The sequence below is a fragment of the Schistocerca americana genome, chromosome X (assembly GCF_021461395.2).
Source record: "Schistocerca americana isolate TAMUIC-IGC-003095 chromosome X, iqSchAmer2.1, whole genome shotgun sequence".
In the NCBI taxonomy this organism is placed as follows: Eukaryota; Metazoa; Arthropoda; class Insecta; order Orthoptera; family Acrididae; genus Schistocerca; species Schistocerca americana.
In genome coordinates, this window is record NC_060130.1 from 787,222,876 (window position 1) to 787,367,054 (window position 144,179).

General features: G+C 39.6%; 1 protein-coding gene across 2 annotated transcripts; it reads left to right on the top strand.

Annotated features, from left to right (window-relative positions):
• Positions 1-26,075: 26,075 nt before the first annotated feature.
• On the top strand, positions 26,076-113,756 carry LOC124555262 (zinc transporter 2-like). 2 transcript variants are annotated; one of them, XR_006968529.1, is made up of 7 exons: positions 26,076-26,447; positions 42,728-42,865; positions 45,878-46,040; positions 57,401-57,554; positions 80,653-80,830; positions 89,827-89,956; positions 101,574-101,711. XR_006968529.1 is itself a non-coding variant. In XM_047129130.1 (7 exons), the coding sequence occupies exons 1-7, from the start codon at positions 26,247-26,249 to the stop codon at positions 113,598-113,600; spliced, it is 1,224 nt and encodes a 407-aa protein (XP_046985086.1). In that variant the 5' UTR covers positions 26,076-26,246; the 3' UTR covers positions 113,601-113,756. The 2 variants fall into 2 exon arrangements, 1 of the variants encoding a protein (XP_046985086.1); XM_047129130.1 differs by lacking the exon at positions 89,827-89,956 and adding an exon at positions 113,452-113,756 and having other exon boundaries at positions 101,574-101,814.
• Positions 113,757-144,179: the final 30,423 nt, after the last annotated feature.

Consider the following 144,179-nt stretch of genomic DNA (forward strand, 5'->3'; position numbering starts at 1 on the left):
CCCATTTTCTCCTCTGATTGCGAAAACATTCTGTTGGCATCCACCTACGTAGGGAGAAATGATCATCTCGATAAAATAAGAGAAATCAGGGCTCGCCCAGAAAAATTTTAAGTGCCCGTTTTCCCCGCGCGCCGTTCGAGAGTGGGACGGTATCGAGACCGCTTGAAGGTGGTTCATTGAACCCTCTGCCAGGCACTTTATTGTGAATAGCAGAGTAATCACGTAGATGTAGAAGTAGAACACAAGGTGGCAAGCAATCACCAGCATACGTATACCAAATTCCAGAAGGTGCCTCACGTGGGACTCTCAATTCGCTATTTGCATTTAAAGACGTGGGTGAAGCAAGCATCTATTGCTCCAGGCATCCTTGATTTTTAAGTCTAGCACCTATTTCCTTCATCATTTCAAACGCCGCCATAAAATAACTTCACGCAATATCCCACGGTTCGTTGCAAGATGGGTTATTACCGTAAACACTACCGTGAGAAAGAGAGCATTGAAGTTCGTGCATAAGATGACTGACGGATTATATTACTTCCAAATACATTGATGCCGACACGGTGTTCAATACCGAACAACGTCGATTTGAGTACGAACTATGAGTCACTCGAAATAAGGCAAATGAAGCCGTTGTGCAGTCTGTCGCATGTACTTCACACTCTTAAGCAATTCAAGCTTTTGTCCATGTCAGTACACCTTGCAAAGACATTGTAATAGCTGCTTTCAGGAATCGGGTGGGAAGTCTGACAAACGTTTGACCCAAACGCCACAACGCAACAAACCACAGAACATAGAATATAACTGCAGTGCTAATAAAAATATGTCCGCAACACTTGTTTCGTCTTGGATGCAGAAGGTACTGGAACCGGAAATAACAGGTCCTGCCGTTTTGTTGCTGGATTCATGGTCAGGTCAAATTGACTCGAATGTGCAAACCAAAGCCTTCGGCAACAGAGACGTGCAGTTGCAGACAATTATCATACCACAGAAATCTACAAAGTACTACCAGCCTCTAGATGTATACTTCTTTTGCCCATATAAACTATTCAAAGGCAGCATGGAGGAGTATGTACGTTGTGACGAGAATCATGCCAACAATCTGTATGACAGATTCTTCATTGTCAGGTTGTATTCATTTATATAATCAATTCTGTGCACCACAATATCAACTAAGGCTTCGCTATGCAAGGAAAGCAATGTGTTGGACATCACCTTTGCTGCAGTTGAAATGTGCAACGCTCCCGAGTGCGAATCGAGTGTCGCCATGATCTGTTCGTGGTGTACACAGCCACTTTGCTTACATCGTTTTCTTCTCCCGCCACATTACCATGTCGTGGGGTAACGTAGGTTGTATGGGGTTTTTATAGCGTACTTTTGTTACGTTGATGTATGGGGCTGTGCTGATAGTTAATTTGTGTATCGTCTGATTTGGCATTCTGTGCATGATTCTGACGGGAATCGTCGTATTAAGATTTGGACATACTGTGCAAGGAACGATCAGGACAATGCTTGTAGTGCAAGCAGAAATGAGTACATACCAATAACATTTTCGTCTGTGCAATGTATGTCAAAGACACATGTAAGAAGTACAAAGACTATATACACTCCTGGAAATTGAAATAAGAACACCGTGAATTCATTGTCCCAGGAAGGGGATACTTTATTGACACATTCCTGGGGTCAGATACATCACATGATCACACTGACAGAACCACAGGCACATAGACACAGGCAACAGAGCATGCACAATGTCGGCACTAGCACAGTGTATATCCACGTTTCGCAGCAATGCAGGCTGCTATTCTCCCATGGAGACGATCGTAGAGATGCTGGATGTAGTCCTGTGGAACGGCTTGCCATGCCATTTCCACCTGGCGCCTCAGTTGGACCAGCGTTCGTGCTGGACGTGCAGACCGCGTGAGACGACGCTTCATCCAGTCCCAAACATGCTCAATGGGGGACAGATCCGGAGATCTTGCTGGCCAGGGTAGTTGACATACACCTTCTAGAGCACGTTGGGTGGCACGGGATACATGCGGACGTGCATTGTCCTGTTGGAACAACAAGTTCCCTTGCCGGTCTAGGAATGGTAGAACGATGGGTTCGATGACGGTTTGGATGTACCGTGCACTATTCAGTGTCCCCTCGACGATCACCAGTGGTGTACGGCCAGTGTAGGAGATCGCTCCCCACACCATGATGCCGGGTGTTGGCCCTGTGTGCCTCGGTCGTATGCAATCCTGATTGTGGCGCTCACCTGCACGGCGCCAAACACGCATACGACCATAATTGGCACCAAGGCAGAAGCGACTCTCATCGCTGAAGACGACACGTCTCCATTCGTCCCTCCATTCACGCCTGTCGCGACATCACTGGAGGCGGGCTGCACGATGTTGGGGCGTGAGCGGAAGACGGCCTAACGGTGTGCGGGACCGTAGCCCAGCTTCATGGAGACGGTTGCGAATGGTCCTCGCCGATACCCCAGGAGCAACAGTGTCCCTAATTTGCTGGGAAGTGGCGGTGCGGTCCCCTACGGCACTGCGTAGGATCCTACGGTCTTGGCGTGCATCCGTGCGTCGCTGTGGTCTGGTCCCAGGTCGACGGGCACGTGCACCTTCCGCCGACCACTGGCGACAACATCGATGTACTGTGGAGACCTCACGCCCCACGTGTTTCGGCGGTACGTCCACCCGGCCTCCCGCATGCCCACTATACGCCCTCGCTCAAAGTCCGTCAACTGCACATACGGTTCACGTCCACGCTGTCGCGGCATGCTACCAGTGTTAAAGACTGCGATGGAGCTCCGTATGCCACGGCAAACTGGCTGACACTGACGGCGGCGGTGCACAAATGCTGCGCAGCTGGCGCCATTCGACGGCCAACACCGCGGTTCCTGGTGTGTCCGCTGTGCCGTGCGTGTGATCATTGCTTGTACAGCCCTCTCGCAGTGTCCGGAGCAAGTATGGTGGGTCTGACACACCGGTGTCAATGTGTTCTTTTTTCCATTTCCAGGAGTGTAATTTGGATCTATGGTATCATTCTGTCTGTTGCTGTACATTTAATGTAGGAGAATACACAAACATGAAATGTACATGCACATCATGTTATTGGTATTGCCGTTGTCGATGTCCGTGTTTCATATCCTTTGTCGTGCCATTAACATACTTTGCACGTCCTCGTCTGGGGGTAGTGACCGACTGCGAAGTGCCATATTTCCGACATATTGTTTCCGTTGCATGCCTGTTCACCTCTCTTAAGTCTCAATTTCTCGTCGAGAGATCACATCGCTTCCCCTGTTCCTTTGTGCGGTGTAAATGTTGGCACCCGAGAGGAATTCGTGCCAGACCGCGACAAACCAATCAGAATCATTCAAGCATTCACAAAAACGTACCAGTCTCTGAAAAGTGCTTACAGTAATGGAAGTTTGAAACATAACTGTCGCCAAGCAATTAATTCGTTTCAGTTACCTCGTCTACGAAGACCAGTTGGAAGTGGTGATTACGTTCTTGCTTTACGACATCCTGAGAGCCAATCGATAATAGGTAGACCTACTGTTCAACTCGAATCCCTATTTTTTTTTTTTTTTGCATGTAAAAAGGAATCTTAAAAATGAAAGTCACTTTGAGTGCCTCAACTAAATCCTGCATCCTGCATACTACAGCGGAGCAATCCACAGCTGTTTCAGTGTTTAGTCTCACTTTTACCCATGCATGCACCAAACGAAATATCAGTTCTGTGACCTCTAAAGTCCTCGAAATGTACAAAATATTCACAATAGGTATAAAGTCCCGTACAGCATCAGGACTTAATCCCAGAAATATTTTCGACAAAAGCGACAATTGGTAATCTCTTAGTCAGTTTCAGTTACCGGTACCTTACCCGCAGAATGATCGTAAAAGTAAGTAAAAATTAAAAAGGACTTTGTTTCAACAGGTTATCCGAAACATTTATTACAGTAAAAAATCGTATCTGATTAATTCATAGCACACAGTTTGACTTTAAAATAAAATCTGAATGCCTATAAAACTTCTATGAAACCTCAAATAATACCCATTCTTTGCTTCAAAAATTATCATGGATGGCAAGTCATATTGCTTTCATACACACGTCCTGGGCCAAATTGTTATTTAGAGATAGGCTGCTGTTAACACGAGTAGGATCAATAAAATTAATAAAAATGCCTAAATCTAAAAGATAGATGGTATTAATCGTTATATTCCAGAGAGAAATATCTGATGCACAAGGGTTCAGTTGCATATTGTGCTAGTAGAGCTCCTTGTTTTTGTTTTGTCCTGAAGTGGTTGTGAAACTGATCAATAACTGATATGAAAGAAAACCCCACATGCATAGGATTTAGTTTTGTGTGACATTTTTGTGTTTTTATTACTGAAGTATCACATGAAAGACGAATGTTATGACGACATTCAAGCAAGCGTCATCCCCCATCTGAAGATAATTTCTTTAGAATGCGTGTTATACTGTTAAGTACAAGAAACAAAATGTCATCACACCAAATAGAAAAACATAGATAACGAGCAGTAAGTTTTGCTGAAAATGTGAGGTTGCTGACCAATCTCCTCCAATCATATGGTAGGCCTACTCTACAAACCTGTTGTACGTTTCGCTTCTGTGTTGACAATGAACAGTGATCCTCCATGAAATCTTTACCACGTATAGAAAATAGCCCTCAATTTACAGTACCTTTTGTGTACTAATGTGTGCTATACATAGCGATTCAAATGACACTGCCCCACACTGTGTAAGCAATCGATTATTTAATTTGGTAGCATATTATTTATTCGTTTATTGTAATCAGTTGGCAGTCGTAATTTGCACTGGACGTTTTGGGAGCTTTAAGTCAATTGTATGAGCCTTTCATGGTGTACTAAGTTCTGTTACCGTAAGTGTGTGTACAATAGACCTACTGTGTCACTCCATATCTGAACGACAGTAATTTTCTAGCGTTGCAGCAAGTTAATTAATAAATATTGCTAGTTGTTAAACATCTGTTTTCTGATAATTAAATATGTAGACCAGCCTAATGACTTGACGCTGGATATTAGATGCACAAACAGAAATCGTACAGCTTATTAGACATATGTCATAATCCATAATTTTATTTTTAATATGGATAAAATCCCATAGATATTATAAATCTTAGGTTCTGTAGGCTGAATAACAACTTTTTATAGCACCAATGTTGTGACCGAGCGAGGTGGCGCAGTGGTTACACACTGGACTCGCATTCGGAAGGACGACGGTTCAATCCCGCGTCCGGCCATCCTGATTTAGGTTTTCCGTGATTTCCCTAAATCACTCCAGGCAAATGCCGGGATGGTTCCTCTGAAAGGGCACGGCCGACTTCCTTCCCCATCCTTCCCTAATCCGATGAGACCAATGACCACGCTGTCTGGTCTCCTTCCCCAAACCAACCAACCAACCAATGTTGTGACTGTTAAATTACGTTTGTTTGTTAATATGAATTTATTCCACGCCTTTCCTGACAGATTTCCATAAACACCAAATGCTTTATTGCCAACATATGGTGAATCACAAATGAGGAAAAATATTCTTCACATTTGTTTGTTCAACTATTCTTTTTTGGATATGTTATTTATAGAAAAAAGTAGTAGAAAACTTCAACAGTTTGAGAGAACATTGGAGGACTCAAGCTTTACACACATTATGTTGCCACAGAAACCACACTTGATACATACGTGTTCGGATTTGCATCAGCCAGTGCTTCGATGATATGTCCAATAGCTCGTCTTTTCATTCAGAGTGAGGAACCATATGAGAACTTCGGATGCACAGTTCGCCAACAATGATAGACTGTACATTTTTCTGTTATATGAAATATAAGCTGCAAATGGAAAGAGCAGTCAATGGTTCAAGGAAGGATGTGTTGTGCATGTTCTTCTTACACCACCATTCTGCTGTTTTACTCTGGGTGATATGCGTCACATCAACAGCTTTCAACAAATGATGCACACTGCTACTTTCATGACCACATTCACAATTATCAAATATCCATGTACGTACGTACATTACTAGTAGAGGTAGAGTTGGAAGAGCACAAGTTGCAAGACAACTCCTACAGTAAATATTTCCAAACAACCACCTCCAATCAGCAAAAAATTTTGGTTCAGTGGAAAATTCCCGTGGAAGTATGATGTGTCTGTTGTATTTCAAGGATTTAATGTCCTGGGACAATCGTCAGCATCCGCTGTGAACGATGACGAGACCTTGTTATAAATTTTTTAGAAGAACTAAACTAAAAGCAGTAGATCTCTCAACACTGCACTAGGAACGCCGAAAGCACCATTGTTCAAGAACTGCACCGAAATCATTTCCATCACTTTTGCAATTAGAAGGTGTTGATGTCGCAACTGAATAACAGATAATAATATTTGTCGTGTGACAGCACTTAACAATGTGTGTGACCAGCATTGATGTTCATTGGTTATATTGGTGTACAGGCGGGTGTCACAAAGGTGTCACATCACCCTATTACTATTCTGTTAATTCCTGAAATTTTGTTTAGCTGCAGGCAGGATGTGGCTGACATAAAACAAGCTTCCTCAATACATTATGGCTACAGTGTACCAAATAAATTATTTATTTCATATGTCCTTATATGCTATGAGTGCAAAAACATATTGATATGCTTATCTTTTTCATTTATAGTTCATTGTTAGAGGTATAAGTGCAATACTTTGCGAAAATAATTTAAACTTCTGGTCACACAGAAAATATTACAAGTCAGCAAAGTCATGCAAGGATTTACTGTACCTTGAACACTACAGTGCACATCAGAGTTAAAATGAGCAAAATCTGCAATAGAATATGAACAAATTTTGCCAGTCCTTACAGCTATCACAAGAGAAATTTGAAATATACTTAGAAGTAAATGATGTGCCATGTATTTGCCCAGGTCTTACCTAACTGTCCACATACAACATACTTTTGAAAAGCATAATTTGTGCCAAAATTCCTTCTACAGGAAAGAATTTTCAGCTTTATAAATAATATTTGAAAGCTAACATTAGTCTACATTAATCTTGTATCTGTTTTGTCATGTATCAGTTCCTATTCATTTGTGGTTGTAGAATCAAAATGTACCCTTAAAAATGTGGTATCACAGAAGAGTTTCGAGATGTTATTGTTGTTTACTTTTCAGCTGATTTTATTTATTTACTTATATATTCAAAATACAAAAAGTTTCACCATGAAATTATTTTCTTAGTTTTTCGTTACATACTGTCAGTTTTGAAAACAGTTGTTAGGTGGTAGGTTAATTTCATTTACCAGAGTCCTTGACAGAACGGTTTGAGGTGATTATTTCAGTATGTATTGAAAGGTGAGTATTTAAGTACCTTAAGTGTTCATATATTTGTCTCATTTAACGGAGAAGAAGGAACATATGAAACATTAGTCCTGGTACTGGAGGCCATCAAATATAAGGAACATATGTGAATGATCTCCTGTTATTTAAAAGTCGCTGCACTGCTTGCATGTTTACATGCTAGTTTCACAAAACACTGTGGTTTTCTGTGTTTCTGGGACAGCTGAAACATCAAAAGCCACTGCAGTATGAGGCATGTTCAGAAAGTAAGTATTAAAAAAATGTACTGTGATCATAACTGGCTATGGATTTTTGTTTTTTGAGGCTTGGCAACACTGACTGGTAGAGGGAATCAGCTGACCAGAGTGAGCATCGCAGGCACATGATAATACGTAAACTCATGTTGCACTGTCCAGATGCTTGAAAAATGTCGGTATAAAAATCCCACCAAGTGCGAACCATGTGCTGTAGATTCCACTTCCTACTTGCGGAAGGAATAACACATACAGAAATTTTTTCGCGAATCAAAACTGTTTATGGCAAAGATGTTATGAACAGAAAGAGTGTATTTAACTGGTGTAGGGAGTTTAATGATGGGAGAATAAATTTTCATGACAAGCAGAGGAGTGGAAGGTTTTCCATTTTGACTGATGAGATGGCGCAAAACATCGAGCACACTTGTCGTACATCCCAACATTGTAACTGCACAGTGAGTGTACTAATGTGTGCAAACTTAGCTTACCACTTGGCTCCCAAATGGACAAACCATCTGAACTGTCTCCTCAACCCCAGGGTGTCAAACAGCTATTCTAAATAAATATGACCCTGGCCCTGGAAAGCAGCTAATATCAGGTGCGGATAGTAACAAAATCATTAGAAATGCTGCTGTCACGCACCTAGAATGCATGAATTAATAAAAGTGCAAGTTTGGGTTCAATTCTAGAAAGACAAAACAGCTATTCCCTTTTTCATTCTACATATAATTTATCAACTGTTGCTTTCTGGGGTCAAGTGATAAAAGACAATCATGTGCAATTACTTTTGACACTCAATAACAAAATATTTAATTCTTGGGCATATTGAAATGATGATTAATAAAATCGTAATCTTTACACATGAAAAAATTTTTATCACAGGAAAGAATGATTATTAAAAGTCCTCATCAGGTCATTTAAATCTATATTTTGTCATATCTGGTCAATGCACTGAGTTGGTGGGGAATAAATTTACTTTTTGAACCACTGAAAAAAAATTTCATGCACTTAATCTGAGGGTAGGTTAGTATCCTAGCTTTTGATATTCAATGGTCAAAATGTACAAAAGCTGGAGTGAGCAAAATCTAGACTCAACATTTACTGTGGGTTAATGCGCAATTGTACTTTACCAAGCGGCATCTGCAATGGCATTGTCACCATGCTGGATCTGAAACACTAGTTCCCTCCTCTGGCCTTGACTGAATTCACTGAGTCACAACTTTCCTGAATTCTGTAGAACGTTAATAATGGCTGTTGAACATTCACTATGGGTTGGAATGATATGTACATTTCTTTGCCCTCAAAAATTCCCGTAGGAATAATGAACTATTGCTTTGCCATCTGTCGCCATGATACTTGATGTGTATCATCCTCACTTCACAGAAAGCAAAGCTCTCATCGCTTTCACTTATTTCCACGCACTTGTGCAGTCAACCACGAGACAAGAGAGAGAGATAGAAATTTTAGGTCTCAAAATGCTTTTGTATAATGGGGATCTCCCCACCGTGTCGCATCCGTGTTGCCAAGTATGGGTTCAGCAAATCAACGTCTTGCTAGAGCTGAACACATATTTATTTTTCTTGCTGGGTCGCAGCCTAGCCCTGTTAGTGATGTGCAGCCACTTACCCTTAGTCCCGGCCTTATTTATGTTAAAAGGAATAATGTATTGTTCTGGCCTTATCCCTTTCTGCACTGAAGCACACTGTTCTCTTGTTAAATGGGAGTTTTACGATTTCATTAACCACCCGCTCGTTTCACTTTAACTAGTTTGTTCCATGCCATGGTCCATATTGGTAGAGATTGTTTTGTTAGTTTTCGGTACATGAGACTAACTGCAATTGCCTTTTGTTGATATAATGTAATTGTTACTTTCTGAGGATCTCATACTGTATTGTCCTGTCGTTATGGATCAAGCTCATGTAAGGTCCATAAAATGAAACATATAATTTACAAATTCTCAGTGTGCAACTGAATATTTACAATCATCTTAACTCCTTGCTGAAGTGATTATCTTCTACACTTTTTAAAATATTGCAATGAATTTGTCACATGCATCACTTTCTTTCTTATTGCACTTTACACTTTAAAATTAGGGCTGGCTCTGGTTCCCAATGCTGCTGTCGATCAGTGGTGGTTGACGCTGCTAGTCAGTTGTAGACTCTGCGAGATGTTGGTGAAGATTATCGACATTTACAGCTCTAAGTGTTCAAGCACGAATGCCATTACATGGTCGATTCCACATTGCATTGTTTTGATGACAAACTCCTCATCCAAGGCAATGCCATGATGTGACAACATAGGTGGCATGGCATAGTCCTTTTTTGGTGTAATTGCCATCGAGGGTGATACATGTAGCCCCTCAATGGATGCTGCATTTTGATTTCCCCATTATGTGTACTCTGTCTGATGGTTTGACCGCCTTTGGTTGCTTTGATAGTTGGCTCAAATGGCTCTGAGCACTATGGGACTTAACTTCTAATGTCATCAGTCCTTTGGTAGTTAGAATGAAACAACTTCCATGGTTTTGTTGAATATTGCTTTCTGTTGATTTTGCTAAATCTCATACTGGTTTAATGTATGGGATTTAGAAGGAATATTGCTTTCTTCTGCCCTCATCTTGGGACCCTTTCTTCTCTTCGTTACTTGCTGTGTCTTCATGTCTTCTTTCTTGGAATTTGGAACTTCTCAGGCATAGGGAGAGGATATGTTATTCAGCGAAAGTTATTTGGAAGGACTACCAGTTATGTTGTTATGAGATATGGTCAAGTCTGAATAGACAATTTCTGAAATGATATATCTGTTTTCAGTTATCAGCTTCTTCATCTGGCATATTGAGGGAAATATTTGGAGTTTATTTTTCCAGGTGGTTGTACAAATGAGCTGTTGCAGACGGTTTGCCATTGTGCATCGCTGCTAATGGGTTTGCTTGGCCTTCCTCACAGGTGTACGGCCTTTGTGTCCCTTGCTGCTACTGGGTTTTCCCGTCCTCTCGCTATTGGGGTGAGGCATGGGACAATATTCTTCAAAATACACCTGGCTCGGTCTCCATACTAATATGAAGTATGAGAAAGTAAATCCCTTACTTCTGTCTCCAGTTTGTCGTCAGTGTCATATTGTGCAATCGTATAAACTCTCACACTCAGACAGTAGTTACCCGTCGACTTTCTACTTCTGTCGTCAGCTTGGCTTCCTTCCTCAGACGATTGTAGTGAAGTTGTGCTGCGTGCCTCCTTTGTTTCATTTGTTTTACAATGACTTTTTCTTAATGCTACTACTTACAAGTTTCTTTATCTAAATTTACTTTAAGCTTTACATTTGAACATTTACATCAATAATACAAAATGAACATTTAAATAGTTTTTTTTCAGTACTTTACAAAAGAAAAGAAAATATAACTCTGACTCATTAAGTTACTTCATTTTATAGCTGTTCCTTTACTTCTCGAATGAGCATGGATTGATGATGTGTAGGTTAGTTAATTAGTACATCATGCAATTAGTTTTTTTATTTTTTTCTAACCCACTTTGGTCATTTAAGTAATTAGTATTATTGTACCTATATTTGAATGTTTATATGTTTGTAGTTCATCCTGTCTGTCTCTTGAGATCTGCTGCTACCTGGAACATCTACATTCTCTTGCTGTGTCATTTGTGATCTATATATATTTTAGTTTTCATGCCATATGACCACTGCAAGAGCTATCATTCATTATAAGCCTTAAGGTGGCTGACGTGATGTAGACCTCTATTTTACCCGTTCTAGGGTTCCCCAATTCTACCCCATTTCCATGAACCACGTTACTAATTAACATGGGTCCCTTATAAATTGGATAAAATTTATGGTAAATCTGTTTTCCTTTATTAAATAATAAGTGAGTTCTAACAAGAACGAACTGTCCCACAGTGAATACCCATGTAGACACACCTTTGTGTGCTCTATGATTCCTTTTTGCAGCTGCTGGTGCAATATTTTCGAGTGCTACTTTTTTTCAATTTTTTATGGTCTTGTGGATGGTGGGATGTGTACAAGGCATGTTCAGAAAGTAAACATTAAAAAAATATATACTGTGATCATAACTGGCTATAGATTTTTGTTTTTTGAGGCTTGGCAACACTGACTGATAGAGGGAATCAGCTGACGATAGTGAGCATAGCAGGAACACAGTAATACCTAAACTTATGGTGTACTGCCCAGATGCATGCAAAATGTCAGTAAGAAACGCCGCCAAGTGCTGTGGGTTCCGCTTCCTACTTGCAGAAGGAATAACACCTACAGAAATTTTTTCGTGAATGAAAACTGTTTACGGCGAAGATGTTATGAACAGAAGGAGTGTATTTAAGTGGTGTAGGGAGTTTAGTGGTGGGAGACCAAATGTTCATGACGAGTAGAGAAGTGTAAGACCTTCCATTTTGACCGATGAGATGGCACAAAACATCGAGGAAACTGTACATGAAGACTGATGACTGAAAGTGAATGAAATTTTTGCAATATTTCCCACAACTCTCCAGAACTCTCTTACATGAGACACTCACAGAAACGCTGGAATACTGGAACCGTTGGTCAAGATGGGTCTCAAAACAGAAGACAGAGCAACACAAGAAAGGTAAGGTCAGTAGTGAGCGACTTAAATTGGAAGGTGAGGATGTTATGAGCTCAGTTGTGGATAGAGATGGAATGTGGGTGACTCATTATACACCTGAGAGAGAAATACAGTCGTCACAGTGGCGTCATACCAATTGCCTATCTACCAAAAATTTCAAAACCACAATTTTGGGCAAAAAAACCATGGCCCCAGTGTTTTGGGGCCGAACAGGCAACATTTTGATCAACGTCTGCCTCAGGGGGAGACCATCAATGTAGAGCTATGCTGTGATATCCTAAAAAAATCAAAAAAGACCATTGAAAACAAACGGAGGGGGATGATGACCAGAGGAGTATGCTTGTTGCATAACAGTGCCTGCACTCACACAGCCTTTGCCACCATGGAACTCTTGGACTCACGTAGTTGGGATGTTTTCAATGCCCCCCGGATTTTCCTGACTTAATGCCTTTAGCCCGCATCTCGTGGTCGTGCGGTAGCGTTCACGCTTCCCACGCCCGGGATCCCGGGTTCGATTCCCGGCGGGGTCAGGGATTTTCTCTGCCTCGTGATGGCTGGGTGTTGTGTGCTGTCCTTAGGTTAGTTAGGTTTAAGTAGTTCTAAGTTCTAGGGGACTTATGACCACAGCAGTTGAGTCCCATAGTGCTCAGAGCCATTTGAACCATTTTTGAACGTAATGCCTTTAGATGATCATCTTTCCACCTTACTGACGGTACACATAAGTGAAATTAAATTTTCAACCAACTAGCAGGTGCAGAATTAGGTTCTGAAGTGGAGGAAGGAGCTGGTGGGTGAGTTATTTGAGGAAGGCGTGAAGAAGCTTGTGCCATGTCTCATCAAATGCATTGAATGTAATGGTGATTATGTGGAGGATTGGACAGTGTATCAATAATATTCAGTAATTTTTCAACTATATTTTTTCTAAAAAGATATAAAAATCTAGTACACTTGCTTTTGGAACATGTTTTGTATGAAAGAATGGTTTATGAGACAAATGAATACTGCAGGAAAGGAAAATACTAGGTACAGACCATTAGCTGTTTCAAATAAAGTCATACTGCCTCTACTTCATATTATTTTATGCATTGTGTAGTATTTTGTGACAGTTGTTATTAAACAAGGTGTTGCTTCCAGCACATTTTAAACAGGTTTTTCGCAAGATCAGTGAGGTTAAGTTGAAAGAAGGTGACTTTATGTTCATGGTGAGATTTGTGATGCTAATCTCATGAATGTCAAATTACATACTTGGATGTCTTTTGAAGTCATTGGTCATGGAATTTTGGGCTATAGAAGAGAACATAAATATGTTTCTGTGGTGACACAACAATTGAACAACTAAAAAATGGGTTACAGAATGTCACTAAAAATTGACTTTTTAAATTCACACCTTCAATTTTCCCATAAAACTTGGATACTTCTAGCGATGAACAGGGGTGAACACTTCCCACCAAGTCAGTCTTACCATAGAACATCGATATGAATGACACTGAAACCCTTCGATAACGATTGCTTATCGTTAGTTTGTTTTTAGGGCGAGTGATGAGACATCTCACAAATGATAAAGTCTTCACCCAAATTGGCCAGGTAAAATTATATTAAAACTCTGAAATACATTAACATTTCTAATTATGATTAATGCCCTGATGGTATATGTGACTTTTATAAAATGATGATTGTTTTGTTGTTTTATGTAAATATTAGGATAGTTTTCAGGTTATGCATATCATACACTGATTTTATTGATGTTCCACACACTGTAGAAATAAAATCGATACAATTTTATTATTATATTGTATCTAAGAAATGTAGTTTGATATAGGAAATCTGGTTGCCCCATTAAATTTAGCACCCAAAAATGAGACGAATCCACCCACTACAATACTACATTCGTTAAAAAAATTCAGTATATGGACCAGTGGAATGTTTTTAGTTACACACACCGGAATTCGGCATTACGAAGATTCTCTACAAAACGACTGTTATTGTATATGTCAATACCTACCTCTTTGTCCCTTTACCTAGAACTTTTGCAAAAACCAAATTGCAGTTATAAAAGTTGAAGGACATTAATGGGAATGAGTAATTCATAAGGGAGTGAGAAGAGGCTTAGTCTATCCCCACTGTTATCCATCGTGTATATTAAACACACAATAATGTAAGTCAGGGACAAATCTGAAAAGGAAATTGAAGTTCAGGGAGAAGAAATTAAAATTTTATGGTTTTCCAGTGACATTATAATTCCGTCAGAGATAGCAAAGAAACTGGAAAATCAGTTACCCAGAATGGATCTTAGAAAGTGGTTATAAGATGAATAAAAAATAAGCAAGAGTAATGGAATGTAGCTGAACTCGGTTGATGATGAGGGAATTACATTAGAAAATGAAACACTAAAAGAGGTAGATGGGTTTAGCTATTTGGGGAACCAAATAACTGATTATTGCCAAATTAGTGAAGATATGAAATGTAAACTAGCAATAACAAAAAAATCTGAAAAACAGAAATTGGTTGATATCAAATATAAATTTATTGTTTAGGAAGTCTTTTTTGAGGTTATATGTCTGGTATATAGTGTTGCATGGAAGTGAAATGTGGACAATAAACATTTCACACAAAAAGATTATAGAAGTTTTTGAAATGTTTTGCTATAGAAGAATGCCCAACGTTAGATGTGTAGCTCAGCTAACCAATTAAGAGATACTGAATCAAATTAGGGAGAAAAGAAAAATATGGGACTACTTGGGTGAAATAAGGGCTCAGTTGTTTGACTACATCCTGAGGCATCACAGAATAATTGATATGGTTATGGAGTGACATTTGGAGGGAGGGGCTACAAATTTTAAAGGGAGACCAAGACTAAACTACAGTAAGGAAGTTCAAATGGATGTAGGTTTATCACTTGCCATAACGCTACACTTCAAAATACTATCATTTGCCATAATGTTATACTTCAACACAGTCATACTTAAGAAGTGCACATTCACAAACAAGACACTCAAGTTCCTAGGAAACAAACTTCTAAATGTGAAATCTTGGAATTTATCATAGTACATTATTATGTAAATTATAATGTTCTGTAAAAGATGTACCACTTTAATGATATTTGCTATCTATATTTTGACTGATGCACAATTAATTTAAGGAAAAGTGTGCTGGGAGATATATTCAGTCATTCAAGTAAATCACAAAAGGAAATCCTACAAACAAAACCAAATTACGCAGCTAGTAAAATTTAAAGTACACAGGGATCATTTCTGGGAACCCTTCCTTTCATTCTGTAAACGATATGACATCAGCAGTAGGTGACAATGTAGTAATATTTGCAGATGACACTTCACCTGTAGTAAAACATATTGGAACCAAGTGTCACTGCAAATCTGAGGGAGGGTTTTAAATATTACAGTGAAAACAACTTGTTTGTATTTGCATGTATAGTTACAAGCAACAAAACTATAGGGACTGATAATATCTCCCTTGAAATTGGTAATTTAGTTCTCAAAGAGGTAGGGAATCACAAATTCTTGGGGAAAGATGTCTAGGACTATAAACATAGGTGTACAGTTAAGACTGTACTATGGCCTAGTCTACTCTCACCCATCATACTGCACTACAGTCTGGAGAAATGCAGCACATAGATTAGTGCTGCATCAAAAGAATGCTATTAGATGCATTGCAAATATAACCCCACAAAAATTCTGCAGAAATAAGTTTAGAGGGCTCAATATCGTGACATTACTCACTATATACAGGGTGTCTCTAATATGACTCATTTCCTCTGGGGTTTCTGCAGATATTTGCAATTTTGTTTTTGTATTGTGCAGCTGGAGTCAGCCCAAACAAATATTGCTCATCACATCTTTCATGCAATGGCCTATTCGTTTCCCCTTAACTAATTTTTATAGCGGAATTTTAGGTGCCATTCGATGGAGCTGTCTCAAATTGGTCTAGTTCGATATTTGTTTCATCGATATGTATTAACAGGGACAGTAAAACACGAAGAAGAACCATTACTCCAGCAGCACCGAGCGAGGTGGCGCAGTGGTTAGCTCACTGGACTCGCATTCGGGAGGACGACGGTTCAATCCCGTCTCCGGCCATCCTGATTTAGGTTTTCCGTGATTTCCCTAAATCGTTTCAGGCAAATGCCGGGATGGTTCCTTTGAAAGGGCACGGCCGATTTCCTTCCCAATCCTTCCCTCACCCGAGCTTGCGCTCCGTCTCTAATGACCTCGTTGTCGACGGGACGTTAAACACTAACCACCAACCACTCCAGCAGCAACAGCGCTGTCCTGGTCTGTGCTGATTGCTACTGCCAAGCATGCAGCTCTATTGAGTCGCCGCTGGATTGCTGTTTATTCTTCGTGTCCCTATCAATACATATCGATAAAACTAATATCGGACTAGAATAATTTCAGAGTGCTTTACCGAATGGGCACGTAAAATACTGATTTAAAAATAATTTCATTTGTAATGGGAAACAAACTGACTCTTTCTGTTGACAATGGGAGTCACATGAAAGAGGTGACAAGCTGTATTTGTTTGGGCTGACTCCAGTTCGACACACCCAGGGGTAAGCCGGTTCGAATACTGGAGGTGGAAAAAATGTTCACTGCCAATATTTGGCTGGCAAGCAAAGAAGAGGTGGTCGCATGAAGTTCCTGATCGCCAGACCTTACGCCAACCTCATGGTTCAAATACCAGACTTCTCCGCAGTGTCTTATGAAGTGATGGCATGTGACACTGTTGATGGTGAGCCATTTGCAGATGTTATTTGTCAGGAGTAGGCTATGCACCGGCACCAGGTTTTGCCCTCTCCCTTCCCTCATCATCACCGTCATATGATACAAACGTTACACTACATACATGCACAGAAAATGCATACATATAGTATTACGAATATTGCATAATATACCATGTCGTTAAGAAACAAATAAAAAAGCTTCAGCCACATGATGCAAAAACGAAGTTGCAAATATCTGCCAAAACACCAGAGAAAGAGAGCCTGACAACTCTAAGGGGAGACACTCTGTATATTTGCAACAATTATGTGCTTGAAAGCAAATAGTACTATACAGTTAAATAGAGACATGTGAGAGTACAGTATAAGGAACAAGAAGATTATCTAGATCGGAATTGGCTCAAGTTAACAGAGAAAGAGCCCATAACCGTTGGGCGCATTTTGTACAAAAATTACCGCACAGAAAAAATCCATTGAAAAAACTTATGTTTTCGAAAATAGATTAAGAGGCTATTTTCTCTCTTTATCTCTGCATAGCCTAAAGAAATACATAGAAGCTAAAAGGTATAGAGGATGTCATTCAAAACAAGAAGGACGGTATAAAATGTCTGTGTATACATCAACCAGGAAGCATAAATACACAATATACGTTTCTTCTCGTAATATAAGAATGATACTGTTCCTGTTTGCTCTTTTTTTATTATTCTGAGTGTCTTGGATAGACTAAGTCAGGTTCGTGCAGGTTAAGATAGTAAAGATTAATGCAAAATTGTGAAAATGTAAAGATTGAATCATGAGTGAATGAATTCCTTGTGGACATTATATTGTTGTTATTTGAGCTCTTCTCTCATTCAGCTATTGTTAATGAAATCTTTGTTTGGCGTTGGGTGTTTATCTAAAGGATAATAAATTAAATTTCGGCTAAATTAGATGTGTCTGTGTTATCTTGCATGTATAAATGAAACTGAAATTGTGCATGTCCTGTCTATATCTATACAATAGAAGTTCTCTACAGATGGATTAATGAATAAATAAATAAATATATTATGACTGCCTGACTGCTTCTCTTATTTTGTAAAAGTCATCAGTCAGAAGGCTGGCTAGCTGCAACCCTCTGTGCTAGTCTATCTTACGTAAATATTTTCATATCTGGAAATATACTGCACCTTACATCCATTTCCACCTGCTGACTGCTTTCAAGCCCTGGTGTCCCTCAACAATTTCCATCACCTACACTTCCTACAATTATCAAACCAACTATTCGATGCAGTACTCTTCATTTAGTTACTTGAACTACCTATCTAATCTTCTGTAGCACCACATTCCATAAGGTTCACTTCTCTTCTGATTTACAAGTTTTATTGTCCACATTTCCCTTCCATGTAAAGCTACTCTCTATAAAAATACTTTCAAAAAAACTTTCTAACAATTAAATTTATATTCATTGTTACCATATTTCTCTTTTTCTGAAATGTTTTTCTTGCTGCTCCCATTCTGCATTTTTTTATCCTCTTGACTTTGTGACTTTGGTCACTGTCAGCTATTTAGCAACCTCAGTTTCCTTCTGCCTATGCACCAGTAAGATCTTGTGGTGAGATGTGCAGCCACGAATTTGTTGGGTTGTAATTCAAATGGTATGTTGACCAGAGTGGATAGCTGTTATTGGATAACATGATGTTTTAGTTATTGTTCTTTGTAAAGTAAATTAATTCTGATTCTGTGATTTTCTTGTAGTTTAGTACTGAAGATAGCTATTTACAGCTGAAATCTAGATCTGCAAGAGTACCAAAAACTAATGGGTATCTAGTGCCCGCCCGGTTGGCCATGCAGTCTAACGCACGGCTTTCCGGGCGGGAAGGAGCGCCTGGTCCTCTGCACGAATCCGCCCGGAGGATTTGTGTCGAGATCCGGTGAACTAACCAGTCAGTGGATGGTTTTTAGGCGGTTTTCCATCTCCCTCGGCGAATGCGGGTTGGTTCCCCTTATTCCACCTCAGTTACACTATGTCAGCGATTGCTGCACAGACAAGTTCTCCACGTATGCGTACACCACGCAAACCATAGGGGCTACACTCGTCTGGTGTGAGACGTTCCTGGGGGGGGGGGGGGGGGGGGTCCACCGGGGGCTGAACCACACAATAACCCTAGGTTTGGTGTGGGGCGGCGGAGGGGTGTGAAGTGGACTGCGGTAGTCGTCATGGGGTGGACCACTGGGGCTGCAGTGGGGACGGAGCCTCTCCGTCGTTTCTAGGTCCCCGGTTAACATATAGTACAATACAATACAATGGGAACCTAGTAATATGTGGCCTCTATATGTCAACATAAACATCATTTGTCACTCTTTACGCATGTCTCAATAGACAAGGAAGCATGTGTAGCATAGTAGGTAGAAGACTAATGATGGTATATTCCAAGGCCTTCAGGTAGACAAGTTCTACCAAAAGACGCTAATAAATAATTTATCTCTTGGTGGAACTAAGGCATTGTTAATATAATGACAACATGGATAATTAATTACATAAAACTAAAGAGTAAAATATACTTAATATTTGCTAACTGAGTGCTATAAACACAGCAGCATGAAAGTGTCAGAAGTATCAGTACACACATATCTTACATGTGTGACTTCAGCGAAGTATTTAAGTCATAGTTATTCCTTCAGTGACCTTAATAATTCTACTGGAATGTCATCTACTCCAGATGTCTTTTTTGTCTTTGGTGTTTCAGTGCTTTCTTAACCTCTTCTCACAGTATTGCACACCAGACTCGTTTACACCCCCTTCTCCTTTATTTTCCATCACATTATCTTCAGGAATGCCCTAATAAAGAAATAATCCTGATCAGGACTAAAATTTAGAAACATCTCACCTTCATTTTTTTCTACCATGCTACTTTCAGTAACTTCCACTGCTGAGAGCTGCCCATTCCTCCAACAAAGATGTCATTAAGACAGCACACTTTCTTCCTTATAGTGGGCGATTTCCTTTGACATAACATTTTGGAGCATTTTCTGCATTAGCTGAAACATGTTTTATTGTAACAAATATTTCAGTTGTGTTTCACATTCAGATATCTGAATCCTGCAGATATCAGTTAAAGCGATTGGTGATATCAAAAGAAACTCACAATGAGGCCACGCCTGCTCGTCATCATCGATTTTATCAAAGCTTATGATACATGCAGGGCTTGGCCAGAAATGAAAGTGAGAGAACAGGGAGCTCCGGATGGCCAAGCGTTTAGAAAAAATGGCATTTTTGGTGGCAGCCTGATGAGATATGAGCCATTTAGTTTAACATAGCTACCAGGCATTTAGAAAGAATACAGAATGCTAATTGGTCGGTCGTGGGGGTCGAGTCTGTATGTGGAGAATCTTTTTTTCCCAATTTTTAAGTTACTTACACTGTAAATAAACCTAAATAATGCGCACTATATAGTACTTATTAATAGTTTCATAAAGGGCAGGGAAAGAAAAATCTGTTGCTGCAAATTATTTTTCAAGAAAGGATTTACTAACGTCTATGAGAAATCTCCTAGTAACTATCTAAGAAAGGATTGTAGTTTAAGCGTACAGAGCTTCGTATTCGTTAATTTCACTTTAACCTTTGAGCAGACCATGACAGCTGCTTGTGAGCAATAAGCCACTTGGAGCAGGTAAACTCAACCCAACAGCAACTGGAGACAACGCTATTGATACGTGGACATATAATTGCTTCGTGGAAGTGCAGAGTTGTAATCAACAAGTCATCACAAGAAACTTGCAGCAATGCATATTTCCTGCTGTAAATCAGTTTCCAAATTTGTAATTCAAAGTCTCATAAACGTGGGTCAGAGAGTTCAAATGAAAGTGTAAGATTTGTCAGAGGAAAAGTACGAAATTTATATTTGAAAGAGAGGCTGCCACTATTGAAGAAGCCCTTGCTGCAACAGAGAAGTTTAGGAGGTCATACTCGGGGTCTTATCCCCAATTACAACAAAGGATTTTGTTATCAACACCGATTGAACAGCAAGTTGATAATTCTCATTCATCAACATCAAGTGAAATACTCTTTTTAACGTCATGTAAAGTAAAACGTTTGTATTTGTGTGTTGTCTTTACAGGTTGCAAGTACCAGTCCACCTATAACTGAACCATGGACCATTGCGGAGCAAAAGTAGTAACCCGTTGTATACAGCACAGTATGTTATAGCACTTTCTGGAAAATTATTGCCAACAGTGTATATATGCCCACAAGAAAGTACTGGTTCTTTTGAACTGAGGATTCTGAAAACAGTGGATGAGTGTGCAGCAAAATGTAGGAATATCATCATTACTTCATCAAAATCTAGGAAACTTACATCAGCCTTATATAAAAATTTTCTAACTGATGCGATGAATCTCTTTGTGCAGTATAACAAATTTCTTCTGTTAATTGTTTCGTGGGGAGGCAAACTAATAGAAGTATCTATTTTTAAATACAAAGTTCTTCTGTACACCTTACAGTCCCTTCCTTGAACTTTAATTTCAATTGCAAATATTATTTTGTCTTTTCTTTTCATGTCTTTTATGAAAATATTAATAAATACAGTACAGTATATTGAGCATTATTTCGGTTTATTTGCAGTGTAAGTAACGTAAAAATTGAAAATAAAACGAATTTTTTCAAAAGGGGCCCCAATCACACGACGCTTCAGATAAAATAACTCTATACTCTTACCACCGTGGCAACCACAGCAGGAAAACCATGCTGCCTCGCCCAACCCACGCCAAAAATACTATTTTTGTTAAACACTTGACTATCTGGACCTCCCACATCTGTTAGTTTCATTTCTGGCCAATCCCTGCACATACCACAAAATTGGACGAAGTCGATGATGACCAGTAGGTGCAGTCCCTCCGTCAATGCCCTTGCTCTCTGATTGAATTTGTTACAACAATTGATTTCGCTTTCCACTTGCTAGTGTCATTCACAAGAACCAAGAGAAAAAAATTAGATCTTACTCACTTTGAAGTTACCCTAATATCACAATTGTAAAAGTGGTATCATATTATAACAAGAAAAAAATTTTTAAATCAATTAATGAAGGTGTTCTTCATTTACAGAATCTGTCAACATCATGAATGATTTCTCTAAAAATGATTTCCATTATAGAAATGTTATGAATAAGTGGGTATGTGTGTGTGTGTGTGTGTGTGTGAGAGAGAGAGAGAGAGAGAGAGAGAGAGAGAGAGAGAGAGAGAGAGAGACAGACAGACAGACAGACAGAGCCTTACAACTAGTTTTTCAGTCAGCATTCCGTCAATGGCTTGTATATAAAATCAATTTTGATGAACTGTGTGAGCTGTTCCAGAAATATAGCTTCACTACATAATTATTGTGAATATAAGTGGTCAAACAATTAACAGTCCTTGTTTACACATGTAATCTACAAACGACTATGAAATACGTAGTAGATCGTACTTAGTGCTGTACCATTGGTAAGGTCCATCCTGTTCCGAGGGCGTGTGGAGCATGGGGAGAATGATTACCCAAATGATTCTGTGTGCACTGTACTTTGTTTAACCTTGTCTTCTCGGTCCCTACAGGAGCGATTCTAGGGGGCTGATGTATATTTCTAGAGCCTTCAGTTAATGCTAGTTTTCGAAAATTTGTAATTAGGTTTTCAGTGAATAATTTACGTCTGTCTTCAAATTTTAGGCAGTTCTTATTCTTCGGTATTTCTGTGATACTCTCCAGTGAGTCAAACACGCATGTGAGCATCCTTGATGCCCTTCTTTGAACACTTTCAGTATATCCAGTTAGTCCTATTTGGTACATTTCTCATACATTTGAACAGTACTGTAGGGTGGGTCGAATGAGGATTTCATTTTCAATCGCCTCTATAGACTGGCTGCCTTTCCCCAGCATTCTGCCAATATACTAAAGAAAGTCACCTACTGCAATTATGACTGAGCATATATGATCATTGAATTTCATATCCTTAAAAATGGTTGCAGCGATGTACTTGTATGATGTGACTGATTCTAGCTGTGATTCATTGCTGTTGTAGCCATAGGATACTACTTTCTTCATTTTGTGCAGAGCGCAGCTTTACATTTCTGTACATTTAAAGCAAATTGCCAATCTTTCCACCATTTTCAAACCGTGTCAGTAGCTCACTGTGCAGCTTTTTTCCTTCACCAGTAATACTTAATTACAAAGAATGCAGCATTCGCAAAAAGTTTGAAGTCATTAATATAAATTTGAACAATAAGACTCCAAGCACACTTTCCTAAGGCAAACCTGGAGTTACTTCTGCTTCTGTTACTGCGGCCTTCCTATGAAATCGTTCTCAATCCACCAATAAATTTAATTTGATGCTCCATGTGATTGTACTTTTGTTAGTAAACGTTGGTTTAGTATCTGGTTAAAAGTTTTGGGATGTCAAGAAACACTGCATGCTTTCATGTGTGGTCTTCAGGACGCTCTATATACCTCACAACTTTTCAGCTAAGAATGTGTTCTTCATCAGAGGAGTGTCAAAGAGATTTTGACAGTAGTTTCATGGATCACTTCTGCTACCCTTCTTGAAGACAGAGATGACCTGTGCATTCTCTCAACAAGTGGGCGAGATTTTTTGGTCAAGTGATCTATGGTATACTACGGCAGAAATGAGAGCTACTTCAACGGTTAATTCAGTGTAGTATCTGAGAGGTATTATATCGGACCCTGGAACCTTGTTTACTTGCAACTACACTCCTGGAAATTGAAATAAGAACACCGTGAATTCATTGTCCCAGGAAGGGGAAACTTTATTGACACATTCCTGGGGTCAGATACATCACATGATCACACTGACAGAACCACAGGCACACAGACACAGGCAACAGAGCATGCACAATGTCGGCACTAGTACAGTGTATATCCACCTTTCGCAGCAATGCAGGCTGCTATTCTCCCATGGAGACGATCGTAGAGATGCTGGATGTAGTCCTGTGGAACGGCTTGCCATGCCATTTCCACCTGGCGCCTCAGTTGGACCAGCGTTCGTGCTGGACGTGCAGACCGCGTGACACGACGCTTCATCCAGTCCCAAACATGCTCAAAGGGGGACAGATCCGGAGATCTTGCTGGCCAGGGTAGTTGACTTACACCTTCTAGAGCACGTTGGGTGGCACGGGATACATGCGGACGTGCATTGTCCTGTTGGAACAGCAAGTTCTCTTGCCGGTCTAGGAATGGTAGAACGATGGGTTCGATGACGGTTTGGATGTACCGTGCACTATTCAGTGTCCCCTCGACGATCACCAGTGGTGTACGGCCAGTGTAGGAGATCACTCCCCACACCATGATGCCGGGTGTTGGCCCTGTGTGCCTCGGTCGTATGCAGTCCTGATTGTGGCGCTCACCTGCACGGCGCCAAACACGCATACGACCATCATTGGCACTAAGGCAGAAGCGACTCTCATCGCTGAAGACGACACGTCTCCATTCGTCCCTCCATTCACGCCTGTCGCGACACCACTGGAGGCGGGCTGCACGATGTTGGGGCGTGAGCGGAAGACGGCCTAACGGTGTGCGGGACCATAGCCCAGCTTCATGGAGACGGTTGCGAATGGTCCTCGCCGATACCCCAGGAGTAACAGTGTCCCTAATTTGCTGGGAAGTGGCGGTGTGGTCCCCTACGGCACTGCGTAGGATCCTACGGTCTTGGCGTGCATCCGTGCGTCGCTGCAGTCCGGTCCCAGGTCGACGGGCACGTGCACCTTCCGCCGACCACTGACGACAACATCGATGTACTGTGGAGACCTCACGCCCCACGTGTTGAGCAATTCGGCGGTACGTCCACCCGGCCTCCCGCATGCCCACTATACGCCCTCGCTCAAAGTCCGTCAACTGCACATACGGTTCACGTCCACGCTGTCGCGGCATGCTACCAGTGTTAAAGACTGCGATGGAGCTCCGTATGCCACGGCAAACTGGCTGACACTGACGGCGGCGGTGCACAAATGCTGCCCAGCTAGCGCCATTCGACGGCCAACACCGCGGTTCCTGGTGTGTCCGCTGTGCCGTGCGTGTGATCATTGCTTGTACAGCCCTCTCGCAGTGTCCGGAGCAAGTATGGTGGGTCTGACACACCGGTGTCAATGTGTTCTTTTTTCCATTTCCAGGAGTGTATTTTTGAACGCCTTGCCTCTAATATCTGTATCCCTATCTTTGCAGTGGTGCGAGAATTAAACTGAGGTACTGCAAGCGTACCTTCTTTCTAAGGGAACATTTTAAAATGGAGTTGAGCGTTTCTGCTTTCACTTTGACTCACTCAGTTTCGGTTTCTCTGTCATTCATGAATGTCTTTACACTATGACGTATATACGCAGATTGAAGCGACAAATGAAAATTTGTACCAAGGCCAGCTTTCTAATATGGGCTTGGTATAAATTTTCATTCGTCGCTTCAGTCAGCATATATACATAATATATGTTTGAGTCTCGAAAAGGTCTCTGGGGCCATATAGCGTCATTTGACTAGTCTTTACACTAATTTTGTTACCGTTAATGTCCTTTACAAACAAACAAAATTTCTTTGGGTTTTGTCAGAGATATTTTGATGAGATTCAGCAACGATGAGCAAGAAGACTTTGCGTATTACAATTTTGAGAGCCAAATGCGTTTCATTCAGCGTTGTAGCCCTATGACACTATACAGTAATCGTTGTCTATTTAGAAGTTTCTTAACAGCGTATATCATGAATTATCCTTCCCATTATGAACTGTTCTACTAGGTACGTATATATCCAGCCACTAACGAACATAGTATTTACAATCTCCAAACAAACTTATCTTTCCATAACGTATTCTTTTCCATTTGCAAGGTTCATATAGCTCAATATTTGAGACTGCTGGAGTACACTACTGAGGAAATGTGTAGATTAACATGTTATAAATTGTACTCTGATTCAGATTTGTATGGTTGGTTGGATCAATCGGTCCCTTGTGTGGGTAGTTAGCTGTTACGCAATGTTGACTTCTGGTAAAACTATGCCTACTTAATAGAGAGAACATAATGTTTTCATCCTGCTCTTACTGACGAAATGTCTTATATAGGCAGAAATGAAACTGTAGTTAACAAAGCTTCGTGTAGATATATTTAAAAGGCCACCTTTGGCAGTAATATCTTTGAATGAATATTATTGCATATATTTCTCTGGTGTATTTTGGTGTCGTGGTTTAAAAACAAATACTTTATAGTGAGTGCGTGTAAAAAGTATTTTGATCGTATGTGCTTGCATTTAGTGGAATTAGTATGACCCCGTAACAGTAAATGTGCGTTAACATCATTGTTACATGACTAACTGGAATGTATGAGCAACAGCATGCTGACAATTCATCAGACGAAGAAACTTTCGAGGAGGACGCGTCGCTTTCTAATCCTCTGCTTAAAACGGAAGAAGCGAGTTTTTGCATGAGATGTTCAGAAGGCAGGAGTAGTAGACACTTGTGTGTGAGCGTCAATAACGTATGTGCTTCGAGCGCGGAAGACACGAATGACAAAAATCTTGTTAGTAGCAGACGCCCCATTTGTAACATAATTGTTATTATTCCCTAGTTGTCGTTTGTTTGTAACAGAGGGTCATATGAGTAACGTCGTTCAAAATTATTTACATACTACATCCACTGAGTTGGATAGCATGTTTCATCAAGCCACGCAATTTCGTAGTCCGTTCGTGACCTACTTGTCAACGTACGCTTACGTCCGCATTTAACATTACTCTGTACTCAGAAGTCATTGTGTATATAGTGAGTGATTTGCATGATAGTAATATGTAATGACACTGGGCGTAAATTTAACAGCTACATACACAATATCAATATTTGCATTCGCTGACTCCTAATGCATCTTGCAGTGGAATGTGGCTCTATAGAACATTAGTACACATTAATTAAATGATGATAATATGGCATTTGCATGTTAGTTTTACTTGGCACACACTTCGTTTTTGGATGTAATGTTGTTAATGTTGCAAACGTGGCTTAACTTAAGAGAACTAATTCATCAGAGAGTTTAATTCAGTGACAGAAATGTCTCAATTGCCTTAGGAAATGTATTGCTTGACATAGCATTCATTTGGATGCAGACACATTGTTGTAATGCCTGGCGGGCCGTGGCAGCTGAACTTTCAGAAAGGCTGGAGTTGTGTAATGAGTGTACATTAGGCACATGCTCATATTGTGTTTCTTGAGGCAATATGAAGTTATAAGTATATTGATCAGTAAAAACTTTATTTTTGAGTAACTTATTACATAAATTCTACTGTAGGACAGCAAGGTGGCTTTCGTGACACATACAAATCAACCAATATTGAAATAGCTGCTGAGGATCTTCCAGGTTGTTTCATGGGACATCCTTAGAGGTTCTGCTGGATCCACGGAGTCTTGTCAACTCTGCAGAATAGGGAACACCTCTAAAGATGTCCGATGCTAAGTTGGACAAAATGTCAGGATTGAAAAAGTTCCACGGAGCACGGCCTTCCAACCTGGAAGCTGCACCAGTGATTATGACAATCATTGCATGGTTATATTTTACCTCTTTCTCAGTATTGTGTCAACCACTGAAGATGGCTATGTGTTGCCACCTGTGAAGCTAACTTCATTCTCAGACCAGTTCAGTAGAACACTGTCTCCAGTTGCGAATGGGAGAAAGTGACTTGTGTACCTTGTTTAGTCTGTGAGTGTGGCTCACAGGGTCATTTCAAGCTTAGAACATGTCTGCATAGTCACTTTACAGTAAGAAGGGTTGTCTGTGTGGCAAGTTGTCCATCAAACTGGTACATATCACAGTGACAGCATTTGAATATTCCATTGCTTTGTGGCACCCAAAACATTGTAGGTTTACCTTGTAGTGGTTGCACATTGTAAAAAAGATCATTCTGTGACTTATCTACAAATTATGACTGGTGGGTATACTGAGCAAGATGCAACAGAACTATGTGCTGCCTTACTGGAGGCATATGGGAAAGCTGTGCTAACCTGGACAGTATGCAACTGTCTTCATACAATTAATATGGCTTCTAGGCATCCATTGTAAGTATCATTAGATGCCCCTAGTGCTGTCATTCGTAAAGAAGGTGAACAAGGAACACCTAGAATGGGCCCTGGATCAATGACACCACGTTTGTTCCACTGGCAATTGCGTTAGTCTGGCACCTGTTGATCATCATAGAAGTTTATGGAGGCATTCAATTTTCAGTGTAGTTCTCTGACACACAAACCCACAGGTACAGCAAGGAGGGATCAGTCATGAGCGTGTATCATGTACAGATGTTGGATATTGTCACTGCTATTTAGAGTATTCTAGGGGTTGTCCAGTGTTTGTTCAGGGTCCTCCAATCTATTTTCCAGCCATACTGTTGACATTTTGGCAATGGATTCATCTTTCAAGATAAGACATGATCACAACACATCCATCTCATCACCACATTTCTCCAGGGAGAATAAATGAAAAAGCCTATAGAATCTGCTGACATGAACCCATTTGAGCGTGCTTGGAACCAGCTGTAATGTGCAGTGCATTATCACAGGAACTGTCTTCACATTAAGTGGCCTCAGGAGGATCATAATCAAAGAGTGACAATATATCAACAACCTTGTAGACAGTATGCCTACAAGGACAAGGGCCAATCTTGTTACAATGCACGAGATGTAGCAACTCAGTATTGAACATTACTCGGCAGCAGATTGTTATTTCATAGATGTGCAAAGGTGTGCACATTCAAACGTACTGATATTTATTTGTTTTTACAGTAAAGATATTTATTTTTGACTCATAAGGCTCTCTGTTTCATTCTCTACTCCAGTTGAATCATAGCCCATACATATTCAGAGATATGCAATAGATGTATGTATTTTAAGGAATTTATTTTGAACTTTTAGATTCTGGGAAAGTTGGTACAAATCTTACACCTCCCCACATAATGTGAGGTATTTTCTGTTTTAAAATATTTACATCTATGGTAAAAGTTTTCCATATATTGCGTGGTTAACTTATGTTGGTATGTGAAAGCTTATTACATGTAGAACTTCCAAGTGTCATCATAACTGCCGTCTGCTTCACATCTCCTGTGCAGCAAGCTACATAAATTTAAGTATTAACTGTGTTTTTCTTACTTGTCACTTCTTTTTCTGTATGTTTTTGCTTTAAGGAAGCTTTAATTTTCAAGTAATAGTAATAGTGTTTCATAGATTTCGTGTTTGTTTTGAAAACAGTCCAGAGACAGTTAGTGCTTATTTTCATTGTTTCCAACAAGAAGTGCCTAGTAAGCACAGTTTAGTCAGCTATCAGCTGCCTTTACTGAATTACCAGTCCAGTTAAAAGTTGATTACTTAACTCTCTACAGTAAATTGTTGATTTCTTAGGATGGATAGGATGTGTGGCTGCTGTGTACGGACGCAGGAGGAGCTGGCCTCTGTTCGCGAACAGCTGAACGTGCTGATGGCCATGGTAAGCCGTCTTCAGGCTGCTGCCTCAGAGTGTAGCAGCAGTGGGGAGTCTGGTGTGTCGCATGGTACACCCCAGGTGTTGCATGCTTCACCCACGGTCCCTGCTGTTGAGACATCTTCGCGGGTACTGGTCATGGTTGGGCCATCCTCTCCCCAAGGGGAGTGGTGGGTTCAACGGCGTTCGTATCGCACGAGGCGGAGGGTCAATGTGGAGGCTGGCCATGTGGCATCACCGGCTCTGTCTGTGGGTAGACATGTGGACGCTCCTTCAGTGTGGTCCAAGCAGGCACACGGGGGAAAGGGTTTTTAGTGGTTGGGAGCTCCAATGTTAGGCGGGTGATGGAGCCCCTTAGGGACATAGTGGAAAGGTCGGAATTGTGTGATTGGATTGTAGAGGTCCTAGATAACAGAACGCAGCATGTCATTCTCAATGGAGAGAAGTCTTCTGAAGTAAGAGTGATTTCGGGTGTGCCACAGAGGAGTGTCATAGGACCGTTGCTATTCACAATATATATATAAATGACCTTATGGATAACATCGGAAGTTCACTGAGGCTATTTGCGGATGATGCTGTAGTACATCGAGAGGTTGTAACAATGGAAAATTGTACTGAAATGCAGGAGGATCTGCAACGAATTGACGCATCGTGCAGGGACTGGCAATTGAATCTAAGTGTAGACAAGTGTAATGTGCTGTGAATACATAGAAAGAAAGATCCTTGATCATTTAGCTATAATATAGCAGGTCAGCAACTGGAAGCAGTTAATTCCGTAAATTATCTGGTAGTAGGCATTAGGAGTGATTTAAAATGGAATGACCATATACAATTAATCGTCGGTAAAGCAGATGCCAGACTGAGATTCATTGGAAGAGTCCTAAGGAAATGCCGTCTGAAAACAAAGGAAGTAGGTTACAGTACACTTGTTCACCCACTGCTTGAATACTGCTCACCAGTGTGGGATCCGTACCAGATAGGGTTGATAGAAGAGATGGAGAAGATCCAACGGAGAGCAGCACACTTCGTTATAGGATCATTTAGTAATTGCGAAAGTGTTAAGATAATAGATAAACTCCAGTGGAAGACTCTGCAAGAGAGACGCTCAGTAGCTCGGTATGGGCTTTTGTTAGAGTTTCGAGAACATACCTTCACCGAGGAGTCAAGCAGTATATTGCTCCCTCGTATGTGTATCTCGCGAAGAGACCATGAGGATAAAATCAGAGAGATTAGAGCCCACACAGAGGCATACCGACAATCTTTCTTTCCACGAACAGTACGAGACTGGAATAGAAGGGAGAACCGATAGAGGTACTCAAGGTACCCTCCGCCACACACCGTCAGGTGGCTTGCGGAGTGTGGATGTAGACGTAGATGTATGTAGATATTTCAGCAGATCTGATTTGTATGATACAAATCATGGTAGCCATCTTAAAATGAGAAATTAAAATTGTTCATAGATCTGCTCATTTGTGACTGTTTTTAAGCATAGAACTGAGACAGTATTAATAAAGGCACGAATGATATACTGTGTATATGATGTTTTATGGTAGCTGCATAACTGAGAAGAATTGGGTCATGAATTCTGTATGTATCAGTTATAGATATTAAGCACACCAGCAATGAGTACAGTCATGCAATTAAATTTAATATAACTCACAGACTGTTAAGAATATCCAGGCATATAGAATAGGTTCTCAGACATGTGAGGGACTCAGATACTTCTTACATAATAGAACCAAGTATGTTGTCCTGGGCAGCGAGTGTTCATCAGGGACAAGTGTATTGTCAGGAGTGCCCAGGAAAGTGTGACAAGACCGCTCTTATTCTCCGTATACATAAATGATCTGATGGATAGCGTGAGCAGCAATCTGTGACAGTTTGCTGGTATTGCTGTGGTGTGTGGGAAGGTATCATTCTTGAGTGACTGTAGGAAGATATGAGATGATGTAGACAAAGTTTCTAGTTGGTGTGGTGGATGACAGCTTCTAAATGTAGCAAAATGTAAGTTAATGGGTAGGAAAAATAAATCTGTATTGTTAAAATACAGTATTAGTGATGTGCAGCTTGACACAATTATGTTAATAAAATTATATAGGCATTATATTGCAAAGTGATATGAAATGGAATGAACTTGTAAGGTTGGTACTAAAAAGGTGAAGGGTCGATTTCAGTTTACTGGGAGAATTCTAGGGAAGTGTAGCTCACCTATAAAGGAGAAAAGCACATAGAACACCACTGCAACTAAATCTTGAGTACTGCTTAAGAGTTTGGGATCCCCGCCAGGTCTCTTTAAAAGATGTCATGGTAATTCAGAGGCATGCTGTTATATTTGATACCAGGAGGTACAGCCAACACATGAGTATTTCAAAGATGCTTTGTGAACTCAAATGGGAATCTATGGAGGGAAGACAATGTTCTTTTTGTGAAAAGACAGATGGTCAAATTTAGATAACCGACATTTGCAGCTGGCTGCAGAACTATTCTACTGCCACCAATGTACACTTTGTGTTAGGACTGCAAAGACGAGATAAGAGAATTTCACACTTATACCGAGGCATATAGACAGTCGTTTTTCCCATGCTCCATTTGCAAGTGGAATGGGAAAGGGAATGACAAGTAGTGGTACAAAGTATCCTCTGTTATTCACCATATGGCGGCTTACAGAGTATGTAGGTACATCTAGGTAATCTGACAAAGTCTCTTGCAGCAGATGACAACATCTTAGACAGAAACATATGCCATAGACCACAGCTAAGTCTCACAATTAAGGTGTCACAATGGAAATAAAGACTGGCCACAAAAACCTGCGTGGCACCACAACATTGGTATAAAAGCTTCACAGTACTGTAACAGTGTGTGCCCGCAGATATTTTAGAAGCACATTTTCTCCTCTCTTCTTCTGGTGTAGTGCTAGTGTGTTAATTCATTTTCTGCCGGCCGCGGTGGTCTCGCGGTTCTAGGCGCGCAGTCCGAAACCGTGCGACTGCTACGGTCGCAGGTTCGAATCCTGCCTCGGGCATGGATGTGTGTGATGTCCTTAGGTTAGTTAGGTTTAAGTAGTTCTAAGTTCTAGGGGACTTATGACCACAGCAGTTGAGTCCCATAGTGCTCAGAGCCATTTTTTTAATTCATTTTCTTATATGCTGACATTTGAATAATGGTAACAGTCACTGCAAGAAATGTAACAGTTGCTTGGCCCTGTTTGATGGATGGCTCTTCACTGCCCACTGCAGTGGAGCATAATCTTGCTTATATGTATGAATGGTTCCAAAGTGATCGCCAAGATTTTTCAAAGGTAAAAAATTAAACTGTCCTAAAAAAAAAAACACACCTGATACCTCTATGAGGAACTGAATTATTAGCCAGAGGCAGTTCACTACAAGCTGAGAATGAAGAATGTGCCTCCTGAAAATCATACACAGTCCTGCAGATTGAATTGTTGTTGGCAACAAGAAAAGCTTCTATTGTATCTGCATACTGTGAAGAACTTTTATCTACACACATTTTTATTTACAAAGGACTGGAAACCAATTTTCTGGCCCATTTCTTGAAACTAGGCATCCTGGGCAAAAGATCTGTGTGTGTTTACTAAAGTACAGTGATTGTGGTTTTGTTTTCAGCAAGAGGGGGGGGGGGGGGGGGTCATATTTTGCGATATTTACAGAAGCACAAAAGTTAATATAGATGTATGATACTCAAGTGTCTCCTGACAAAAATGCTTATAAATGTTCATCATCATTACAATATAATGTTACTCCATTGTTTATTGTTTGTCAGATAACAGATTTACAGTTGTTCATAACACATTTTTCACAATTCTGAATATTCAGTACTTCAAAGTAAATTTTAAACAATTTACATAAAGTTTTCAAAGAATCCAGGTTTAGCTTAAGTGGGGTTTTTGTGCTCTCAGGAGAGTATATTGTGATGCTTCTTGTAGTGCAGCTCTACGTTTCTTTATGACAACACACTGTGGCCTAATAGCTCATCTCAGTTATCCACACTATGCTTGATCATACTGTGCAGGCACATTAAGGGCTTCTCAAAAAAAATTCAAGTAATAATGTCCTGCTATTTGTTCTTCCAGATTAGTGGGATCTATGAAAATATCACTGATTTTGTCATCACACATTAACTGAGAAATAAACTTGGAAGTTTGGTATTCCTGTGTCGTGGGTTGGCCTGTAACTGCCTATTGTTATGACATGTTATATTGATCCCTCCCTGTATAAATATGAGCTCATAAGTAAATAGTGTTAACAGTAGAACATACTTCATGTTGCAACCTACCTCCTTCAGTGTACTGAAAACTGTGGAAAACACTTTGTGATCTGAAACACAAGAAGTTACTCTATGTTGATGGTTTTCATCTACAGCAGCAAAAGCATTTTCAAAGTGGACATCGTAAACATAAACCATATCCATCTATTCCACGTAGTGGAGGGGTGTAATTTTATTGTCAACTTCTACCAACAATTACCTGTTGTTACATTAACTCTTAAAGAAACCATCTTAAGTTTCGTGGGAAGTTTATTCACTGATGACTACTTTTGGGCAGCTTGTCTGTTATAAAATCATCCTGTTGAAAAAAATACAGTAAATGTTACAATACGTAGTAGCGAAGGCAAAATAAAATTCCAGTACTGTCCAAAGGTAGATAACATACCATGTAGATAAGTCTTGTATTACAACCAGACTTGCGTTAGTGTTGTTGTGGTCTTCAGTCCTGAGGCTGATTTCGTGCAGCTCTCCACGATACTCGATGCTGTGCAAGCTGCTTCATCTCCCAGTACATACTGCAGCCTACATCCTTCTGAATCTGGTTAGTGTATTCATCTCTTGGTCTCCCTCTATGATTTTTACCCTCCACGCTGCCCTCCAATACTAAATTGGTGATCCCTTGATGCCTCAGAATACGTCCTACCAACCGATCCCTTCTTCTAGTCAAGTTGTGCCACAAACTCCTCTTGTCTCCAATTCTATTCAATACCTCCTCATTAGTTATGTGATGTACCCATCTAATCTTCAGCATTCTTCTGTAGCACCACATTTCGAAAGCTCCTATTCTCTTCTTGTCCAAACTATTTATCATCCACGTTTCACTTCCATACATGGCTACGCTCCATACACATACTTCCAGAAACGACTTTCTGACACTTAAATCTGTACTCTGTTAACAAATTTCTCTTCTTCAGAAACGCTTTCCATGCCATTGCCAGTCTACATTTTATATCCTCTCTACTTCGACCATCATCAGTTATTTTGCTCCCCAAATAGCAAAACTCCTTTACTACTTTAAGTGTCTCATTTCCTAATCCAATTCCCTCAGCATAACCCGATTTAATTAGACTACATTCCATTATCCTCGTTTTGCTTTTGTTGATGTTCATCTTATATCCTCCTTTCAAGACACTGTCCATTCCGTTCAGCTGCTCTTCCAGGTCCTTTGATGTGTCTGACAGAATTACAATGTCATCGGCAAACCTCAAAGTTTTTATTTCTTCTCCATGGATTTTAATACCTACTACAAATTTTTCTTTTGTTTCCTTAACTGCTTGCTCAATATACAGATTGAATAACATCGGGGAGAGGCTACAACCCTGTCTTACTCCCTTCCCAACCCCTGCTTCCCTTTCATGCCCCTCGACTCTTATAACTGCCATCTGGTTTCTGTACAAATTGTAAATAGGCTTTCGCTCCCTGTATTTTACCCCTGCCACCTTCAGAATTTGAAAGAGTATTCCAATCAACATTGTCAAAAGCTTTCTCTAAGTCTACAATTGCTAGAAATGTAGGTTTGCTTTTCCTTAATCTAGCTTCTAAGATAAGTCATAGGGTCAGTATTGCCTCACGTGTTCCCGTATTTCTACGGAATCCAAACTGATCTTCCCCGAGGTCAGCTTCTATCAGTTTTTCCATTCATCTGTAAAGAATTAGCATTAGTATTTTGCAGCCGTGACTTATTAAACTGATAGTTCGGTAATTTTAACATCTGGTAACACCTGCTTTCTTTGGGATTGGAATAATTCTATTCTTCTTGAAGTCTGAAGGTATTTTGCCAGTCTCATACATCTTGCTCACCAGATGGAAGAGTTTTGTCAGGTCAGGCTCTCCCGAGGCTGTCAGTAGTTCGAATGGAATGTTGTCTACTCCTGGGGCCTTGTTTCGACTTAGGTTTTTCAGTGCTCTGTCAAACTCTTCACACTGTATCATATCTCCCATTTCATCTTCATCTACATCCTCTCCCATTTCCATAATATTGTCCTCAAGTACATCGCCCTTGTATAGACCCTCTATGTCCTCCTTCCACCTCTCTGCTTTCCCTTCTTTGCTTAGAACTGGGTTTCCATCTGAGCTCTTGATATTCATACAAGTGGTTCTCTTTTCTACAAAGGTCTCTTTAATTTTCCTGTAGGCAGTATTTATCTTACCCGTAGTGAGATAAGCCTCTACATCCTTACATTTGTCCTCTAGCCATCCCTGCTTAGCAATTTTGTACTTCCTGTCGATCTCATTTTTGAGACGTTTGTAATCCTTTTTGCCTGCTTCATTTACTGAATTTTTATATTTTCTCCTTTCATCAAATAAATTCAATATTTCTTCTGTTACCCAAGGATTTTTACGAGCCCTCGTCTTTTTACCTACTTGATAGATTGTGGTCAGTCCACATCTGCCCCTGGAAATGTCTTACAATTTAAAACATGGTTCCTAAATCTCTGTCTTACCATTATATAATCTGTCTGATACCTTCTAGGATCTCCAGGCTTCTTCCATGTATACAACCTTCTTTCATGAATCTTGAACCAAGTGTTAGCTATGATTAAGTTATGCTCTGTTGAAAATTCTACTAGACTGCTTCCTCTTTCATTTCTTACCCCCAACCCATATTCACCTACCACATTTCCTTCTCTTCCTTTTCCTACCATCGAATTCCAGTCACCCATGACTATTAAATTTTCGTCTCCCTTCACTATCTGAATAATTTCTTTTTTCTCATCATACATTTCATCAATCTCTTCGTCATAAGAGGAGCTAGTTGGCATATAAACTTGTACTGCTGTAGTAGGCGTGGACTTCGTGTCTATCTTGGCTACAATAATGTGTTCACTGTGCTGTTCATAGTAGCTTACCGGCACTCCTATTTCTTATTCATTATTAAACCTACTCCTGCATTGCCCCCATTTGATTTCGCATTTATAGCCCTGCATTCACTTGACCAGAAGTCTTGTTCCTCCTTCCACCAAACTTCACTAATTCCCACTACATCTAACTTTAACCTATCCATTTCCCTTTTTAAATTTTGCAACCTACCTGCCCGATTAAGGCATCTGACATTCCATGCTCTGATCCGTAGAACGCCAGTTTTCTTTCTCCTGATGACGACGTCCTCATGAGTAGTCCCCTCCTGGAGATCCGAATGGGGTACTATTTTACCTCCGGAATATTTTACCCAAGAGGAAGCCATCATCATTTAACCATACAGTAAAGCTGCATGCCCTCAGGAAAAATTACGACTTTAGTTTCCCCTTGCTTTCAGCCATTCGCAGTACCAGCATAGCAAGGCCGTTTTGGTTAATGTTACAAGGCCAAATCAATCAATCATCCAGACTGATGCCCCTGCAACTATTGAAAAGGCTGCTGCCCCTCTTCAGGAACCACACGTTTATCTGGCCTCTCAACAGATACTGCTCCTTTATACTAATACATGAAAAACGTTATTATGACAATATGTTCTTAGTGCAGTTGAAACATGTTTCCAACACACATCATACTGTGAACTAGAAGGTGCACATTTAATGCAAACAAGAATGTGTCTACATGGAAGGACAACCTCCGTTGTGGTTGCACCTTCGGTACAGCTATCTGTATCGCAAGCCTCTGCACCAATGGCAAGGTCTATGGTTCATGGGGGCCACAAAATAAGTAGATGTTGCATCAACATATGAACATTTTTGTATGTCAGACTGTAAACCTATACAGAGGAGTACCTCCAGTGACCATGTAAACTAGTCGGAGGCCACTAGTGGCAGTAAACATCAAAGAATTGGAGTACTTTATTGTAACACAATTACAGTTTACAAAATCATTGATAAAGTACAATCTCAACAAGTTGCATAGAGTCTATGTGATAAAACGTTATAGAATTAAAGAATAAATGTACATCAGGTACACTGACAGTGCACAGTGTACTCAAAAACTATCACACTGGGAAACAAGGAAACGCTTTATGGCGGACCAACTGCAATACGAACAGATTAACGAATCGTAGCCTGATGTAAGGCATTTGTATAATGTAGGCATGGTGTTTCACATTATACAAAACGGCATGGATGCAGTTACATTCTTCACGTATAAATGGAACAATATTCCATCTTGACTACAGAAGTTAAATATACAAAATGGTAAAATTAAGGGTTATGGTAGCCCTTGCACAATAGGGTTTGTTTGTTTGTTTGTTTGTATGTTTGACAAAGATAACAAGTCATCTCTGCTGAAGCATTGTTCTTACAGTACAAAACATGGAAAAAAATTGCATTGCTACTGTTGAAGCAGAATGCAAAAATTACTGAGAGTTACAAAGGAGTATAACTGCAGACTAAGACATTTACATAAAAAGCATTGTATGCTGCATGGCAGCATTTTTTTAGTACACTATATAATAAAGCGGTATATGTTAATACTGTAAACCTTCTGTGTGTCCAAACATATGTGGAGAGATTTAACATAACAGAAGGGGAGGGGATGACAATATCGTATACAATACATAAGGTTAAGCAAAGTGGCACACAGCCGTACAATGGAGTTACAGATGTGCACCTTTGCATTATCTGGGTTTCAGTGTATTCCTCCGTTTCAGTTTATTATATAATGTTTTATAAAAAATACTGCTGGGTGGCATACAATACTTTTTATGCAGATTTCATAGTCTGGTATTATACTCCTTTGTAACCCCAGTAATTTTTGCAGTTCTGCTTCAACAGTCTTTTCCTACTACCTGTGTCCCAAATTGTGCGCATGGTTGGCAGGGTTAAGTACAGATTTGACATGGCTAATTTTAAGGGGTGGTCAGATGCCCTTCCTGCCGCCACCCCATACCCCCTTGGGACGGCAATAGTGTACCCCAGCTGTCTGTGTCTAGTGTAACCATGAAAGAGTGCGAACGTTTTTCAAATGTCTGCAAGGCATGTAACTGAGGCAGTATGTGGGGACCAGCCCGGTATTCACCTAGTGGGATGTGGAAAACTGCCTAAAAACCATATCCAGGCTGGCCAGCACACCGGCCCTCGTATTCAGTCCACCAGGTGGATTTGATCTGGGGCTGGCGCGCCTATCCGAGTCCAGGAAGCAGCGCATTAGCACTCTCGGCTAACGTGGTGGGTTGTTCCGCTTCAACAGTACTGTTAGTGTAACGCTTCCACCTAGATGACTCTTATCTTTGTCAAACATACAAACCCTTTTGTACAAGTGCTACCATAACCCTTCTTTTTATTATTTTCTCATTTCATGTATTTACTTCTTTAGTTAGAATGATATTTTGTTGTGTTTATGTTTGATATTAATGAAGAACATAACTACAACTGTGCAAGTTTGTATAATATAGGACATCACACCCACACAATACAAACACCTTACATCAGTCTATGTTTTGTTGATCTGTTTCTAGTGTAGCTGATCTGCCATAAAGCTTTCCCTTGTGTGACAGTTTTAGAGTACACCACGTGTGGCATGAGATTACCAAATGTTCATTCATTTTTATATTTTATAACATTTTATCGTGTAGACTCTTCGCAATTTGTTAATATTGTACTTTACCAATGATTTTGTAAACTTCAGTTATTTTAGAATAAAGTGCCCCAATCCATTGATACGTGCCGCCACCAGCGGCCTCTGGCCTAGCTTATATGTTCACTGGAGGTACTCCTCAGTATCAGTTTACATTCTGACATACGGCAATGTTCACATGCTGACACTATGTGGTACTGATCACACACTTTTACTTTTCTCCTTTGTGATCAGTGGAAGTCGACTGGCTTTGTGGCACTCTGGAATGTTTATGCTCAGTGGCAGCCTTAACTGTGAAACATAAATGTGTGCTGTAACAATAAGTAACAGTTATGAATGCAGAGTTTATCCATATGCAGTGTTATGCATACTGATTGTTCATATCATTTACAGAAATGAGCGGATAGGCTATACCTGGACATGCTACCAACTGGCCGTGATCTTTTGTATCACTTTAATCCATTCCATATTCATATCTTTTATAAGCTATAAGCTGGCCACTGTGGCAGAAGGAGGCGGAGCTTTTCTCAGCAGTGTATGTGCTGTGAGCTAGCCGCAAGCTTCCACTCCCAGGATCCTCTGCTCAGGGGCCAAGTAAAAGTGTGCAATCAGTATAGTACAATGTGATTCTTCAGTTTCTCCTGGCGTATTTTTTGCTTGAACAGTCCACATGTATACAGCTCATTGGACACTATGGACCAGCAGTACACCTGTGGACTGGTAGAGCAGTATAGTGCAATGTTTAAATGTTTTGTAGCCTGTAATGCACATCTAGTTGTAACACAAGACTTGCATACAATGGTATGTTACGTACCTTTGGACAGTGTTGGAATTTTATAATGTCTCTATTGTGATTTATTGTAACATCTATTGTGTTTTTTCCTCTGGATGATTTGATAATACTGCCCGTAACTAGTCATCAGGGAATAAATAAAATTCCAGCATAACTGAAGACAGTTTAACAGTTTTATAACATGAAAGTTGCTGACCTGTTAAATCCACCATGCTGGAGATACAGAGTAACCTGTTATTTCCCTCTGATGAGTTTGTAATCAGTCAAACTCATTTATTCAAAACAAACAACAGTTGATGTGAATTTGATTGCCGAGTTTCATGGCAGAAAAGATATTCAGATCACACACGTACAAATCAAAGAATAGGCCAATAGCCTGACAAAATAAAAGTCCCACATCAATAGTGGAAAAAGATATAAATTAAATGTGGTCTGACTTAGACACATTTGGAATAGAGCATATTTGTGTGATTTTTGCTTTCATTGATGTCCTAGAATATTGATCATTTGTTTGGGTCACCCTCTAGTGGCCAGTAAATACAAGCTGATAAACAACTACACCTCTCATGACATGTAATTTATTATTTCCAACCAATATTACACCCATTACTAAAGATGTTTGCATTTAACTCATTGTAGTTCCTGTGAATGCCCGTGTAATGTGCCAATACCTGTATATTTTGCCCCCTATGGAGCGTATGTTAACAACAACTTGGTAATGACTGTATGTGGTCTTACATTCTGGATGCCAAGATGTACCAGTACTTGTTTCACCAGAAGTCAGGCATGGAACTGGAACATTTTGTTTCTTCTTCCGTTATTTAAGCAGAAAATCTTGCAAACATAATCTTATCAAATCCATAACTGACTTTGAAGTGTAAATTCATGCCGGAGGTCCGTCACAGCTTCACCGTGGCTGTGGCAGAAAGGTATAGGCCCAGAATTTCAGAACATAATTATGTTCTTGATGCATGCCCAAAAAATAGCACACCATTTAATCGTCCAAGAAAATTTTAAGAATCGCTGTTGTTACCTGTTAGAAGTACAAATCAAAAGAAATTGCAGAGAGATATTCATTCAATTCAGACTTTATTTTGAATACTCCATGTGAGTCCTGTTAAGATATTTCTTGCCCTGAATAATTCTTGCAGTTATGCTGTACAATATTTAAGTGTATGAAACTCCAAAGTTTCAGATAAATGTAAATGCAACAGGAAGGCGAAAATTTATGGATAGTGCCTGTTACAGAATTGATATACATTGTAAGACAAAAGGAAAGATGATGCTCCATGAAGGAATTATCCAAATGGGATGGAAATCAGTAGATGTCATATTAATGTACAGACAAACAAATGATACAATTTCAGAAAATGGATGATTCATCCAAGAGGAAGTGTGTCACAAATTGAGCAAGTCAGTGATGTGTTGGTCCATCTCTGGCCCTTTTGCACACAGTTATTCGGTTTAGCATTGATTGTTAGAGTTGTTGGATGCCCTCCTGAGAGCTATTATGTCAAATTCTACCCAATTGGCATGTTAGATCATCAAAATACTGAGATGGTTGGAGGGCCATGCTTGTAAAGTTCCAGTTGACGAGAGATCCAGTGACCACCTTGGCCAAGGTAGGGTTTGGCAAATGTGTAGACATGCAGTAGAAATCCTCGCCATTTGTGGAAGGGCATCTTGGTGATATGTAAGCCCATGATGGCTTGCTGTGAAGGGCAACAAAACAGGGCATAAAATATTATTGACATACTGTTGTGCTGTAAGAGTACTGCAAATGACAATCAAAGAGATCCTGCTATGAAATGAAGTGGCACCCTAGAGCATCACTCCTGGTTGTTGGGCTTGTGGCGGGTGACTGTCAGGTTGGTACCCACTGTCGTCTCGGGCATATCCTGGCATATCTCCTCTGGTCTTCGGGTATCAGCTTGCGACTCACCATTGAAGACAATTTTACTTCAGTCAGGGAGATTCCAGACCAGAGATGTCTGGAGACACCATGGGCAGCAGTGGGATACAAACCTGACTGTCGCCCACCATATGGCCTGACAACTGGGAGTCATGGTGTGGGGTGCCATTATGTTTCATAGCAGGATCCCTTTGGTTGTCATCCACAGCACTCTTACAGGACAGCACATTTCATAGCAGAACCCCTTTCCTTGTCATCCACAGCACTCATACGGCACAGCGGTATGTTGACAATATTCGACACCTTGTTTCATTGCCCTTCATGGCAAGCCATCCTGGGCTTACATTTCAACAAGATGGTGCATGCCTGCACACGGTTAGTTTCTTCAGCCAGTCTTCATGCTTGACAAACTCTACCATGTCCAACAAGGTTGCCAATCTCTCCCCAGTTGACAATGTTTGGAACAATATGGGCAAGGCCCTCCAACCAGCTTCGGATTTGTTGATCTAAAATGCCAATTGGACAGAATTTGACACGATTTCCCTCAGTAAGGCATCCAACAGCTCTATCGGTCAATGCCAAACTGAATAAGTGCTTGCACAAGGGCCAGAGATGGATTAACATGCTATTGACTTGCTCAATTTGTCAAGCTCTTTCTCTTGAGTAAATCATCCAAGTTTTCTGAAATTGTAATCATTTGTTTGTGTGTACATGTACTTCACATCTACTGATTTCCATCCCATTGAGATAATTTCTTCATCATGTGTCGTTCTTTTTGTTTTTGTTGTATGTAAGGTTTGTTTTTTAGTGGCTGCTTTCACTAAACTGGCTATAGCTCTGTTCTCTTATTTTCAGTTTTCTAATGGCGACAGCAACATCACAACATTCACACCTTGTGAGACAACACACTGTCATCATGTTTCATCGCAACCTTATACTTCATCAGAATGCAGAAAACTGTTGTTGGCTACTGGCATGTGCGTTGTCTTCATGGTAAGTAGTGAATTTGTTAAGGCACTGCATCTTCATTTCTACAATATCCTGTATCTGTATTTTTTATTCAGAGTAACAAGTTCTTCTTGACGTCTGCTGCTGCCAGTCAGATAATAACATAGTAGTGGAATACAATGAGGTGATACATACAGATGGTGGTCGTATCGTGTACACAAGGTATAACAGGGCAGTGCATTGGGAGAGCTGTCGTTAGTACTCGGGTAATTCATGTGGAAAGGTTTCTGGCATGATTATGGCAGCATGATGGGAATTAACAGACTTTGAACATGGAATTGCAGTTGAAGCTAGACTTGAGGGATATTCCAGCTTTGACATCGTTAGGGAATTCATTATTTCGAGAGTGTACAGAGAATACCAGATTTGAAGCATTACCTCTCACCATGGACAAAACAGTAGCAAACAGCCTTCACTAAACTACTGAGGGCAACGGAATTTGCGTAGAGTTGTCAGTGCTAACAGAAAGCAACACTGTGTGAATTAACCGCGGAAATCAATGTGGGACGCATTACGAATGTATCTGTTAGGACAGTGCCACGAAATTTGGCGTTCATGGGCTATGGCAGCAGATGGCTGATGTGAGTGCCATTGCTGACATCGGCAGCAGTACCTGTCCTGGGCTCAAATGGTTGGGCCCTGAATGACTGCAAAAATGTGGCCTGGTCAGACGAGTCCCAATTTCAGTCGGTAAGAGCTGATGGTAGGGTTAAAGTGTGGTGCAGATCCCATGAAGGCATAGACCCAGGTTGTCAGTAAGGCACTGTGCAAGCTGGTGGTGGCTCCATAATGATGTGGACTGTGTTTACATGCACCTTGTTGAATCCATGCCACACTGAGTTGCTGCACTATGCCAGGTAAAAGGAGATCCAACACAATATTAGGAATTATCCCATGATTTTTGCCACCTCAGCATATAGAATTTTCTCATTGTTTGCTAACCAGTTGAGGTAACCACAGAATTAGATCCTTTTGCAAGGCCATGAACATTTTATTTTGCGACCCATATAGATATTAAACTTCCTGGCAATAAGATATAGATATTGACAAATATTCTGTATTTAATGGCCTCAATCTTGATAACACCATCAATATTTAAAAGAATGGTGGTTATTGTAAAATCTATGTCTAAATGTGGAATGGACTGTATTGATTTCAGTACCGGTATATAAAATGCTGGTGTTAACCGTGCAGTGTAAAGTGTTGCGGTGAGTAACTGAAGCACATTTTGCCCATGAGATTTCGCAACATATGCGCAAGTGGGGACATCCAAGTGAGTGCGCATGGCCATGTGCACTGAGCACTCAGCACTGTCATTAGATAAGGTAGTATTTGCCATCTTCAACCATTTCCACCAAGCTGTGTGATGTTCATTCTCTCTCTCTCTCTCTCTCTCTCTCTCTCTCTCTCTCTCTCTCTCTCGCTCTCTCTATCACACATCACAGACATGTGAGACTTGCCCAAGCGCCTGTAACCCTCTAGTTCAGTTTCTTGTATGCTCAAGGAACATACCGAGCGAGGTGGCGCAGTGGTTAGACACTGGACTCGCATTCGGGAGGACGACAGTTCAATCCCGCGTCTGGCCATCCTGATTTAGGTTTTCCGTGATTTCCCTAAATGACTCCAGACAAATGCCGGGATGGTTCCTCTGAAAGGGCACGGGCGACTTCCCTCCCCATCCTTCCCTAATCCGATGAGACTGATGACCTCGCTGTCTGGTCTCCTTTCCCAAACAACCCAACCAACCCCCAAGGAACATATCCACTTTCCTTCCCCATCTCTGCTAAATCCGAGCTTGTGCTCCATCTTGTATGATTTTATTGTCCAAGGGGCTTGAAACCTTAATCTTTCTTCCTAGCTTAGTGCTTCTCTTGTGTTTCAATTAAGACTTGAGAAGTAAGACCAAGATATCACCCAATTGCAGCTATCACCGAAACTGCAAATGCTCTTTCTGCTGGCTTTTGTTCTGGCGCATGCAGCCTATTCTGATACAGTTGGTTGCATCTAATAGTGTAGCCAAATGCAGGAGCATGGACAGGAAGAAAAAAGAAAGTACAGTGACCTTTCTATATGGCTATAAAATCCAGATTGTATTCTGATTGTAAGACAAATTTTATCTGTACTCAATGTGTAGATTGTTCATAAACCAGTTGTACTTGATGGGTCCCGAGTTAGTCTCAATCTAGCACGTAGATTTAATTCGGCATCAAGGTTCATATCAGTGTAACTCTGCTGCATAGTGAGAATTTCATTCTGGAAACATCCTGCTGGCTGTGGCTAAGCCATGTCTCCACAATATCCTTGCTTCCAGGAGCACTGGTTTTGCAGGTTTCTAGGGGAGCTTCTGTGAAGTTTAGAAGGTAGGAGATTAGGTACTGGTGGAAATAAAGCTGCAATGATGGGTTGTGAGTCAGGCCTGGGTAGCTCAGTTGGTAGAGCACTTGCCCGCAAAAGGCAGGGGTCCAGAGTATGAGTCTTAGTCTGGCACACAGTTTTAATTTGCCATGTAGTTTCAGTTTGTTTCATGCTGCCAAAAAGGAGAGGAGAAGCTATATGAGAATTCATACTGTGTGGGATCGAGATAAAAGTGGACAAAGCAAACTCATTAATAAAGAAATAATGTTACATTTGGAATGTTTCACTCTCTTTATTTCTTATAGTAGGATGTACCATTGATGGCTTGGACTACAGGAACAGAACACACACAAGTTTGGGAACTGTTGGAGAACAGATATGACCTCCTTCAAGAATTTTCATTTCATATCTTGAGTATTTTAATGACTATAAATGTTAGTCAGAACAATCATATTGAGATTTGTACTGCTCTCAAATAAAGGCTCAGTATTTTATCGTTACACCACCTAAAAGAGAATCTGTTGTTTTTGATGGTATGACTTGTGGATGGATACATTATACTCATTTTGTACAATAATTACTACAAATTAAGCATCACATTTTATATCAACATGTTTGTTGTAATGGCATTTGATTTTGCAGGTTGCAGAAATAATAGGTGGCTATGCAGCTGGGAGCTTAGCTGTCATGACAGATGCAGTGCATCTTATGTCTGATGTTGTTGCATTCCTTGTGAGTTTATTTGCTATCTGGTTGAGCAGACATTCTCCTACAAGGAAATTTACTTTTGGATTCTTCAGGGCAGGTAAACTTCTCATATACATTATTTGTTCAATCTATGCAAAAATTCAGAAAACATAGCAATGATCTTCATGTTCCCAAATCATATAGCAAACAGTAAATTGGCAGAAACTATTTTTATCTCTTCTGGACGCACTTCAAAGATTTATATAACAGAATGTACTTTGACATTGCCAGAACCAGGATTAAAGCCTACTAGTTACTGTTGTTTAGTTGCATATTTTCCTTCCTAACTGCCAGTTTTGTCCACCCCATCCCCTATACTAAGAACTCAGAACCAGGTAGGTTAACATAAGGCAAGCTAAATTTTTTATCATATAGTGTAGATAAAATTGTCTTCTAACAGATAATGTAATAGTTTTCTCCCATTGGAAATATTTGCGGGTTAGACAACAAAAACGTTCTCTCTGAAGGTACCTCAGTACTACTGAAATGTGGCTTGTTGTCTGGGAAAACTATGGTGTTCATAAAGCAGATCACAGCCTTAAACCTATTGTGATATAGAAATGTAGCAGTTTCTGTGTTACAATTGTATCTGAAGTAGTAATATGAAAATGAATTGTGCCAAAGATTTAATTCCCATTCATTTTGAAACATTTGGTTAACAGGGTCTTCTACTTTTCATTGATTTCTTTTGGTTATTGACACAAATACATCTGCATATTTACATATGTTTTTAATGTCTAAAAGGCAATATCAACATCATTTTTAATGTCATAACAAAATGAGACACAGGGTAACAGTTCAGGCCTCATCAGAGCCATTTTGTATTTAGAATGCCCATATTCATAGGATGTCTTGAGTTAACACATCACTTTGTTTTTAAAACTGCTAATTGTGACTGTGACCAATTAATCTTAAAGTGAGCCTACAGAATCTTGTGAAACAAAACAAGAAACCACATCTGCCGATAGTATATCGATAGTCTATATTGACTTTTACATTGTACCTCACAGTTTTTCATACTCATCACGCCATATGAGCAGGCTAGACAAGAAATAGTGTCTTTTGAGTTCTTAAGGAGACTTGAGAAGTATAGTTTGTGGTGTTTACTGAAGCAGATTCCTGTGATGTTTTTGTGGTGTCACCGCCAGACACCACACTTGCTAGGTGGTAGCCTTTAAATCGGCTGCGGTCCGTTAGTATACGTCGGACCCGCGTGTCGCCACTATCAGTGATTGCAGACCGAGCGCCGCCACACGGCAGGTCTAGAGACTTCCTAGCACTCGCCCCAGTTGTACAGCCGACTTTGCTAGCGATGGTTCACTGACAAAATACGCTCTCATCTGCCGAGACGAGAGTTAGCATAGCCTTCAGCTACGTCATTTGCTACGACCTAGCAAGGCACCATTACCAGTTACTATTGATGCTGTAAAACATGTACCTTCAAGAGCGATGTTCACCATTTATGGATTAAAGTTAAGTATTCCACAGCTATGTCCGTTTTTGCTAGTCTAATTTCCTTTACCTGTTCCAGACCTCAAGCCAGCCTGCGTGAGCTAAAATGCGTGCCTTTCGGCTTCCTCTCATAACGGGTTGGCTCTCTTGCCAATCCACAACAGTTTTGTTAAAACTTCTCCAAAGCAATAGCTGATATCTAATTCACACAGGCAGGATTGTCGATAATTTCAAATTGCGTGTCGTGTAGTCATATTTGTCTAATGCAACATATTAAAATACGGTCTGCAGCAACGCCCTTGCCATAACTGATTCACACTGTATTTGGCTGCATTGTATAGAATTAAAAGTAGTGGTTAGGTAGGACATCACAGAATATCAACATTTATTTTGGTTAAATGGATAATGGTTGCTCACATCAGCACTATATTCCAGCATGAAAAAATCAAATCATATGTTACCCAGAATGTTCATACTTTCTTGGGAACTGAGCATGTACTGACTGCTTCTTCAATCTTCTGAACATTTTTCTAAAATATCACATTGTAAGTTTTATTCTGGCTGTTTTATCGTGTCAGCTTATTTTCTTATAGTCTTTGTCCATGTCTAGTATTCTTTCATTCTCATACTTTGGAACTTACTTTGCTGTTTTGTGCATGTTGTTTTTGTCCTGATCTAATCCTGCCCTGAAAGCCTATGACAGCCTTAATTTGTATTTGAAACTTACCTTGTTGTAAATCTGTTTCCTGAAATCACATTTCTTTCAAATCCCTTTTAACCTGTTGAATCCAGTGTAGTCTGTTTCTCTTACTCGCCAGAAATTTTAATATCTGTTGTTTCCCTGCTGTGGTCCTTTCTAAGGACATGTCCATTTAACGTTTTTGTATCAGGCTAATGCAGATTCCCATCAAACTGCACGTTCACCATGGGGTCTGAAATACAGCAGCCAGCAAATAGATACAGTTCCTTGTGTCTCTGCAGATGGCACAAGCCAAGAGTACAGTGAGCGTGAGAGTACAATGAGCATGAGCATGCCCTCTAGCAGCATTCTGCTCTTAAATACATGGACATAGTCGCATACTGCTATTTACGTGATATCACTTGTAGCCTTCAGTTCACACCATTTGATACACTGTAGGGTCATTGTTTTGTAGTTTTTGATCTTTTGGTGTTCGCTCTTGACTGATCTTGTACACTTATGACAACATTGCACTGTTTTGGACTCTGTTTCTAACAGCCATTAACTAAGTGAACTTTGTGATTACCAATCACTTGGAAATGTCATTAGTTCCACAAGCCACTGCTTCACTTCCTGCTGAGTGAAACTAAACTTTTGGTACCTGCACTGAGTACGACAGTAAAAACATATTCCTTCTTTTTTTGATGGTGTTCAACTTCCTCTCTAATTGGGTATATAATTCTTGATTTCACTGTCTGCTGTTTTTTAAGATTTCAATATCCTGCTGTGAGTTTGTGTTCGACAGTTGCTATCCTCCTAAGCAATCTTGTTCTTAATAGATTCAGACTTCCTGCTGTGTATAAGGCTTCATAGCAGCCCACTGTCTGGTAATGTCATAATGTTGCATCGATCAAACGAATTCTTCTAAACAAGTTTGGTATTACCTATTGAGCAAAAATATTTTTTGATTTATTCTACATTCATAATGACCATTTCACTTAGGATTTGTTAAACGGACATTACCTTATGTTGTGACAGTGCCACGACATTTAACAGTGCTGCCACGACAGTACGCGCAAACGGCGATAGAGGTGCTCCGCAACTCGGCTGAGCGCGGGAGTGCCACCTAGCTACGAACGGCGCCGGCCGCATGTCACGGCATGGCAGTCGAATAAGAGATACTGAGTTGTTATCATGTAACCAGCTATTGTTTCTAAGTGAGTGTGTTTGAATATTCACGCAATTATTGGTGATTAAAGGTTATAACACTTTTTGGCGACGAGGTCGGATATTTTCACTGCGTTGTGGATTTGTGTGTTCGTGATGGGGCAGACATGGAACAGCTTATGCAAGCGCTCATTGAACAACAAACACAGCTGATGGCTGCTATTCAGGCGTTGTCGACGTTGCTTACTCATCGTCTGTCTTCCTCTTCTCTGCCTCCATTCCCTCCTTACGATGAGGCTGCTGAAGACTGGGGAGGATTATGAGAAGCGTTCGTGGCAACACTTGTTGGCTCTCGGCATTGTCGACGCTCCTATGTGTAAGTCGTTATTTCTATCTTGGATTTCCCCACGGATCTATCAGCTGCTATCTCAGTTAGCCCCTCTGCGGGAACCTGCCCCTCTGTCCTTCCAAGAAATGTGTGACTTATTGTCTAACTATTACCGAAAAAACACCCACGTCGTTGCCGCCTGCGTGGCGTTCTACCGGTGTCATAAACAGCCCCATCAATCTTACTGGGCTTGGGCGGCGGAACTACACAGTCTGAGTAGGAAATGTCAGTTTGTCACGGACACTCATCATGAGTCTTATGCTGATTCAATGGTTAGGGATGCTATTGTATGGCTTGCTCCTGATAAAGAAGTTCGGCAACGTGCCCTACAACTGCCAAACCCGTCGTTGTCGGAAGTTCTAAGCATCCGTCAATCCTTTGAAACACGTGGTGTGATGTAGACGCTGTACAGCCAACTTCCGACATGGCCAATTTGCCTGTTTCACAGGAGAACGAAGATGTGGCGGCGGTTCACTCACGTAAACAACGTCGCGTTGGGCTGCAACGCTCACAGCGAAAACAGCAACCACAGAAGCAGGTTCGTTCCGCACTTCCTTCTTGTCCACGTTGTTTCGTACAGCGTGACAGGGCCGCGTGTCCAAAACTTTGGGCCACATTGTAGGAAAAAAGGCCACATTGCTTCTGTGTGTCAGTCCCCTAAAGTTCCTGTCGACGAGGACGAGGCATCTGACATGGATGTTAACTGTGTGCTTTCTCAAACAAATAAGTTTGTTACTGTTCGTGTTCTGGATAAAGACATTCGCATGCAAGTGGACACTGGCTCTGCGGTAACTCTCATTAATTCTCACACGTATTTGGAGTTGGGCTCCCCTCCCTTGTCTCCAGTTACGCGAAATCTGAGAACTTATAATAAACAGAAAATTCCTATCATTGGCCAGTTTGATGCTTCCACTGCCTACAAGTCTGTTGTTAGGCCCCTCATGTTTTATGTGGTGGATCACGCGGGCACTGAAAACCTGTTCGGTTATGATGCTTTCCAGTTGTTCTCCATTGATGATTATGTGCACCTCATATCTGAGGATATTCCGTATCAACAGCTGGATGGATTGTGTTCTGAATTTTTGTCCGTGTTCTCTGCTGGTCTGGGTCGTGCCAAAGATTTTGAAGCCCACATTACTCTTAGACCTACAGCTCGCCCTAAGTTTTTCCGGGCATGCCCTATTCCGGTGGCGTTGCGTGCACCTGTCAAGGCTGAGATAGACAGGTTAACAGCTTCAGGGATTCTCCTTCCTGTTACCTCCAGCGAATGGGCATCACCAATCGTGGTGGTTTCTAAACCAAACGCGAGTCTGCGATTGTGTTGTGATTTTAAAGCCACTGTCAATGCTCAGAGCCTCATTGACACTTATCCTCTTCCCCGTCCTGAGGAGTTATTTACCAAGCTCACTGGGGGCCAGTTCTTTTCCAATCTTGACTTATCGGAGGTGTACCATCAGTTGCCGTTGGATGCTTCATCCATGGAATTTCTCATCATCAACACACCTTGTGGGTTGTATCAGTACCAGCGGTTACTATTTGGCGTCGCTAGCGCGCTGGCCATTTTTCAGTGGTTTTTGGAACAGCTCACGGCTTCCGTTCCCGGCTGCATAAACCACCTGGATGACATTGTTGTCATGGGGGCCTCCACTGAGGAGCACCTTCGCAATTTGCGTTCACTGTTTCGGGTTTTGCATTCAGCTGGGTTGAGGTGCAATCCGGACAAGTCACAGTTCTTCCAACCCTTCATTATGTATCTTGGTTTCCACTTGTCCCGTGAGGGTATACGTCCTCTACGTCAGCACGTTGCGGCCATTAACGCTCTACCCCGGCCGTCTACGGTCAAAGAACTTCAGGCATTTCTAGGCAAGATTGCTTATTATCACAAATTCATTCCATCCGCGGCGGCGGTAGCTCATCCTCTGCATCAACTGTTACGCAAAAACGTCTCTTTCTGTTGGTCCGACGAGTGTGAGCAGGCTTTTGTCCGCCTGAAGGCTCATTTGCAGTCAGAGCCTTGTCTTGCCACATTCCGTCCGGGTCTGCACTTGGTTCTGGCGACTGATGCGTCACAGTATGGCCTAGGGGCTGTTCTCGCCCATCGGTATGAGGATGGGTCGGAACGAGCCATCGCCTATGCTTCCAAGACCCTCAACGATGCGCAGCGGCGTTACTCTCAAATCGAAAAGGAGGCGCTCGCTATCGTTTATGCTCTAAAAAAGTTCAGCGTTTTTTTTGTATGGTTCTAAGTTTCACCTCATCACCGACCACAAGCCGCTGGTCTCTCTGTTCAGCCCATCGGCGTCGCTTCCGGATAAGGCAGCTCACCGCCTGCAACGTTGGGCCTTATACTTGTCTCGTTTTCACTATGAGATTCACTATCGCCCCACGGCCCAGCACGCCAACGCTGACGCATTGCCGCGATTGCCGATGGGCCCCGACCCGGTTTTCGATCGTGATGAACTACTCTGTTTCCACATTGATGAGGAAGAACGTCATGCGGTCGAGGGTTTTCCACTTACAGGTTCGCAGGTCACGTCGCCTACTGCGCGGGACCCGGTCCTGCGTCAGGTGATCGGTTTTGTTCAACAGGGTTGGCCGGACAGGACCCAGGGCCGGGCATCGGATCCCCTTCGCAACTACCATGCCTTGCGCCTTCGTCTGTCTGTTCGTGATGGTGTTGTTCTTCTGGCCATGGATGGCGCATCTCCACGGGTCGTGGTGCCAGCCTCTCTTCGCAAAGATGCTCTCAAACTGTTGCATGAAGGCCATTGGGGTATTTCTCGGACTAAGTCCCTGGCTCGCAGGCACATTTATTGGCCGGTATTGATTCGGACATCGCCCATATGGTTGCTGCGTGTGGTCAGTGTGCTCAACAACTGGCTGCACCTCGTACAATGCCCTCTCCGTGGCCTGATCCGGCGCAGCCATGGGAACGGGTGCACGCTTACTTTGCTGGCCCCTTCCTCGGTACTTATTGGCTACTGCTGATTGACGCCTTCTCGAAGTTTCCGTTTGTTGTTCGATGTCCGTTGCCCACCACTGCGGCGACGACGCTGGCTTTGTCCAAAATCTTTGCGCTAGAAGCTCTTCCATCCACAATAGTCATGGACAATGACCCTCAGTTCTCTTCGCAGGTCTTCCATGATTTTTTTACTGGACAAGGGATTCATCACGTTACAGCACCGCCCTTCCATTTGCAATCGAATGGGGAGGTCGAGCGCCTTGTCCGCACTTTCAAAAGCCAGATGAAAAAATTCTTTAGTGATTTTTCCACAGATGATGCTCTGCTGCAATTTCTGAGGTCTTATCGCTTCACGCCTCTGGGTGATCGCAGCCCTGCTGAAGTCTTGCATGGCCGCCAACCGTGCACTCTACTGCTCCTGCTTCACCCTGTCAGGCCTTGTGCTGTGTCCCCAAGTGCGGGAAAATACTCGGTGGGCGCCGACGTGTGGGCACGAGGGTATGGATCTCGCCCTAAATGGATTCCAGGGGTGGTCAAGGCTCTTCGCGGCCGCCGGCTTTGTGAAATACGTACGGACGACGGCATGGTTGTTTGCCATTATGACCAGATGCGCCCACGAGTGGTGGCCACGCCGGTGCCACTGCCCCTTCCTTCGCCTCCACCAGCCCAAGAAGCCAGTCCTGTCGCTGCTGCCGATCTACCGTACGTGTTGATGCAGCCGACGTCGCTACTGCTTCAGAGTACGCCGGAACCGGCCCCAGTCACGACACCGCCTTCTCCGGGACCCATCTCGCTGGAGCACACCCCCAGGTCCACGACACCTATGGATGCTGCTCCGGAGTTTTCACCCATCATCTCGTCCAGGAGGCATGTTCCACGCACAAGCTTCCGTCCTGGACATTTTCGACCATACTGTCGTGTCTCTCCGCTGGATCTTCTCAGGGCCTCACAAGAGGCCCTGGATGTCTCCACACTGTCCATGTCTCCAAGGAAGTGAGTGTGTGTTTTTTTTTTTCGACATTTAACAGTGCTGCCACGACAGTACGTGTAAACGGCGATAGAGGCGCTCCGCAACTCGGCTGAGTGTGGGAGCGCCACCTGGCTACGAACAGCGCCGGCTGCATGTCACGGCACGGCAGTCGAATAAGAGATACTGTGTTGTTATCATGTAACCAGCTATTGTTTCTAGGTGAGTGTGTTTGAATATCCACGCAATTAGTGGTGAATAAAGGTTATAACACCTTATATATTTTTTTTATAAATATGAGTTAGGCTATATATGCTTGTTTTATGATGTGTTCTACAACCTTGATGATCTTCTCTTTATGGATCGATGTAACAAAGTGTATCTAATCTAATCTAGTAGATGTTCACAATGAGCTTGTATGCTAAATTCATTGTGTCCACACAGCTGCTTTTTCTGTCAGACTAGTTTCTATCCCTTTGCTTAGGGATTTCTCTATTCATAATGTCATCCATCTAGGAGCTGTCTTGATGTTGGTTATAAACATATCTTCTGAGGAGAGATCTGTAAACTTGCTTAGCCTCGTCTCTGGAGCTGAGTACTTTTGACTACCACAGTCGTGTCAGACAGTCTGTCTTTGTTTCCTTTTTCTTCTTGCACCCAAATCAAATTACATCCATTCCTTTCATTTTTCATATCCATTCCCTGACATTTTATCAAGGATGTAATTAAAGAGTAAGGGGAAGATCCCCCATCTTCCTGCCTGACTCTGGCTTTTATCTTGATGGACACTGAAAGCATTCCTCTGAACTTGACATTGGATGTCATGTTTGTTTGGCCTGTTTAATTATTTCCTTAGTGAATATCCTCATTAATGTGTTTCTTTCTGTATTACTCTATTTAATTGTCTTGTATAATTTTTGCCTTGTGAGTCTTGTGAATTTGGAACCTGCACTATAGCAATGCTTTTCCTTTTTTAATTTTTTTATCACAATGATCAGTAAAAGTTACGGGGAGCCGGAACAATGAAAATGACAAAATTAACGTTTTTTGGTTTTTTCATTGTAAAATTATTTGGAGTTTTCTGAGTAAAACAAATCAGTTTCACTCTTCTAAGTGAATTCTAAGTGTTTTTTATCGCTGCAAAGTTGACGCGACGTGTAAACGGTTGTAGCGACTTTGTGTGTCACCTCTGACGACGACGCTCGCTGGGTGCAAGCAGGGTATCTTTGCGGAATTAGACAGTGTTGTATGGCTTTATCTCTGTGACAAGTGACTGTTCATATCAGTAAACATAAACGCTATACCGTGTGTATTTACTTGTAGAGTTTGATTTGTGTTGTTTAGCTGTTCAATTCTGCGTATTTGACGAATTTTGCTCGTACCTGTTTTACGTATTTGGTTTGTGGATATCAATATGCTCCGTTTCAGCAATCGAGTGCTTAAGAAAAGGCACAATGAATGGAAGAAGAAATATTTTGTTGTATTGAAGGGAGATGCTGCTCAGACTGCTTCACCGACTACTCCAAATGAATGTGATAGAACTTCTTCCAGCAAGAAACTTTGTGACAGCAAAGAAAAATGTGAAAACTATGACAGTGACAGTAATTATGTGAATGAAATAATTAACATTTCCTTGCTTTCTAATATTTTGAAACATAATGTATTATGCCAAGTTTGGAAAGAAAGAGGACTGGAATTGAAAATAACTTCACACAATGGTTTGGCATGTAAAACGTTATTGAAGTGTAACAAATGTGCTGCAGAAGTTTCATTTTCTAATTCAAACAGTATTCCTCATAGTGGTAATAGTGGAAAGAAGGTGTATGATATAAATTTTAGGCTAGTGTATGGCTTGCGTTGCATTGGCAAGGGCAGTGCTGCAGGGACAATGTTATGTGGAATTATGAACTTCCCAAAACCACCAACAAAGTTTAGATTTTATAATGAATTGGTGGGATCTTCTGCTGAAGATATTGCTCAAACAACAATGAAGAAAGCAGTTGAAGAAGCTGTGACAGATAATGGGAATTGTAGAGATTTAACTGTTGCTTTAGATGGATCATGGCAACGTAGAGGTCATAAATCTCTAAATGGAGTTGTGACAGCTACCAGTGGAGACAGTTGCAATGTAATTGATGTTGCTATTCTCTCAAAACATTGTAGATGTAAGGGCAATTCCAAGGTCGAACATAGTGAAAGCTGTGAAGCAAATTTTTATGGCACGAGTGGAGCGATGAAGTAGAGGGAGTGAAAACAATTTTTTCCAGATCACAGGAATGGTATAATGTACGATACACTAACTATGTAGGAGATGGTGATTCTAAGGGATATAAAGCTGTAGAGGAACCCAAACCTTATTGCAATGAAATCCACATTAAAAAACAGGAGTGCATTGGACATGTGCAGAAACACATGGGGGCTCACTTGCGCAAACTAAAGCAGACATTAGGATCCCAGAAGCTTAGTAATGGTAAGACCCTTGGAGGAAGAGGAAGATTGACAGGTCAAGCAATAGATAGATTGCAGAAGTATTATGGGTGAGCAATTAGGCAAAATACAAAAAGCATTGAGCATATGAGGAGAGCAGTATGGGCATTATTTTTTCATACTGCATCAACAAATGAGCACCCGCAACATGCACTGTGCCCCACAGGTGATGACTCATGGTGTAAGTACCAATCAGGAAAGGAAGATGCCTGTAAAAGCGGTTTGCCAAATTCTGTAATTGATGTAATTAATCCCATATTCAGAGATTTATCACAGCCAAGTTTATTGGAAAAGTGTTTACATGGGAAAACACAAAATCCAAACGAAAGTGTAAATAATTTAATTTGGGTCAGGATTCCGAAAAGTGTGTTTGTACAGATAAAAACATTTCATTTTGGAGTGTATGATGCAGTGGCAACATACAATGAAGGAAACATTATCAAATGTGATGTGCTGAAAGGTTTCGGTTTCCAACCAGGACACACCACCATTTCCACAATGCCCCTGTTTGATGAAGAAAGACTAAGATGTGCAGGAAGAAGAGACAAAAGCCTACAACATGCAGGAAAATGAAAGAAAAGACCAGTGAAAAGGAAACTAACACTGGAAAAAGAAGAGGATGCCCATCGTATGGGGCAGAAACGTATTAAAAAACTTTGGAAGCCATTTCCTGTAACTTTAAAATTTTCATCTTCGAGGAACATTTTCTCAAAAACTGCTAACAGTATATCAATGAATTTGTATTGTATAATTCAAGAGTTATAGAAGAAACAGTGCAAAATTTAAGAGAAAAAAATAAACATCTGTTAAAAAAAAATTGTAAAACAAAAACCAATAAATATTTCTTAACATGGCAGTATAACTTTGTAGATAAATATTCACTGAACATGTTAGTCCAAATTTCAGAGCAATATATTTAATGGTTTTAGAAAAAATGTTCTTTCTATTTGCTAAAATTAACACGGAGGAGATGGATCATTCCGGCTCCCCCTAAAACAATTTCCTTGGTATACACTGATTTGATTTCATGCCGTAAACTATATCTTGTATTGTGAAGAGCATGGTTTTGCTTTGTTGAAGTACCCTGTATTCTACAGGAGGATTCTACATTGAAGTTGAAGTCTTAAACAGTTGAAATGTGTTACAAAAGAATTAATGTCAGTAATTTATTCAAAGCTTTTGTGTGCATTATATTCATTAAGGAAGATTACATGATTTCTAACTTGTTTAATTTGTGTTAGGGTTTATTTTTGGCTATTGATATGGAGTAGTGTAGTTGTTTCAACTGAAGGTACTGACTTTTTTTCCTTTTTCAGAAATTTTATGTGCCCTTGCAAGCATACTGCTCATATGGTTAATAACTGCAGTTTTTGTGTACTTGGCAGTACATCGAATGTTAAGTGGGAAATATGCAATAAAAACACAAACAATGATGCTGGTAGCAGGATTAGGAATTGTGGTAAATGCAATGTAAGTATATATTATGAAATATTACCTTATTCTGAATGTGTCCCTCTTCCTGAAATAATTAATGTACACATTATTTAGACAGTTTCAAAATAATGAAACGAGGGAAAGTCAGAGTAGTCTTATGCCTGACCGACATACTGCATGGAGCACTTAGGTGGATAATGTGTGAATTCATTTTCTGGTGAAAGCATTAATGTTTCCATGTGAACAATTTCATGTTTAGTATAATTATACGTACTTCATTTGAAGTAGTAGTGTACATTCACAATTAAAATTGTAACTTAATTAATAAATGGCAAATTGTGTTAAAATTTCTTCATGTTGATGTAAGAAAGTATCAGAACAAGAGTCATCACATAATTCTGTTGGGAGGAAATGTATTGCAGCATGAAAATACTTGACAAGCTGCACCACCAGATGAGCCACTTGCTGAGTGCATTTGTATTTCTTATGAGATGCTGTGAAGAACATCTGGTGCTGAACTTCACCAAGGTAACACATCACATCGACTCAGAGGCAGCCATAAGAATTGATAAACAAACCAGCCCAGCCACTTGCTGCAGCCTGGACTCGACTAACAAAGAACTTTTTAAATTACATCTACAGCTGGAGCAGTAGTTCAGTTCCTGGACCTGGAAATGGATTGGTGCTGTCACGTGGGCCACAAAGAACTCCGCACAAAGGAAGGCCACCAGACATCAAACATCAAAATTGGAACACATCAGAGAGACAACCTTCTGATGCTCCCTGTAAGATTATCAGCAATCTCACGGCCAAGCAACTGGATGAGGTTGTGGTTTCAGTTCTTAAGAAAGGTCTCCGTTTTGCACCCACTCCTAAATTCTCACCTATCATGGACATCATCAGTGCAGTGGAACAGGCAACCACATGCATTTCACCTGAAGCAGCTGAAGAAGTGCATCGTGAAACCTATTGTGCTGTCACATGAACAAGACATGGGAAACTGATTGTCTGTTGCAAGGAGTGGGCAGCCTTATGGGAATTAAGAGGAGATTCAGATATGCACTTTTATCAGTCATCAAAGGCAAAGCAACTGTTGTCCTATCTCACAAAGATTAGATTGAGAAAATGTTTGGCCTGCTAGAAGACGGTGCATACTGGAAAATCGACAAAATTCTATGAAGAAGGCGGAGTGGAAGACCATGGCACTTCTCCAAGTATCTGGCTTTTCAGGCAAGGTTGTTAAGAAGCTGCAACAGAGCATCATTTCCACTGGGACTTTAGCGACTGCCGAAAGTTCACAAATATGGGGTACCTTTATGCCTCATTAGTAACAATGGTGCCCCAACGTACCTACTCACTAAATACCTGAAGAATTTGCTTAACACTTACGTCAGGAAGTGTTCACATCGCATTCACTACTATGTGGATTTTGTGGGACACCTTAACAGCATTAATTTTAAGGACACCATCGTCCTCGAAAATTTTGATTTTGTGTCTGTTTTGATTAGAGTGCAAGTGCCTTTACAAGAATCCTTTGAACTTATTGGCCATAAATTTGACATAGAGAAGACCAACCTTTTTGGGCGTGTTTTGATGTTGATGTACTTTCTTTTTTCGACTGTGGCTACTACGAGCAGGCGGAACTAGTAGCCACGGAGTGTCCACTTTCACCAGTTTTGCCAACATGTATGTGGAACGTTTTGAGGAGGAAACCCTGGACTCCGCCCAATTGGCTGCCTTTTTCTTCTGGTATGTAGATGACACCATTGTAATATGGCTATATGGAAGAGAGAAGCTGAATTACTTCATCATACATCTCAGTTCCATACACCCAAACATCAGTTTTACCATGGAAGTGAAAGTGGATGGAGTGCTCCCCTTTCTGGAAGTCTTGTTAAAATGAAGAGTGGCAGGCACATTGGGCTGTATTGTGTACCGGAAGAAGACACACACCAACCTATACTTATACGAGGCCTTTTCAAAAAATTCTGTAACTTTGTCCACAAAATTTTTCTACACTTACTTTAACTTACAGTCCATAGTCTCCTGCGAAACATTCTCCTCCACAATTGATACACTGCTCCCAATGCGGTTTCCACTTCCAGAAGCAGTCTTGGTATGCCTCTTGCTGGATTGTGCGAAGTGCCATTTGCGAATTTTCTTTTATCTCGTCTGTAATTGCAATTCTTCATCCTTTCAACAAGATTTTCAACTTTGGAAATTAAAGAAGAAGAAGAAGAAGAAGTCTGGAGGGGCCATACAATTATCTTAAGGAACATCTCATTCTCATTAGCATGATCCAAAACCTCTTCATAGATTGCGAGGAAAGGTATTTTTGGTCTTGACTCATGAGCTGTGCAACAAACTTGACTGCAACACAACACGATGCATCTCAAGATGCTGTGTCAGGATTTCATGACATAATCCAGCTGAAATGTTACATTCTTCTGCAGTCTTGCTGACTGTCAGTCTTCAATTGGCATGCACAGTTTCGTTGACGTTACTAACATGAGCATCGTCGGTAGACGTCCTGAATGAAGGTCATCATTGACTCCAACTGACCATTTGTAAATTGTGTGAACCATTTGTAACACCGAGTATGGATTAAGCACTCATCATCGTAGGCTTCCTGCATCATTTGGTGTGTATCTGTAAAGGTTTTCTTGAGTTTCACGCAAAATTTAATGTAGATGCATTGCTCCTCTAACTCTGCCATCTCAAAGTTCTCAAACTGTGCGACACAACATTTTACTCAATACAGTACTGAACAGTAACACACAACAATGAAAGTTTTGGCAGCTACACTTTAAACACAGGCACATGCAGGGGATGCCAACTGCTTTCGCTCAAACACACCAGTGGCCTGAAATTATGAACATTCCATAATTTTTTGAACAGATCCCATATTCAGGCAGTTGCCGCCATCGGACACAGAGGAATGGCATGCTCAAAACATTTGTTTATAGGGCTCGTATTCCCTCTGACAAAGTCTCAACTAAGAATGTGAACATCTCTTGTGTATGTCAGATACTCTGCCAATGTGTCAAGCATATATAGAACAGATGGTGTGAACTGTCAAAGATTGTTCCAGAGAGCATCAACGGCACACTGGATTCCACCACCCTAACAAGTTGGCAGTTGCAGAACCTAGCCTTCCCAAATTATACAAAATAGATTATGACCACACCTTGGTTCTGACACAGACATTTAAGTGTGTCATTATTTAATCTATCAAAATTCAAGTAAGGGAACCACTGATCAGTCCTGAGAGTGGCTACATCCTTCTTAAAGTCAGGGTACCCACAATTTGCCTTAGGAAGGAGATATTCCACTACAAACTGACTTTAGGGGCAGGTGGAGGAACAGCAGAAGTGCCAACAGCAAATGTACCTGAGCGTGAACCTAGGACAGAGCAATGTGTTAGTGGGAAGAGTGGGTGAGGAGATGCTGGGCTCATAGAACGGCAGATCAGAAGAAAGGGAGGAATAGATATAATAGAAATTTGCGGGGCCCCCCAGTGCTCAGTTCATCAGTGCACCTGATGATGGGGATGTGGTTGCTTGCCGAAACATTGTGCCCATTGGACACTGATATCCACCCATTCACCCGTGAACCATTTCTTCAAGAGTCAAACCCATTCCTTTGACACATCTTTTTCTTTCCAGTTCATCTCTGTTGAGTGTTCACATCAGCCACAACAAGATTATTGGGAGAGGGGGGGGGGGGGGGGGGGGGTTCGTGGCACAGTTTTAATTTAAACGTTGATGGAGGCTTCAGTCATTTGAAAGGAACCGTGTGAGATGGTGCTAAAAGGCTAGAACAGAATTTTAACATGGGCCTACCGAATTACAGCTACAGCATTTAGCCTCTGCACCTATTATTTCATTATTGTGTTAGAAAAAGAAGGGGAATACAGTTTTGAATAAAAGGGAACTGTTCCTAAATGATTGGAGCTGATGGTATCTGAAAAAGTGAATTACTCACAGATAGTAAAGAAAGGTTTAGATGTAGAAAGGAGGAAAATTAGGCTCCTAAACCCTGACAACTGTCAAGCAGTAATTAATAATGAATTGTGTAGATGAATTATCAGCATTGCATATTATGTTTGTACCATATTTATTGCAATGGCATGAATATTATAACAGTAATGGTGGAAGAAAGGAGAAAAAAGATCAAGACTGTTTGATCGTCAACCGTATTTTTATTTATGTGAGGGATTGGAAACCCATGAAGTCAAGATTGCACGTGATATCTTCTTTATTTGAATGGATTACTAGTTTCGGCTAACATTTAGCCATCTTCAGATCTAAGATATAAACAGATTTTTTCACATGTAAGCAGCATACAACAGTTCATAGAATTGCATGTAAGATTTTAATAGGGTTCTACAGTATATCCATGAATTAATTACAGGAGACAAAACTTTTTACATGAAGTGATTTTAGTGAATAGTTCCATATGCAAATATTGTTCTTTTATTTGCACTGCATCTTTATATTAATGTAAATTTCCAGTTTTATGACCATTGCTCAATTACCCTGGCCATGAATGATTGAAAAGCTGTTTTTACCTGTCATACATGGGTGTTGTCATTTTAAGAAAGATTTTAATGAAGTGTGAAGCTGCAGTGTCACCACCACTAATCAAGAATGTTTTATTGGAATATATTATTGAACCCTACTACAATATTATGCACAGCTCTGTAAGCTGTTGTATGTGGGTAACATACTATAAAATCTGTTTTATAGCTTATATCTGAAGACGGCTAGATGTTGGCCGAAACTACTAATCTATCCAATTGAAGATGGTTTCATGTGTGGTACTGACTTCATAAATTAAAAAAAGAAAAATATCGTTTCAACTTATCTTGCTGAGGTGTAAGTGTCCAGGGGCAGCTAAATTCCTTGGAGGTATTCCAAAAATGAGCTTGCTACAAAATGACTGAAGTACTTTTCTTAGATCTCGACATTTTTATTACATGCTTTGATGCCACATCCATAAAGTTCACAAATCATTTCATATAAACTTGTCAAACTCTTGAAGTAATTACATTAACAGCAAATGCTGCTCATAACAAATTCAGTACATTGCCACCACAGTCCGTAACTTAACCATACCTCAGAACAACTCGCTTGCCACACTTGGTTCCAATGTACGACTGAGGACTATAATGTAGCAAAGATAACTTTCAAAGGTGTAAGTTGTATTTTAATAGACCATAAGACTCCCTGGATGACTAACCTTTTGAGAGATGTTATAATTATGTCTTCTGAGTATACATGGTGTACCAGGAGGAATGGTCAGTATTCAGGGATATGACAGGAATGATCATTTCAAGCAAAAAGGTCTAGTAAACATGAGCTTCAAAATGCACCCCTTAAAAGCAATCAGCAAGTAGTCAGTAGAAGAGATATGTTTCAGAAAGGTATGCATTTTGAGAACCCATGTTTACTAAACTTTTTATTTTGAATGATCATTCCTGTCACATCCTTCAATATTGACAATACCTCTGGGGCACACTATATACAAAATTCTCAAATAAACTTCAATCAGAACAAAGGAAATCTAATACTGAAAATAATATGGATACAACAAGATCCCTGCAAAAACTGAAATATCTGCAAATTTATACAAAACAGCATCAGTAATTTTATTTATGGGTGTCAATGGATGTAGTAAAGATTATAGGGCATCAATCTTGCATCATTACAAGCTTTAGGATGACTGAGCGTATATATTAACATGTTGCCACATAGCAACTGCAACTCAGACTTTAAAATAAATCTCCTGGAATTTTTAAAATTTGTTATTTATTTTGTGCGTATTCTAGTTTAATGTACCCTTGTTGTTTCATCCATAAAATGGAAAGAAACACACAACCACTAAAATGATGTGTAGAAATTATGAAGAAAGCAAAACAGGATGGGAAAAAAAACTATAAGGACACAATCTACTCTAAACCAAACTTGTAGACAGAATACAATTAAAACGCCAAAATGAAGGTAAAAATTAAACTGAAACCATTGCACATAAACAAAGAGGATCCCGCTAAGAGATAAACAAGATATATCAGGAAGTTCCATAGAATACTAGCATCATGAGAACCACCTGAAGCCAGTATGTGAATATAGACATGATAGTGAAAATGAGATGAACTTTTGCAGGCAGCCTGCAGTTGTCATTTCAACTAATCAGTACCCTCAGGTTGCAGGTTTTGATGATGTTTCTCCTTTTCTATTGAATAAATAGTTCACCAGTAGCTTTAAGATCAACATTTTATAAATTTATTGAGAAAATCAAGCTAAAAAAGTGTTGGAGCACTCAAACAGTGTTGGTACTACATGTGACTCAATGGGTTTTTGACGTGATTGGACTACAATGTGTGTGTTATAACAGCTCGCCCATCATGAGCTTAAAAAATTCATTTTGAGGAGTTTTCTGTCTTGTGAGTTGATAGAAACCAGGCCTGTGATTAGCCACATAGACAGTGATACAGAGACTGGTGGAACTGACAGGCAGGTCCAGTCAGTTAACAGTGGCAGAGTGAATGGTTGGTCAGAAGCAAAATCCAGAACACACAGAATATTGTAGTAAAGCATGATAAATGTGTACATTGTGTGATCCATAGGGAGATCAATAATAAATTATCAGCAGAGCACTCTCTGTGAGGTGTGATATCTGTAGTTTCATAGAAGACAACAGAGTGCCTGAGCTGTCTGTGTTTGCAGTATTTATTACTTGTGTTGTGACACATCAGTTGTGCCCTCCACAGCTGTACGGGACAGCTTACTGACTGGGCAGTCTGAGTATCTCTTACTGTGCATCAATATCAATACTCTGGCTGGACAGGGAATCTGAGTCGCTATCAGATATTAAACATCTCCCCCTTAAAGTGGCATGTAGGACTTGAGATGGACATATTTGCAACTGACCCACCAAAGAAGGTGAGAGAAAGATGCTGGATTCCCCAGCAGAGGGACTCATGGCATTTCTGTTGTGATTGACGAGATCTGATATCAGTGTGAGGACCATGGGTAGTAGTAGTGGCTGATTGCCTATGGGGAACTACTTGGACATACCTGCAGGGAAATGGATGTCAGTAGTGCCTTGGTGGGCAGCAGCAGCTGCTCTGTGTCTGCAGACATCTCATTGTCTTAACATTTGATTTCCACTCCATTTTCTGCTTTGTCAAGAAGGTCTTCGGTGGTGGGAATGAGAAGAGGCTTAGGGGATGGCAATGGTTACACCTCCATCAACTCCCAACGGGGGTCGTTGTTGACCCCTTTTATCACTGGTGCTAGGGGGCAGGAGTATAATGATAGTGACAGGCAGGCTATAGGGGAGGTTGGGAAAGCAGTGTGGTTTTGTTGTGGTTGTGTCTGTGTCTATGGGCCCAAGTCTGTTGTGGAGGAATCAGAGATGTGGCTGTGGTGCTTGCTGTGGTTGATGACTGCAAAGCCAGTTCTAATGTTTGGACTAGCCACAACTTCAAACATTTGTCACCATGTATGAACCCATCTGTGGGAGACTGCATTGTAATATGACTGTGCATGAACAATGGGCTCACTGGTCCAGGTGCAGCAGTATGTTGAGAGTATGTGATCCATGCCCATAACATACTTCAGCTAGACTTCATCTGTTGGCACGGATGGACTGTTACACTATCTATTCAAAAATATCTGGACACTTCTTAGTGAACATTAATGCTGCAAGCTGCAGCCTGTGTCTTTTGTTACTTAGTGTGCTGTGATTGGGAATTTTTCAGGGATGCATGGCTGGTTATGTCCAAGGCAGAACACTGTGCTTTGTGCCTGTCAAATTTATGTCTGGTCTGCAAGGCACATGTTAAAGTGCATCTGAATTTGCGTGCTGTGTGTTGGGTCGATAGTGGATTTTGTAATTGTAATTACTAAGAAATAAGCCGTACTCATGTAGTCATTAGGCTGTGTTATCAGAGAGCTTAGATTGGTGGTCAAACACAGCAACTAGGGACTTGTGATCTGCATTCAGATATAGTTTTGTTGCATATAGATAAACGTGAAATTTGATGACACTGTGTATGAATCTTAACACCACTTCAGTTTTTGAAGTTTTGTTGAGCTGCAGTTAACATTTTCAAAGTGAATGCATTTGCTTTTATGTGTCATTGGTATATTTGTTAGATAACACTGTGCCAGTATCCAAGTCATTGGTAGGTGGAAGTTCTTAGTTCTATTTTAAGGTTATAAAATGCTTTCTTACATGTTTCTCTCCAAAAAAAATGTGAACCCCTTTTTACTTCATTGATGAGGAAATGGGAGATTTGGGCAGCCTGTAATAATTAACTTCTTCTACAAATGGCTGTAACTCTTTTAAATTCTTATGAACTGGTAAGTTTATTGCAGCTGCGTGGACCTGCATGAGCATTAGCTCTTTCTTACTCAACATGCTCCACCAGTATTTTACACTCATTGTAAAAAGAAAATAGCTGAAAATGCAGACCATAGACTTTAAGTCGGTCAAATAATGCTAGTAGACTTTGCAAATGCTGCTCCCACATGACCCCATTACCATTATGTCATCTAAGCAATTTGCAAAGTTTGGAATGCCATGAATTGGTAGTTGGGGTACCTCTTAAATCAGGGCTGGCCATGATGTGCCATTTCATTTAGTATTGCAGGGTGCCATTTTTTGGTTGACACAACTCATTTCTGTTCAGTAGAATTGTGCTGTCAGCACTGCTGACCATTCGTTATTGTTGAATTTATGAAGGAAGGAGGGAGGGCAGGAATGAAAATTAGAACATGCAGAATGGACTACAGACTGCACATTTTAAGTGGACTTGACTGCGCACTGCCCACCATCACACATTGCAAGATGGGAAACAACTTCTTTCTGATTTCATGAGGATGCATTTAAAAAGAAAATCGTGTTGTAGAAGAGGCACATTCTAGAGGCACATTCTGACAAAAAACAGTCCAGTTCCCTAAGCTTAATGGTATTAAAGAAAAAAAAAAAGATATGAAAATTCATTGTAGCCTTGAAAGAATTACAGCAATAGTTTACTAATATTTTGAGGACACTGCTCATCTTGTATCTGTTTCGAAGCTGTTTTCAAGACGATTTGCCATTTCAGTTGGAAGCACTCCTGTGCACTTGCAGATGTAATTGATTGATCTGCACTGTAACTCTTGTTTCAAGCACAAATAGTTTTATGTTAAAACTGCCCAGGACATCAAAATTGTTTTCCTCAGGTAGCATTTTCACAACTCCATAATGAGGTTGCAAAAGTGCTACAATATTTCAGTTAACATAAGTGTGTGGAAGAACCTTTCTCTGTCACGCAACTAAGTCAGTTACAATTACGTGGCAACCTGAGTGCAAAAATCTGTGAAATTGTCTGTGACTGTCTGTATTTCCCACAGTGTGTAACAGATAAAAATTATGTTATGCCATCAGTGTACCAAAAATAATAATAAAATAGTGAAAATTTGTTTTCTTTGTGATCTATGTTGTTGAGGAGTATGAAATAGAAAACGGAGTTATATGCAATGCGACTGCATTGCCATCTAAATACAGCATATTTGCAGTTTTCCCCTCGTCCCCCTCCTCCCACACAGTGTGGTGTGACAATGGTGGAAGTGTTCATCCTGGCTGAGTGCTATGTCACATGGACCAGGGCAGGGCTTGCGAGCTGATGTTTTGGCTGCCTGTCTTAAATATTGTGTGGGTACTTTGAACCTCAAATGGTAATCAGCTGCACTGGTACATTAGTGAATAGCATATTAATGACTTCAATTTGTTTAGTCCTGCTATTGACAGACAACTGTAAATAAGCATAAGAAAGATCTGTTGTAGACCCAAACTGGTTAACAATACCTCTAACCTAGGAATTTGATGCAAATCTGTGTGTAATTGGAGATTAACATTAGAATTATAATGACCACATGTTCTGATTGAGCCATTAGGCATTTTTGTGACTACCATTTGATTTGGCCACTGGCTTGAAGAATATCGTGTGCATCTCAGCATAGGTAGAACACAGATTACAAGCACTTGCACTCATAGTAACGCAGAAACCTGTGGAACAAACAGTCAGTTCCATTTTTCAATGACAGCGGAGTTCACAAAGTGAATGGCTAGCTAAAAGAAAAGTTCAGAGTACAGTGAAAGTCATCAAAAGCATAAACAAACTTTCTAGAGAGTGACCTGATTTGAGAAACGTAAGCAGGTAAAGCAGTCTGCCATCAGTGGCGAGTATTGAAAGCTTCAGAGAGTAGTGAGAGCTGCCAGACAAGTGTGGTGCCATGATATTTATGGACACTGTCATGTCAGTGGATGGGCCCATATTACATACCTGCAATTGTACTGTGCAGCCATGGTATGAAGCTCAAGTATCCTTGATCTTTCCTCCATATTGATACTTGGGGTGGGTAGGGAGTACAAATCACTGTTGGATACTGAAGAAGAAATCAGGGATATTACTCCAGTGATTTTTAATGTATCTACTTCTGCCTTAACTTAATCAAGCATGGTGATTGGCTCTAGGCATGCTCTGCAAAACTTAGGTGCTGCAGATAGCTTTAATGCTGTGTGTGCTTGAAAATACCATGCACACCATAATGTAGTTTTGAACAGTTGCGTGAACTGTGCACATACAAAATCATATGCCTGGAATAGAATCATGGTTGAAACTATATTTACGTGGTCTTGAATTTGAAAGCCAAAAAGTGCAAAAGTATCTGTCCCAAAAATATTAGTTACTGTCCAAGAATTTAATACCCACAAGTTTAGATGTCTAGCTTTTGTTTTCTTCATTTGGATTGACATTTGGTCCTGTAATGGCATTGACTGCCTATCATATGTCAACACTTTGTGCTGAATGTACTACAGCCGTGATGAATCAGTGAGCGAGTACATTTTCATGTTAATCGAACATACATCTGTGCCTGTGTCCAACTGAAAGTCTGACGTTCACTGGTGACTTCCAGTACTAATGTTAGCTTCTGCAACTCTACCTCTGCTTACATACTAAGTCTCGCGGATCTGCAGCCCATTCTGTGTGTGTTTGTATACATTGCTTAACACACTGATTAAATTTGAGACTAGTCACCACCACCGGGGTTTGGTGACCTTAGTAGTCAGTCAGCTAACCACAAACATTAGAAAAATTCCTGGGGTCCAAGAGCAACCGTAATTTCTTTATTGCTTCATACGTTTTGTTATAATAAAACAGTAAAAGGGTACTCTAATGATCAGGCTCAGTTATTCGACGTACCTTGCAATGAATAAAAAAATTATGCAAGTAGACCATCCAACTCTTCTTCGTTTCATCAAAGTAGTTTGTGGTTGTTGTTGTTGTTGTTGTTGTTGTGCTGCTGCTGTTATAGCAGTTTTAACATCTGCCACTGTTTTGCTATTGGTTTGCTAGCTGCTCCTACAATAACTGCTGCTGTTGCTGTTGCAGTTCCCACTTGCTGCTAATGTCACTTTCTATTCTCCATGCTGTTCTTGTTGGTTGGTAAACTGCTGTTGGAACATTTGCTGATGCAATTCCACTGCTGCTGACACAACTTCAGAAACTCAGGACTTAAGCTGAATGCTGACTAGTTACACAGTGAGGGATGTTCTCATTCCCACTTGTCTATCCTACTCGGGAATAGGTGGAAACAAATTTCATGTCCGTGAGAATTTGCACTGAACAGTTCCACAGAGGCCACTAGAACAGACAGGCTGGACAACCTAATTATTTCTGACTGAATGTTGATATCAGTGTGTGGGCTGGGTGGGGAATTTGAAATGCTGTCAGATTCATAAAGTACCATAGACCATAATAAACAAACTGGATTAAGGGAAAGAACCCTACCGACAACCAAGCTCAGATAAATATCATACAAACACTTGCCATACTATGGAATGTAAAACTGCTGTCTCTGTAGAAGTAGCAAGTATTAATATATACTGATATTGCCCATACATTTATTAAAATCGGAGAGAACTAGTAAGTTGCTAATGCAACAGAACTTTGTGTCTATAGCGTTTTCTTGTGACGAGCCATGGTCCATTGACTCAGTAGCTATTCTCTTAATGACACATAATTCTTCCCTTAAACTTTTTGTGTTAACTCCCTTCAGGTCACTTTTCAGGGAGAAAAGGTTTCAGGTTACTGAGAAATACTTGTATGTCTTTTCATGTCTTACTTAGGTTTTCATCAGAAATTGCAGGAATTTTGCAAGTGGTTCTTTGGATCTAGTAGCAGAGGTGGGTGTAAATATCAGGATGTTGTGATGTGCATAAAAATTGAAAATTGTCAAAAACGATCATAAATTTGCTTCAATTGATGGAAAAGCAGTACATACAACAAAATGGGATGAAAGAGGATCTTTTTAAGTATTGCATGTAAAAGGAAGCAATTAATCTTCATTAAAGAACTTTTGCCAAGAGAAATGACATAGTGAGTAAGGCAATTGCTTGCATAATATTTCATATGCTACTGACAAATGGGACACTGAAAACAAATAACAGTTTCAGCACTATGATCATCATAACCGTAGTGTAAATCTGCATTATTTAGCACTAATAATTGTCATTACTTTTGCATGGTGCAAATTTATACAAAAATATTTGTTGTGTTACGTTGGCTTTGTGAAGTATGTCAAAATGGTTAACCACTTTATTCATTTATTATTTACACTTCAAAAAAGTTCCATAAGACCAAATTGAGGAGCAAATCTCCAAGGGTCATGGAATGTGCCAATACGTGAAATTACAACTTAAAAGTAATAACAGATAAAAATATTATGTTTATGGACCTAAAAAAAGTCAAGCCATAAGTTTGGTAAGTAAACACAATCAACAATATGACAAGAATCAGCTTAATTTTTCAAGGAACTCCTCGACAGAATAGGAGTGACCCATGAGGAAACTCTTCAGTTTAGATTTGAAAGCACATGGATTACTGCTAAGATTTTTGAATTCTGGTGGTAGCTTATTGGAAATGGATGCTGCAGTATATTGCACACCTTCCTGCACAAGAGTTAAGGAAGTCTGATCCAAATGCAGGTTTAATTTCTGGCAAGTATTAACCGAGTGAAAGTTGATTATTCTTGGGAATAAGTTAATATTGTTAACAAGAAATGCCAGTAAGGAATATATACATTGAGAGGACGATGTCAAAATATTCAGGCTCGTGAACAGGGGTCTACAAGTGGTTCGTGAACTTATACCACTTATTGCCCGAACCACCCACTTCTGAGCCAAAAATATCCTTTTAGAATGGGAAGAGTTACCCAAAATATAATACCATATTACATAAGTGAATGAAAATAAACAAAGTAGACTAATCTTTGTGTTGAACGATCACTCACTTCAGATACTGTTCCAGCAGTAAAAATGGCAGCATTAAGTCTTTGAACAAGATCGTGAACATGGACTTTCCACGACAGTTTACTATGTATCTGAACACCTAGAAATTTGAACTGTTCAGTTTCACTAATTGTATGTCTATTCTGTGAAATTAAAATGTCAGGATTTGTTGAATTGTGTGTTAGTAACTGTAAACTGCACTATTTGAAACCAAGCAAATGTTGCGCACAACATCCTTTACTATCAAGCTAGTGTCATCAGCAAACAGAAATATATCAGAGTTACCTGTAATACTAGTGGGCATATCATCTATATAAATAAGGAACAGGAGCAGCCCCAACACTGATCCCTGGGGCACCCCTCACTTGATTGTACCCCACTCATACCCCACATCACAGTCATTATCAACATTGTGAAAAATTACCTTCTGCTGCCTGTTGCTAAAGTAAGAGGTGAACCAATTGTGAGCTACTCCCCGTATTCCGTAATGGTCCAACACCTGGAGCAATATTTTGTGATCAACACAAATGCCTTAGTTAAATCAAAAAATATGCCAAGCGTTCGAAACCTTTTTGTTTAGCCCATCCAGTAGCTTACAGAGAAAAGAGAATATAGCATTTGCAGTTGTTAAACGAGATCTAAAGCCAATATGTACATTTGATAGCAAATCGTGTGATATAAAATGATCATTTATCCTTACATACACAGCCTTTTCAATAACGTTTGCAAACACTGATGGCATAGAAATAGGTCTAAAATTATCTACATTATCCATTTCTCCCTTTTTATAAAGCGGGTTTACTACTGAGTACTTTAATCGCTCAGGAAACTGACCATTCCTAAAGGAAAAATAACAAATATGGCTAAATACAGGGCTAACATGTGCAGCACAGTACTTGAATGTTCTGCTAGACGCTCCGTCATAACCATGAGAGTCCTTAGTCTTCATTGATTTAGTTATTGACTCAATCTCCCTCTTGTCTGTATTACAGAGGAGTATTTCAGACATCAATCTCAGAAAGGCATTTGCGAAGAAAGTTATGATTTCCTGTAGAAACTAAATTTTTTTTAATTCACCATCAATGCTCAGAAAACGGTTGTTAAATACTGTACATATATCTGATTTATCAGTAACAGACACATTTTTACTGAAAACTGACTTTATATTGTCAACCTTGTGCTGCTGACCACACACTTCCTTCACAACTGGCCATATGGTTTTGATTTTAGCGTGTGAATTAGCTATTCTATTTGCATACCACATACTCTTTGCATTCCTAAGAACATTTTTAAGTGCCTTACAATACTGTTTGTAATGGGCTACTGTAGCTTGATTGTGACTACGTCTAACATTTTGATATAATTCCCGCTTTGTTCTACATGATATCCTAATCCCACTAGTCACCCACCTGGGCTGCCCATTACTGCTAGTACCTTGTTAAAAGTGTTCTAATGTAAAGCAACTCTCAAAGAGCATGAGAAATGTGTTAAGGAAAGCATTGTACACTACTGGCCATTAAAATTGCTACGCCAAGAAGAAATGCAGATGATAAACGGGTATTCATTGGACAAATATATTATACTAGAACTGACATGTGATTACATTTTCATTCAATTTGGGTGCATAGATCCTGAGAAATCAGTACCCAGAACAACCAACTCTGGCCGTAATAACGGCCTTGACACGCCTGGGCATTGAGTCAAACAGAGCTTGAATGGCGTGTACAGGTAAAGCTGCCCATGCAGCTTCAACACAATACCACAGTTCATCAAGAGTAGTGACTGGCATATTGTGACGAGCCAGTTGCTCTGCCACCATTGACCAGACGTTTTCAATTGGTGAGAGAGCTGGAGAATGTGCTGGCCAGGGCAGCAGTAGAACATTTTCTGTATCCAAAAAGGCCCGTACACGACCTGCTGAAATGTATGGTTTCGCAGGGATCGAATGAAGGGTAGAGCCACGGGTCGTAACACATCTGAAATGTAACGTCCACTGTTCAAAGTGCCATCAATGCGAACAAGAGGTGACTGAGATGTGTTTCCAATGGCACCCCACACCATCACGCCGGGTGATACGCCAGTATGGCGATGACGAATACACGCTTCCAATGTGCGTTCACCGCGATGTCGCCAAACATGGATGCGACCATCGTGATGCTGTAAACAGAACCTGGATTCATCCGAAAAATGACATTTTGCCATTCGTGCACCCAGGTTCGTTGTTGAGTACAGCATTGCAGGCGCTCCTGTCTGTGATGCAGCATCAAGGGTAACCGCAGCCATGGTCTCAGAGCTGATAGTCCATGCTGCTGTAAATGTCGTCGAACTGTTTATGCAGGTGGTTACTGTCTCGCAAACGTCCCCATCTGTGGACTCAGAGATCGAGACGTGGCTGCACGATCCGTTACAGCGATGCAGATAAGATGCCTGTCATCTCGACTGCTAGTGATACGAGGCCGTTGGGATCCAGCACGGTTTTCTGTATTACCCTCCTGAATCCACTGATTCCATATTCTGCGAACAGTGATTGGATCTCGACCAACGTGAGCAGCAATGTTGCGATCTGATAAACCGCAATCGTGATGGGCTACAATCTGACCTTTATCAAAGTCGGAAATGTGATGGTACGCATTTCTCCTCCTTACACAAAGCATCACAACAACGTTTCACCAGGCAATGCCGGTCAACTGCTGTTTGTGTATGAGAAATCGGTTGGAAACTTTCCTCATGTCAGCACATTGTAGGTGTCGCCAGCGCCAACCTTGTGTGAATGCTCTGAAAAGCTAATCATTTGCATATCACAGCATCTTCTTCCTGTTGGTTAAATTTCGCGTCTGTAGCACGTCATCTTCGTGGTGTAGCAATTTTAATGGCCAATAGTGTATTTATCATCTAAGTTATCGACACTATAAACATCCTGCCACTCTTGTTCCTTGACAAGGTTTAAAAAACTCTCCATTGCTGTTGGATTAACTTTTCTACATAGTTTGTAATTAAATATGACATTGGTTTGAGTACAAAGGCCTTTTAGTGTTAAAATTTGTGCATCATGGTCTGAAAGGCCATTCACCCTTTTACTAACAGAATGCCCATCTAGTAATGAAGAATGGATAAAAATATTGTCTATGGTTGTGCTACTGTTCCCCTGTACCCTAGTTGAAAAAAAACAGTCTGCATCAGATCATATTAGTTTAGGAGATCTACCAACATCATTTTTCTTGCACCATCATATACAAAATGTTCCCTACACCTACAGTTACAAGAGGCTCCTCTCCACTCAACTCTGACAGTTGGTCAAATGTATTGCATATACACAAGGTATAACTGTCTGAATACCTCCTCCTCCTAGCTGCTTTCTTGCCAACTGCCAGTTCCCGTTCCCCAGCACGCTTCACCCTCTTCAACGTATCTAGTTCCTTCTCTGCATGTTGTAACTGCATCTGAAGGCCACAGATCTTACGCTCTTGCTCCTCTATCAACTTATTTCTACTACAGATTCTGCATTCCCAGGAGAGGAGAGCGGTAGAATGCCCACAGGCTTCCCCACTGCATTCCCCCCAATGCAAATACTTTGAACAAATCCCACACCTTAACCCACTACTCACAAACCTACAAAAGAGGCCACACTTCTCACTCATGGTAAAATTCTACAGTTACTGGAAAATAAACTATACGTGTACATTACGTAAGTTCAGTTACACCAGTAGAACTATTTATAGAACTAACAATAGCGGTCTCAAAATTCTGTCTGTACTAAGAAAGCAACTACTTGTATTAATACTACTAAATCACAACTAATACCAATACCAACAAAACTTCACAAAATTATTAGCTAAAACCAAAAATTCAAGCGGCCACTGGAACACTCAACAAAGTTAAAACACCGAATGAAAATTTTACTGAAATATTTCACAAGAAACAGTAAGAAACATCGGCTGAAAACTAAAGCATGAAATTTACTAAACAACTTCAACACACAGAAAATTAAAAAAAAAAAAAAAAAACCCCACAACAAGCAAACATTTCCAAAAGTTTATTAAGTTGTTATTTCACCACAAACACCACTAAAAACTATTAAATTTAATAATTGCATAACAGTGCACAAATAACTTTGTCAGTACTTAGCTTTATGACTACTACAGGTGCAACTGCACGCCACAAAATGTAAACACACTACTGAGGCGTGAGGCTTGGACGAACGACGTAAGCACACTCACAAATAACAGACTACTCGAGTCACTAAAACAGGAAGAAAGACTGAGATTAATGAAAATCCACTGATAAGTTACTTTTACAGCAAATATTAACACAAATAAATTTTAAAATAAGTAACTGAAGACCAAAACTTTAAGAATATTGACGAGCAATTTCAACAGCAGTCCAGCGCACATGATGTCACACCAAAAATTGTGTGTCAATTTTCCCTCCAGAAATTCTAGACAAGACATACAGATAATGTTCTGGTTGTTTTTTTATTGTTGTTTCCTCCTGATTCTGGCTTTAAAGAAAATACTTGTTTATTTAGATTAGTAATCCATCATAGTATGTAATGGAACTCCATACTTGGAATATACAAAACGACATGTTCATAATGATACATTTATGTGCAGTTGGTGCTTAGTAATAGTAATGAACAGAATATAAGCATAAGAAAAATCATATCAGAATTGTGATTGACCTAAAGAGTGTGTATAAAATCCATCACTCTTAATGCAGAGAAATCTTCTGTTGTAAATAAGAAGAAAGATTCGGGTTTAATATCCAATCGACATTGAAGTCATTAGAAATGGAGCACAAGCTTGGATTGTTTCAAGGATGGGGAAGAAAAATGACCACGGCCTTTCAAAGGGACCATCCCAGCATTTACCTGGAGCAATGTAGGGGAATCACAATGGCTGGATACGGATTTGAATCACTGTTCTCCCGAATGCGAGTCCAGTCTGCTAACCACTATGTCATCTCACTCGGGTCTGATGTAAAAGTATCTTTCGACCTACCCCCAGTTAAATGTGAACGACCATTAGAGTTTGCTATTTCTGTCAGTCCATTATGGCCTGGGGGCATTGGCTGGTATATTTTTCTTCATTCCAAAAACTTTACCAACAGCCATATGTTTTGGTTTATTTTATTTTATATCTCAAATACTAACAGTTTCGACAACTCATTATTGCCATCTTCAGGCCCCATACACTATTATCATATTAACAATCTTATCGAATGGTGCCATAAAACTCAAATCATAAATCCAATCGTCATGCAACAGATTCCTGTGAACAGGTGACACTAACTCCAATGGGTGACACTGGCACCATTCATTAAGATTGTTAATACAATAATAGTGTATAGGTCCTGAAGGTGGCAATATTGAGTTGCCAAAACTGGTAGCATTTGAGGTATAAAATAAAATAAACAAAACATACAGCTGTTGGTAAAGTTTTTTGAATAAAAAAAAAAAAACATTAGAGTTTGCAGTTCACATAAATGACCTGGTGGATAACATTAGAAGCTCTAAGAGGCTTTTTACAGATGATGCTGTTGTATATACAGAAATAGCAGTGATAGAAAATTGTAACACCATGCCGGAAGATCTGCAGGGACTTGATGCTTGGTGCTGGGATCTTCAGTTGACCCTCATCATAAACAAATTAAATGTACTATGCTAAGTATGCAGGAAGATCTGTTGTTATTTGATTACATGGTTGCTGAACGGTCACATCCTTTTAATATCTGGGAGTATGTGTACAGAGTGATTTTAAGTGGTTTGACCACATAAAACGAATTGTAGGGAAGGCAGACTGAGATTCATTGGAAGAATCCTCAGTAAATGTAGTCTACCCATATAGGAGAGAGACCATACAAAACCATCATCCGACAGAAGTTTGAGTATTGCTCCTGAGTCCAGGGCGCTTACTAGGTGCAGTATAAGTTTGGTTTTATTTTCCCAGAATTAACAATTTCCCTCCGTTTATGACATTTTTTATTGCTCCCGTCAAATTTCCTATGTCCACAATGTTAATTCACGCCTGATTTTGCATCAACATATTTATAATTTTCCCACAATTTATGCGTTATGAAAAATTGTTCATGGGGGAAAAAACTGACATAAAATGACGCTGGCATGATGTTGGCCTTCAAGTAGTGTTTACAGACATTGTGTGGTTAAGTTTCTTGACACCAGGGTGCTCTACTTAGCAGATTTAAACTGCTAAACATGTATAAGTTGGAACAATTCATGCTGTATCTCCTCCCACTGCCAAACTCTACTCTGCATGGTGACTGATAGAAGTAACTAGGTTCGTATGAATAAAGGCATAATGACCAATCACAACCATTTCCAAACTGTCTCTACAGCGCATGCACAGTTTTGTGATTGTCGTAATCATCATCACACCTCCGTTGAACCGTATTTAGTGTGTTTTTTCATTTGGCTGCTTGTAGCGCTCGTTGACACCTTCATTCAGTTTGCATTGCTCAAATCTTTTTGGTTTAAACACAGCGCGAATTATGTATATTCTCATGCTGAGCAAAACATGTTTCAAAGATTTATTCTCTTTGTTAAGTGCAATATTTATGTATGTATTTTTTGTGATGTTACACAAAAAACAATGTGAATGATAGTTTGTGAGTTTGTGGTTTCCAACATAACTGAAGAAGCCCAGTACCAGATAACATGAGAAAGATGACTACAGTTCAAAAGACACAGAACACCACATATGCAAACACCACACAAAATACTTATGTAAATATTTGCACTTGATATCGAGAAAAAATTCTCGAAACACACTGTGCTAAGAATGAAAAAATATGTAACTGACGCAGAGTTTCATTATTTAAATAATGAATAACAGCTACAGGCATTCCAAAAACATTGATAATGACATATGAAATTGAGACAAACATTTCTGCATCCCAATTATCAAAAATGGCTCTGAGCACTATGGGACTTAACATCTATGGTCATCAGTCCCCTAGAACTTAGAACTACTTAAACCTAACTAACCTAAGGACAGCACACAACACCCAGCCATCACGAGGCAGAGAAAATCCCTGACCCCGCCGGGAATCGAACCCGGGAACCCGGGCGTGGGAAGCGAGAACGCTACCGCACGACCACGAGATGCCATCCCAATTATCAGTTCCCATTATATCAGCAGTTTTTATTAGATAATAAACAAGTCCCTGACAAGTATTTTGATACCTGTTATGTGCACATACACAAAGTGCTAAAATACAAGTGGTATCCTATACGTAACTTTCACAGCTTAAAACATTATTTTCCCCGCATTTTACACAATTTTTTTAAAAGTCCCTTGAAAAGTGTAAAAGCGGGGTTTCACTGTAGTATTGAGAGGGGAAATAGACAAGATACAAGGAAGAGCATGACATTTCATCATGGGTTGACTTAGTAAGTGCAAAAGTATTATGAAAATATTTATCTAACTTCAGTAGCAGATACTACAAAGAGACGAGCACTGCGCCGTGATGTGGTTTACTGTTAAAATTCCAAGAGTGTACTTTCATAATAGTCAACTTACATAATCTCATGAAAAGGCAATGAAAGTAAAATTAGAATTCTTTGAACTCACACTGAGGCTTACTAAAAGCTATTCTTCCCCCAACAGTATCTGTGGCTGGAGCAGGAATCGGGCTAAGTGACAGTATGCGTGAAGTACCATCTCACAGATGTGCTAAGGCTGCTAGCAGAGTAAATACATTGAGGTATAGCTAAATACTCAGCCTCATATTTCTGGAAACTTCAAAACTTTTTTGGAGCTGCTGCTTGTCAAATCTGTCACCTGTAGAATTTAGGTAAGAAAAAGCTGTAACAGCAAGAAGTGTGTGTCACATCATAGATTAACTGCTTGCCTTACATAATTATAATCTCCTCAAAATATCAGAACAGTCATGAAATCAGGAAGAGCATGGGCAATATTAAAATAAACTGCCAAAACAAAGGACACTCTCGGCTCTCATTATTATTACAACTGCTTAGATGTGACAGCTAAGCATATAATTTAAATATGTAATTACTTATCAAGTAGTCCTGATGAAAGGCATTGACATTATTTCCTTTGAAACCCTGTTGGTAACTTTAGAAAACCATTATTCAGTGTACTCTGTGTAACAGTTCTACTGCATCATATATCTTGCTTTGGCACCATTGGAATAAATAACACAAATTTCAGTGAATTTGGAAACATACTGACTCTTCTTTTTCCCATGCTTCATCTGCAAACTGAATAAGAAAGGAAGCAATAAATATTGGTACACAGTACCCTCCATCAGGCACTGTTCAGTGATTTGCAGACTACATATGTAGACGTGTTACTGGTCAAGGATGTATGTATATCAGGGAATGTCAGATCTTGACCAATTGAACATCTGTGGGACCACATCGCCTACTCATATACGTGGGAAGCCGCCATACAGTGCATTTTGGAAGGTACTTTGTACCTGTGTCATGTTCACTTTGTGAATTATTCACATCACAGCCTTCATCAGTTGTGGGTAGCTCTACAGACAACTTAGCTCCATACACCCATGAAGACATGTCAGCACCAGACATCTCTCTCGTACACCTTTTCTGGCTGTTGTGCATAGTGCAGATGGGAAACACTTACTTACAGTTTTAGTAGGTGGTCATTATAATATCACAAAAGTGTATACATGTGAACAAATAGAACAGCTAAAATGAAAATATAAATGATAGGACATTGACAGGATGGAAATGTTATGGAATAAGTACCTAATAGCACATATGTCTTCAGTCAGCTTGATAGAGAGCCAGATTTGGTGTGTATCATTACCCCAACAAGTGGATGGAAGAAATATAAAAAATACTGAGCTATAGCATTTCAGTAGTTTCCAGCAGTAGCCTGACACTGTAAGACAAAGTCATCTAACATAAATCGATCTCTGTAACACAATTTGTAAAAGGTTATGTGGGTTCAAATTAGAAAAAATGTGGTTTTCATGCCATGGTAGTGCTCCAAGCTAGTTTTGAGCATTTGGAAATTCCTTGCTTGTAAATAAGTGTATCCTTCTTTTTTATTATTTATCACAGCATTTTGCAGATATGCCAACTGGATTAAATTGGGGGGGGGGGGGGGGGGGAGATCAGATGTTCTCCAAACATCCCTTCAGAGAGTCAGTCATGAATTAATATTTGTAGGATATCCTTTGTGGATCGAAAAGTGACTTTCTGAGCTCATGCGACCCTTCTAAGGTACTTACGATCTTGTATTTCATGGAAGTTAATCATTGTGTCACAGCCCCATTGGATACTCATCCAACCCTTCTATTAAATTCTGCTACTGTTAATGCATGTGGCAGGTTTATTAGATTAGACAAATCTTGCTAAAAATTTCTGAAGTAGTTGACTGCTGCATTCATCTCTTTGTGTGTGGTTTTATTTTATTTGTGTGTGTGTGTGTGGGGGGGGGGGGGGGAAGGGGTAAAGACAAGGAAGGTTTTTACTTTGTAATTACCGACTTTTGGTCACATTCATCATTGCAGCTACTCAGCCCTTATCTTCCACATTGTTTCCCCTTGTGGCTCTCGGTGGTGTAGTTTTTATAAGCTTGAAATTTTGTCTTTCTGTGTTTCTATTGGAAACATTACTCCCACTAGGTCTGTGCCATTTTTAAAACTCTCAAAAGATTAATTTATTTATGAATGATTTATTTAAAGAGTTACTTGAATAATTAAAATATGGTATGAAATACGGTGGTGTATTGCAGTTAATATGGAAAGTTGTGGAGAGGATATTTATGATTTAATTTTGTTTTAGCATGGGATTGGTGCTGCATGGATCCTGTAACAGTCTCAGAGGTGCACACGGGCACACCCACAGTGAATTCAGCCATAGCAGATCTGGCATAAACGTCAGGGCAGCAGTGATACATGTAATTGGAGACTTGCTCCAGAGCATAGGTGTTTTTGTATCAGCAGTTGTAATACATTTTTATGTGAGTTACAGTTTATATATTCTGGTTTTATTCAACATACTGCACTTTTTTAAACATATTTTAAGGATTCAAAGGTTATTTGAATGTATTTTTTCTCGCTGAACATTTGTATCTCCAGTTCAGGCTCTGCTATGAAATATGTTTTCTGAAACTCTTTGCTTTGCTTTGCTTTGGAAGCCTCTATTTTAGAAGTAGTTATTCTCAGACATTTGATTTTAGGTCTAAATTAATTGCTGCCATTGTTCCCTACTGATTTTCAATTTCATGTACCTTGTCATTGTAATTGCTCCATCACTTTGTAGAATTTTATGATGTTTGAAACAAAACAAGAAAAACGGTTCTTCATTGAGGTGAATTGTCATATGTGGAAAAGGAAAAAGCATTTAAAAAACTGTTCCCCTCGTGTTTGTGCATGAGTGCCTGACTGATTGTCATTTGTGATCACCGCATGTGATGTCATTAATTTGTATTGCATTCTAGCAGATACATTTCAGCTATGTACAGTGGTTATTTTTCTTTTGCTTTTTTTTATATCCCATATCTCAGCTTTTAGTTAGAAAAATGAACTTAGCAATAGATGACATATATGGCCTTTTGTTTTTATATTCATTTTCACTAACTGTATTTCTGTAGTTTTGGTGAGGATCTCAGTCTTTCACTCAGAGAAATAACACTGTTGTTTGAGCTTTTCCAGTTAGATAAAAAAATGTTAAAATCACAGTTATTGTAACACCAAGAAACAGTGGAAAATCTGGGATAGAATAATGACAATATTATGAAAGAGATAGATTGCTACTCATCATATAGTGGAGTGCAATGGTCGTGTGTATGCGAGAGAGTTGCCGAACACAGTTTTAATCTGCCAGGAAGTTTCATATCACTGTACACTCTGCTGCAGAGTGAATATTTCATTCTGGAAGCATCCCCCATGCTGTAGGTAAGCCATGTCTCTGCAGTAGTCTTTCTTCCAGAAGTACTAGTGTTGCAAGTTTCACAGGAGAGCATCTGTTAAGTTTGGAAGGTAAGCGATGAGGTACTGATGGAAGTAAGGCTGTGAGGACTGGTTGTGTGTCGTACTTGGTTAGCCGAGTTGTAGAGTACTTGCCCCATGAGAGGCAAAGATCCCAAGTTTGAGTCACGGTCTGGCACACAGTTTTAATCTGCCAAGAAGTTTGAAAGAAATGGTTGTTTAGTGACAAATGTATTGCATAAGTAGACTTTATGTGGCACGCATCAATGTACCAATTACCCAATAATGTGTGAGGTAAGATCTTGTAGTTGCTTCCCCAAGTATAAAATGTGTATATGGCATATTTCTATCATTATGCAATTAAAGGTATTTATTGCAGTCTGTCAACATTCCACAATCTTTAATGAGTATAAAATTAGATAGCTGCTTGTGTTTATGAATTAGGTGCGATGAGCATGTGACAATATGGAACAGTCACAAAAATCTCTTAATGAAGAAAGTAATCATGAGACAGAGAATTGTTGAGCGAGTTTCTAGGAAGCTTTACAAATCTGTGAAGAAATTATTTTCAGAACACATGTAAGACCTGTTGTTGAGTATTGTTTCCCTGTCTCCATGTCTTACCACATTACATTCATAATGTTCCTCTTCCATGTAGCATCTCCCTGTTTTCTCACAGGGAAATGGTACAAAGAACAGTTACATAATTTTGCATGGGTTTATTTTGTTATCAGCAGAGAGTCATAAAAGTGATCGACTGTGTGCTGAGAGAGAAGCTACATACACTGCTAACCATTAAAATTGCAACACTATGAAGACAATGTGCAACAAATGTCAAATTGGCACGTAGTGTCGTGCATACTTGGGATACACAAATGATAAACGTTCCAACACAGCTGGGCAAAGTAGGTAGGAGTAAAGCTATGTACATTCTATATGTAAGTAAAGATTACTCATTCAGAAATTTAAACACATTTGAATGTTGGTTGTGTGTGAGAATGTTATGCTGCCTCGTGTGGAAGGAGAAACAGCTACCGGTGTGTGTGTGTGTGTGTGTGTGTGTGTGTGTGTGTGTGTGTGTGTGTGTGTTGGAATTCCATAGTGGCAGGTTTGTGGTCTATCAAGACTGGTTTATTGTTGTTGTTGTATGTTGTTTAGGATCTCATGGCTGTCTTATGAATTTGGAATACCCTGAGTTGTAAAATGGACTTATTTGCAGCAATACAAGTATCCTCATGGATAAGATGACAATGTCTAGAGCACCATGAACCACTGTTGCAGCTTCACTTGGAATAACAGCAGAGTGAGTCATGCTGACAGTGGCGCATCATATGACAACACTGTTCTCAGGAGTGGCACCATGTTATCTTTTCAGATACTCTCTCATTCTGTATACAACACCATGATGAGTGTATGCTGGTGTAGAGGCTCCAAGGAGAATGAACATTTTCAAACTGCATTCATCATTGTAGTACAGGTCCAGCACCTGGTGTATGATATGAGATGCCATTGGGTACACAACATAATCACCTCTGGTTTGCATAGGTTTTAATCTGGACAGAAGATATTAACACTTCCGACATTTTAAAGCCAGTGGGTGTGTGCCCCGTATTTGAGGTCTCTGTAACATTGTTTCAACAAGGTAATTTAAGACTACATGTTTCCCATGCTGTCATGACCTACCTCAATGCAGAGGGTGTTCAACTGTCATCTTGATCAGCATGTTTTCCATATCTCTAACCCACTGAAAATAACTGATCATGTATTCCTTAGAGACTAGCTCCTTGTAGACCACAAAATCGGCTACAAATACACTACCTGACAAAAAAGGTGAGGCACCCCACAAGGAGAGTAGGGAACAAAATGAAACTCCATAGGTTGAGAGGGCATGTGATGTTATTTCAGTGCTTATAAACTTGAGTCACATTTACAAAGAACTTGACAGTAAGAGCACGTTTATCGGTATGATGATACACCCCATCTATCCTGGATGCGTGCACTGATTCATTTGTGAAGTGCCATAAACAGGGTGTATACGACCCGGGACAACCAGGAGATCCGGCAAAAATACGGGAATTTTTTCATCCAGGAGAAAAGGGGAAAAGCCTGGGAATTCTGCAGAATTCAAGGAATTTTTCATCGTTTTAGTTTTCAGTTAGATTTTCGTAGATTTGGCTGGTAAGAACCAATATTCTAACAAAGGATATTACTGTATGCCGGTACTGCAGAATAATACTGCAGCAATAAGACATGAATGAGAGGAAAAAAAAGAAAATAAAACTTAAGTTACAAATGAAATGCCCCATATACAACAACAAAACACAGTGCTCATACAAGCATCTGACAACAGCAAAATGCTTCAGAACAACAAATTACCACTGATGAGCGTGACGTCACAACTGTTTACATTTGATTCCTTTGAGCAGTTGTGAGCAGGCTCATGAGCATACACAGTTGAGTCACGTATGAGTAGTACCTTCTCCCGCTTCTGGCTATGGAAGTGTGGTTGTTAGCTATATAAGCAGTAGCATCAAGCAGCCAGATGCTACATGGAAAAATTTTACTGGCGCGCCCAAGCTGCCAAATTCACTCTTGCACAACAGGCCCAGATCTAGGGGACGGAAGAGGGGAGGGACAAACCGGGGTGTCTGCCCTGGGCTGCAATTTCAGGGTGTGGAGAGGGGGGGGGGGGAACCTTGTTTCACGAAGTGACTAGCATCCAGCGCACGTTGGTCTCTATCAATTATCCACATGATTTTGAAACACATCCCTGTTGGTTTTTGAAATTTTTGAATGCATTCTGAGTTGATTTCTGAATGAATCATAAGCTGATTTTTGAATGCGTGCATAGTGTACGTGATGTTGCTGCCAGGGGAATCCCCGTTGAATCTAGAAATAAACTTCCTTGCAGACAAAAGCGGACAGGGCCATACGAGCTGAGCAGAATGAAGCTGAACAGGTGAATGCCATTGTTTGTGTGGTTGACTGGGTTTGCAAATGATCGGCGTTGTTATAATTACTAGTGAAAGCCAAAGATTCAGACTACCAGAGTGGAAATAAATGATTAACAGGAATAACAGGTAAGAAAGATTACTTGTTATCTTCTCGGTGTATCCAAGAAAATGAAATTTTGATAGAAAGTTTTTGGCCAGACCGCTACACTAGTAAGGGCCAGTTGTACAGTCCCCGGCCAGCAGGCCTTAAGTTCTATTCTGGGAGTAGCACGGAAAAAGTGTTGTGTGAACACATAATAACGCCTAACCAGAGAATAAATGCGGGATAACTAAACCGGTGATTGTAGCAGGGTTAGTGAAATTAACCGGAGAATAAGTTTTGACACAGGTAGGAATAGCTACAGAATTACTGATGAAAAGATTGATTGTTAGAATGAGGAAGGAGAAGATGAGAAGCTGGAGCGCATGAATGAAATGTGAAACTATTTCCTAACATAAAGCTTTTTGCTTGTAGTAGGCCTATTGGGCGTTTGATAGTGGTTCTTCGTGAATTATATTCTGTCGTGTCGTAAAAATGACCATTTGCTCCAAAACAGTCTCGTTTATGTGGGGTGTATTACAATTGCTGCAATATTAGACAGGCCTATTTTGTTTTATCTAGCAGACATTGACAAAATACATGTAATCAGCTCCAGAAACAACACCAGTCTTGGGTACTATTTGTATTAACAGCTTTTTCAGTATTAGACGACGACATGCCATGTAAAGCTGTAGCACGATTAGAGAGGAAAAAACCCTAGGACTTAAGGATTGGAGAAATGTGTACTGTGTCTTACTTGTCTCTTGTCTTTACTGGTTTTATGTATCCTATATTTACTTTTATGTCACACAAAACTGCAAGTTGTTAGCTAATAGGCAATAAAGAGTGCAAATTTTCTGAAGAGTTCTTGTTCTGTCCTGGTTACAAATAATCCCATCCAGTATTAATTGCAAGGGTTCTTTTTTTATTTAAAAAAAAAAAAAAAAAAAAGTGCAGGATGTGAAACTGGCTGATGGAGCAGGTTAGGCACCACAGGACATTTTAATTTCCACTGTCCTGAATATAGTTTGATGGCATCTATTACAAAATATACACGTGTGAATTCAACAGAGCAAAATACAGTGAAGTGCGATGAAAGAATGCTGTGTGAAGTGGTGTGACACTGCACTTTGGCACACTAAAGACCAAATAACATGTCTTACATTTCCTCAAAGACACATGTTTTATGTATCAGACTCTGCAGAAAGATATGCGCGATAAAACGAACATTTTTTGAAAAGGTGATTTAATTTTCAGCGTCCTACCTCAAATGCTGGAGGAATGGGGGTGAGGGATGGCGCCACTATCTAGTATTGCCCCGCTTCAGAAATATCGTAGATCCGTGACAGAGGACTCTCTTGAGTTGTAGTGGGGAGGAGGGTAGTCTCCACGTGACCCGTGTTTACGTTTAGTGACTTTGCTGTTTCCTCTTCATTTATTGCTGTCACATCAAATGAAAACAAAACAAATTTCTGTGGCCGGGAGCTATCAGGTGAATTAAAATACATTCACATAATTACGGAAGGCTAAAATAAGTTATTAGATTCAGATTTGATTTTATTTCCACCTTTCTAACTGTCAACCATTAGTTGCCTTGCAGAACAATGAAGTTATTTTTGCCGATTTGCTAAAGAAATTTGGCTTTTATTACTCTTTTTCCGCTGAGACAATCCGTTTATTTGAAATGAAGTGTTTAATTCCATACTACTGGCTGCTTTCAACTGTTCGTTGCATTTCAAGTGCATGTTTTCATCTTCTAGCACGTATGGCATTATGCCATAATAAAGAACCAAACACGAGATAATATAGTACTGGTACTCCAAGAAAATTTACATCTGAATGTGCAATTTAAGCCAAATTATGCATTTTAGTATGGTTCACAAAATTCCGATGCTCTTGGAGTATCCTCTGATATCTTGTTTCTTTTATGGCGTAATATAAGATCCTTTAATGTTTTACATGTACGATCATATGGGCTACCTGCTTCATCGTATCTGTGCAAGTGCAATGACGCCTGTTACCTGCCACTCTCTGGCAACCGATGAAACGAACTTATTTCTAACAGGTCACTGGGAAATATTGGGAATGGTGGTTCGAAAAGCGTTACTTTCAAAGTAAATTTCCTTTTACACAAGATGAACTGTGTGTGAGAATGTATAATGAATTTCTTAAATCACAGAGCATTTGACTCTCATTTAAAAATCAACTCTGTGAGGATAATCATTTGAAGAATTTCTAGCCTAGTTGATCAGACATTAATGTTGTTATTAAACATTTAACTGGCACATTTGTTTGATGTATCTTAAAGTGTAATGTTCAAAACAGATCAACATTATACATGAAAGCTTAAATTTGCAGCCGAATAATCTTAGAGACCAATATTACGTGTGAAAGCTTTGCTTTTCTTGTAGCAACACTATTTATATTAATTTAAACCATTAACGTTTCCTATTTGTGTGGTCTCGCTACTTAATAGTGATGTTGCTATTGGCTGATTACATCACGTTCCTATGCTCTGAATATCCGCCATAATCAGCTGGCGAGATCGAGAGACATGAGCTATGACTGGCTTACAAAAGTGAACGGCAATCTCGATTTCAATGCTTCGGAAAGTAACATGTGGTGTGTGGTGGAATTAGACTTTATACTTTCATAATATGAAAATGTGCAGCGTACATGTTGCTGCACATAACAGATCTTTCCAAAACGTGTTTTTCCCCCATTTATAAGACCATAACGATTCAATGGATTGATAAGTTTTACAGTTCAGAGGAAAAGTATACCGTCGCCTAACATGGGAAAAGTGTATTTTCACCCGGAAGAAAGTGTATTTTTAACTGGACAATCTGGAAAAATCCAGGAATTTATTTTCCTCAACTGCATATACACCCTGATAAAGCCATTGTATCCTTCCCTGAGGCAAGCTGGCCTGCAGCTGTTGTAACTAGTCCTTGATATCTGGGGCACTGGTATGGAGCAGTGTGTGCATCCAAGCTGATGCCACACATGTTCTACCAGAGATGATCTCAGGTTCGTACTGACCACAGGAGTACCTCAACATCACTCAAACATTTGACAAAAAGACATGTCATATGTTTACAAGCATTATCCTTTTGAAAAATGGTACTGCAATAGTGTTACATGTGAGCAACACATGAGGGCTCAGGATGCCCATGCTGTACTGTGTGCTATCAGAGTTCCCTCAGTCACTGTCAGCCATGACCTGAAGTCATACCCTATAGCTCCCTACACCACACCACCATTGTGCTTCTCCAAAACATTGGAAGAATGGGACCTCTCCTCAGGTCACCAGCATACTCACCGACAGTGGTCATACGAGGTAGTGCAGAACCATGATTCTTTGCTGAACACAATTTGATGCAGTTCATCAGTAGGCCATGCTTCCCAGTCATGGCACCATCCCAAACACAGCCATTTTGTTGTGGTGTTAACGGCAGCCTGTGCATAGGACAATAATTCCCTAATCTGGTCACTGCTACTCTCTAACCAATGATGTGGAATGACAGAATGTTGCTGGAAGTCCATTAGTTGCTCTTGGATGGCAGGTGCAGACGTGAAGGGCTATAATGTGCTTGTTGCACATCTTCCTTGTGGTGGTCAGATGTGATTGACCAGAACTTTTTGACGAGTATGGCTCCCTCATGTTCCCATGCAGTCCAACATCGAGTCACTGTCACATCTGAATACCCATCAAATCTTGATCTTGCTTGATTCGACCAGCCAGCCAAAAGGAGACTCACAATGAGGCCCCTTTCAAACTCTGTTAGGTGCTGATAACACTGTCACAAACAAGTACAAGACACCTCTGTGTCCTTCACAGTGATCAGTCAACATCTGATGCTGTTCATTCCCCTTATATACCCTATCAGGCCTGGTAACAACAATTAAACTGAATAAACTAATGAACTGGTGGCAGTTCTACCCGTCACAGACAATAGCCTCTAATCATTTACATAGCCACCAAGGGTATGTAGTTGTACAGAGTTACATTGACGCCCGACCATGTCTTTTGGGTGCTTCACTTTTTTTGTCAGTCAGTGTATAATCATGTATTTTTCGTGCTATACTGTGTATGCACAGTAAAAAAATTTCATTATTTTCTATCCTTTCTGATGTTGCAATTTTAATAGCCAATAGTGTGCAATATGTAGTTTCCAGAGACCATGCCATCCATGAACATATTACTACCCCGGCATATGGTCCACGAACCTGTCGTGTAATGATTGAAATAGTACAGGCTCATGTACTGGCAGTCATTATAATTCGTTCATACTCACCATCTAATTGATTTGTGGACTAGGTAGGGGACAAATGGTGCTAATACCTTGTGACTTACATGCCACATAATACAAATATTAAATGTGCAAGATGAGATAAAAGCTGTTTTAGGCTCTTCTGTACTCAATGCTTATACTGTTGAGACTGCTAGCTGTGCCACTGGTATATGCTTTACGACAATAATGAGAAACTCTTGATGTAATACAAACAATGACTGAGAAGAAAGATTTCATTAACATTTAAGATGAAGTGCAACATATGCAATAGAATGATGAAGGGGAGGTGGGGAGAGCTACACAGAATTTTGAAATTTCTTGAAATCAGCGATTTAATTTTGTTTCCCTTGATTGAAAGCAATATTGCAGATACATTTTCTTATGTCTATAGCTACAACTGTAATGGTAACTAACACATGAAAACATTAGATTGTCTGTATTTCTGAAGCCAATGTATGGATACATTCTTCACAACCATTAATGCATGTATTCTTATGGCGATAATCCAACTATTATGAACTTGATTTACTGAAATTCGGTGAGATTTACCCGTATCAAGAACTAGAGTGTTTTCTCACTCTTTCAACTTACTGACTTCTTTCACATAAAAATGTCCAGTTCTCATTGGTATGGATAAAACGTTTCCTGCTGTTTCAAGGTGTTTTCAAATAATCTTACTACAATGTCTGTTCTTCCAGACCACTTTGTGATATAAACTGGAAGCTGCCACTTACCACAGAGTCCAGGCAGGGTGACATGACTAGCTGACATGAAAAAATAAAAGCTTGTTTATGAACCAGCAAGAACTATGCATCCACGATCTGTGTGGTGAGTGGTAGGATTCAATTACAAATTTTACCACATCTGCTTAACGGTTTTACCATGGCTGGTTTTAACAGATTGTTCAATAACTGGGGGGTCTTCCAGTCTGAAATGACTTGTGTAGTGTATGTGAAATAAGTTATATGCTATAATCTACAGTAATTAGAACTTGCCATATTTATTAATATGCAGGAATCAAAAAATATCATTTGTCAAAGAGAAATGAAATAATACCTGCTAACATAAATCTCCTCCAGGAACCAGCAAGTAGTTGCAGATATGTGGTTCAGTCACCATAAAAGAAACCCCATTCAAGTATACTGCCAAGAGAAATGTGCGTATTATGAAACTTCCTACATATTTAATTGGATAGTGGTGTTGCAGAAGAATTTTGATGAGTAACAGGAAAAACAAAATAGCAGATGCACTTTCTCAGAAGGTGAGAGAAAAAGAAAACAATGCAGTCTGCAAGAATGTAAAAAGTATAAATAGTAATTGTGTACTTACCCGCGAATTATTTTTGCAGTAATATCAGCTTAACATAATGAAAAACTAGTTAATTCATACTTACAGGCTTTTAATTACTTACAGGTCGGCTTTTTTGCATTTATGTAGCTACAAACAAATTATCTGAGAATGTCAAAATTAATTTTTCATTATTCAGTCACACGTGATCACTAATTACTCAGTGCCCCCACATTCTCTCTCTCTCTCTCTCTCTCTCTCTCTCTCTCTCTCTGCTAATCTCATGGTCCTGACAGTACTCAATACTCGTGCTTTTTTGGTTATGACCTTCGAGCTTTCGTATTTTTCTATCTGGTTGATTGGGCCACCATCCCTCCACAATGAATGAAATGTTCAGTTCAGAAAGATGAAAGAAGATCATTATTACACATCACAAGTAATATAGTTTTTTATATGATGTGTTTTGCTGTGAAGATATAGTTTAGAATGACAAAGGTGATTAAGATTTTATTTATGTTATTTTTTTACCAACCTCTATTGTATGTTATCTAGATAACTTGAATACAGAGTGATTATAATTAAAGTTCCACTTTCAAAATTGCTGTAAGAAGGGGAATAAAAGATATTGACAAAAATTTTCACACTAGATGCCACTGTAAGCATCATAACATGAATGGATTTGGCTACAAATGACAGATGGATCACAATAAGATGGCCAAGATGTGAGTTGCACAAGTTTGGCATTCAACAGTTGTGGCACTGTTAGGTAAGCCTGGCCACCATGCCAAGGTCATACCACATCAGATGGGAAAAACCAGTTTTTAATTGCCCCGAGGTCAACAACACACAGAAGCAACAATGACATAAATTTTTAATTGTTCCGAGGCTATAAACTGCATGGAAATCAACAATGAAATCAGTTTCTAATTGTCATCAGACTGGTGCAAGACCTGTTCAGTATGGTGTCTACAGTTTTCTGTCACAAATTGAAATCAGGAAACAACATGTCCCATAACAGATTAGAGTGTCACAGGGGTCTCGCTCAGAATATGTTGCACAATGTGTACCTTCAGTTCAGCTGCTTTTGGAATCAGAGCACTGAACACAGCATCTTTCAGATAACCCAACAGCCAGAAGTCACACGGATTAAGATCAGATGATCTGGATGGCCAGCCTGGCTGGCCGATAATTCTATCATTCCCAAAATGCCTCTGTAGCAGCTACTTCACTGCCTGTGCAATGTGTGGAGGAGCGCCATCTTGCAAAAAAGTGATCCTATCCATACATCCATACTGTTGAAGGATTGGAATGATGGTGGTGCATGGAAGTCTCTCTGTCCTATGATAAATGATTCCATCAACCTGCAGCACACAGTTACCTTTGCAAAATGAAGCAGTAACAATTGATGTGCAAGAGGATTTCATGTTGCCCATATCCTGCAGTTCTGTGTATTGACATGCCCTTGTAGATTGAAATGGGTTTTGCCTGTTCACAGAATGTTACATAGCCATTCATTGTCCACTTTCATGAGAGCAAGATATTCTGGAGCAAACACTAATCTTACTGGCAGGTCAGTATGAAGTAACTCCTGGACATGGATAATTTTGTGCGGATAACAATGCAGGATGTTCTGTAGAATTTTATGCACAGAGCTCACACATGTGTTCAAAGCTGGGGCAGTTCCCCATGCAGTCGATATTTGTGCATCACTGCTCACCCCCTCCTGCTATTCTGTGGATATGTCACGTACTTGCATTGGATCAATTGTTTTCTTCCCTCTGCTACATTTCACTTCAGAAGAACCTGTCTTTTCAAATTTTGTAATAATTTTTTCCAAACCCTTGGCAGACATTGAACCTATGCCTTTTTTCATTCCCTCAAGCTTCCAGAACTTCTGCAGAGCTGTTGGCACACAATCATCATTCTTGTGAAAGAGTTTTACTGGCAGTGCATGATCCTGCATTTAGACAGTCATGGTAAATGTCTCGGATGCAAACAGAGGAACAGCCATGTACCTCACATCTTTCTGCCACTTGCACTGTCATCTAGTGGTAATTTTTTTTTTTTCCATAATGTTTCACCCTTCTTTGATAATATCCTGTTCAAATTTGATGATGTTCTGGGGCAGTGGTTCTTTCTTTACAGTTTTTTGAAATTGTAACTTTAATTATAATCACTCTGTTTACGTAGAATGTATTTTGTAAAGATACTCTTTTACTATCATCTTAAATATGTTTGTTTTAGTTACCCAAGTAATCTTGTTGCACAGTTATATTCCCTGGTAGAAAATGTTGTTTTGAGTTTATCATTTATTTTTTCCTTGTTGAATGAAAATAAAGCTGTCTTGTGCTCCAAGATCATGGTTAGAATTGGTGCATGTTTTATAGTAATGTTCATAATAGATTGCTGGATGTTTTCACATGGCACAGTTAGACTCCTTAACTTTATAAACAGATCATTACAATGGATCCAATTATTATTTTTAGTTATTAAGGTATAAATCTTGTCTGAAGATTGAAAATTGTGTGTCCATGTTTTGTGCATATGATTTGCAAAACAATAATTTCGTTACAAAAAAGTAACAAGGGAAGTACCCCAGCTTGAATTGATGAAACAAAATAAAAATTATTTAGAAATACAGAGATGTGCCTGTTCTAGCATATGTCATGGTAATGTATCTGTAAGATTCTGCATCTGTGTACAAAAGTGTTTGAAAGTTAACAAATCTAAAGACTAACAGAGGCACAGGTTGCTGAAGAAGTTGTACCATGTATACTCATGTTCAGGAAGAAAAACAGAACACCTTGAATGGTTAGAGATAGGACATTCATATTCACAGGACATGCACATTAGTATGTTCTGCAGAAATGATTAACATTTGAACCACGTCAACCTGCGGGTTCAAGGTCAACATCGATATCACAGTGCAACACCACCTACCAGTAAAATGTGACTGTGGCTCTCTTTGTCACTATAAACCAAAGGTAATGAATCAGTGTGACTTGAGCAGACATATACACGAACCGTACCATCAAATCAGTGAGTTTGAAAGAGAACAAATTATTGACATGAGAGAATATGATGCATCCATCTCCCACATGAGCAGCAAGTGGCTGAATAGCTTGCTGCTCATGTGGAATGAAGTGTTTCAGCAGTGCAACTTGTGTGTGCAGAATGGTTCACTGAAGGCCGTAGAATATGACGAAATGGGTAAGGTCACAGCACCCAGACCCCCCTGCAAGAAGATCGACACCTGATCTGAATAGCAGTGCAAGACAGATCTGCATCCTCCTCAGCTCTGATGCAACATTGAAACAGTGTAACACATCATACACTATCAGGGGTGACCACCCACAGCCGTTTATTATGGCATGTGTTACATGCGTGTCCTCCACTTCTCCACGTACCATTGACAAATGTTCAGAAATGTGCTAGACAGCAACGGCGGATGTAACCACGTCACTGGGGACAAGAATGGCATCATACAGTGCTGTTGGACAAATCCAGATTCTGTTTATTTGAAAATGATGACTGCATTTTGTTTTGCCACAGACAAGGGGAGCGGAATCGGAGGGATTGCATTGATGCGAGACATACAGTGCCAACTCATGGCCTTATGATGTGGGGTGCTATTGGGTACAACCACAAATCACTGTTGGTATGTGTCCAGGGCACTGTGACCGGTGTGCCCTACGTGAATGACATCCTGTGACCAGTAGCCATACTGTTTCTACGCAGTACCCCAGGTGCCATTTTTCAGTATGACAATGCATGACCACATGCTACTGCATGAACACGTGCCTTCATGGTGTCACAGGATGTCAGCCATTTGCCCTGGCCTGCCGAATCATCAGACTTGTTGCCAGTCAAAAATGTGTGGAATATGGTGAAACGATGGATGCTGTGCTGTGACCCAGTGCCAACCACCACGGATGAACTTTGGAACCAGGTGAATGCAGTATGAATGGGTATACCACAGAGCGCTATTCATGTTTTATATACATCAATGCCATCATGCATATTACAAGTTATGAGGGTCCGTGGTGGACCCTGTGCCTACTAGGCAACAGGACACATGCAGAATGGAGGTGAGTGAAATGTTAATCATTTCTGCAGAACATACTAATGTACATGTCCTGTGAATATGGATCTCCTATCTCTAGTCATTTGAGGTGTTCTGTTTTTTCCTGAACATGAGTGCAGTAGGGAATAATTATGGTCATCAGATTTACAAGCCATAAATAAGGTATTATTTGGCAAAAAGCTTGCAGAGCTGTAGTGCTCAAAATAGAAGTTGCTATGTTGTCATATGTTCCTCCCTTATTTGTCATCAAAGTTCAAATGTAGAGTTTCCGTGAAGGTATTAAAACACAGTGGAATGGAACAGTATACCCACTTAATAACAATAATATGTGGACATGCTATAACATTTTAGAAGTATCCACATTGCAGTAGTAGCAAAATGTTTATGTATTGCTCTTGTCAGGTGTGCATAGTATTCCATTCTTCTGTATTGTAACCACTTAATTTAAACTTGATATTTTCATTTCCGTGACAAGTAAAGAAATGTGTCATAATTGTGTGTTGTATGTGTAGCAGTGAGGTTTGTAAGACTGCTACTGGAGGGGTGCAAAGCCATCTTTTCTTGATCAGGATGGCATCGCACTATCCCGGCGTACTTCATTTGAACGATGGTTGTGGTGGTCTTGGTCCAGTCAGTGAGATGCCAGCAACTGCACAAATTCTCATATTAACAACAGGGTAGAACATTGCTGGATTCAAACAGGCACCCACATCCTGCAACTGCTATCTGTTATCATTCCCCAGACCATGTGGAGTGTGGCTCTTTGGAAATTGCAGGAAACATGAGGACCCAGCTTGGGAAGTGGCTGTGGGATGGAGGCACCTGACACAGTGTTATGTCAGGCTCCAGCTGAGAGCTCATGTGATGGCAGCTGGCTGTCTACACTACACTGCTTATAGCCAGATGGTGACTGGACAGATTGAGTGGCTGAATAGCTTGATGCCCTGTTTACTGGTTGGGAATTCATAAATAATGCCTTGGTGGTAGTTTGTTTTGCTGCTGTTTGCAGTGGCTTCATACAGAACTGGTAGCTGCAATGCTGATTTGGCACCCATCCTGATGGCTTGCCATAATGCTGCAATAATACTTGTAGTGATCAGTGCACCACTGAAATTGTTAGCTGTGTGCAATGTTCAGTAACAAATGTGGAAAGTGTGATACAATATTATATCACATGTTCCTTCCCTCTTCAGGGAATTTAATCGACGAATTCTACCTTGGGACTGGTTCCTGAGAAACTATTAAATGGATGCTTGTAAAAGAGACTACATTAGCTGTTATGTATATACACTTGAACACCTGATGTTCTGGGCTGCAATTTTATACTGTTTTCACACTTGTTTAAAATATGTAGATTGATCAACAAAATCAGCGGTTGACACTGTTTCATACAACACTTAAATTCCTAGTACTGCTGTCTTACTGTGGTTCTACGCAACAGTGTCAGTGTGTGCCAGTGGGTATTTACATTCAGCTGTATTAGAGCGTTAAATATTAGAAGACTTGTATGGAAAAAACATAGAAAAAAATTACACACAGTACTAAACACAGGAAAAAATCATGTTTGGGGCTTTTGGTTTTACATCATACTGTTACAGTTAAATCAACCATCAGTGACTGATCCCTTATTTCTGGAGAACTCTTGCTTTGCAAACACTCTTATGTCACATTACTGTATGTAATCAAAAATCTCATAACCGTACTTAAAATAGATGTGAAAAACACATTCAACATAACTGCCTCTCTCTCCCCACCAGTTTTAGTTTGTATTGGTTGCATCTTCCTACTATCCCTTTAGCTGAGATGTCATTTACTCTTAACTTCAGTGTTAAATATTAACATTTTCTCTTTAGTTCCACCCACTGCCTCTGTTTTTGACACAGCCATTGCAGTCACCACAACTTTATTCACTGATTTAGAAAATTTTGTTTGCACCTTTCATGAAACTCCAGCAGCAAGCCCCACAGGACTGTGTGTAGCTATCTTTGTTTTGCTTCATGTAGTAGTGCTTTATGAGTGCTATCATTGTCAGTTAAGTGTTGATATTCAGTTTCCTAATCCTACCTACAAAATTTTCTATGGCTCTCGCTGTCTTTGAGATATGCTGTTCAGCTGTTTCCAGTAGTATCTAAATATATTTTTCCTCTGATAATGCTCTGATAGCCCTGCCCATAAATCTCGGAAGGAAAGAGCCTCCTGAAATTTCTCATGAAACCCAAGATATGCCACTGTGTCCTCTCTTAATCTTAATTGAGCCATATGCAACACTTGCTTATTGTTACAACCTCCTAACATACTTGCTGTGGGCTATGGAGAAGCAAATGGTCGAAGGGGTGAAGATAAAGTGCAAGACCAGATCATCTATGAGCCACATTAATTCAAGGTAATCTATATGGAAACAGCCAAGAGACTATCCTTTAAACTACCTTGTACTATGAAGAAAGTTTTAATTGGTGAAACTTTCTTCCAACTTTCAGAACAAACTGGAGCCTTGTGGGTGTAACTTTGTAACTAAATATGCATATGGCAACAAGTTGCTCTTTATTTCAGTTTTTTTTTTTTTTTTTTTTTTTTTTTTTTTTTTTTTTTTTTTTTTTTTTTTTTTAGAATAGCATTGGCACAAGTGCACCCATTGTCCTCTTTAAAATGTTACGTTCACTATATGTAGTATTAGTCTGCACAAGTTACTTTGTCAGTGCAGGATTTCCACATGGTAACCTTTCTTAATCAAGCTTTTTCATAGTGTTCTTTGATTATACAGGGAAACTGAACTGGTAAATTCTGTTAGTGACAAGTCTGGTTTTATTCTGTGAAACACTGACAAACTTCTATGATTTCATTCATTTCATGTTTTTTCATTGATATTCAAAAAAATGATACCATGTGCATTATACGTACAACAACTTAAAAAAGTGTTTCGAAAAATTATAAATACCTCCAGTCATATCTTTTTCAGCTGTTATACACAATTTTAAAAATATTTCCCCTTTTTAGGCTGACACCGTTAAAGAAAGTAGTACATGCCTCTATTGCAAATAATAAAATTGTGTGTATTTGTAGTCCATATATGGCACTTTGACTGAGTGGATGTCATACTAAAAATCCAATGGTTAGGATTTAATCCTGGTCAGTCCACAGATTTTTTTAGTTATCATTTCTTTCATTACTATCAGTGATTGGTATATGTGAAAAATATCAAGATGTAGCATTTTTTTGAAGTCCACATTAAACTGTAGCTTCCCCATAAGTGGCCAATGGCCTTGCTGCAGGGGTAACACCGGTTCCCGTCAGATCACTGAAGTTAAGTGCTGTCGGGTTGGGCTAGCACTTGGATGGGTGACCATCCAGTCTGCCTAGCACTGTTGGCAAGCGGGGTGCACTCAGCCCTTGTGAGGCAAACTGACGAGCTACTTAATTGAGAAGTAGCAGCTACAGTCTCGGAAACTGACATACGGCCGGGAGAGCGGTGTGCTGACCACATGCCCCTCCATATCCTCATCCAGTGACACCTGTGGGCTGAGGATGACACGGCGGCTGGTCAGCACCATTGGGCCTTCATGGCCTGTTCGGGAGGAGTTCAGTCTTTTTTTTTTAAAAGCCCCCATAAGTGACTGAGTAATTCCCTCCATAAGACAGAAAAAACGTGTAACATCCATTTGAGAAGCACTGTGGTGTTCAAAACCAATCTTCAGGTTGAGGACAGTTTTACTTTTATTGTGACCCACAAGCGTATTGTGGTACAGTCTTTGCAATAAGTAATCTGAAAACTAATGTTGCGGAAAGGAAAATACACCTGAGAAATTTATAAAATTACAAGGAGACAGGCAAAATATTAAGTACTGCTGTTAGACATACACCAACATACAAAAAAGTATCCTAGTCTAAGTTCCTTTCTCGTGGAGGTAACAGAGGTATGATGAGTAAGGTTAAAAAGGAGGGACAGGTCACATGTTGCCACCTCTTGTAAGGACAAGAGGGGACTAAGATGAAGGGGAGATGTCAGAGAAAGGAGGAGGTCAAATACTGTGCATTGGTAAGCACTGTATTAGCTTCAGTCCAGAGGTGATAGGAAAACAGAATGAAAAGTAACGATGGATTGAGAGGAATAAAAATTAGAATTGAAATGATTAGTGCAATTAAGAACTAGGAGGAAAGTGGAAGTGTTTGGCTTCACATGTTGCTCTGCTCTGATGTTGCAATGTGTATGAGTGATGTGGCTGGAGTAAACGGTTGCGGCTGGGTGGATGGAGCAGATTTTACAGTGAGAGTTATTGCAAGATGAGGAACCTTGGGGTAGGGATAGCAGTCTGGGTTTTTCATACTGTTTGTAAGGATGTTGCAGAGGTTAGGAGAACAGTGGAAGGTGACAGTGGGTATTGTGGGGAGGGTATCTGATAGACATGATCTCATTTCAAGGCTTGACTTGAGAAATTCATAACTGTGGCAATGTAATTTATTAAGGCATTCAAGGCTTGAGTGGCACTCAGTGATAAGGAAAATGTTCTGAGTTCATTCGTGGGAGCAGTGACCGAGGAGATTTATTTGTCTCCTACCTTCCAAACTTTACAGATACTGGCAGAAGTAAAGCTGTGAGTACCGGGTGTGAGTCGTGCTTCGGTAGCTCAGATGATAGAGCACTTGCCCGCGAAAGGCAAAGGTCCCGAATTCGAGTCTCGGTCGGGCACACAGTTTTAATCTGCCAGGAAGTTTCATATCAGCGCACACTCCGCTGCAGAGTGAAAAACTCATTCAAGAATAGAATTTCTTTCTTTCTTTTTTGGTCTGTGGGCAGTGCTTTGAATTTCCCATTCTGAAGGTAATTCCTGGCTGGCATTTTGTCCTCTTATAATTTTATGAAAACTGAATATTTCATTCTGATGTAATATGTATTTTATTTTCATATGTCTTTGCATTTTGCTGTGTTGTGTCATCTTCACTGTTTTCTCTCCAGTATATACATTTTAGTAATACCAGCAGAAATCTGATGTAACCTGTTTGAATTGTAGTACAAAACAGCTTTTCGAATCTTACTTGTCCTCCTCCTCCTTTTTAGTACTACTATTTTTCATCTTCTGCCACCTCCCGTATGGTTTAGGTACCGTACATGTTCTAGCTTCAGTCTGGAACAATTACAATTGTGCAGTTTGCATACTTCATAAAATATTTCATCTTGCATTAAAAGACCTTGAATGCTCTACAAGGAAATATGAAGTAACCTCGTTTTGCCAAATTGCATGTACTTACCATTAATGATAGAGTTTGGAAGTTTGATCAGTATGGCGACAGCAATGGCATAGGGGCCACCTTCAACCAGTAACATTGAAAAATCCAGAAATTAACAAACCCACCCCATGAAGATATGGGATAAAGACCAGGAAGAAGACAAAGAAGTAGATTTTACACTTTTTATTGGGCACTTTATTGGCTGAAATGGAATTTTTTAAACTGCAGAATTGAAATACAGATACAATAAAGGAAATCTGTATTATTTAGAAGGTAACAGTCTCTCTAGCATAAGACAGGTCAGCATGTGCCATTTATAAACTGTTACATCTGTTTCATTATTCCAAATCAAGTGGTTGAGATCTACACCCTTGATTACTAATGGCATCTGAAAAACAATGAAATCTCACTTTTATGACACTAATTTATCAATTATTGATGAATCAAAAAGTGAAGCAGAATAAATCATTTTCAGCAAAAAAGAAAAAAAGTTAACTACAATGGCACTCTAATGTTCCTGTTGTTAAGTTTACAGTTCAACTACTTCAGTAAGAAGCATAGGTTAATTCTTGCAGACATGTTAATTGAAGGTACCTTTGTAAGGAAAAATTATTAGTTGATACAAAATGCACCAAAAAATAGATTATGTCTGTGAAAAATAAGTTATATTTTGAGAGACAAAGCTGAGATGAGGAGACAGAAAGCAGAGGCCAAGATCCCATCTTAGAACTCTGTCAGGGTTATGTGATAGCACACAATAGGGTAACATAACATTTCAGAGAATGTACATACATATCTGACACAGTATCCAAAAAAGAAACAAAGATAACTATTATTCATCTTGATGTTGAAGCTCACTCTCTGTACCCATGTTGGCTTACTAATAAATTTGTTTATAGATTATTCCATGTTGAGAAACACAATTTTTCTTTTTTTTCTGTAGCTTGTAAACAGTGACACAGCTCAAGTTTAAAAGTGCATTTTCGCTGTGAAAATTAATGGGGAAACGTGAAAGAAAAAAGTCTACAATTCAGAATACAGAACATCACAGCTTGTGCTAACAAGAAAGAAAATTAAAAACCAATTGATGATGCTGTAACTTCAGCAAAACATGTTTATCTAGAAAGGAGAAAAAATTGTGTTTGCTCAAGATAGAACTTATCAAAAAACAAATTCAGATAAATAATGTAAAACGGTTGCACGCCTTTATGTTATTGCCAGCATGCCATTAAAATTAAGCAACTTTTATAGAGTTGAAACATAAAATACTCAAGCTGGGACTTTCAAAGCACATTAAATTAAAAAAAAAAAAAAGAACAGAGAAAGGGAAAACCATAAAGAATGAAAGGTAAGAGAGGAATAGAAGAAAGAGGGAAAAGGTATGTCCATATGAATTTCATGTATGCAAAACGGGAGGAAATCTAAGACTATGCTGAATAAGATTATATTCAGTCTTTCCTATTGACACAAAACATTGTGACATGTTTGGTGTTTCCAAAGTGAACATGTGAAGGCAAATGATGATGCAATGATCAGTTTCTTCTCTTCTCATCTTGTCTTTCGTTGAATTAGAATCCTATGGGACATTCCTAATGAATCCCTGATTAAGCTTATGTTCTTAAACCTTTGTTTCTTCTGGTGGATGAAGGAAATACTCTTTGTGAAAGCTACTGTATCTTATTTCTGCTGAACTATAAGTTAAAAATATGTGGATAGATGTATGAGTTAATTTTTTTCAGAAGCCTGCTGATTTAATTGGCTTCATAAATGTCCACTATTATTATTTGCAATTGTTTATATCACTTGTCAGCTGATAATCATTTAGCAGATGATAACCATTTTCTGTTTCAGCCTGGGGCGAAGATAGCTGATCCCTTATGTACATTTGTGTTTTCCATTCTGGTATTGACAACAACTGTGTCAGTATTCATGGAAACAGTGCGTATTCTCTTGGAGGGTTTTCCAAAGCATCTAAATTATGAAACAATTATGCAGACACTTAACAACATTGATGGTGTACGGAATGTACATGACTTACATGTGTGGCTCTTGTCTGTCAACAAAGCGGTTTTAACTGTTCATCTCGCTATAGGTAAGAAATTTTTTGTGAAACATATAATGTGTATTAATGGAACTATTGAGAGCTGTGACTGGGACAGATGACAATTCAATATTCCTTTAGTTGGTGATCTAATTTGTTTATCATTGAGTTGTACTAAAGAAATGTACTTGCATTAGTTGTAATACTGATAATAGTATACTTATGAAGGTGTGTGTACCACATCCTAACTCCTGCCACCACCACACTTTACACTATAGCTTTCTCATGTATAATATTCAATTTTTTAATGTTCAGAAATTGGTTAATGGTATCTTGGAAATATTGAAATTTAGGCAGAGGGGATGACATTAGTTGCCTTAAAGTACAAACATGATCTCTAAATGGTCTCTGTGTTTCTTATGTCATTTCACTTATTATCTTATAATATTGTAATGCAATGCATTTGTGCTGTAGTTAAGTAATTACATTAAAGCTGCTAGTTTATGCAAACTAATAACCACTCAATGGGCGCAACTAACTTTTCAACACAGATAGGATCTTAAAAAAGATCAAAATCAGATTCCTTCTTATCCTACTGTATTGTTATGTGTATTTGATTTTGGTTAACAGATGTGAAGTTTTTGCCCTTTAGTGTGAGGCAGAACAAGTACACTTGTGGAAGATACAGTGAGGTTGATGCATTTTCCACTTAGTTCCTGCAACAGTGTTTACACAAACTTTCATCAACACACACAACCAATAGTTTTTGAGGATGGTAATGTCAGTTTGTAGCTAATACTTTTTCTGGTAATTATGAACTGATACAAATTCATTGGCATCTGACTTTCGAGGTTCAAAGCTGTGGCATTACCATGACAGGTACTGTCTGCTGGCAGTTGGCATAGTGCTCCATTCTCCATGGTTGTAGAAAATCACTTAATAATCTGAAATAATGTGAAATTAACGAATGGTATGAATCACTGTACTGCCTCTAAGCATGTAAAAAAGTCTATACTTAATGTCAATTAAGCTCAGAGATATTTTAAGTTTTTATTTGTTTATTTATTTACTTATACAAGTGAAAATTTCCAGCCCAGGAAACAGCTTCAAACTTATCATGTCAAGTCACAAAAACTGTTGATCTCTCAATATCTCTCAACAACAGACCTTTCAAAAGTTGTGTATTGCATTGTGTTTTATATGTATAAGCCTCAGAAGATGGAATTATTCTTGCAGTTTTGTTAATGTTTAGCTTGTAACAAATATAAAGTTTAAAGGGTTTCTCTTATGCTCCTCTTATGCCTACTTCCATCAGAAATTGTCAGGCACGCAAAACTAAACGCTACGAAAATCCCTTACTGCAACAGCCAACTAATAAATGGCAGACATTAATGGTTTGTGCAGTGGAAGTGGCAGTTCAGTGGGAACCGACAATGGCAGGCTCCCATTGATTTACTGCTGGTCAAGTCAATCAAGCCTGATCACTGTCAAATGCTAACTAGTTTAAATTGGACTATAGTGAAGCACTGTGAATGATGACTAATTTAAACATTAGTGAGTGACCATGAAATTGTCAAACTAAAAAAAGTGACAAACTGTTAGAGGCAACGTGATTCTTCAGTTTCTCTGGCTGATATTTGTCGTTTAAAGAATCCACGGGTGTACTGTCAGTTCATAGTGTCCTATGGACACACTATTTTGGGTATCAGACATGTCATCATTATCATATTCACTAACAAACTGGCCTCCTGGGGAGGACAGGGAGAGGGAGAGGTTTAAAATTAGTGGCCAGTGTAGATATAGTTCCTGGGAGTTGTTCTCAATGCTCCTCATACATACCAAGGCAAGGCTAGCCTGCCCCCTGATTCCCCTGGCTGCCACTGAATTTATATGAGGTGTCACCTTAGCAAAGTTCAGCACAACATGCTTGACACAACATCTCTTCAGAAATGTTAGAGCCATTATCAGACGGCATCTTGTTACCACAAGGACCACCTGCCAGGGTAGCCAAGCATGTTAATGGGACCCCTTCCACGACACATAGGTATGCCGATCCCAGATCAAATCCGCCTGGTGGGTTAACGATGAGGGGTCAGTGTTCTGGCCAGGCTGGATGTGGTTGTTAGGCAGTTCCCCACATCCCACTAGGTGAGTAGTGTGCTGGTTCCCATGTTCCACTTCAGATACCCACTATGCAAACATCTAGAATACTTTCTCACACTTGCATACAGAATTTACTCTACACACAGAAGGATTAGGTACACTATTTCTGTCTTGGGGGTGAATAGGAGACTAATGACTTTAGCTGTTTGATCTTCTTAAAGACTTACTCAGCATCAGCACCACAAAGGCATTACGGACTCCCTAAATTCCATGAAGATGGAGTCCCATTATGCCCCATTGTCAGCAACTTCAGGCTCCTACGTATTTGCTGGCAAAATACCTGAAAGAAATACTAATCCCTTATGTGGGTAAAGGCCCACGTCACATCTGCAATTCTGTGGATTTTGAGAGATGACTTCGGGCTGAAGGACCCAGATATTCTGGTGAGCTTTGACTTGTTTTGCTTTACACCAGGGTGCCTTTATGAGAGTCACTTGAGTTCATTGATCATAAATTTTACGGGAAGATGACCAACCTTTTCTGACATGTCTTGACCTCTATGTATTTTCAATTTAATGGAGAATCCTATGAACAATGGAAAACTAAAGGGAATTGAATTTTTAGTGAGCAAAACCATCAAAGAAAAGATAGCAATATTAGAAGGAACTTCAAGCAGAATTGCACATTTGGTCCTAAATATATCAGAAAGGTATAAAATCCAAATAGTTCAAGCATATGCACCTACTTCTAGTCATTCTGATGGAGAGATAGAATCCTTCAATGAGTGTCTGAAAGAAACCTGTAAAAAACGGAGAGATTGCTTTCATAAATTCCTAATTGGTGACTTTAATGCCAATTTTGTAATACAGAAGTAAGGTTATTCAGTTATCGACAAATATGGAATATATGCAAGATGTGAGAGATTGGTTCAATGTGCAGAATGCATGAAAACACATATTACAAATATACATTTGTCAAGAAACATCTGACACAATTGGAGGGGATCCAAGTTTGAAGTGAAAAATGAGATAGGCTTCATTCTCACAAATAGGCCTCAAACTGGTAAAGATGTCTGTGCTGAACGGGCTTAATACAAACAGTGATCATCAACTAATAAGTGCAGAATATGAAGTGAATAAGAAAAATGAAAGATTGAAACTCATAGGAAGAGAGAAATTTTAAATCTCAAAGAACGGAAAAATGACTTTCAAGAAAGAATGAAGAGGAAAATTAAAATAATATAAAATGGAAGAAGTAACAAAGGTACTAATTGTGACAGCTGAAAAAGTGGATGGCTTACGTAAATCACAAAACCAACCAAAGAAACTGAGAAATCAAATGATATGTATGATGGAGAAGAAAAGAAAAAGGAAAACAGAAAGAGACAAAAATAAGAGAGAATACACAGAACTGTAGAAAACTCTGAGACAGAGCATTAAAGAACACAAGAAGAAGATAGGAACTGTTCCAGGTAGTGATTACTTCTCAGCCCGTATTTTAAAGCTGTTGGATGAGGAATCTGTAAAACATTTAGCGGAAATATTTTCAAGTTGTTTACACTGTGAAACATTATCAAGGGATTGGAATAAAGCCAAAATAATCTTTATATACAAGATAGGTAGTACTAAGGGCATAAACAACTCTTGCCCTATCAGTCTTGTGTCCTCACTGTACAAAGTTTTCACTAGAATTTCAACTAGCAGATTGAGCGCTACACTTGATCTGGCTCAACCCATCGAGCAAGCTGGGTTCTGCACGTGATTTAATACAATTGACCACATCGTCACTCTCCGCGAAAGAATGATTACCCTCTACCTCGTTGCCCTGCCTTTATAAATTTTGGAAAGGCATTTGATTGACTCAGTCCCCCAGCTATGTTTGAGGCTCTAACAGAACGAGGAGTAGAACATGGCTTTGTTAAAATCGTATACAACATGTACAAAACCGCCACAGCATTTGTGAATGTTGTTGGAGAAACCAGTGAATTTCCCATTGAAAATGGTGTAAAACCGGCTGACTATATTTTTCTAAAGGCTATTTTCAGTATATCTGAAAAATCTTTGTGTAAACTGAATTGGAAAAGAAAAGGAATCCAAGTTCTGTGAACGAAATTAAATAATCTGAGATTTGCTAATGATACTTCTCTACTTGCAAATAACATAGAACAACTTCAAATATTAATTAGCAAACTTGCATTAGTCTGCTCTGATGTTGGTCTAAAAACTAATTATGATAAAACCAAATGAGTTGACACCAGAAGGAAATGCATGTGCTAGGAGTACAGAACTACAAGTGCTCATGGAACATATCTATCTGAGTAAACTTTTAAACACGAAAAATTACATAAAACCAGAAATATTTTGATGTGTTAAATTGGCTTATGGAAGGTACTATTTAATTTTCAAGTTTTAAGATGTTGACTGAGCTGAAGAAAAGCGTTTTTGACCAATGCGTAGTACCGATAACAACTTACGGCTGTGAGATATGGGTGAATTTATTATCAGAAAACTCCTGGCAGCTCAAAGAGGAATGGGAAGATCAGTGTTGGGCTACAGAAAGATGTAGTAAATATCATACATACAATGAAGCTCAGTGACATAGTGAAAAAAAGAATTACCTTGAAATGACAATGGACTGGTCATGTGGCCCAAAGAAAGGATGACACTTGGTCAAATCAAATAGTAGATTGGAGCCCACTTTATAAAAAGGGCCAAGGGGAAGACCACCAGACAGATGGGACAGGGACTTAAGAAAGACAGCGGGATTCAGTTGGCAACAGGAAGCCCGAGATTGGCAGAAATGGAAAAGCATACTGGGATTTTATGTTCCACATCAACTCAGAGAGGTCACATCACGAAGTTACTGAACTAGCTAATGGCAACAATAACTATGAACAAACAGAGAGAGAGAGTCACAATGGACAGCCCACTCTCACCTGTGGTTGAGAATTTATATATGGAGCACTTTCAGGAGGAAGCCTTGAAGTCGTCCAGATGGAAACCTACTTGCTTTTTCCATTATATAGACACGACATTTGCCATCTGGTCCCAGGGAAGTGACAAACTCAATAACTTCCTTGCACATCTGAACTGCATTCATCCCAACATCAAATTCGTTATGGAGACTGAGGCAGGAGGACTACCATTCCTTGACATCAAGGTCAAGAGAAGAGCCGATGGCACTCTGGGTCAAGGTGTGTATTGTAATAAAATGCACACTGACCTGTACTTGCATGCAGACAGCTGCCACCATTCTGCACAGCGGAATGGGGTACTAAAAACATTAGTACATAGGGGGCGCACCACCTTAGATGCAGAGAATTTTTCTCAGGATGTGGAAACCTCAGAACTGTGTTCCAGACAAAACGGTTACTAGGACTGACAGATTAGGCATGCTCTGTTCCCCTCCACTACACTGCAATTTGTGAAAATGGACAAAGTTATGGAGAAAGAGGCAACCAATGCTTTTTTATTGTATGTACACTGGCATGCTATCAGGAAAATTTGGGCGAGTACTGATAAACTTATAATCTCAGCAAGGTGTGGGAAGCAATATATCATTAAACTAAGCTTAGAATTTTAAATGCATCATTTACTCTTGATGATGATTGGACACTGTCCCTTCACACATGGCTTTGCACTCCAGCGAGAGGACCTCCTTATCTGTGATGCCTGTGGCATGCAAGTTGGCAAATGCCACATTTTAATTGGGTGCATTTTATTTTGTGACAAGCAGGCGGAAGCAAATTTGAGTGGGGCTCTGTGCTCTACTTTAATTGATTATGAGATGAGTGTGCTCAAACTTTTAAAATTTTGTGATGTGTCTGGACTGTGGCCAAAGCTTTTAGGCTGGAGATTGTAGTGAATTGCAAAGTGGATGGTTCAGCAATCAGCCAAGCACAGTTGTCAGCACTTTCCTTTTAATACATTCCATTGATTTTTCCTTTTTTTAGTGTGTTAGTTTTGGCAATGTGATTTTCATTGCATTTTGTGTGTGCACGCTCGCGCGCATTCAAGTTTTCCAAGACTTTCTTTAGTTTTTTATTTGCAGTTCTCATTATAGTCATTTTATGATATTCCTCCACACCCGTGTCCTTATGTTTTATTGTGAGTGTTAAAGACCATGCTGTCGTGTGCCCACAAAATCATACCATCATCACCATCGTCATCATCATCATCATCATCATCATTGATAATACTGCTTAAAGTATGGCAGCGATCACATTCTCCAACCCAAGTTTGGCACCGTTCATCAAGCTGAGAAGGGAAACTATCCATCGCACCTCCCTCAGATTTAGTGGTAAGATGGCCCAGCAGACAGTCAAAAACTGAACACACATCAAGCATGAAAACAGGAAGAAGGTGTAGTGAACTGTGAAAAAAGAAAGGAAAATCAAAAGAGTGAACCGTCCAAGTGCAAAATGTGCAACATTGAGCGTATATGAGTAGTCGAAGTGTAGTGGTCATGTGGTCATGGTGTTGGACTGCGAAAAGAAATGTCTGTGTTCAAATCTTCCTCCTACCCCCATAATTTTTTTTCACAGAATTATGAACTGTCCATCTGATCATTGACATATCTGTTCACCGTATTTAAATTTGTGTCATGGTGTAACGTCATCTGTTTGCAACAATGGGGTGAAGGATGGGACCTCCTATTCTACACAAGTACCACATATTATGACTCTTGCGTTCTGTTTGGGAAATTTTGACTCTTGTATTCATGTGTTGTAACATAGGTCACATTTTTTTTCATGTCTGTGAGAGGTCTATGCGGCATCTTGCCTGCTTTTGCTATTCATCACATTTGCTTGTGGCAGTAATATATTCTTACCACAACTTGTGTTCCATAACCAGTGTATAATATGACAACTGCCAAGACTACTGAAGGAGAACAGATGCATCAGTGACTGGATGGAAAATCTATAATTTTGTGAAAAAAAAAGAAGAAGAAGAAGAGGGTGAAGGGGGCGGGAGTGGGGTGGGGGGCAAGAGGGTTTGAACACGGATACCTCGCTTTGCAGTCCAACACAGTGAGCACACAACCATGACACAGTGCTTCTTGCAACTCGCTCAATATTGCATATCTTGAGCTTGGATCATTCACTGTTTCTACACTCCTGGAAATTGAAATAAGAACACCGTGAATTCATTGTCCCGTGAAGGGGAAACTTTATTGACACATTCCTGGGGTCAGATACATCACATGATCACACTGACAGAACCACAGGCACATAGACACAGGCAACAGAGCATGCACAATGTCGGCACTAGTACAGTGTATATCCACCTTTCGCAGCAATGCAGGCTGCTATTCTCCCATTGAGACGATCGTAGAGATGCTGGATGTAGTCCTGTGGAACGGCTTGCCATGCCATTTCCACCTGGCGCCTCAGTTGGACCAGCGTTCGTGCTGGACGTGCAGACCGCGTGAGACGATGCTTCATCCAGTCCCAAACATGCTCAATGGGGGACAGATCCGGAGATCTTGCTGGCCAGGGTAGTTGACTTACACCTTCTAGAGCACGTTGGGTGGCACGGGATACATGCGGACGTGCATTGTCCTGTTGGAACAGCAAGTTCCCTTGCCGGTGTAGGAATGGTAGAACGATGGGTTCGATGACGGTTTGGATGTACCGTGCACTATTCAGTGTCCCCTCGACGATCATCAGTGGTGTACGGCCAGTGTAGGAGATCGCTCCCCACACCATGATGCCGGGTGTTGGCCCTGTGTGCCTCGGTCGTATGCAGTCCTGATTGTGGCGCTCACCTGCACGGCGCCAAACACGCATACGACCATCATTGGCACCAAGGCAGAAGCGACTCTCATCGCTGAAGACGACACGTCTCCATTCGTCCCTCCATTCACGCCTGTCGCGACACCACTGTAGGCGGGCTGCACGATGTTGGGGCGTGAGCGGAAGACGGCCGAACGGTGTGCGGGACCGTAGCCCAGCTTCATGGAGACTGTTGCGAATGGTCCTCGCCGATACCCCAGGAGCAACAGTGTCCCTAATTTGCTGGGAAGTGGCGGTGCGGTCCCCTACAGCACTGCGTAGGATCCTACGGTCTTGGCGTGCATCCGTGCATCCGTGCGTCGCTGCGGTCCGGTCCCAGGTCGACGGGCACGTGCACCTTCCGCCGACCACTGGCGACAACATCGATGTACTGTGGAGACCTCACGCCCCACGTGTTGAGCAATTCGGCGGTACGTCCACCCGGCCTCCCGCATGCCCACTATACGCCCTCGCTCAAAGTCCGTCAACTGCACATACGGTTCACGTCCACGCTGTCGCGGCATGCTACCAGTGTTAAAGACTGCGATGGAGCTCCGTATGCCACGGCAAACTGGCTGACACTGACGGCGGCGGTGCACAAATGCTGCGCAGCTAGCGCCATTCGACGGCCAACACCGCGGTTCCTGGTGTGTCCGCTGTGCCGTGCGTGTGATCATTGCTTGTACAGCCCTCTCGCAGTGTCCAGAGCAAGTATGGTGGGTCTGACACACCGGTGTCAATGTGTTCTTTTTTCCATTTCCAGGAGTGTAGTTTGCTTCTTTTTTACAGTTCAGTACACCTTCTTCCTGTTTTCATGCTTGATATGTGTTCAATTTTTGACAGGCTCTCTGCTGGGCCATTTTACCATTAAATCTGAGGGGGTGCAATGGGCAGTTTCCCTTGTGACTATAATAGAATGTGATGTGTCCTTTCTCATTTCACATCTTTCAGTGATTTCAGTCGAGTGTGCTGTGAAGGTTCCTTATTTTGCTCCATTTTACAAATTTCCCCTCCCTTTTTCACATTCTGCTGATACTGTTTCTTGTGGTCTCTTTAACTGTATAAGATGTTCCTTTAGTGTCTCTGATGTATTATTTGCAGTTTTCTCTGCTTCTCTCCTTTATCTGCACATGTGTTCTCCACTTTCTCTTATTTCCTACTTGCCTTCATTGTAACAAAGGATCTGTTTGTAGACACAAAAATTAAAGATTCACTGTGAGTATTTCAGTCCAGCAGCAGCTGTTCCATCCTCAGCAACTACAAATTGGACATTTTTCTGTCTCACTGTCATCCTAAATATAATGAGTCTCAGGACCTCACTGAGAAAAACTTTTAACGTATGATATGTCATACACAGCAGATCAGTTTTGGTCAGGGAACATATCCTTTTTTATCTGTTGAGTTATTGGTTATTTGAGTCAGAAAGAAATAAAATTGATGGTTGTTACCATGAAAAGTAAGTTAAAGAAAGAATAATCAAGGTGCACTACCCTTGATCAAAATTGTGCTGCTTCAATTGCACTCAGAGTCACAAGCAGAAGATCTTGTTTTGTACAAGATGTAAGATACAGTTGACAATCCTGAAGGTGCTCCATGGTCTGCGGTTCTCTGCAGTCACAGTTGGTGTTATCCACAGGGAAGTGTCATTTCTGGAGGGTACTCCTGAATCTTCAAACTCCAGAATGAAGACAGCTGTGTGACTTCCACAGGATTCAATTCTGTTCAGACCGAGGTGGGAGGAGTTCTGAAGGTAGAGGCCAGGTGGAGTTTTTGTCAAGTCAAGAAATCCACAGTTGTTTCCTTGCTATAACTGCTATTGTTTGCAAGACCAAAGTGTTCTTGATGAAAATTCTTCAGGACCTCAATCTTGGGGCTACTTGGACATGCACTTGTAATGAATGGGTTTCACATTGAGCCCAATGAGTTCTTTCTGTTAGCAGCTGATTCACGATGAATGTCTGGAGGTACTGTGCATACGTGCTCATAGAGCTTTACTAATGGTATAGGTTTCAAACAGCCTATAATAAGTTTACATGTCTCATTTAGCATGTTGACCACCAAGCTTGCTTGGGTAGATTTGTACCACGCTGGGCATGCATACTCTGCAGCACAGTAGCATGTTGCTGTTGCTATCGTTCTCAAAGTTGGTGGTCTAGAGCACCAAGTGCTACCAGCAGCCTTGCAAAGGATATTATTTCTGGCTTCCATCTTTATTCTTGTATTGTTGCAGTGCTGCATTTACTTCAGAGTGACATCCAGAGTGACTCCCAGATATTTTGAAAGGGGCATATTTACTGCTTATATTCCATGCCATGTGACGTTATGTTTGTGACATGTCTGATTGTGCTGAAGATGAAAACTGACTACTGAGTTTTAGATAAGTTTGGACAAAACTGATTGTTATACTAATACACACACAACTCCCACAATTCATATATCAGGTGAAATTCAACATTTTATAGATTTCCCTTGACTTGCTAATGCCAGGTTATCGACATAAAGGAAACTCCTTGTGTTTGCTGGAAGTGTTTGGTGATTTGTGTAGATGTTAAGAGCACTTCTCTGTAGTAAGCAATTTCTTCTGACATCTGTATCAACTACACTGACCGTGGAAGACCACATAAAATCTACTGTTTTGGAATAAACTTTGAATAATATTGGTGGGTCCGCTGCTCGTGGTCTCGCAGTAGCGTTCTCGCTTCCCGAGCACGGGGTCCCGGGTTCGATTCCCGGCGGGGTCAGGGATTTTTCCTGCCTCAAGATGACGGGGTGTTGTTGTGTCGTCGTCATCATCATCATTCATCCCCATTACGGTCGATGGAAGGCAATGGCAAACCACCTCCACTAGGACCTTGCCTAGTACGGCAGTGCGGGTCTCCTGCATCGTTCCCCTACGCTCCATCACGGAGTATGGGACTTCATCATCATCATCATCATCATCATCATCAATATCATCAATATTGGTGGAACCATACTCTTCCATTATCCCATAGATGTTCTGTGACAATGCACAGTGACTGAAAGTGTCAGAAGCAGCTGTCAGTTGAATCAAAGCTACGTCTATAATTTTCTGGGTTTCAGAACCATTCTCAATAAATTATGTGAGACTGAGGTCCTGAAATGTACAGCTTTCTCCTGATCGGAAACCTGCTTGTTCTTGTATTATAACTGGCTCTACAACATGAATCAAACAATCAACTACATTTGCTAGAAAATTCTGAACAGATTGCACAACAAGGATGTTGCCCTGTAGTTTTCAGGCTCAACTGAGAAGCTTCCAGGCTTTGTGGCTACTCTTGCTCAAATCTCTCTCCTCCATGAATTTACACCAAGCACCTTCCTTGTTCTTAGAAATTGCTGTTAATACATCTTTTCCAGCCTGCAGAGTCTCTCTACTCAGAGTGTCATGATTCAAGAGATCAGGTTAGTTCCCCAAATTTTTCTAAGTTTCTGAAGTCAGTCCCTTTATGTGTTGTTATCTGCAGCCTCATGGGATTCGGATACAGAACAATGCTTCACAAAATTTGCAAAGTCATCTTACAAGTCTGGAATTGAATCAGTAGTAAGGATGCTCTAGTCCAGCACTGAGATGAATTTCTCCCCTTCAGCTTTCTTAAAATTATACCTTCTTTGGAAAGGAAGTGTCTGTGGTCAGATTACAGTGTATATATATGGCATATAACAGTCCCTTTTTCCAGAGATAATCAGTTAAAAACAAATGTTCCTTTACATTTCTCAATGTTTATCAATAAAGTATTTTTTAATGTTGTATTTGACTTGTATTTTATGTACTTTGTTTTATTTTGTTATAGATTCATCAGTGGAGTCGGTGAAAGTGCTGGAAAGGGCAACATATAAGATGAGGCACAAATATGGAATACATAACCTTACCATACAGATTGAAGAATTTTCATCAGAGACAATGGCCAGTTGTTTAAAGTGTCAGCCTTTATCCAGATAACACAAAGGCCGAAAATAATTGTTCTACATTTTTTAATTCTGTAAATTTTATTTGTTGAAATTAAAAGGACCACACAGCACTAAACTGGAAGTTAATATATGTACAAAATATTTTTATTGTTTGCTTATTTAATAAATGGGCATTGATGGAATGAAATAGCTCTCAGTGTAATATTTTGTTTCCATTTTATCCTATAAGTTTGAGCTTTTTCCTGAAAGTACAGATGCGTAATATTTGGTAGTACTTTAACCATCAATAGCAATAAGAAACATTCTGGGATAAAATTTATATCAAAACACATCATCCGTGCAATTTAAATTTGTACCTAGAACTTAATTATAGGTGCAGCAAAAATGAGCAGTACGCAAATGGTACTGCAGCATCCAACAATCTCTGATTCGGGTCATTTATTTAATTTACAGCACAATTACACAAGACAGGACTTTAACTCTTAGAAGCAAAAACTGAAAATCAAAGTAATTAAGAAGTCAAATTGTTTCAGAAATGAACAGCGTGAAAATTCAACTTAAGGGGAACATTATGTGGAAGATGCCAAGTTCAGTAATATAATAAAGTAACTGTACAATTATCTACTCACTGTCTAATCTTTCTTATGCTTCTACTTAATAAAAGGAATAAAATTGTAAAGTTACATTAGGTTGTAAACTTGATAAAGCCAGGTGTGGCTTTAAAAGAATGTAGCAACATCTATGCAGTCAATGACATCATGTAGAACTTTGCTCTGCATGTGCAAAACATGCATGAAGTTATTGAGTTATGATGCTAAGATATGTTTTATGAGAAATCTGTAATGCCTTTCATAATGTATTCAGCTTTCATTCAACAACAGAATCGTTTCTGTCATTACTCACAGAAAGTAGCACTTTTCCAAACCACAGCAGTATTCACTATTGATCATGTTGCTATTCTCTTCATCCTGCCATGTACAATTCCTGTCACCACCATCACTATCACCCCCACCAGTGGTCATACTGTAGCTTAAATGTTTATTTGGCAGCAGAGGATGTACAAATCATGTTCTGTTTAATGTAATTCATGCTTTCCCTGGATTTATTTAGTTGCTTCAAATGAACACCAAGAAAATTCTTATCACATTTGCTGGGCCATATTGGCTGTGCTCTCTCTGTCTGATTGAACTAGTGCTGACACTTAAATGACCTTGCTTTTTTTTACTGAATGTGAAATCCTACCAAGTAATAATATTTTCCATTCCATATAAAACCACTTGCTAATCATTACCTCTTAAAGCTTGCCACTTGCATATCAACAGGAGCATCATTAACATTTCATATTGGCCAGGTGGAGTATTCATTAGTGAAATGGATGAAAGTACTCCTCAGGCTCTTCTGAATAGTGGAGCTACAGTTGGATAACCATCCCAGCTCACTAATGAGGTGTTGGTGCTGTGGTCTTCAGAACCAGTCAACGGGGCAGAGGCTGCAGCTGCCAGCTGTGAGGGTGAGGCAGAGAGCCAATCCATCGTACTCATGGAGTGTCAGCAGCTACAAGGTTCACTGCTCCTGGAGGTGGTGATGAAGTGGTGATGATGGTAGACAAGGCATCAGTGATCTAGGTTGAAATTCACATGGACTGCAAGGTCCTGGCGGGTGTGACTTGTGCCCTACAGCCATCCACATAGTAGGGGCTGCATACAGGGCTCCAGTGTCTGTTGCAGGCATCCATACAGATTGCTGGTCATGTGTGAAAAATGGCATGATCATCTCCACTCATGCTGCTGCAGCTGAAACAAATGGAGGAGGATCCATGGCTGTCTGGCATGCAGGAGCTCCACTAGGCTCTTATCATCAATCAGTGTGGCCCTGTAAATATTTAAAAATATTGTTAGGCCATCCTCCGTGGATATTGACTGGATCACTGCCTTAATTTTCTTCTCACAAGTTGCTGACAGTCTGCTCTATGTCCTCATTGGATTTTGGGTTTAAGAAGACAGTAAGGAGGTACTGAATGCAAAACTGTGAAGGGGACAGACATGAATTGGGGACCCTTGTCTGTGATTACTGTCCATGGTGGGCCTTCAGTGGTGAAGGTTCAAGTCAGTTTCTTGATTGCAGTCTCTGCCATTGTATAACGTATCTGCTGCATGTGTGGAAATTTTGAGAAAGAGCCATCATGTTAAAAAAATGGCTCATGAAATCAATGTGAACCTGATGCCAAGGACCAAATGGTTGAGGCCATGGAGAAAAGACATTGCGGGTAAAAGCTAGTTGAGGAGCACAATCTGAGTATGAGCGGGCAAGGAGCTCAATCTCCTTATTTACTGCTGGCCAAAAGACATAGCAGCAGAATTGTATCTTCAGGTGGGTTGTGCCCCAATGTCCTGCATCTGGCAGTGGTGGAGAGAGTATGGAATGGCCATCCTGTGGGACTCGTTTTGTTGTGCCAAATAGTAACTCACTGTCTTGAGCTGTTAAGTGATGCATTAAAGCAAAAGGCATTTCAACATGGGATCATTCTGTGTCCATAAGTTGTCCTGTCAGCCATCCTTCAGCCTTTTCAAGACTTCTGGTAGTATGGTATCCTTTTCCTCTTCCACAATTGTCAGTGTGGTAATAGAACATTTTTGTAATGTGTTATACCTCTGTGTAAATCTTAAAACAAATGATGTCCTGAGAATTGACATCATTATCTTGACCAGCCAGAAGCCTAGGTAGTGCATCAACATTGGCTTGATGTGATACACATATGCTGGTAATCACTGAGCCCACCATTGTAAGCGTTGGGCTGCCCTACCTTCTAAAGGAGATCAATGAACGAACGTTGCCAACAGTGGTTTGTGGTTGGTCATTAGGTGAAACTTGGCACCATGTATGGAATTTGCATACAGCATAGATAACTGCAGGACTTTTTATTTATTTGCCCGTAATTCTGCTGGGCCTAGTTCAGTGTCTTCAAATATAGTCTCATTGGAGAGTGAAAGTGCCCTGATATCAAACTAGAATTCATCAGTTGCTAGTATCAGTTGTTTCCTTGGAGAGTACAGGATAGACAAGGTGCAGACTGTAACATGTGTTTGAGGGTATGAATTGCTCTGTCATATGCTAATGGCCATATGAAATGTGCTCCCTCCTGCTGAAGTGCATTGAGGGGTGACACATCTGTGCTATGTTGACAGTGAACCCACTGTAATGGTTTACTTTTCACATGAAGGGGGCATGCTGTCAATGGCCTATGCATGTTGTCATGTGGAAAGAATAACTATTTTGTTGATTATGAAAATTAGATTTTCCACAGGTAGTTGGAAAAATTCACATTTCTTCAGACTGCGTGTCAGGCACACATCCTGAAATGTAGCAAATAGTATCTGCAGGTTCTGTATCTGTTCATGTATATTGGCATTCATGACAATTATGTTTGCAAAATAACAACAGGAATATTGTGGGTTAGCTGTTCTGGATAGCACATGAAAAATTGCAGGGAAACTGGAAATTCTGCATGAATGTCTTTGATACTGATACCTATCTAACCCAAATGGTGTGTTTCAAACTAATGCCTGTTGGAAATCTGGACGCACTGGAAGTTGTAAATATATGTTGGATGGATCAACCTACATGTAATATTCACCTCCTTTTAGTGTGGAAAATAATCTTTGGGACAAGGAATTGGAAATGTATCTACAACAACTGGAGAATTTACTGCTTTGAAGTCCACATAAAGTCTAGGGCAGCCATTTGGCTTCTGAATCATTATTAACAGACACACCCAGGAACTAGATGACATGAGCATAATGACGTTATGTTTCTGTAGGCAGCCATATTTCATTGTAACTCCGTCATGCAGATTGTGGGTTGTAGGTCAGGCTTCTTCAAACTGGGGAATTGCAGTTGGCTTGACATGAATTTCAGCTTGTATGTCTTTTTTTCACAGCCTAACCACAAGAGAAAAGATCAGAAGTTTGTGTATAAGAGGTCTGTTCAAGAAATTCCAGAACATTCATAATTTCTCGCCAATGGTGTGTTGGAGCTAAATGTGGTTGGCACCCCTGCATACCGTGGTGTATAATGTGTAATTGCTAGGAGTTTCAGTGCTATATGTCTGTTATTGTTCAGTGCTGTGTTGAGTAGAACATTGTGTCACACTGTTTGTGAATTTCAAGATGGCAGAGTTAGAGGAGCAACATGTCTGCAATACATTTTGTCTGAAACTCAAGAAAACCTTTACAGAGACACACCAAATAATGTAGAAAGCCTACAGTGATAAGTTCTTAACTGTACTCAGTGTTAGGAATGCTTCACACAGTTTGAAAAGTGGCTGGATGTAAGTTAAACATTATGCTTGTTCAGGACGCTCTTCCATCTGCCGACAACACTCATGTCGGGAACATCAATCAAATTGTGCATGCCAATCGAAGACTGTTTGTCTGAGAGGTTGCAGAAGAATGTAACATTGCAGTTGGATCTCGTCATGAAATCTTGACACAGCATCTTGGAATGCATCGTGTCGCCAAGTTCGTCCTGTGGCTCATGAGTTGAGACCAGAAAGACTTTCACCTCACAATCTGTGATGAGCTTTTGGATTGTGCAAATGAGAATGAGATGTTCCTTAAGAGAATAATAACTGGTGAAATTTTTGTAGCTACATACTTGTATGATACTTCAGCTTAGTATGTTGCTTTTATCTGCAAATTGAGACCACTACGTCATAACTTTTTTGGCAAATGGTTACAGTGAAGGTGATCCAAGAGCTACATATGTATTCAAATTAATAAGTGGTGCAGCTGCTCCTATGTCCAAGTGAAATAATATTGTTTTATCTAAAATGGGTAAACCTATTAACAGTTTTCATGAATTGTGATTTCTGAGTATAGTGTTGGCACTGTACAAAACACTTGGAACAAGAATATAACTGAACTGTGACTAGAATCACCAGAGGAAGATTCTGAATCTGAGCAATAATGTGAAGTTGTTTGCCTATTTTGCTCCAGGAGCAAACATTTTGGTTAACTCAGTTGTCTAGGATTTTTATTCCTAATTGCAGCCAGCTTCTTCACTGTTGTTTGTGTCTCATAGCCACGCACAATGTAGTCTGTGTTTGCCAGTGCTCTTTAGTCTCTTGTGTGAATGCAAAACTTGTGCAATTTGGTAATCTTTTTCCAAAGACATTAACATCTGAGAATGTAGTTCCTTGTTAGGTGTGTTGTGAAGAACACACTCCCTGATTAGGGAATCAGGATAAGATTGTTTGCATTGTTGATTTGCACACACAAAATTGTGTAAGAGCTGACACCTAGTCACAGTATGATTCAGATTACAATTTCCAGCAGTGCTAGATTCCCAAACTACAAATTACTATATACATTTTGCAACTGTAATATTCTGAAAGAATTTCACAAATCCTAGAGAATGACAACTTATCAGAGTTGTCATTTGGGGTTCATTTTCTAAGAAGACACACTACTCTCTCAGATAACCAAGGCAGGAAGAAAGAGTTCTGAAAATAAAATTCGTTTACACTGAAAGTGGAAAAATGATGATGATGTAGTCGATGCAGGTGCATTTTCCAGTCATCAATTCTGCCTTGAAATGATAGGAGTGGTGGAACAATAGGTGTTGCTGAGGATGCAGCTAACAATGCTGCTAACTGTTGTTGTTGTGCAGCCATCTGCTAAAGCTGTTGTTCCTCTCGAGTTGTGGCCTACTGTTGTTTTTGTTGTGGTTGTTGGAGCTGTTGTTTTAAAGTCATCATTATTTTCTGCGGGAAACCTAATTGCTGCTGTTGCTGTGCTAACAGCTGCACAATTGCCTAGTTCATAGTGTACATACATTGAGTCAGAGCTACTCATTGCCATTGTAAAGATGTACTTATCTTATGTATTGAACACAAAGCTCAAGAACAGTTTGTAGAAAGCAAAATTCCAATGGACAGAACCAAGTCCAGGTGTAGTTACCAGTGAAGCACTAATGAGAATTCAGCCAATACAACAAACTGTAGAAACTCTTTGGGTATAGCAGTAGTTGTTATCAGAGAAGCGACCAGATTGTAGCTTATGAACATTAAGTGTACAAAAACAAATGCTGGAGCTCACTACACTAGTCCCATGCAGTCCCAGACACCACAGTTTCACACCAATTTGGCTCTGGTGCGAGTTTCACCTGCGTGGAGTGGTGCTCTCAGTGCAGACAAGATGTGATCTGGTAAATCTTGTTGTAGAGATTGGTTGGTTGATTGGTTTGGGGAAGGAGACCAGACTGCGTGGTCATCGGTCTCATCGGATTAGGGAAGGATGGGGAAGGAAGTCGGCCGTGCCCTTTCAGAGGAACCATCCCGGCATTTGCCTGGACTGATTTAGGGAAATCACGGAAAACCTAAATCAGGATGGCGGGACGCGGGATTGAACCATCGTCCTCCCGAATGCGAGTCCAGTGTCTAACCACTGCGCTGTCGTAGAGACCACTGTCATATATGCTGATAGATAAAACACTTTTCACCACTGATAAAAGATAACAATATAACATAGAAATAAGCCCAGTAATACATATTGTCCCATTATTTATTTTCTTCACTGACATGGTAAGTATTTCAGTGATCTGAAATTGTTTTCTGTAGGAGTAATTGATTATATTTCAGTAAATGTTCTAGCAGGATATTTGAGAATAAAGAATCATATTTATAATTCCTTCACAGCTTAATGGAATTAAATGCAGGCATATAATTTAAATTAATGCTATCCTTTAGTATGCACAGTTTGTCCAAGGAACTGTTAGGCCACACTTTCAGTATATCAGAGCAATTTATGACAGGCTTCTTGATCATACCCATGAGACGAGAATTCATTGTTGGCTGGACTTCTTTTCTATTTGCACAGGAAGCAGTAGAGTGGGGAATCACTTTAAAATAGCTCTGAAATTTGTTAACACCGAGTATAGATTTAAGTGTCAGGAAGTCGTTTCTGAAAGTATTTGTATGGAGTGTAGCCATGTATGGAAGTGAAACATGGACGATAAATAGTTTGGACAAGAAGAGAGTAGAAGCTTTCGAAATGTGGTGCTACAGAAGAATGCTGAATATTAGATGGGTAGATCACATAACTAATGAGGAGGTATTGAATAGAATTGGGGAGAAGAGGAGTTTGTGGCACAACTTGACAAGAAAAAGGGATCGGTTGGTAGGACATGTTCTGAGGCATCAAGGGATCACAAATTTAGCATTGGAGGGCAGCGTGGAGGATAAAAATTGTAGAGGGAGACCAAGAGATGAATACACTAAGCAGATTCAGAAGGATGTAGGTTGCAGTAAGTACTGGGAGATGAAGAAGCTTGCACAGGGTAGAGTAGCATGGAGAGCTGCATCAAACCAGTCTCAGGACTGAAGACCACAACAACAACAACATTTTTTATGTATTCCATATAGTTTCATATTTTAAACTTATTTTCATTGTAGTCTATCTTGTAAATCTGAAGGTGACTGATGTTGGCCAAAACCGGTAGTTTCTTGCTCAAATTATACATGTTAAAAAAAAAAAAGATGACTCTGTAGCTGTGTGTGCATGGAATTGGGACACTTCAAATTTATGTTGTCCTCAATGGTGAGTGTTCATCAGAGACAAGGGTATCGTCAGGAGTGCTGTTAGTTTCTACGTACGTAAATGATCTGGCGGACAGGATAAGCAGCAGTATGCAGCTGTTTACTGTTGATGCCGTTGTGCATGGGAAGGTGTTGTCGTTGAGTGACTGTTGGAGGATACAAGATGACTTAGCCAAAATTTCTAGGTGGTATGATGAATGGCAGCTAGCTCTATGTGTAGAAAAATTTAAGTTAATGCAGATGAGTAGGAAAAGCAAACCCATAATGTTCAAATACATTATTAGTAGTGTGCTGTTTGACAGTGTCACGTCAATTAAGTATCTCATTGCAAAACAATATGAAATGGAATGACATGTAAGGAGTGTAGTAGGGAAGGTGAATGGTTGACTTCAGTTTATTGTGAGAATTTTAGGAAAACATTGTTCATCTGTAAAGGAGACTGTATATATGACACTAGTGCTACCCATTGTCGAATAATATTTGAGTATTTGGGATCTGCACTAGATCAAATTAAATGAAGACTTCGAAGAAGTTGAGAGGTGGGCTGCTACATTTGTTACTGTTATGTATGAAACCAAAGCTGTATGATGTATAGTGAAGCTAGCAGCAGAACTTAGGTCTAGTGCAGTCTCCTGCTTTGTCAATGAGGATTATCATGAGTAAGGCCAATGACTGAAGTATGTTCCTTAAGGATACAGGGTACTTAAAATTGTGGAAAAATCAATTTTTTAATGGCTTTATTAAATTCTATACTCTTTCCTGAGCCGGCCGAAGTGGCCGTGCGGTTAAAGGCGCTGCAGTCTGGAACCGCAAGACCGCTACGGTCGCAGGTTCGAATCCTGCCTCGGGCATGGATGTTTGTGATGTCCTTAGGTTAGTTAGGTTTAACTAGTTCTAAGTTCTAGGGGACTAATGACCTCAGCAGTTGAGTCCCATAGTGCTCAGAGCCAACCACTCTTTCCTGATTACATTGATATATACATTATAGGGTTTCAAATGAAAAAATGACCTATATATACCAAATTTTAAAGTTATGGTCATGTATGCCACCACGCCACCTTTATTTCTGTTACGGAAACCAGTATTATTTCGAAAAGAACCGTGAACTTTCTGTTTCCAGCAATTACACATGTGATACATTGTATATGTTGGTAACAGTGCAGGTTTCTAGTGTCTGTAAATGATTATCTTTGCTAGTATTTACTTTTGTTTTGCTGAAGCAGTTTGTTCACTCGATACTGAATGTTTGTTGCCCAAGTGCTACAGCTATTTGTGGAAGTATATATCCTTTAGTGTGCATTAAATATGAACTATGAAAACTATACCACACATCAAGAAATTCAATAAAAGGAAATTCTGTGGTAACCAGTTCACAAACAAAGCAAGCCACACTGTTGAAAGTAACCTATGTATCAGTTCTTCAGGGAAGAACCTCCCATATGGCATGCCTCCTGGTGATTAAAATTTCTGTGTTAACAATGACACTGTTTGTAGTGGATTTGTTGTTGTGGATGTGAGCATCTTATCTTCTTTGACAAAGGAAGTTGCAAAATGTAAACAATGTGATGGCATAGGCTGTCTGGAAGTAACTGAAAAACAAAGTAGCAGGAAGGGCTTAGCGTCAAAATTAGTTGTTCTGTGTAGATCCTTCAATAAATCTACCTTGAAAATGACTTAAAATATTGTGCATAATTCGTATGATGTCAGTTTGATGTTAGTGTATGCAATGCGTGCAATAGGAAAAGGTAAAAAGGCTGCTCAAACGTTTTGTGGTTTGATGGACCTTCCTCCTCCTCCCAATAGGTTCAGCAAGTAGATAAAAATACTTTTAGGTGTCTTGACAGTTGTGGCTAAAGCATCTATGAAATGTGCAGTAGGGGAAACTGTAAATATTAGTGGAAACAGAGGTATTGCTTTCACACTTGATGGGACATTGCAATGTCGAGGACATGGTTCCTCGTATGGTGTTGTAAGTGCTACATCTCTGGAGAATGCAAAAGTTGTTGATGTTCAGTGCTTATCTAAGTACTGCCACAGTAACACTGAAGAACATATTGAACACCAGTGTTCTAAGAATTATGGTGGTTACAGTGGAGGTATGGAGTGTGATGGAGTTCTACAAATATTTTAGAGGTTGGTGCCCATTTATAACGTTAGATATACAAAGTACCTAGGCGATGGGGACTCTTAAGGCTTTCAATAAAATTAATGAGTTCAATGTTTATAGTGATACCCTGGTAACAAAACTGGAGTGTTGTGAACATGTGCAAAAGAGGATGGGTGCTAGATTGAGGAAGCTACGAAGAGAAATGAAAGGAAAGATACTATCTGATGGAAAATCTCTGTCTGGCTGGGACAGATTGACAGAAACTGAAATAGACCATCTTCAGAGTTATTATGGACTGGCCATTAGATGAACTGCACCTCTGAATGATGTTACAGCAGTGAGAAAAGCTGTATGGGCCACCTACTTGTCCATAGATGACCACTCTGTTTGCAGACTTTGCCCTAAAGGAGCAGATTCTTGGTGTGGTTCCCAAAAAGCAAAAGAAAGTGGTCAGATATACCATCATAAGCATTCTCTTTCTGTGCCTGTTAGGAATGAAATAGAACAAATTTTTAGAGACCTGAGTGACCCTGTTTTTCTTAGTAAATGTCTTCAAGGGGGCACTCAAAATACAAATGAAAGTTTCAACCATCGTCTATGGGAAAGATTACCCAAGAATGTTTTTGTATGACTACATACATTAAAAGTTGGTGTACTAGATGAAGTGATATGTTTCAATGATGGAGTGATAGGAAGGTTGGAAGACCTAGGAAATTTAGGCATAAAATGTGGCTCTAACATGGAAGATCAATTGCTTGCGTGTGACAGATGACAGGTGCATGAAGCTGAAAGATTCGTTCTTCATGTTACCAAAGAAGCAAGAAGTGCTAAAATGAATGCCAAGAGGAAGCTTGAAGATGAAGAAATGCTGCAGGATGAAGACTATGCTTCAGGAATGTTCTGAGGAACAGTTTGATTGGACTCATGTCTTCATTCACAGTTTCCCGCAAGTTGTATTTTTCAGGATTCAGGTACACATATTTCCTAAAGTTTATAAAGCATTGATCTAATTTTTTCTGTAACTTTCAATGGTCCATACTTATGTAGTAGACCTATGCTTTATAGCAGAATCAACTAAATTATAGAAAAAATATTTTTATTGTGAAAAAAATTATAAAAATTAAAATGTAAGATTTGATATTTTTTATCCTTGTAATATACATATTAGGTGAAATTAAATAGGTCTAGTTCCTCAGCCAACATGTCATGCATATCTGGTAAAAATTTGGTCTCCTTCAAATGTGTGACATTGGATTAAATGGTAACTCAATTTGAGGAAGCATTTTGGAAAAAAAGTTGCATCAATTTCTTTGTAATTTTTTTAATAAGCCTAAGCAGGTTCAAAAATATTCCAAATACTTCTAATTTGTTTGGAAAGTGTGCTGCATTACCTGATATCAACAAAAAATCTGTAAAATATACACATCATAAACAGTGCCTGAAAATAATAGGTGTTGATTTTTACATAATATTGAGCTGGAAAAGTTCCCTGTATCCTTAATGTAATAACTCTTGCCATGGCCATGGGAGTGCGCATTTGGGTGTCTGTGTGTTTGTGTGTGTACTATTGCTAGAATAAGAGCTAGTGCTCAAAGGCTGTTTTCTGTTATGTGTTACCGTGCTCCATGCATTACTCTATTATAGGTGAGTGGTTGCCTGTCCCTTATTTTATGTATTGCTCCAGCCAGGAATTTCTACATAAAGATGATTTTGCTTATTTTGTGTCCTCTTGTGTGATCTTCATCACTTTAATTCCTTTTGCCACTTTTCTGCCTTTGATTATTTTTAATTATGAGCGACATGAACTATTTATTTACTCTCCAGTTAGAGGATTTGAATGATTTTCTCTCTCATAACACTTACAACACTAGTATTCATTCTTATAAATCAATTTCTGCTGAGTTACTCTTTAGCCAATCTACATCAGTGATGATACTGTTTGAGCACTACTATTTTCAGTATATAAAATCTTACTCCTTGCATAACCTCCTACACAACTTTGAGTTATTACCATCTGTTACCTGCAGTTTTGGCACTGTCAGTTCCAGTAGTATTTCTTTTTTCTTAATACACCTTAGTAAAGGTTGCAAGATGCTCATTTTGACTCTGTTTATATTTGATATTATTTGTACATTTACTGACAATTCACTACGGATCTGTAAATGTACTTAATTCAACCATCAAGTGAGTCTCTCAGATCTTTCAAAATTTGGGGGATCTATTTCAGGGGTAATTTGTCCACTATATTTCTTTGTTCTCTCTCTTTCTCATCTTGCCCCTTTTCCTGGAAAATCCTTCCTTCAAACCCAAGTGAGATGGAATTCCACTCTCCTTGTCCTCTTCTGCTGTGCAAATTGATTTGACAGCAGTCACCTTCAGCTCTCACCCACCCATTGTTATTGTTGTTAGGCTGCACAAAAATTCTCCTAATTGTCCAGTCCACTCCTTGCCACTTAGGTTTATACATAAATGCCAGCACATCTTATGTATTAAGTAATGTTACTAGATTGTTAAAACTATCTTCCATGGCCACTAATAAATTTTTTGTGTACCTCATCATAATTTCACTTTCCTATAGAAATCAAATCTTTTCTGCAAGGATATTTCTCCCTAAACTTGAATGAATTTGTGTCATCAGAATGAATCTTTCACTGTTCAGCAGAGTGTGTACTCTATTGAATGTACTTGGCAGATTAAAACTGTGTGCTTAACTGAGACTCAAACCAAAAATCTGGTTTTTAACAGGCAATGCTCTTACAACTGACCTATCAAGCCATGGGAGCCATCTGTAAAACATGATAGTCCTTCTCCCAATCTTTCTTTTCTGATAAAACATTTTAAATGGGTGTTGGAAAGGTAAGGGAACTTAATAGTTCACTTTCAGAGATATCAAGTTCCATACCACTCTTTTCGTAGAGGGAGACCAAGAGATGAATACACTAAACAGATTCAGAAGGATGTAGGTTGCAGTAGGTACTGGGAGATGAAGAAGCTTGCACAGGATAGAGTAGCATGGAGAGCTGCATCAAACCAGTCTCTGGACTGAAGACCACAACAACCACCACTCTTTTCATCATCATCAATAACAATAACTCATCTTTATCATCAGTTAATATAGGTCATATTCTCTTTGTGGTTTTACAGATGTTTCCTTTGGTGGCTCCTTATTCTTTTCTGCTTTATTTGTGGTAATTTGAGATGTAAAGGTTGGGTCTTATGACTTTGTGCTTAAGTTCTGCAGCCTTCTGTGCTCTGTTAGTGGCTTCTCTGAACTGTGAATTTGATTTAGCAAAGCTTTATTACCCTGAATGCTGTTACCTGTGTTTGTAGTATCATTTGCTGTCTGTATTTCTGCAAAGCACTCAGTCACTTAAAGTTGATGTAAACGATATCATGAAAGCAGATTTTACTGGAGCTTGTATGCTGTTTTGCTTCATTAGACTGTCTCATACATTTTCCTTTTATTTCTTGAATTTTCCTTTCCTCCCTGTACACTGGGCAGTTACATATAAACAAGAAGACCTTTCTTCACAGGAGTCATCTCTAAGCTGTCTTTCTTTGAAACACTGTTATGTTGTGGTAATACCTCCTGTAAAATATCTTTTCCTAGCTGCTCAACTGTATTGTTGTCACTTGGGCTAATGTATGGTACAGGGATTTTTCCTTTAGGTTGCAGCTGATGGGCCAGAATTTCCCAAATCCCCTTGATTAGTCAGTCACTGAAGCCTTACATGTTGATGATGATGAAAAGAGTGGTATGGAACTTGATATCTCTGAACGTGAACTATTAGGTTCCCTTACCTTTCCTTTCCAACACCCATTTAAAATGTTTTATCGGAAAAGAAAGATTGGGAGAAGGACTATCATGTTTTACAGATGGCTTCCATGGCTGGATAGGTCAGTTGTAAGAGCATTGCCTGTAAAAAACCAGATTTTTGGTTTGAGTCTCAGTTAAGCACACAGTTGCCCATGATGCCAGATATTTCCTACATCTATTGCAGGAAACATTCCTAATGTCCTTCCAGGAGGCAGCACCCTACAGAACCATACTAAGCAGGAGCAGAAAATAACTAATGATAATGCCTACATTCTGCTCCTGATTCTGACTGCTGGAAATTACTATAAGCTAAACAGTTTCAGGAAGCAGGTGGAGAGCTCATGAAGCCAAAGAGTTGCCTGAGAACCCTGATGGAGTTAGGATGTCAAGTTGTGAATCATTTTTGGTGGAGTTTGAGTTTTTTAAGTGCTTATCATTTTGGAAGACTGGAGTTAATGATACTTCAAGACCAAACAAGTTACTTTTCCAGTACAGAAAGCCTACAAAGTATTTAAAAGTGCATTCCAATGTACAGGCATTGAATTCTGGTTAGCTACGTTGTTGTTCATCTCTGTGAGTGTTGCAGTAAAAGAAGGGCACAGACTATAGAATGGAGGTCGACAAGGGTGATGGACATGGCTAGAGTTAATCGATAATCATCAACATTTATTGCATTAATGGGGCTCTGAGGCCTACAGCATAAAGGCAAAAGAAATAACAACACTACAAAGGGAAAAACAGCAGATTATAAGGAATTATAAAAGCCCACATAACAAAAAAGCATTATAAGAAAGGAGATCAGCCAGTCACAACAGAGGAGATATGTAATGCTGATGGTAGTCCATTGCTGCTGGTCTCTAGCTTCATCTTCCACTGCTGTCAGCTAAACTTGTTTAAGGATTGCCAGTACTTGATCCTTCCACCACAACATTGAACATCCCCTTGGCCATTTTCTAGTAGGCTGAGAATAGAGGACTGAGTATGGTAGGGATCTACCAACTCAAAGAATGTGGCCAAACCACTGTAGCCTCTTGTGTCCTAATATTTATGGCTTTACAAACAACTGGTACAGTTATTCTTTCTCATTACTTTCCACAAAATTATAGGTGGGTCCATAGAGCTTTTGAAGTATCTTCCTCTCAAAGGCACAGACTGTTTCTTCTGTTGTCGCTGATGTCGCCCAAGTTTCACAACCATATAAAAGCACTGTCCATACTAGTGTCACGTACAGCTGGACCTTATTCTTTAGTGATATCAGTCATGACTCAAATAAATTGTTCAGACTAAACAATGTGCAATTGGCACTTGTTATTCATTGACACACTTCTTTCTCGCATCACTCTTATTAGTCAATTTGGATCCCAGATACCTTAATTCTTGAACTTGTTCAACGATGTGCCCATCAACAACAATGGGAGGCAGGAGACCTTGATGGCATGATACAGTGAGATATTTGGTTTTATCATCATTCACCATCAGCCCAAATTCACTGCATTAGGAGAAGATGGGTAGTGTCAAATTTAAAATTTTCCAAACAAATTAAATGTTCGAAGAGATTTTAGAATTGCAGCTGGTTGTCATAAACTTCAATCCACAATATTTTGACTGGACACCTGCTAGCCATTGTGAGGTGAGCCATCAAAGAATGGCAAAGACATCTCCACTCCAACCTATATAGCATACTGAGAGTATTGCTGTGCATGTGTCAGAGTCAGAGTTACAGATCAAACACACTGCCCTCACTGGTGGAACTGTGAAAATCAGCTGTCTTCGGTGTTGCCACATGCCACAGCCATCATTTTGGTATCTTTGTCTGGGGCAAATTTCAGAGATGACAGGATTCCATGCATTATCCAGCTGGTAGCAGCTGTCATGGTTCATTAGACTTTACATGGTGCATATTTCAATGGATTCTTTTATAATGGAGTCCCAAAAAGATGTTGCTGTGGCCAGAATTAGTGTTTTGTCATGCTCCATTGAGTGTGCATTGGAGGTACACTATTCCACAATTGAAAACATGCTGAATTGCAAAAGGTGAGTGCAATGTTTATGTTCTGTGCATTGTTCTTCCACGGTGCCTGTTACTTGTGCTATATAGGCCATACCACACTGGCAAGGTATTTTATAAATTCCCACCTTCCACAATAACAAATTATCCTTCACTGATCCCAGCAGGTCTGAGATGGTGGGCAGAAAATCACTTTCACCTGAAATTTACTAAGGGTTCTTGCTATTTTAAAGGAAATATTTCCAATGAAGGGAAGAAAAGCTAGGAACATTGTTGGCATGTTCTCCTCTTCATTCCCTTCCCAGTTCTTGGTTTTAGCTCAGAATACCCTGTTAATGTGCCGGGTAGAGTACCCATTGTCTTCAAACATGGTCTTTAAATGTACAAGTTTTTTAGGTAAACTATCTACATCCAACACTGTATGGGCTATGCGTACAAGGGTTTTAAGCTCACTCGTCATTTGGTATGAGTGCTGGCAACTTGAAGAGAGTAAGTACATATCTGTGTGAGTGGGCTTACAATAAACAGAATGTACCAGAGATTGTCACTCTTCCATCTAACCAAAATGTCCAGGAATGTGAGACAACCATCTTTCTCTAATTCTATAGTAAATCAAATGGTCTCATGAATGGAATTAAGATGATGTAAAAACTCCATTAATTTATCTTCTCCATGTGGCCACACTACAAAAGTATCATGAACATACCTCCAAAAACCAGTTGGTTTAAAAACTGCTCATTCAAGTGCACTTTCCTCAAAGTCCTCCATAAAAAGTTAGCCACCAGGGGACACGAGGGGATGTCCATGGTGATGCTGTCAGTATGTTCAAAATATTCTTTGTTGAACGTAAAATAGGTTGAGGAAAGAGCATGGTGAAACAAAGCAGTGATGCCCACCTGAAACTGTTTCTCAGTTAGTGCCAAGGAATCGGCAAGAGGTACCTTTGTAAAAACAGATACTACATAAAAATTCATTAAGGGATCCAAATTACTTAGCTCTTAATCTGTTGATAAAATCAGCTGAGTTCTGTATCTGATGTGGACATTTGCCAACCAATGGTCTCAGCAAGAAAGCAAGATGTTTGGCTAAATCATATGTGGGGGGCATCATTATTTCTCAGCATAAGCTGTATAGCAAAACCATCTCTGTGCACCTTAGGAAGACCGTAGTCTTGGTCGTATGCTGCCACATGGTCTTAAAAACTTGATGATCTCTGGGGTAACGAGACAGAACTCAGAAGTGTACACATCTTACATTGCACACTTGCTGTAGGGTCATAATCAATCTTCCTGTACATAGTATCACTAAGTACTTAGTATTGGCAGCATACAATCAAGTCTGTATGGTCTTCCTAAGGTGCACAAAGATGGTCTTGGTATACAGCCTATAGTGAGTAATACCGATACCCTTACATATGATTTAGCCAAACATCTTGCTTTCTTGCTGAGACCATTGGTTGGTAAATGTCCACATCATGTAGGGAACTCTGCCAATTTTGTCAACAGACAGGGGGCTCTCCAACTAAGTAGCTCAGATCTTTTAGGGAATTTTTGTGTAGTATCTCTTTTTACAAAGGTGCCTCTTGCCTATTCCTTGGCACTAATTGTTAAACAGTTTCAGGTAGGTATCTCTGCTTTGTTTTGACATGCTCTTTCCTCAATTCGTTTTGTGTTCAACCAAGAATATTTTGAACAGACTGACAGCATCACCATGGGCAGCCTCTTGTCTCCCATGGTGGCTAACTTTTTTTATGAAGGATTTTGAGGAAAGAGCACGTGAATCAGTGGTTTTTAAACCAACAGTATTTTGGCGGCATTCTGATGATATTTTCAAATTGTGGCCCTGTGGAGTAGATAGGTTAATGGAGTTTTTACATCATCTTAACTCCATTCATGAGAACATTTGATTTACTATAGAATTAGAGAAACATGGTTGTCTCCCATTTCTGGATGTTTTGGTTAGATGGAGGAGCAATGGCTCTCTGGGACGTTCTGTTTATTGTAAGCCCAGTCACACTGATTTGTAATTACTCTCTTCAAGTTGCCAGCACTCATCCCAAATGATGAGTGATCTTAAAACCCTTGTACACAGAGCTCATACAGTGTTGGATGCAGATAGTTTCACCAAGGAGCTTGCACATTTAAAGACCATGTTCAGAGACAATGGATACTCCACCCAGCACATTAACAGGGCATTCTCAGCTAAAACCAAGAACTCGGAAGGGAATGAAGAGGAGAACATGCCAACAATGTTCCTAGCTTTTCTTCCCTTCATTGGAAATATTTCCTTTAAAACAGCAAGAACCCTTAGTAAGTTTCAGGTGAGAGTGATTTTCTACCCACTATCTAAGAATCGGACCTGCTGGGATCAGTGAAGGATAGTTCATAATTTGTTATTGTGGAAGGTGGGAATTTATGAAATACCTTGCCAATTCTGGTATGGCCTATATAGGACAAAGACAGGCACAGTGGAAAAACGATGCACAGAACATAAATGTTGCACTCGCCTTTTGCAACCCAGCAAGTCTGTGGTTGTGGAACAGTGTTTATTCAATGCACACCCAATGGAGTATGACAAAACATTAATTTTGGTCACAGCAACATCTTGTTAGGACTCCATTATAAAAGAATCCATTGAAATATGCATCATGTAAAATCTAATGAACCATGACAGCTGCTACCAGCTGAGTAATGAATGGAATCCTATCATATCTGAGATTTGCTCCAGACAAAGGCACCAGAATACTCTTATGGCTGCAGTGAGTGGCAATGCCAAAGACAGCTGATTTCACGGTTCCACTAGTGAGGACACTGCTGCCAGGCTGTGTGGTCAATTTGTCACCATTACTCTGACATGTACACAGCAATACTCCCAGCGTGCTATATAGGGTGGAGCAGAGAACATCTTTGTCAGTTTTTCATGGTTCACCTGAAGATGACTAGTAGGTATCCAGTCAAAATATCATGGAGTGAAGTTTATGACAACTGGTTGCAAACCCGAAATCTCTTCAAAAATTTGTAGTATGAGCACATGCTTGTTTCTGCTCCCATCATCTCCATTTCTCTGATTCAGTCAGTGTGATGGCTTACTTTTTCCAAGTCCAAGTTGAACAGCATTGGTACCAATGGATATCATTGTCTCAGTCCATTTTGATTACTGAAAGGTGGCGATAGTTGGTTACCGAACCATATCTTGACAAGGTGATTGAGAGTAGCAAGCTGCAATTAGTCAGATATATTTCAACGGAATATTTTCTGTAACATGGTGTAGTTAATGCTGTCATAAGCTTATAAAAGATCAATGCGGATAAAATGTAATTCCTGGTGGAACTCTCAAGACTTTTCTGTCAGCCACCTCAGGGTTAATATGTGGTCAAGAACCAGCTGTCCAAGGATGAAGCCGCATTGATAGGGGCTTAAAATTCATTCAACCAATGGTTTCATGGAATTTAGCAGTAGCATTGTAAATACTTTACAACCAATTTCAAATAATGAAATTCTTTGTTAGTTGGGCACTTCTGTATCTGTTTTGCTGTTGTGGTGATTCTCAATTGCAAATCCTATCAGTCAGTTGAACACAGGTCTCAGAATCCTTCCTAACAGTAGTTACATACCTACAGGGCTTTTAACTATTGCCTTTTGAGTTTTGAAGTTTAAACCTGTCTTGTGGGTCATTTAGAATGATTTTACATGTGTAGGAAATTAATTCACTTCTTTTGATAAATATTTTTGATTAAATCTGTGGAGTAGCATGTCACATGATTTGTCTAATGTGCCACACACTGCCAAGAGGGTAAGGATTCTGGTCTGTCTATTGTTATGATTTTGTATGATGCTACAGGAGCTTCAAGGATGGATGAAAGGAATGTTTCACTCTGACATGTATAGCAACACATTGTATTTGGCTCATATGGCCTTATCTCCAGTTGTAGAAATGGAGACTTTATGTGTCCAGAAGTATCAGTGAATTAAAAATTAAAATTGAAGCAGCAGCTTTCTGTAAATCACTACTGACTTTGTTAATTATGTTCTTTACTGCTGTGATGCCTTCAACTTTTAACCCCTTATGTAATTCAGTTGTGTGTATCTGCATGATTTTGCTACTACTTACAACACCGATGCTGGAGTAAATTGTGTTGTGCTTCTTCACTACTATAGGGACACTGTCCTAGATTCTTTATCCACAGGACCATGCTCCTTTGGCATACTGTAGCACCAAGGTGTCATTTTGCTATCATTCGGTAGGTTTAATGTTACTCACAATACTTTACAAGCCCCTATAAATATGGAAGAGGACATTTTTTCAAATGCTCCCTCTTCTCTTTAGATTATAATGTAACTGTTCTGCTTTTATTATTATGTGCTGTTAGTGTTACTGATGTGTTAACTTGAAATTCTCTTGTCGACTATTTTGTCAGTTCTTCTTCAGCATGTGAATGTTTGTGCTCTTAGTCACACCTCACAAACCACTGAGAGTTTTGTTTCTTGTATTTTAAGGACTGTACAGGAGAAATACATATCAGCTGAAGCATAGTCTCTACATACTCGAGCAAGTCTAGTACAACTGTGGTGCTGTAGGTGCCCAAGAGGTTATACTGTCATGATTAATGGTGGTTGCTTACAAGTATCAGGGACTGGGTTTATTATATCCATATTTAGCTGAAACCATTCAGGCTCCCTGAAGTGCTTGGGTATATCTAGAGTATTGATTACCATGGATATGGTGAGTATTGCCCCCGCCCCCCTTTTCTGTCACTGTGCTATACTGTTACCTGAGTGTGTGATGTGAGCTCCATCTGTAATACAGAGAGGTAAGCACCACTTGAAATGCCAATTCACTGCTTTGTCAGTCATCGACATGACCCACTGCTTTGCCATCACCTTCTTCTTCTTATTATTATCTGCACTGTACTAATATCTTGTTATTTTCTTTCAAATTAAGTTTTATTACCTGACTCTATACAGTACTTTGGTTCCTTTATGATTGGGTCGCCATGCACTATGTGGCAGTTCCATCTGCTTTTATTTCTTTGTTTGTTGTTGATTGTCCTCAGCGTCATCGTACTGAATTGCTACACTGGCTGATAAATGGGTTGTGCATTCCGACACAGACTACTGTAAATCCTGTAGCCAACAGATGCACAGTTACGTTTTTCAGTACTTTAATTTCACTGTTCACAACCCCCTAATAATACACAGTTATATGGTCGGTGCACTATTGTTTAACTTTTGATAAGCCTCATTAATAGGTAGCAGACGGCACTCCACATACTGCTACAATAGTTTACTGTTCAACATCTACAAGCAATAAAACCTAACCGCAAAGTTCGCAGTTCTTGAAGAATAAATAGGTACACATGGAAACAGTCACATTAATTGTTTTTACACATGGCCTAATTGTTTAACACTTATTACACTGTTAAGTTCAAGCACCGTTGTTGTTCTAACCGGCACAGGTTCCTCGTCTGAAACTCGGCTGTGGACTGACTGTCTAGTGACCAAAAAATCAGGCCCTTATATATCATCACAACAATAGGTGCTTAAACTACACATTGTTCAAAGTTCAATTAACAGAAATTACAATTAAAACTTAACTCACCCAATTAACTGAATACATTGAAAAATTGGGTCTTTTTAACAGTTTCTTCTACTACAAGGGTTAAGCCGAATTATTTGTTAAATCATGAAATTAACATATGTAGTTATGCAAACAATACTTTTGAGGAAACTGTTAATTACTTTGGAATTAATGAAGGGCTGGTTTTGCTAACATGTTTTCAAATAGAGCCAAATAGATACTTAAAGGCTGCTAGCATTTCATCTTCCAAATGTTTACTGTTATTACAGAATTTATATTTGTTTATATGTCAACAATAGAATTTAAGTTATGAAACAATCACTGATTTTGCCCTATAACAAAAGATACTAACCAATAGTAGTCAAAATGAATAGGAAAATGAATTACATACATAAAACTAAGTGTGAAATTAGATCTGGTGTTATATTATTTAAATCTGAGGACCAACCTTTCTTTTTTATAGAAATGCAAATTATATTCACATATGTTAATGGTAATTAGTCACAACTGACAAAATTAATTTTAAGGAGGCAGATGACAAAACAAGAGGGAAATTAAAAATATCCCAGCTTGCTTCGTCACAATCAGTGACCTCAAGCTACAGCTGTTAGCAGTTTTCTGAGCAACAAAAATTGCTTTGTGTGAGCTTCTTCCATATTGCAAGCATGAGTTGTATTCAGAGTTCACTTCCTTTTATTATTAAAGTGATTATGGATATGACACTGTTCAATGCTGGTGACCTGAAATTGTATCATATATGATTAAATTTTATATGCATTTGACAAAATGGATCAATAATAATAATAATAATGTAAATACAGCAGTAAAATAATCACAAGTATGTTTTTATTCATTGATGATATGTTGATACTAGAAACTGAGCATCTGACAGAAGAAATCAGAACGACTGAGAAAAGCTTGTTTGTTATCTACAATAACCACACAGTTGAAAAATATGTTTAACTAATGTTTATCAAGAGTGAAAAAGGCAGGCAACAAATTTTTAAAAAACAGGAATTAGTGAGGCTCTTCGCTTATTCACTGATTCAGCTCATAGTTTGACCTGATTCCTTCTTGACTCAGTGCTCTCCATTCAAGTTTGGCTTGCCATGTACATTGTAATATAACATACTGAGATTTACGATATGTCCTCCTATGAGAGTGATTCAAATATGAGCAGTAATTCCTTTTTATACATTTATTGATTAATAATTTACACAATTGGAACCTTCAGTTTTTCTCTACAGATCTTCCTGCATGCTGTACAACATTTACCAGTGATTTGGAAGCTTGAACATACCTTGTTCATAAAAAGTTTGAGAGTTTGTCATCAACCAATTGCACACATGTGCCTTTGACCTATTCATTGTTTTTGAATCATTCCCTTCCAAGTGATTACATCATGGGTGCAAATAAAAAATAGTTGGGCTGGGGGAAGGGTCAAATCTGGACTATAGAGTGAGAATGAGATTTTCACTCTGCAGCAGAGTGTGTGCTGATATGAAACTTCCTGGCAGATTAAAACTGTGTGCTGGACCGAGACTCGAACTAGGGACCTTTGCCTTTCGCAGGCAAGTGCTCTACCAACTGAGCTACCCAAGCATGATTCATATCAGCGCACACTCCACTGCAGACTGAAAATCTCATCCTGGAAACATCCCCCAGGCTGTGGCTAAGCCATGTCTCCGCAATATCCTTTCTTCCAGGAGTGCTAGTTCTGCAAGGTTCGCAGGAGAACTTCTGTGAAGTTTGGAAAGTAGGAGACAAGGTACTGGTGGAAGTAAAGCTGTGAGGACAGGTCGTGAGTCGTGCTTGGGTAGCTCAGTTGGTAGAGCACTTGCCCGCGAAAGCCAAGGTCCCGAGTTCAAGTCTCGGTCCGGCACACAGTTTTAATCTGCCAGGAAGTTTCATATAGTGTGAGGCTTAGCATTGTGAAAGAGAAGGATAACATCTCTGAAACACATCCTCAGCTTTTATTTTAGTAGGCAGCTTTTGCTGACATTAACAATGCAGTCATAAGCTACATTCACCATAAACTGATTATGAAGGAACTCACTGAGTATCATTCCTCTGCAGTCAAAAAACACCACTGCAAAAACTTTTCCAGTTGAGAGGTGGATTTTGGCCTTCACTGGGTTGGCCACTCCTTACTCACTGTTTTTGGATAACAAAGTGTAATGATGGACCCATATCTCACCACATGTGATGATGTGCTTAAAACAATCCTCCTCTTCTTGTCAGGATTGATTCAGAAGTCTCTCATAAATCCCCAACCTGACCCGTTTTTGCTGTTCCATTAACAACTTTGGAACCCAAAAGCACCAATTTTTCTGAAGCCAAGCTGTTTACTGATAATGGTATTTGCACTCCCAATGCTGACACCCAGTTCTGCTGTAATTTCTTCAACAGTGCACTGGCAATCACCTTCAATAACCTCTCATACAGCACAAATGTTGTCATTTGTGCAACTTGACTATGGGTGTCGAGCCTGACCTACATTATCTACAATTCCTTGGCTGCCTTTAAATTCTCTGGTGCACTTAAACTCTCAGTTCTGGGATGGTGTAGTGGCCCCAAACTGTGTTTTCAAATGAGTTAAAATCTCCAATGGCTTGACCCCTTCATGGAATAAAAACTTTATGATTATGTGCTGTGAGACAGATTAAGGAACCTCTTAATCACTCATGGCTGTACTGAGGCCAGAAAACAGTGCAGCAGCAACCCTAGCTGGCTCCCCCTCCCTAGCACACCAACCTTCAACCGTCATCTCCAACATCCCACTTGGAGCTGCTTGTGCAGCACATTGGTGCAATTACTATACATATAGTTGAATCACCCTCACAGTGTACCTCACAAAACTTGACAATTTTGCAATGTAAAAACATACATATGCCCATGTTCTAATTTTCAGTTCACACCAATCATTGTGTAATTTCACGGAAAATAATAATCAGACTTCAAAAGATAGCAACTTAATACAGACTTATTAAATAATGAAATCTTTCAATAGTGTATTTTGTATAAAATGATGATGATTGAGAAATGGAGTTATCACTGTTGTAGGCAAATGGACTATTAATTTATTTGTAATTACAACATACTTCCTGCAATATTAATTGTTAAAAATATAAATCTTACAAAATTTAGCATTAGAAAACTCTGTATTTTAGAAAATAGTTTATTTAAAATGTGACGTAGATGTCCCATGTGAAACTACATGTATTAGTCTCTTTTCATTGTACTTAATATCCAACATAGATTATAATAATACTGAAAACTCAAGGCACTTTAAAGGTGGTGTATAAGTGACAGTAACTGTAACCACATGGACAGTGAGACAGCAAAGAGTTAGTTGTAGAGAGAGTTGATGAAGTGGTTGTTAAGATGTTTTAAAAGTTTGAAATGAAAAAGTGCAAATTATTTATTGAGACAAAAATTTGTATGGCAATACAAGACTATGCAAGCTAAAAAGATCAATGTTCCATTCTGTAATTTGAAAATATAATCTGAACCTTTCACTTAAAAATAGGCATTGAGCCAAATTCATTCAATGAATGTTATTCAAAAATTTAATGTTTTCCTCTTGTCTTAATGAAAAGTGAATAATAGTACTGCTTAACATAATCTGCTGCATGATTGTAATTATGTATTGACAGTAGACAGGAGGAGTTACATTTGAATATGTGCACTCTATCTGCATTCTCATCAAAATGGAGTTGAAATACTATCCACGTGCAACATGTTTTCAGAAAAGGAGAAATGAATGACAATTTATTTCACAAAATAAAAATCATAATCCAACTAAAATATGTAAAATGAATTACATGGTAGGGAAAGATGGACAATAAATTGATCGTATGAATACCTGTCAGCTCATGTGAAATAAAAAAGGTAAGTTCTCTTAGCCATTATATCTTTATTTTTGTGAGGTGAAAACTTGTGGGGAAAGATATTGCATATTACATTTCATTTTTTTGTTGTTGTAGAAACTAGAGACATGTGAAAATGATGAATGCAGAAATTAAAAGTTTCTATATGTGGTGGCAACAACTGTGGTTGAAGGGCGGGAGACGGGGGAGGGAGGGAAAGTCAAGTTTTAGAAGCTTGTTTTGAGAAGGGAGTGCAATATGAGAACTAATCATGAGACAACTGAGATGAATGAATGATAATATTTAATAATCAAAAGATGAATTAAAGAAGAAATCGAGTAATGAGTCAGTGGACAAAATTAACAAAAAGTTGGGTATTCAAACTGGAGAAACAAAAAGTGAACTGGGTTATCAGGTAGAAGAAACTAATAAAAAAACTGACAAGTAGGAAAATAAACTGACTTGTCCGATAGTAGAAACAAATGACAAAGTTTCACAAGTTACCACTCAACTAAAATATAAACTTTAGAATAATGGTGTCCAAGTTGCAGAAATCAGAACATAAATTAATAAATCAAAACTCACTGCCAACTCAGGGTGAAAACTATTAAATTCTCAAATGGAAGTAGTTAAAAGTAGGATTGAAATTTCTGAACTAAACTTGAAAGAAATAGAAAAAAAAATTAATTTGAAATTGTCAAAGAAGTAATAAAATTTGAGGAAGAAAACTAGGATCAAGTATTGTTGATGTAAAAGAAAGCTCAGAAGAAAGGTGGAATTATTTAAATGTGCTACTGATGATAAAATTTCTGTAATTAACATGAATGTTATTGAAGTAGAAAAGACAGACTAAGGAAATTACTATTCAATTATCACTGGAATATATAATGAGAAACTGGTAAAAGGGTAACACGGAGAACATAAGAATTAGAAGCTCTGAAAAGTGCTAAAATTTTAAACTACACGGGGTTTTTTTGATGAATTTGCTCTCCTAGCAAATAATGTTCTGGAAAGAAGAAGTTAAATCACTAAATTTAATAGCACAGAAAATCATGCTTTGGATATCATTTCAGAGAACAGAAATCATGCTAACTTATCCACCACTTACAAGCAAAATTGCAGCAGAAAATCATTAAATCAAAATTGTTGATAAATTTAAATGTTTAAGTTAGGCAATAACATACAACTTAAATGAGAAACCAACACGGTAAAACAGAATTAAAAAAACTGAACAAAACAAATCATGTTACCCAGAATACAACTGACAGGGAAAGTATATTGATAGCTGCAAAATTAAACATTATAAAACACTTAGACATCCAAAAGAAACACATAGAGATGAAATCACCTTCAAAACTACCAATACAGCAGCAACTGACAGAATACTCAATATACACTAGTGGCCATTAAAATTGCTACACCACAAAGATGACGTGCTACAGATGTGAAATTTAACTGACAGGAAGAATATGCTGTGATGTGCAAATGATTAGCTTTTCAGAGCATTCACACAAGGTTGGCACCGGTGGTGAAACCTACAATGTGCTGACATGAGGAAAGTTTCCAACCGATTTCTCATACATAGACAGCAGTTGACCGGTGTTGCCTGGTGAAACGTTGTTGTGATGCCTCATGTAAGGAGGAGAAATACGTACCATCATGTTTCCGATTTTGATAAAGGTTGGATTGTAGCCTATCGCGATAGTGGTTTATCGTATCGTGACATTGCTGCTCGTGTTGGGTGAGATCCAATGACTGTTAGCAGAATATGGAATCGGTGGGTTCAGGAGGGTAATATGGAATGCTGTACTGGATCCCAGTGGTCTTGTATCACTAGCAGTCGAGATGACAGGCATCTTATATGCATGGCTGTAACGGATCGTGCAGCCATGGCTCAATCCCTGAGTCAGCAAATGGGGACGTTTGCAATACAACAACCATCTGCATGAACAGTTTGACGACGTTTGCAGCAGCATGGACTATCGGCTTGGAGACCATGGCTGCGGTTACCCTTGACGCTGCATCACAGACAGGAGTGCCTGTGATGGTGTGCTCAACAACAAATTTGGGTGCACGAATGGCAACACATCATTTTTTTGGATGAATCCAGGTTCTGTTTACAGCATCATGATGGTTGCATCCGTGTTTGGCGACATCATGGTGTACATGCATTGGAAGTATGTATTCATCGCCATACTCGTGTATCACCCGGCATGATGGAATGGGGTGCCATTGGTTACATGTCTCGGTCACCTCTTGTTCTCATTGACGGCACTTTGAACAGTGGACTTTACCTTTCAGATGTGTTACAACCTGTGGCTTTGTCCTTCATTCGATCCCTGCGAAACCCTACATTTCAGCAGGATAATGCACGACTGCATGTTGCAGGTCCTGTACGGGACTTTCTGGATACAGAAAATGTTTGACTGCTGTCCTGGCCAGCACATTCTCCAGATCTCTCACCCACTGAAAACATCTGGTTAATGGTGGCAGAGCTACTTGATCGTTACAATACGCCAGTCACTACTTTTGATGAACTGTGGTATCGTGTTGAAGCTGCATGAGCAACTGTTCCTGTACACGCCATCCAAGCTCTGTTTGACGCAATGCCCAGGCATATCAAGGCCATTATTACGGCCAGAGGTGGTTGCTCTGGGTACTGATTTCTCAGGATCTATGCACCCAAATTGGATGAAAATGTATTCACATGTCAGTTCTAGTATAATATATTTGTCCAATGAATACCCACTTACCATCTGCATTTCATCTTGGTGTAGCAATTTTAATGGCCAGTAGTGTATAAAGGGGAATAATTAGGACATGTAAAAATAAACAATATAAGTAATCAGGCATAGGAGAATAGCTTCAAATGAAACAGTATTCAAGAAAATAGAAGCAATAAAGAACCTGATCAGGAAGAAAAGCATCTCAGTTTTTCAAAATCTGATCGGAACTCTAGAAAAACCAAATTAATAAGAGTATAACAGAAAACTTGTGGAATAGGTTGAGCAACATATGATGGTTGACAGTAATTAAGGAAAGTGTAGCAGAACTCCAAACTACTCCTAAAATTCAAAACAAACAAAACCAAAACACTTCAAGACAAACATTCCAGATTATAAACAATGGTCAATAAAAACAATAGAGGAAAAGTGATTTTACAAGAAGAGGAAAAAAATCTGAAAGAATGAAGACATATTGAGCAGACAGAAGAGCGAAAAACCATTTATATAATAATAAACTGTAGTAGCCTTTTGTATAATCGTTGTATTATTGAGTTGTTATTGAACTGAATTGTATTATTTAATAATGTTTGACTTTATAAAACCATATTTAAAAGAGATGCCAGGGCAGCAAAACAACTGTCAAATAACAGGCTAATTTTAAATCATAAAAATAAGACGAAGGTTCTGCGGTCAGTCATTAAATCTGAATTAGGTGTTAAAGCCTGTAACGAACAATTTTTAAAAATTGCCATTGAAGGAAATACCATTGTAATCCAACTCAAATACCAGAGTACTTTAATGAATTCTTTATAAATGTAGCAAAGTCTGATGTAGATGTAACAGATTACCTCAACAAAGTAAATCCCTTTGGGCTAGGTGAAAACTCTGAAAACATTACAAAATCCTCAAAAGTTTCTGTGGAAGATGTAGAAAATGCTTTTCTAACATTAAGAAACAAAATATATGTTGGTTGGGGGTGGTATGCCCACCAAAGTTATTGAAGTGGTACACAATGGAATTGCAAACCCACTAGCTCAAATAATAAATCAATGTTTTGAAGAGTGCTGTTTCGCAGAGATACTGAAATATGCTGAAGTCAAACCACTCTTCAAGAAGGGATCAAGAGAGATGCTCCTTTTATTTTTTAGTAGCGTTTTATGCCTGCTGACATATCCTAAAAGCACATCTCAAAAAATATTAAAAGAATTGTATGTCTTGTCTTTGACTTATTACCTTACTACCTTTATTCTTAATTTTACTTTACTTTCAACATGATTATATTACATCATTCTGTTGTACTTAAAATTACAAAACAGCTGTTAATTATTCTGTATGCTTTTGATTAGAAAGTAGCTTTAAACTGATGAGTCACTTATATCCCAATCATTTGATTGGGAATGACATATTATGTGGCAATAAAGTTTAAATTCTATTCTGTTCTATTCCAATATATCAAAAGATTATTACTACAGCAGACCTACTGCTGTAGCCTGACAGCTTTCTTTCAAACGTTTTTCACACTGTGTCAGCTGCAGGGTATAAAAAATCAATTTTTATCTTTCCTCTGGAAGGTGTGTCCTGCAAAACATGTTGTCTCTTTCATAACCCAACTGCTTTTCCTTCTTGCCAATTCACTTTTCCTGCAATTTTGGCTGAATCTGTAAACTTTCAGCGGTGTCTTTTGCTGTTATCTGAACAGTATCAAAGCCTTCCTCATGGAAATTCTCAATACGCTTCACTAAACTTTTGAGGGATATAGTTCCTACTTTCACATCCATGTTTTCTGTTTGAAGTACCTTAATTTCTGTGTTAATGGCAAAGAGATCATACCATACGACAATGCCTTCAACAAACTCTAAGTTTACTTATTCCTTCACAGCAAGTGAGTGTGATTTACTATTTGTTTTCAATTCATTAGTACTATTGCTCACCTTATAGCTTTGACACTCTCCACTCTTCTTTCCCATTGAGTATCTGAAAGCTTCTTCACTGATAAAGTTGGTACGCTATGCAGTAAGATTTCCCATCTCTGAGTGATTGCAATGAAAACAATGTATACTGTTTGAATTACACCAAAAATTGTGACTGCTTTTGCTGTAAATTTTGACACATCTGATAATACAACATTAAAACTATGGCTGGTACATTATGTATAAAATGCTGTTGGATTACACTTTATGATTTGTGTCTGAACATCACTTTGATGACCTTTCATATTGGAACCATTACTGTAGCTTTGGCTTCTGCAGGGTTGATTTAGTATCGACAAAAGTGTTTTAGTCAAACTTTCTCCTATAGTTGAAGTGATGTTCAGAAAGTCAAGAAAGTGTTCTTCTACAGTTACAAACTTAACTGTCAATGTCATTTGTTGATTGTGGTTTGCATCAGGAGTACATTCAAGTATGCCTGAAAAATATTTACATTCTTTTATAAAATTAACAATGCAATTTTTTTACTTTGCTGGCAAACAAATTTGTGATTTCATTTTGAACATTTTTTACAAGATAATTGTCATGAATTTCCTGAGTTTTTACCTGCCTTAAATGTTCCCACAAAACAGGGTTAAATTCTGCTTTCATTTCAGTCAAACCAAGAAAATTACCACTATTATCTTGATAGATCTTTTCACTGGTTCCTCGTAAGGACTTATTATGCTGAGCCAGGTACCTGATGGTGAATGTAATTCTCTTTAGAACCTGATAGCAATGTTCCTTCTCTCCTCCTAGTAGTTCAAGGTCAGTTTGATTAATAACACTTTCTTGTTTCAACTGTATCTCACATTCTATCCTTTTTTACATTCTGTATGATTAAATGATTGTTTATGCTCCTGAAGCCAATTTCTTAAATGAACCCAATCACAAACTCATCACTTGACAGTTAGTATGAAGGAGATCCAAAAAGTTTACAAAAAT

What these genes read in the sequence shown, in the direction of transcription:
- LOC124555262 (XM_047129130.1), top strand. Translation starts at nt 26,247, where the DNA reads ATGTATGAGCAACAGCATGCTGACAATTCATCAGACGAAGAAACTTTC. An exon ending in TTTTGGATTCTTCAGGGCAG is followed by an intron (nt 46,041 to 57,400) that starts GTAAACTTCTCA and finishes TTCCTTTTTCAG; the next exon opens with AAATTTTATGTGCCCTTGCA. An exon ending in AACTGTTCATCTCGCTATAG is followed by an intron (nt 101,815 to 113,451) that starts GTAAGAAATTTT and finishes ATTTTGTTATAG; the next exon opens with ATTCATCAGTGGAGTCGGTG.